A 144,179-nucleotide genomic window follows, 5' to 3' on the forward strand; every position below is an offset into this window, starting at 1 on the left:
TCCTTGAAGAATCAGTCCAGACTTTCAAACAATTTCAACTTTTCCCCATGTGGCAGCTTTACAAGCACTTTGGGAACATGCTTTTCCCTGTTTTAGAAGTACCTGGTGGAAATACAAGTATCCTCCTGTTTGGAGCCCTTGGAATGAATCACCTGCTTAGCAGGCAAAAACATGTATGCAGATAGAAAGAAAGAAATTCATTCTCAAGCTAGAAAGGATAGATATTCACTCTAATTTTCCTGTCCTTGACTCCTCAACATTCCTAAATATGTTTTGGTTTTAGATCAAGTGAGTACTGGATCCTTTTGCCCAGAGTGCAGCTTGAAATGCTTGTCTTTCAAAAAATTAATCTCTTTGCTTTCTCTGCTCAAACCTCCTTTTTTTCCCACTTTAACATTCTTATAGCACCACTTAGTTTTTTCCCCTTTTTGTTTGGTGAGTAAAAGATAGCAGTAAGAAGGGATTATAATTATGAAATTCATTCTTGCACTAAAGATTGTGTTTCCTTCTACTACTAGGAAAACCACTGTATAGCAACCAATCCTTGTGGTAAACCATTTTATTTTTCAATAGCTTTACAAGTCATGTTGGAAGGCCACAATTCTAGCATTTTGCTCCATAGTTTGTCTTAAGAAAGAAAGCAGCTTGTTCTGTTAAAAATAGCAGAAAATCAGAGTGGTCAATGCTTATTTATTCCCTTTTTTTGTGAACAACAAATAATTTGATTTATAGTAGAGACTGTTGATTTTGGTGCCATTGTTCAGCAAAGATCCAAGGCCAGAGAACATCTTGTTTCTGAACCTCTTTCCAGTGGACATCAGTCATTTAGAGGTGATTTCAGCTTTGAGCAGCTTCAAGTAAGATTGCTTTGCTTTTCTGTATTTAAGTTTAAATGCTATCCCTGTGAAACACTTTTCAGGGTATTTATCAATTCCTATTTCATTAGGAGGAATCAAAATGCTATTGGAACTGGAAAACAAAGAAATAAATAGCAAAAAATAGTGTGTTTTAGTGTTATTTTCTACATCTTGGGTGAAAATAAGGGGACAAGAATTTGTTGAGAAAAGCTACTGAATTTCTTACAGTTTGTTGCTACCTGGCTTTCCCATTTACCACTATCTTCTTCTCAACTCTTTCTCTATACAGACATTTACTTTCCTCTTAAAGTATAGTTTATTAAAGTAAATAAAAATGTTATTATCTTTTAAAATTAAATGTAGTTCTCCCATCTCTCCATTTTTCCCCTGTTGTCATCTTTTTGTCTAAGTGTACGGCCTATCTCACCTGACTTTATCGAAAAGTCAGGCCTTCAGACAAAGGTGATACTTAAATAGTTTTTGTGGCTAATAGGGAGTGGATGAGTGAGGTCTGGAGAATGCTCTCAAAGTTGCTCTTAATTTAACTGAGACCTAGTAAAGAGGATGTTGACCCTGAGAGCAGAGAAGGGAAAATGTCTGGACCAGCTGCTGTGAACCTCTATGGAAAAACAAAAGCTGAAGAGAAATCTTTAGGAACTGCCACCATCAAGGTAAGGAATTTATTTTACTGATTTTCTGTGAAGTGAATTTCAAAGGGCACAGCTATCATAATTCCTGGCACAAATGACCCTTGTCTGTCTCTGAAAGGACTGCATAGCATACCCAATGCAAGAGAGATGCTTGTCACCTGCGTAAAAGAAAATTCACAGTGAAATCATATAGCATGTATATTTTTGTGCAATCAGTGTTTTCATTGTGTCTAGCACAGTAATGCATTGCAGATATTGGTAATACAATAAAGTATTGTTGATTGAATTGCTGAGGTGAGTAGCTCGAGAGAGACCGCCTTCAACACCAGAGTAGGGAGGGGAGATCAGCGTCCAGGAGCCTCAACTCAGAGCGGCCAGAGCCACCGAGGGAGCCTCAAGTCCTCAACAGAACTTGCCCAGGAGCCGGCAGCAGAGCTGACGCGAGCAGCTGACTCACAGTGGGCGGGGCCAGGAGGAGCGGCACCAGCCCTGACTGGTTAAAAACCTGGCCCTGGGAGCGTGAGTGACCGGGAGTGCGGCGAACAGGGTGGGTCAAGGCAGTTTGCGGGTGTAGGCGAGCGGGATGGTGAGCATTCACCATATGACCAGGGCCCAGTCTGGGAGCTCTGCTCTGGTTGCCCCGGTGGTGGCCAGCGTAGGCACCCAGACAGAGCCGATGAGAGGGGAGGCTGCGGTCCAGAGCTCGGAGTGTAGAGAGTGCCTGCACTGGTCTCGTGAGGGAGCAGTGCACAATGGGCAGGGCTGCACTCGGTGCTTCTTGGTGGAGGTCCTGCTGCAGCAGGGGCTGAGCTGCAGGATGCTGTCAATAGGCTGAAATATGTCAGGGAAGCTGAGAGGAAGCAGGACTGCTTGCTCCATGCCCAAACTGTGCAGGGGCCTCAAGTGTCCCCTGTAGCTCATGGAGGAGAGAAGGAGGCTGTTAACCCAGGAAGCTGGGAAATAGTAACAAAGAAAACCAACAAAAAAAGGAGGAAGACGACAATTAAAAGCAAGGGGCTTCCTCCTAAATTTGTTGTCCCCACCCAGAACCGCTTTGCTGTCCTGCAGGGGGCTAAGGAGGAAATGCAATTGCACCAGAAACAATTGGCTGGTGCACCAGTACAGAAGATCTCTACTGGTGCTGCGAGGAAAAAGAGACGGGTCATAGTGATAGGGGACTCTACTTTGAAAGGGACAGAAGCACTCATCTGTCGGCCTGACCCAGTCTCAAGGGAGGTGTGTTGCCTACCTGGGGCACAGATCACGGATGTTGCAGAGAGGCTGCCTGCTCTAGTAAGTCCCATGGACTATTACCCACTTCTAGTGATCCATGTGGGTGCTAGTGATATAGATAGCAGTAGCCTGGAGAACATAAAGAAGGACTACAGAGCCCTGGGAGAGGTGGTTAGGGGCTCTGGAGCCCAGATTGTCTTTCCGTCAATTCTCCAGGATGCAGGGGAGGACCTTGAAAAAGCTAGGAGGATTGGCCAGGTTAATAAATGGTTAAAAGGATGGTGCCATAGTCAGGGGTTTCGGTGTCTTGAACACGGGACCCAAGTTAGTAGGCCAGGTCTACTGGGGGCTGGTGGAGCTGATCTGACAAAGAAGAGGAAGAGTGGTTTTGGTAGGAGGCTTGCCAGGCTGGTCAAGGTTGCTTTAAACTAGATGTGTTGGGGGAGCGGGGCATTGTTCCATCCCAACACACCCAGTCAGTTGCCAGCACCTATAATAAATGCTAGGAGCAATGTAGAGATATTCCAGCCACTCCAGCCAATGAGCTAGCTTCATTTGGAGCTCGGCTCAGATGCCTCTACACAAATGCCCATAGAATGGGTAACAAACAAGAGGAATTAGAGATGTGTGCACGTCTAAGGGGGTATGATATAGTAGGCATCACAGAAACATGGTGGGATGGCTCCTACAACTGGAGTGTTGGAATGGAAGGTCACAGGCTCTTTAGAAAAGGCAGGCCTGGCAGGCGGGGAGGGGGAGTTGCTATTTATGTTAGGGATAGGCTGGAGAGTATGGAACTCTGGGGATGGGTGAGCAGTTGACAGAGAGTTTGTGGGTCAGGGTTAAAGGGAGAACAGCTATGGGAGGCATTACTATGGGGATCTGTTACAGACCGCCTGATCAAGAGGAATCTGTGGATGAAGCGCTCTTCAGACAAGATAGGCTTGCAGGCCCTTGTTCTCATGGGAGACTTCAACCACCCTGACATCTGTTGGAGCGACGGTACGGCCCGGCACAAGCAATCCAGGAGGTTCCTCGATTGTGTGGAAGACAACTTCCTTCTGCAAGTAATAGAGGAGCCGACAAGGAGAGGTGCCATGTTTGACCTCGTGCTCACCAGCAGGGAAGGGCTCATTGGAAATGTGATGCTCCAGGGCAGCCTTGGATGCAGCAATCATGAGATGGTCGAATTAGAGATCCTCAGGACAGTGAGAAGAGCGTGCAGCAAGCTCACTGCTCTGGACTTCAAGAGAGCAGACTTTGGCCTCTTCAGGAACCTGCTTAGTAAGGTTCCATGGGATATAGCCCTAGAGGGCAGGGGGGCCCAAGACTATTGTTTGATATTCAAGGATCACCTGAGCTTGTAGCATCCCAACTAGAAGGAAGTGCAGCAAGAGGGTCAGGAGACCTCCTTGGATGGATAGGGAGTTACTCAGGAAAATTCAAAGGAAAAAAGAGGCTTATAGAAGGTGGAAGCAGGTACAGGCGGCAGTGTGTGCTCGCAGCCCAGAAAGCCAACCGTATCCTGGGCTGCATCAAGAGGAGCGTGACCAGCAGGTTGAAGGAGGTGATCCTGCCCCTCTACTCTGCTCTCGGGAGACCTCACTTGGAGTATTGTGTGCAGTTCTGGTGTCCTCAACATAAAAAGGACATGGAACTGTTGGAACAAGTCCAGAGGAGGGCGATGAGGATGATCAGGGGACTGGAGCACCTTCCGTATGGAGATAGGCTGAGAAAGTTGGGTCTGTTCAGCCTGGAGAAGAGAAGGCTGCGTGGAGACCTCATAGCAGCCTTTCAGTATCTGAAGGGGGCCTACAAGGATGCTGGGGAGGGACTCTTCATCAGGGACTGTAGTGACAGGACCAGGGGTAATGGGTTCAAACTTAAACACAGGAAGTTTTTATTGGATATAAGGAAGAAGTTCTTTATTGTTAGGGTGGTGAGGCACTGGAATGGGTTGCCCAGGGAGGTTGTGAATGCTCCATCCCTGGCGTTGTTCAAGGCCAGGTTGGATGAGGCCTTGGGTGGCATGATTTAGTGTGAGGTGTCCCTGCCCATGGCAGGGGGGTTGGAACTAGATAATCTTAAGGTCCTTTCCAACCCTATTCTATGACTCTATGATTCTATGAAAACAAGATGTTTTAAATATCACAGTAGCTTACTAAAACCTGCACTTGAAAGTAGAAGGCTTTGAAACACTTCAGACATTTGTCTTGGGTTCAGCAGCAGCAGTCAGTTTTTTCTTCTTCTTAGTAGCTGGTGCAGCGCTGTGGTTTTGACTTTCAGCCTGGGAAAAATACTGATAAAGCCGATGTTTTCAGTTGCTGGTCAGAATGTTTACCCTGACCAAGGACTTTGTGAGTCTCATGCTCTGCCAGGGAGGAGGGGAAGCCGGGAGGAAGCAGGGACAGGACACCTGACCCAAACTAGCCAAAGGAGTATTCCATACCACAGCACGTCATGCCCAGGATGTAGAACAGAGTGTTCCCGGAAGGGCTGGATCACTGCTGGGTTGGGGTGAGGTACCGGTCGGTGAGCGGTTGTATTCTCTTCCCTTGTTATTTCCTTTATCATTATTATTATTGGTGGTAGCGGTAGTGGTTTGTGTTATACCTTAGTTATTAAACTGTTCTTGTCTCAACTCATGGGAGTTACATTCTTTCAATTCTCCTCCCCGTCCCTCCAGGAGCGGAGGGAAGAAAAGTGGGGGGGAAGTAGACTGCGTGGTTCTGATTTACGGCCTGGGCTTAAACCACGACCACATTGCTGGATAAATTCACCTGGATTAAAATTATCTTCCAAGCTAAATCTATCTTGAAGGATATCTTTTGAATTTTCTCCTAAACTATAAATAAGTGCCAGTTCCAGAGCTTCTGCTAGGTAAATCAGTGTGGGGTCAGAAAAGTTCTGAGAGGCAGAGACTGTAAACATCTCAGTTCAAATGCTGCCTTAGACATAGCTACCCTTCTTATAGGCAGCTGCAAGCATCCGAGCTTCCTGTCTCTGCCACATGTCTCAGGAGCAGTGGTCAGAAGAGGTCATGTATTTCAATGGCAGAGGAGTTAAGGGTGCACCCTTGCCAATGCTAAGATGTCTAGCAGCATTTCAGTCAGAAATTATCTTGGAAGTCATCCTCATAGTAACTGATCGTTCAAAAGGTCAGACTTACAGATTTTAATTCAGAAAGCTTAAAATGTCGAATAAAATCTGCAAATAACTCATCCTTATCCACAGACATGCCTGGAATCCTTCCGAGGCCCTCGAATACATCTTTCATTCTACAAGGCATAGGTTTTTGTCTTTTAGTGTAGAATTGCTGCACATAGAAATGGGTATTCCTTTGTCTTCTAGGTGGGTGAAGTACATACACAGATATCCTGCTTCATCTTCATAGCCTTGCTCAGTTAATAAAGGATCAAATATATTATTTGTATGAATGACCCATTTGTATGAAGGATCAGTTGCTCACCTTCTGCTCTCTTGTAGATAAATATCAGACAACAAGACTACAGCACCTCTGACTCCTGTAGGTCAGTTAAACTAAGGGAAACATGGAAAGTTGTTGACTAATGACAAAATGCTGCAATATGTGGCAATAAAAGGGGTTTGCTACAAAATGAAGTTTTGAATTAAGTAGTTAAGGGAATGGTAAAGATTATTTTTATTTTCCATGAGAGCCTGAGATTGCAGCCCTTCCCTCTACCCTGTCCTTTTGAATTACAGTGACTGATGCTTTTGATAAAGCACAAAATAGAGAAAGATAAGGACCTTTAGTACAAAACCAGCTTATTCAAAAATAGCTAACCATCCTTTGGTTAGTCTGTTCTTATATCTACCATGGCATTAAGTTCCCTGTTGTCCTGGTTTAAGCCAGTCGGCAAGTCAGCCACGCAGTTTCTACTTCCCCCCCTTCCCCCCCCCCCGCCCCGAGGGATGGGGAGGAGAATTGAAAGAATGTAATTCCCACGGGTTGAGATAAGAACAGTCCAGTAACTAAGGTACAACACAAATCACTGCTGCTACCACCAATAATAATGATGATAAGAGAAATAACAAGGGAAGAGAATATGATGCCACCTGCCGAAAACGAGCCCGACCGAGCAGAGATCCAGCCCTTCCGGGTAACTCCCAGCTACATCCTGGGCATGACGTGCTGTGGTATGGAATACCTCTTTGGCTAGTTTGGGTCAGGTGTCCTGTCCCTACTTCCTCCCGACTTCCCCTCCTCCCTGGCAGAGCATGAGACTCACAAAGTCCTCGGTCAGGGTCAACATTCTGACCAGCAACTGAAAACATCGGTTTTATCAGTACTGTCCCCAGGCCGAAAGTCAAAACCACAGCACTGCACCAGCTACTAAGAAGGAGAAAAAGTGACTGCAACTGCTGAACCCAGGACACCTGTTTATCTAGTGACAAGTTATTTTCCATTTCTCCTATTAACATAATGAACTTTGTATGAATACACATTTACCTGAACTGATAATGGCATTTCTGAAAGATATGAGCACCTCTTTTTAATACTCATTTTTGAAAGAAAACGTATCTGACTACCTTTAATTCCTAGGAAAGCTGAATCTATTCCTTTCAGATTTAGAACTAGTCACCCACTGATCTATATCACAATAGAAGGACCAGAATAACATAAAAAATACACCTGTCTGAAGGCAACTTTTTTCATATCTTTCAAAAAGGAACACTTATATTTTATAACACAAACTTCATTTTTCCAGTTGAAGAAGATCTTTACTATCCTGGATATTACTGCATTGTAAGTACACAGCTAGGAGAGCTTGTTAAAAGATAGATACTGCAGAGAAAAGTGAGTAACTTTCATTATTTGCTCAGCAAGATATGTGGAAATGCAACATCATACCACTTTTCAGAGAATGTAAAGCACTCTGTGCTTGCTGCAATTCTTTCATCAGCTTGCCCCACACTTTTCTGAAATGGCCTCTTTGTCACTGCAAGGAAATACTGCTTCTTTCAAAATAGCTACAGTAAGGACTGCAGGCACAGGAAAGCCATGAATATTACCCAAAAAGTATTTCTCATGTTTAATCTTCTAGGCAGAAAATCAAAGAAAAGAACAAAGGATTATAGTATATGAAAATGATCTTTACTTTCCTATCACATTAATATCAGATTAAGCAAATAATGACAGATTGGCAACCTAATGAAATTACGTAATTTGCAGGAAGGAACTAATCACTCTGTGAAACAGCTTATGCTTTTGTAATGTAGCTATCTTTCCATTTTGACTAGGACAGTGTCACTTTATTACAGAGCGAAGAATCTGCCGCTTCTGACAGATGCCAGGGGCTTGCTTTGAGAGATCACAGAATCATAGAATTATAGAATAGTTAGGGTTGGAAAGGACCTTAAGATCATCTAGTTCCAACCCCGCTGCCGTGGGCAGAGATGCCTCACACTAGACCATGTTGCCCAAGGCTCAGTCCAACCTGGCCTTGAACACTGACAAGAATGGAGCATTTACCACTTCTTTGGGCAACTTGCTCCAGTGCTTGAAAATTTGCAGCCTGATGAACAAATTCACCCATGCTGAACAGTCACCCTCTTCACAAGGGCATGCCCTCTAAGCATGATAAGAAATAATGGTCCAATATGCATAGATGCTTGCAAAGATCTCTCAGTGCCTTAAAATTAAGTCTTTTACAAGCTCATCTTTTACCCTAACAATTGAACATTGCTGCTATAGTTTTAACTGCACTTTCACTGTGTGAAGGCTTATTGCAATTCCCTTCTGAGATAATGTTCCTTTGTCTCACACTTTGAGAAGGAAAGTATTAAGCTGTCCTTGTACTTCACCTCCTGGAAGGACTCAGGGACATGATGAAGACAAATCCTTTACTATTGGCTCTGGTCTGACAGCCACAGATGTTAATGCTTCTTCATTGGGTGAACCCCCTCAGAACTGGGTTCCCCTTACACCTCTGCAATGGGAAAAATGCATCTACAGATTTGCTGTGACTACTTAATGTTGGCTGTGTCAAAACATAAATCTTCATCCCCAATGCAACAGACAAGGTAGCTGTTGACTGTTTTTTGAAACCTAATTGCTGAGTTAGAGCTGCAATTCCAGGTGGAGGCTTTTTCCTGTTTAAAAATGCAGTTGCTGTCCATTTTCCTTAGATTTATTATTCCCCCTTTGGGCTTATTTAAGTTCAAGAATAGAATATGATATGATATAATTAATATAATATAATATAATATAATATAATACGATATAAAGATATATAAGATATATATAAGAAAAGATGTTTTTGAAAATTGCTTTTTGTTCTATTGTTGGATTGACTCCATCAAGTTACAGCTGTATCTTATTTTGACACAAGTACCAAAGTGAAATGTGGTGGGTAATATTGTCAAGATTAAGATTTATAGATCTTTGAAGTAGTTCTCCTTTCTTGGACCAGGAGAAATAAGTGCTAAACTAATATTTCTATAACACTCACTTTAGAATTTATTAATTTTATTTTAAAGCTGAATAATTTTCTTATAAAAAGAAAATAATTTTTATAAGAATGAAGAAAACCCTAATGACTGAGTGATTCACATGATGTCTGCTTCCAGTTTTGCAATTTAAATATAAATGGATTGAGAAAAAAATAAAACGTGTTGTTACCTTCTGAAAGCTGAGTTTTGACTTATGTGAAATCAACTTTCAATCTGAAAATTGAAGTAGTTACCTTTGCTTCTGAATAGCATGAGTAAAAATACCAGCAAAGATTCAGCAACGTAGACAGGAAAAATGTTAATCCAGAGTGCCTAGCAGAGATTTCCAAACTGCAGTACGTCCATGAAAGCATCCTCTGTATGATGACATATACAAGTGCTTGTGGTAAAATTTATTTTTCAGAGAAGATGTATTCAGGGAATGTATTTTCAGTATTTAACAGTACCAAAATAAGGTAGTAGTATCTGAATGTCAGTGTGTCTTAATAGTGTAATAAGACATGTACCACTCTCATCAACAGCAGTTTTCCAAAACTTATAGTTACTGAAAGTTTCTCTCGAAAGAAATCCAAACTGGTGTTGTGTGAAACCTTCTCTCTGTAAGTCTTATACAGATCTTAGAGGGAAAAAAACCCCCATAAACAACTAGAAAAACTGTTGGAAAAAATTGTGCATGGCTAAAATTCGAATGCTGGAGTTGGAGTCACATCTTTACATTTCTAATGATATTTTCAGGGGAAGAATCCTTCCAGCTGGTACCAGGTTTTCCCCTTCCTTCCCATAAACAATTATGTTTGCCAGAAATATGCATCTGTCCATCTTGAAATCAGTTAGGAACTGAAGAAGCAGTTAAGAGAAAATGAAAAAAATATGATTAGAGTATAGATTGCCCTCCAAAAGATGAAATCTGCTTGGAATACTCGAGGTCTAAGATTAGATCTTTCCATACATATTCTGCTTCCCAAAAGGCATGGGATGCCACCACTGTATCCGAGGCTTTAGGTATAATTTTTTAGTTTTTTCATTATGAATACCCCACATATAACTGTATGCATCTGTATGTATATTTAAGGAAAATTAACTTAGGATACACATGCAAAAATATTTAGAATAGTCCCTTAGAATTTATTTTTTATGAAAGTTGTGAAAGGCCCATGTGGAAAACCCCCATAACTTAGACAGCCTATGACTAAAGGTAGGAAGAATGACTCTGAAGTTGGGCTTTTCATGGACAATAAATTGCTCTGTGGCTTTTTTAGTAAATAGAGGAGTATATACATACGTATGAGCAAGCTTGTGACAGTGACTCATAGAAATAAACTGAGACATATCAGGGACCTGGAGTCTCACTGGGCTGCCAGCACAGTCACAGCCAAAGGCTGATGGTGCCAACGCTCTCTTTCAGCTTGTTTTCTCTGCATTTCACAGGTGTATCATCCCCTCTTTCTGCCCAGGGCATCAAATCTTTCTGGCAAAGCCAGGTACCTAAACCCACACTACCCCCAGCTTGTCTCTCTTTCACCTCTCCTACTTTAGGCTTTTGCCATGCTTTCTAAACCCAGAGGTGTGTTTGGAGCTCGGGTTAGGTGAAAGTGGCCAGAGAGAGCTGCAGACTGTAGTTTCCACTTGATGTTTGTTGCTCTTACTTTCTGAAATAAGCTTGATGAACTTCTGACTTATGCAGGGTCTTCTCCCATCGGGGTCTCAGGTTACCTGAAATAAATCTGTTCATCCACTGCTTTTCCCTCTCTACTCAAAAGCCTCCCATTCTGGATATGAATACTTTATGGTAAATCTACTCTCCTTTGCCATTTGTCTAGTGATTTACCATACTCATTTTTTTATGAGTACGTTTAAATGAGTTTAAAAAGATGTGGCTTGTTTCAAGCTTAATTTGCCCTGGGTTTAGTTTGCAACAGTTCTTGCTGTTGCCCTGCAATGGATTAGAGAGCCCTTCACTTTCCAGTGTTTCCTCTTAAAGGTACTTATGTCCAGCATTCCACTAACTTTTCAGACTTCTTTCTGATAATTTAAACTGACTAAACTCTACATACCTTCCTGAAGGGACTTTCTATATCCCTTAACTCATTTTAGCATCTCTGGCATCTCTTCACATTTTCAACCTTTTCATATATGTTAGCAAAAATCCTACATTCCCATATGATGGTCCATTACAGAAGCAAAATCACTTTTTTCCTTCTATTAGCTCTTTTTCTCTACATTTATCTAAGGATTGCATTAGGCCTTCTTGACCCAGCATGAGAATGCTAGCTCTAATTGAGTTGTCTATCCTCTGTGAATCCCTACATCATTTTCTCTGAGACATCCTTTTCCAGGACACCTACTTTACTGCTGTGTTTGTATACTTTCCATTCTTTTTTTGTCAATTGTGTAAAACTCCTCATTTAGCTGTATTACAGGCAGGTTTTATCAAACAATTCAGACTATTCTACTGAACAATACAAAACCCACCAGTGCTGCAATGCAGTAAGATCTTCTATGATGTTTGATAAGGTCTTTACAGAAACTTCCCTCAGGATGTGCTGGGGAAAGCTGGCTTGCTATCATGCTTTCAGACTGGCTCTGCTGTGCCCACCTCATTCTCAGAATAATTGCAATACAGCATGCCAGCAACTAGATGAAATGAGCATTTGACACTTACTTAGCCATTAATCAATATTTGCACAAATTGTATCTCTTACTTGACATTTCTTTACCTTTCTTCCTAAAACAAACACCTAAAACAACAACAACAAAAAAATTTACCTATCAGTTACTAAACAAAAAGAGATTAAAGATACCGATGTGTGTAAATACCTACCTGTTTTTAAAATATCCACAACGCTTCTGAGGAAAACTAACAAAAAGTTGGATATTCCTCAAGAAGACACAGCCCAGCAGTCATTACTATCCTCACAACTGACTTGTAGGACTCTGCAAAAACATAAGGGAGTATAGGCAAATTTACATTTTTCACTACATATTTTATATGTGTATGTGTATATTTTACATATATACATGTGGCATGTGCTTTTATACATAGTGGGTATTTAATAAAGTTAACAAAACCCTTGTCCTTGATAGTTTTTCTTTTCAGAATTTTGCCCAACACCAAAAGAGCAAATGTCCTTTTAAGTGTTGACACACACTGAAGAGTGCACTTCTGTAGGATTTTAAACACTTTTCACATATTTTTATTGAAAGAAGCCTACAGGATCCAGAGAGATTCAATTAAGTTCTAACTGTACAGCATAGATTGCTCCCCCCAGGTAGCCTGGCCCTCTGCTGGTTGCTCTTTTTCTGCTTCTGCTCTGCTCGCCGACTTTTAGTTTGCTAAAGAAAAAAAGCATAAAGTGTCAGATTTTCTTATACACTTAAAAGAAAAAATAACTAGACCATGTATATCTGTACATCTCCTATGCAATAGTCTTGGAGAAAAAGAACTCTTCTTGAGCCCTCTGGGATCTTCACCTACAAAAAACCCATCGACCCTGAATGCCTGGAAGTTTAGATGTGCTCTTGATTTTCTCCTTCTTCTACGTCTGCTTTTCCAGTATAAACCATGTTTCTGCTGGTGAGCTGCTGCAGAAACCAGCATATAATTTCAAACTATGCTATTAAACAAACAAAAAAAAAGCTTCCTCTAGCTTACTGTTTTTATAATTGGTTATATAAATATAAATTTATAGTACACACAAGGAACGTATAGGAAGATGTTTTTTCTGAACACAGCTTTAATAGAAAATAGTTAATATGTGAAAATTACAGGTTCATGCCAGACTTCTGAAGTGAGGGTTATTTTTTTCATAGTCCTCTTTCTTTGTTTTACATACAAAATATTCTAAGATCAGTTTATTTGTTTTCAAAACTGATTTTACCACTGTGCTAGTGGTGAGGCTCTACTCTGAATGGGGAAGCCTGAAGTGAATACCTATTAAAAAGTTAAATAAAAATTAATTATTTACAATTAAAATTTCAATAAAACCAATAGTACTAATAATAATTACAACAATTGAAAAAATGTATGTCTAGTTTTGGGGGCCTTAGCACTATATTTGAAAATCATGTGTTCATGCTTTCTGAACACTGTAGAAAGCAATGAAGAGGGACAAGAAACAGTCATGATTCAGAAAGATCTGAATCTCTGTCACGGATTTAAACATAAATTATTTTGTCCTCAAAGTTTTATCATAAAATTTGAGAAGGAAAAATTATATTATTCCACCTGGTTTATGGTTAGTCTGGGATGAAGAAAGTACAACACTTACACAGAGTCACCTCTGTGATAGCAGGGAATCAGTGGTCTGCTGGTGCTTGGAGAAAAACAAAAGCTGTTTCTCTCATTGGATACCTATGAAACTCTCCATGAAAGAAAAAAAGGATAGAATGAATATGGGTCAGGCACTAATAAATACAGACTTTTGTAAAAATACTTCTTTAGACTCTCAGGAGAGTCTTCACTTATCCAGCAGTGACAATTACACTTTTTTTCCTTTTGTTTATGATCTTGCTATAAGTTTGTAGTACTACCATTGCTAGATTATGAAACACACTGATATAAAAAATGGTGCACTAGCATAAAATGTGTTAGACCTGAATGACCACCACCCTTTGACCTTTAAAAACAGTCATATGTTGATGGTACTATTTTTCAGATATTGAATGGGACTTGGTAGAGAACAGCTACTCTGGATCAATTTTTGCCCATGAGTAAATTCACTTCATTGTAGCCTGGATTCACATCCACAGGAAAATTCACATACTTTCCTTTAATTCAAATTAGCTTTCAAGATAAGGGCAACTTACCTGGTCCGGAACCGTATCCGCATGGCAGCGCCTTACTCTCATTCCAATTCTTACATATTTAATGGATCAATTTAGTTTCTTCAAAAATAGAATGTCAGAAATATGAGATGACAAAAGTATAACCTGTTTCTGAAATCTGAGAGTCACACTTTAGTTTAGGCTGGGGTGGGAAATGGAGGAAGCAAGGGAAAGGAAGACAAGCTTAGTAGTGGCTGAAGGATGTAGGAGAATGATACAAAATTCATGCTTTAACACAGTGCTTTGTCTCCTTTGAAATTCTTTTCAGATACGTTTTTAAAATGCCCTGTATCCACTTGTAAAGCAGAACCTTTGAAAACCTTTCAGCCTAAGCCTTGGGAAGACCTTGCCCTCAGTACATATTAAGTCAGTCTAAGATCTCTTAACAGCTTCCTTGTAGCCCTGTCAAAGTGCAACTATGAACCATTTTGAATTATGACTCTGTGTTTTAATATGAATTTGAAGAGTAATGGTTTAACTATTCACCTATTACCCTAACAAGTAAATAATTCTGTCTTTCATAACTCTAATTTCTATTTTTATCTTAGAGTGCTAGTCCAAGCTCATTTCTGACAAAGGAGATAAAAGGAAGTAGAAGAAGGGAAAGTACAGACTCAGAATACATTTTTCTCAGGGCTCTGATGTATGGATTAATAGTTGCATTATTCAGTTATTCTTTCTCACTTGAAACTTAGATATGTTTCCAGCTTTCTACCAAGAGATAAAATATTTTTTTCCTTTAAATTTCTGTTAATATCCTGCTTTCTTCCAAATTGTGAGTTTCAATATTTTATGTTCCTTATCTCCTATATGTTCACCCTTCCTTGTAAAGTTACAGTATATTTTTAGACGGTTTTATTTATTTTTCATGCTTTTGCACTTTTTTTGTCTTGAATAAGATTACAATTAGTTTGAGGGAAATGTATATGTAACATATGTCAGTACTTTTGACAGTGGACCAGAAGAGATGTATTCAAAGGGTTTGGCTATCGTCTGAGTCAGAAAATAACGCTATAAAATATGGCAGTGAAACGGAAACATAGAATACATATACGTAGAGTGCTTGAATCATTTCTCATATGTCTTGTCCATATATCTGTAGAAAGCAAGGTGGGTGTGTCAATATGAAGAAAAATACGTTAATAATCAGGATTTACTTTTAATACACTTGTCATCTTAATTAATTTCTTAATGATGAATTTGTTTTTTTCACATATTTCTCTCACAGATATACATCCAGAATGTAACTTTTGCAAAATAACACCTGTTTGTGTTTCTTTTATGTGCTTTATGTTGATCAGGAAACCAAACAAGTAATTTTCAAGATGCACATGCTTCTGTTTTTTTCATCCTGGGAAAAAAAAAAAAAAAATTATCCATCATCTTTGGAAAATCCTATGTCTAGGCTAGTTTAGTCTAGAAATTCAAATGTTACGGTATTTTGTGGGTTTTTTTGCTTCATTCTATGACTATTTTTCATCATATATGGAGTTATAGTATCACTCAATGAAATAATAAGTGTAACTGCCTTTTTTTTGTTCAACAACTAGAGTTGAACAACCCAGACAATTTTAATTTAATCACATGAGAAAAGTCTCACAAGTCTCAAAAAAAAAAAAAGGCATACAGAAGCAGGAATATGTTCCCAATTGACTTCACTTTTTTTACTTTTTTTCCTCTTTTTTTTTTTTTTTTTCAACTTTTTTTTTTTCAAACAGCTGTATCTAGGCCCTTCTTGGGCAGAATTTTTTCCTCTTTTCCTGACAACAAATGGTAAATTTTGTTGTGTTGTAGTGACACTATAATCTGTAGAAGCTTATTTCCCAACTAGATCTTCCCTTGTTCCCAGTTTCAAACACAGAAAAGTGGAGTACACAGGTGAGAATGATTAGGATGTAGGATCCAGTAGCAAAGTTTTTGGCCATCTAACCAGACTTAAGTTATACAGGAAATTATATTGACTATTGCACTCAACGTGTCGTTGCCCACCAGGCGCAGGGAGGAACAAGCAGGTCGTGTTGCGAACCCTGTTGCTGGTGTCCCAGACTGCTGAACAATATGGTCGCCTCCAGAAGGAGGGCTTGCAGTAAGGAGACTGTAGCAACTCAGACAGAGACCCTGCCCCAAACCGTGGCTGTTCAGGTCTCTGGCTGCAGGGAGTGCCAGAGCCTGCTGCTGCTGAGGGAGAGAGGCCAGCATTCGACCTGTGTGAGGTGTGAGCAGGTAGAAGATCTGCTTAGCTTGGTGGCAGAACTTAAGGAGGAGGTCGAGACGCTGAGGACCATCAGGGAGTGTGAAAGGGAGATTGACTGGTGGAGTAACTACCTGGCGTGCCAGCCTGAACGGTTCCAGGGAGATACCTCCCAAAAGGGGATGGACCCCCTGCCCTCTCAGACAGAGGGGGACGGCCCGAGACAGCCCCTGCCCTGTAGCTGTCGTGCAGAGGTAGGGACCAAAAAGACGATGAGGGGTGGAAGCAAGTTCCAGTTAGGAGTCATGGGCAACCTTCCTCCCTTCCTGCCTTGCTTCCCCAGGTGCCCCTCCGTAATAGGTTTGAGGCCCTGGATCTTGAAGGAGAGGTAGGTGAGGATGTGGTGCAAGGCCAGACTACAAGGTCACATAGGAAAAGGCAATCGACTTCACACCTCAAGACTGCCTCTGATAAGAAAGAAAGAAAGGTCATTGTAGTAGGAGATTCCCTTCTGAGAGGAACAGAGGGCCCGATATGCAGAGTTGACCCTCATCACAGGGAAGTGTGTAGTCTGCCTGGAGCCCGGATCAGGGATATCACCAGGGCGCTCCCCAACCTGGTGCACCCGACAGACTACTACCCGCTGCTGGTCTTCCAGACAGGTGGGGGGGAAGCTGCTTCCCGCAGTCTGAGGGGGATGAAGAAAGACTACAGGGCCTTGGGGCGGATGGTGAAAGAGTCTGGGGCTCAAGTGATCTTCTCAGTTCTTCCATCTTCCGGTGATGATGTGGGACTGAATGGGAAAATTCAGTCCGTAAACGATTGGCTACAAGACTGGTGCTGCAGGCAGGGCTTTGGGTTCTTTGATAACGGCTGGTTTTATAAGGCTCCAGTCCGGACAATGGCACGTGGGAAAGGTTTAACTCACAGAGGCAAAAGGATGCTGGGGCATGAATTAGCAGGGCTCATTTGGAGAGCTTTAAACTAGATTCGAAGGGGGATGGGGTTGTAGCTGGGCTTGCCCCAGTGGGGCAGCACTCTAGAGTTGATGAAGACTGGGAGGTCTCCTATAATCCTAGGGTGAAATTGGTGAGCTCAGCTCCCTCCTTGAAATGCCTGTACACCAATGCGCGCAGCATGGGAAATAAGCAGGAGGAGTTAGAAACCTGTGTTAAGTCAGGAGATTATGATCTGGTGGCAATTACAGAGACGTGGTGGGACAGCTCACATGACTGGAATATAGTCATGGAGGGCTATGTCCTTTTCAGGAAAGACAGGCCAGCCAGGCGGGGTGGTGGGGTTGCTCTTTATGTGCGAGAGCAGCTGCAATGTACTGAGTTCTGTCCAGGAACAGGGGATGAGCGAGTTGAGAGTCTGTGGGTGAGAATTAAGGGGCAGGCTGGCAGGGGCGATACTGTTGTGGGTGTCTGTTACAGGCCACCAGATCAGGGTGAGGAAGTTGACGAGGCCTTCTACAGGCAGCTGAGAGCGGCCTCACAGTCACAGGCCGTGATGGTCGTGGGGGATTTTAACTTCCCTGATGTTTGCTGGAAGGACTACACAGCAACCCAGCCACAGTCCAGGAGGTTCCTCCAGTGTATGGATGATAACTTCCTCATGCAAATGGTGGATGAGCCAACCAGGAGAGGAGCGCTGCTGGATCTCATCCTCCCTAACAAGGAGGGGCTGGTCAAAGCAGTAAAGGTTGAGGGCTGCCTTGGTTGCAGCGACCACGAGATGGTGGAATTCAGGATCTTGTGTGGTAGGACCAGTACAATAGCAAGTAGAATTGCAACCCTGGACTTTAGCAGGGCAAACTTTGGCCTTTTCAAGCAATTGCTAGGGGAAATCCCATGGGCAAGGCTGCTTGAAGGTAAAGGGGCCCAAGATAGTTGGTGGGCATTCGATTGCTTATTCCGAGCTCAAGATCAGAGCATCCCGACAAGTAGGAAGCCAAGGAAGAGGGCCAAGAGACCTACGTGGCTAAATAAGGAACTGCTGGGTATGCTCAAGTGGAAGAGGAGAGTTTACAGGTCATGGAAGGAGGGGCTGGCCACTTGGGAGGAATATAAGGCTGCTGCTAGAGGATGTAGGAAGGCAGCTAGGATGGCTAAGGCCTCCTTAGAATTAAATCTGGCAAGAGGGGTCAAGGACAGCAGAAAGAGCTTTTTCAAATACGTGGCTGATAAAACTAACACCAGACGCAAGATAGGCCCACTGGTGAATGGGATGGGGGCCCTGGTGACAGAAGATACAGAGATGGCAGAGTTATTGAATGCCTTCTTTGTCTGTCTACTCTGCTGGAGGCAGTTCTGAAGAGCCCTGTACTCCTGAGACCTCAGATGAAGTCAGGTCAATGGAGCAGTTTGCCTTAGTCAATGAGGAATGGGTTAGAGACCAGTTGAGCAATCTGGACATCCATAAATCCAGATGGGATGCACCCGCGGGTGCTGCGGGAAGTAGCGGAAGTCATTGCTAGACCACTCTCCATCATCTTTACCAAGTCTTGGGAAATGGGAGAGGTGCCTGAGGACTGGAGGAAAGCAAATGTCACTCCAGTCTTCAAAAAGGGCAAGAAGGAGGACCCGGGTAACTATAGACCGGTCAGCCTCACCTCCATCCCTGGGAAACTGATGGAACACCTTATCCTTGGTGCCATCTTAAGGCATGTCAAGGATAAGAGGGTTATGAGGGGCAGTCAACATGGCTTTACCAAGGGGAAGTCGTGCTTGACCAACCTCATAGCCTTTTATGAGGAAATAACACGGTGGATGGATGATGGCAGAGCAGTGGATGTGGTCTACCTTGACTTCAGCAAAGCATTTGACACAGTCTCCCACAGCATCCTCATAGCTAAATTGAGGAAGTGTGGTCTGGATGATCAGGTAGTGAGGTGGACTGTGAACTGGCTGAAGGACAGAAGCCAGAGAGTTGTAGTCTATGGGGCAGAGTCTAGTTGCAGGCCTGTATCTAGTGGAGTGCCTCAAGGGTCAGTACTGGGACCAGTATTATTTAATATATTCATCAACGATTTAGATGAGGGAATTGAGTGTACTATCAGCAAGTTTGCTGATGACACTAAGCTGGGAGGAGTGGCTGACACGCCAGAAGGCTGTGCTGCCATCCAGCGAGACCTGGACAGGCTGGAGAGTTGGGCAGGGAGTAACTTGATGAAATATAACAAGGGGAAGTGTACTGCATCTGGCCAGGAACAACCCCATGTTCCAGTCTAGGTTGGGGAATGACCTGTTAGAGAGTAGTGTAGGGGAGAGGGACCTGGGGGTCCTGGTGGACGGCAGGATGACCATGAGCCAACACTGTGCCCTTGTGGCCAAGAAGTCCAATGGCATCCTGGGGTGTATTAGAAGGGGGGTGGTCAGTAGGTTGAGAGAGGTCCTCCTTCCCCTCTACTCTGCCCTGGTGAGACCGCGTCTGGAATATTGTGTCCAGTTCTGGGCCCCTCAGTTCAAGAAGGACAGGGACCTGCTGGAGAGAGTCCAGCACAGGGCAACTAAGATGATTAAGGGAGTGGAGCATCTCCCTTATGAGGAAAGGCTGAGGGAGCTGGGTCTCTATAGTTTGGAGAAGAGGAGACTGAGGGGTGACCTTATTAGTGTATATAAATATATAAAGGGGGAGTGTCACGAGGATGGAGCCAGGCTCTTCTCAGTGGCAAACAACGATAGGACAAGGGGTAATGGGTACAAACTGGAACACAAGAGGTTCCACTTAAATTTGAGAAGAAACTTCTTCTCAGTGAGGGTAATGGAACACTGGAACAGGCTGCCCAGGGGGATTGTGGAGTCTCCTTCTCTGGAGACATTCAAAACCCGCCTGGACACATTCCTGTGTAACCTCATCTAGGTGTTCCTGCTCCAGCAGGGGGATTGGACTAGATGATCTTTTGAGGTCCCTTCCAATCTCTAGCATACTCTGATACTGTGATTTATACTGTTTGTGACTTCTTCCCTGCCTAAGCTTTCCAAGCAGAGGACTGCATCAATTATTTTGTATCAATGAATACATTTCATTACAAGGACAGAAGAAGGTAGCAATGGTAAGAATGGCACGACTCTACTGGAATGACAACAGAAGGCAGGCAATGCCATCAGCCTCTGGCAGGTCCCCATTACTGTCGGCTTGTTGCCCCAACAAAAGCCACTGGATGTGGTTTTGGAAATGCTGTTCTGAGAGCTAATTCTTTTTTGTCTGACAACAGAGGATATTCAAATAAACTTCAAATATTCAGCCGTTTCTGTGCAAAAATAGTTATCAAGTCACTTCACTGCTTCTCATCTTTTATTCAGTTTTTGAGATTCATTCCTACCTCTGATCATCCTATGACACCAACCTCCATCTTCCTTTTGTTTTCGAACACTTCTGTTCTTCCGTTGATGATACTATACATGACTGGGAAGATTTGTCTTTTTAAACACCTGCAAAGCAAGATACTTCTCCTCTTCATAATGCCTTCTAAAATGCATTTTTCCTTCCAGGATGCCTAGGGAAAAAAAAAAATATGTAAGCATCTGCTTATTTCATTTATCAATAGTATCTATTTGTTGCCTTTTCTCTGTATTTTAGAGAAGTAAACACAGAATATTCCATCTCATCCTGTTGTTCTTTATTCTGTGATTTCTGGATAAATGCACTGCACAAGAGATCTACAAACCTTATCACTTTATTTTTGACAGTGCTTCTTCTAAGGTCATCTCATCTCTTTGACTCCATTTTTTTGCTTGTTTATATTGTGTGATAACATTTTCTTAGCTTAACAACAGTGTTTGAGCTCTGCAAATGACTATTGCAGTGTCAGATGTAAACATTTATGATTCCGTGGCTGAAATAGCAGAAGGTAAACATAACAAAACATAGCACAGTATATTGTAGTATCTATTACACCTTAAAGGTATGATTTTAGTAGAAACTTGTGGCTCAGTTACAAACAAACAGTGTATAATGCAGGAGAGATGAATACTCTTCTCTGTCCTGCACCTTCATTTTACAAAATTATTCATGCAATTATTTTTCTGTTGGCTACAGAGGACAGATGAAGGTAACCTGAAATCTGCCCAAGAAATCACATCAGCCTTCAGCAGAATTAAAGCTACTGCAAGCAGCAACCATTTTTGTAAAGTTAGGAATACTCTGTGATTCCAAAATGAAACTGGAGCCCATAACATGGAAACATCACCTGCACCTTGACCTGGAATCTATATGGGATTTCCTTTTGCCTTCAGAAGCATGAAGGTAGTAGGTAAAGTAAAGTTAGCATGAGAGATCATGTTCATTTGATGTTTCTAAGACCCAGAAGAATTATAAAGGAATTGCTGTGATTCAATGATTTCTGAGATTAGGCGGAGTAGAACAGAATTTTGAACACTTCTCCCACTCACACACGTCTGAATACATTAACTAATAGAGCATGTTCTAGTAGAAATAGAAAATATAGCAGAAATGAAATAACAAGTTTTAAAAAATATTGTTTACTTTGATGCTTTATAAAACTGTTAAAAAAATTTGGGGAATGTTTGAATATCAGTATTAAAGCCAACAACACACATTTATTCACTTTCCTTATGAGAGGTTGCTATAACACAATCTTAAGAATTTCAAAAACTTTTTCCATTATTCCACAGAAATATTCCACTACGTCGCAGATTCCTTTTAAAAATGCTGCCTAAAATCACTGACAATTATTATGTTATCAGAAATCCATTGTTTTATTTTGGCTCCCTCACCCAACATATGTCTTTTACTATACACCATCTACATTCTGTTATTTACACAGTGGTATTTTATGGCATCCATCAGAGCATCTGATGATGGGATTCACACACAGAGCTATCTTTCACAACATCCTTGTGATGTGAAGTCTTACTATTATCCCTACTAAGCATTTGGAGCTACATCATAGAGAAATAAAGCAAGTTTTCCAAGAATACAGTCCCCAGCCAACCATCTTGAAAGGATTTTGTTTAAGTGTGCATTCTTAATTTTCTGCGTTGTGCAAGACACAGCTGGCACTTGTCTCACAGCAAGTAGGCTCCGGTTCCAAAAGCAACGTGACTACATGACACCTGAGCTTGAAATCCTTTGCAAGCTCCATGGCATAGCATGGTCGGCAGGTGGACCCTTAAAAAATGCAGCTGGCAATCTTAAGAAAGACTTTTTTCAGACTCTTTGAAGTGAGAGAGATTATTCAGATAGAAGAAGTCTGTATAGAATTCTCCCTTGCATAAGAGTATGCATGTGTATGAATGAGCAGATAGAGACTGGTGTAGGCTGTGAGCAAGCTGCCTGTTAACTTACTGCCTTTGGATTCAGGGGTCTGACAAATTGCATGTCAACAATTTTCCAAAATTGACTGCAGATTTTGGTCACTTTTGTCTTATTTGTGGGCTCACAATTCAGATAGCTTTAGACACCCTCTTCACTGAAAAAATAGTCCTTAAAGTACTGAAAATCTTCAGCCAGCCTTGCAAGAACAAACTAGTAAACACACACGCTAGTGTCACTGCTCAGTCCTTGGAAAAGACTGAAAATCTTTGTAATGGAAACACCCTGGAACACAACCTAAATGCCTCTATGAGTCATTGAGGGAGACAGCTGGTCCCACTGACGTGGCAACACATTTCACATTCATTTCTGTGTAAACACACTGCTACAACAGCCTTCAGACACAGATCCTTGAAGGCTGGGTCTGGCAACAGGCACTTTATTGAGGCTGCTGTTGTCAAATAAAGCAGGTCATATGCCGTTTGCTGTGAAATCCCAGCCTGCTTCTGCTGCATGAGTTACCAGCTTCAAATGCTGCTATGCAATGATGGAGTTGTTTGCACAGGAATTTTGCAGATTCACAATAATTGATACTAATTCTACCGGTATTGTGTGATCTATAGATGATATCCATTTATGCAGCACTTTCCCCGTACATTGTCCCTTCATAAAAATCTTAAAATATAAGGAATATTTATAAACATATAGTTTTTAGTGGTTTACCTTTATTAGCACATTTTTTTATTCCCCAGCATCACAATATTCTGTCAAAATTCAGCTTCCATAAATCCAGTTATGCTGGAAATTGATGTGTTCTAGTGTCACCCTGACTGACAGAAAAAAAAATCTTGAAGAAGAGTGTGAAATATCAAGCCACCAATAAGAAAACAGTCAAATATCATCAAAGTTTAACTGCTGCCTGATGAAATGGGGAATACCTGCTTTATGTGATGTATATGGCATATTTATAATGTTACAGTTAATCAAAAAATTCTGACATGGCAGACACCTGGAAATCTTTACTCTGACTGTAACAACAAAGAGACAGTACTCGCACCTCTAGAACAGGACACAGGTTTCACTTAGATGATTTCATGAGCTTTTGCTTGCAGCCTTGAGTTTATAGAAAAGCAAGGAGGGAAGAACATGTAGAAGCAAAAGTAATTTCAAATTAGACACAGTGGCTGGTGAAGCAATGAACAAAGAGATAAAACCCACACAGACATTTGAGATGGTAAAAGTGCATCTTGGGCTCTATGGAAATGTCCTGTCATGGTGCTAAACCCTGCAGTGATGGGAGAGCTTCATTGCATCTCATGAGCAACAGGGCTGAACTCACCACATCCAGTAAGCAGGCAGAATCATTATCCTGAAAGTGTGACAGACCACAAGTATTTGCAAGCTAATATCTTGAAGAAAATAATAATCACTGAGTGTAATTGCCCTTCAAAATTACACTTATCATTGGCAGACACTGATTAACTTTCATTTTCTAGCTTATTTGAAAATTTGCAGCAGACAATGCTTCTTGCTAATTTCATAGGAGGATAGTGGGAACATTTTACACAACCTTTTGCCACAACTGTCTGCATGAGCTGAAAAATAGCTATTACTCATTTGGCATTTTTCTAAATTTTATGCTAGCATTGAATTTTGGTTTTTTACACATAGATTTTAAATTCCAGGCCTTAGCTTAAAACTAAAAATCAATAAACCCTATTTGAACATGACATAGGTGTTGCACTTTAGTAACCTCCGTATCAATGTTATGCTGACCTGAGATAGGATGATTCTAGTTCAGGAAATTTGTTTCATGAAAAACCCTCAAAATGACCTTAGACAAGACCTCCTCTCCACACATTTTTAGTGGATGTCTGCTTCAAGTACAGAGAAAAGATCTCTTACCAATGGTGCAATTTCAAAAACATGTTATTCCCATTTATTCTCAAATCTCGTCCACACATTTTTTTAAGATTTAAGGTCCATCAATATAGTGCAGCTGCGTGCTTTATGACAATAGCAGATCTTCTTAATAAAATGTATTCATTAATTTGTTTATTGATAGACTGACTTCAAATCAGTGGGCTAAAGAGTAGTATGAAGAAGAACATCTTGCTTTGCCAATACACTTAATTTTCAGCCAATATTTTAAGCAGACATTAGCGTGGTGATGTTAACTTTTCAAACTATTCTGTTTGTGAGGGAGTATTCTTATTTATTTATTTATTTATTTATTTAAAATGTACTATAGAAAAGTGAGATGCTGAATGAAACTATAAGATGGTCCTGCATTTTCACATGTGGGTGTGGTCAAGCTACATTGCTGACCCATCATTGTCACCTTCATCTCAAACATTTAGCACCTCACTGATCCAATTTATACTAGTGATCATATTAGACAAGTAGGAGATTTCTGAACTATGTGCTTTCCAGGGCTTACAGCAGCAAAAGGGTGATTTGCTTTTTCTATGAATACACTTGCAGATAATTATCTTATTCCCTTAAGGCATCCCTGGACACCATTCTGTGGGACATCAGCTTAGGTCTGGATCATTTACTGAAAGGCATTCCCATTGGAAACTGCATTTAAATGCTGCTATTGAATTCAGTGAACCTGTTCACATAATAATCTACTGCTCAGTGCGAGTAATGGTTGCAGAATCCATGCTATGACAGTCTTCATGAAGAAAATCTTATGGACAGAGGCTTTTAACATCACAGAAGAAGCAGCGAGAGAGTTACATTAGGTTTCTTTATCTCTACTAGTATTAAAGCACCTCTTGTTTCCTTGAAGTGCCTAAGGAACATTCATACACACTGGTCTACAAGCTTTTTTGTGAAAATAACATTCTGAGGTAATGTCACAAAATATTGTACTTGTTTTCAAAGTGAGTTTGCATTCGTATTCTTCTGCTCCAGCCAGTCTCTGAGAGCTTTCACACACCTTGAAAAACTCTAAGCAGCTGAAACCTATTCAGGTATCTTCTGGCTTTCAGATGCATAGCTAAAATAATCCAAAGATTCAAAGCAATCCAACTGTAACTATGTGGAGTTGGTTGTTTGTTTGTTTAATAATTTAGGAGTTTGAAGTTTTTTCTTCCAAAAGATTTTCACCCTGAAGGAACTCCAAGGCCTTTAAAACAAATTTGACTATTTAATAGCTCCTTTAATGACTATTAATTATTTAAAATAGCTAATATCTTTAAAGTATTTATCTTACCCTCTTACTCTTGTGGAAGAAGTAGAACATTCTGATGATTCATTCTTATTCATCTGCAGTGGATAATTTAGCTGCACCCATTTCCATCAAAATATTATCTGTAGAAATGTATTCATTATTATTTCAGCTGGTGTCTCTAGTTTCAACAGAATTTGTTATTCTGCATATTGTCCATCTTATTTTACGTCTGATTTTCATCTGTAGAGTGAATAATGTTTTGTAATCACAAAGTAAGTCAACAAAAATGAGTAGAGCAGAGGTAGTGCTTTCAGTTAGTTTTGATTTTAATTTGCTGCATTGCACACTTCTTTCAAATGCTGCTATTTGCAAAACTAATTCATGCACTAAGGGGCATTTCATTCAGTTGCACACAATGGAGTAGTGAAAGGCAAAGGTAGTAGCAAAACCAGAGTGGAATAGTCACAGAACACAGAGAAGCCAGAAAGGTAGCAGCTAGAATAAGCAGGAAAAAGAAGAAATAATATTCATTGCCCACAGTCTTTATCTCAACTCTGAAAAGTGTTTCATTTTTTCTTTCCTTCTCCACAATCATAAAAAATGTTAATTTTTGTAATTTTCTTTTCTAATCTTGCTATTCCATTTGCTGTTCTATTCCCCTTGCTTTTCCTTCATTCTCTCCTTGGTGGTGATAAATCTCAATGTAATTACTTCGATCACTTTTAGAGTCATTATTTCCATCATTAATAATCTTACCATTTCTTTGTACTTTATTGTTGCACCTGAGCAAGTAATGAAGGGGACAGAAAAATTCCATAGAGTCAATATCCTTTTCACTTCTGTCTTTCAGATCTGAGGAATATGGACTGCTCTATACTAGGATAGCAAAAGAAGTCACTGACTTATTAAAATGGATAGTTTAAAATCAACTGCTGTTTGTTGACCTGTATGAAAAAGGACTGTAGACTACATCATGACTCTGGTGGCTGAGGGTACATATTAGAACTTCAATTACTCATGATATTGTCAGCCTTATAGTTAGCAAGAAATAAACAACTCAGAGAAGCAAAGTTATCTTTCCACCTAAAATGTGGGTTAGTTTGTTTTTTTCCCACACTGGGATTGAACACACTTGTTGGAAAAGTGTTTGTAAATTCAGGAATGGCAAGTTCACTGTTCAGTTCAGAGAATATTGGGCTCAAAAATAGGATAGTATAACCAGGATTCTGACACATGATTGCTTAGAAAATTAAAAACCTAGTATTTGCTCTTCTGCAAATACTAGGCATTTAAGTCTCCAGAATGCTCTCTGACATGTTTTTGTACAGTCACTAAATTAATTTTGAGAGTTTAACCATTAAGAATGACCTCCCTTTTTTTTTTTTTTTTTTTTTTTTTGGGGGGGGGGTGTTTTTTTCTTTTTTTTTTTTCTTTTGGATGAAGAAATAAAGTATGTACTAGGTTTTTAAATTATGAGTAAAAGTGTGCTTTAGAATCATAGAATCATAGAATAGTTAGGGTTGGAAAGGACCTTGAGATCATCTAGTTCCAGCCCTCCTGCCATGGGCAGGGACACCCCACACTAAACCATGTCACCCAAGGCCTCATCCAACCTGGCCTTGAACACCTTGAACAATTTAAATTAAAGTGATGTTAGCACTCTGCACCACTGCAGTGATAAAACAGCACCTTCATCTCCCTGGACGCATTGTGATTAAAATACTTCCCTGGAAACACTACTTGTTCGGATGGTTCATATCTTTCTGTACTTGAGATTTTTCCATTTACAATAAGTAGTCATTTCTAATAGATGAAGTAGTCAGTTTGCTCTTGAGAGTATTCAGACGAAGGCAATCAGAAGCAGCAGCACAGAATCCTTTTAATATAAAGTCAGCCTCATTCTTTAGTGTCTACTATTTGCTCAGGTCAATTATTTGGAACCCCAGTTTCTATACAGGCTAGCTCACAGAATCAAGAGTGGCTTCTGAATGCGAAACACACATCAAGCTTTCCAGTATTATTCCAACTATAGCAACTGGGGAGGGTGCACAGAAAAGAACAGCTCTCGCAGCCATATCTGAAGGGGGTGTATGAATTTTCAGGGCTGCTACTCCTAAATGCAACAAAATCACACACTTGAATCTGGCCCTGTGTGAATAGCCAGTAGGTCACAAATACATTTATCATGGAGTAAGACAGCAACACAACAATAATTGATTTTCTGAAATTCTTGTAGGCACCAGCAGCTATTAATCTTGTGCAGTGGGCATTTTTCATTCACCAAGACATATTTCTTTGTTTCAATGACTGTTGATTATTTGTGCTTCCTAATAAGTAATAAACTTGCTCTTCAAACCTGTAACAGAAAGGTCAAGGGCAAAAGAGCATTTGGCATTTCTATGGTATTTTCTTTTATTGTAAAAGTAAATATGGTACAAGTCACTCCCATGGAAGCAATACATAACAGGAGCACACCCCAGACAAGATGTATGGACATACAAGAATCAGAAATAACTTGCTCTAAAAGTCAAATCCATGGTATTAGGAGGAACAACAATGGAATAATACAGCTTTGCCCATATGAAGAAAACCAAAATGGGTTGGCATAATATTTAACATTGTCAAATACTGTTTCTATCATTGTCTCCTTTAAAAGCATATATATCCTTGAGGATATCTCCACTTCTGCCATAATTTAATTCATGACCAATGTAGGCTGGCAGTATAAAGCTATATAAGCTTGAGATAAAAAAGCAAAAAAGGTCAACACAATTTTCTGCAGAGAACCATTATAAGATAAAGCTGGAATGCAATATTTCTACTTTACACATATAGATTGCGTCATTCTTAGCATAAGGTGAAGATGAAGTGAGGTCACAGGTTATTTCAAGTGCTCAGAGAGAGAGAAGAGAGTGGGAATTAACATGGGAGGATTATGAGAGTTAAACGTGTACTAAGGAGGTTAAGCATGCACTTTCATTTTTAAAAGGGTGAAGGCAAAGAACATAAGAATGAAATAGCAAGAAATCATCATCATCAGGAGAAACACACACATTCAAATACATCATAGATTCCAGAGGATGGAGGGAAAAACCTTTTCGAAAGACTGAAGAAGCGCTTTTCACACCACCACCAAAATACACGAGTAAACACCATGATAAACCCTGGATTAGTGAAGAATCATAGAATCATAGAATAGTTAGGGTTGGAAAGGACCTTAAGATCATCGAGTTCCAACACCCCTGCCATGGCAGGAACACCTCACACTATAGCATGTCACCCAAGGCTCTGTCCAACCTGGCCTTGAACACCGCCAGCGATGGAGCATTCACACCTTCCGTGGGCAACTCATTCCAGTGCCTCACCACCCTAAATGAATGATGGAGCAAAAAAAAAAGAAAGTATTCTTCCAAGATGTGCCGTGTTTCCTAAATGGTCTTAGACCCATGAAATGCTGAAATGCTCTTACCGTTCCGCGAGAAGTATGTATTGCTCACCCTTGTCTAAACCTTGGTGTGAAATAGTGAGAGACAGAGGAGGGAAGCCCAAGCCTGGTGTAGACAGTGGTGTTCGAAACCACATGGCAGTGAATGCTCTGTGGGTCAAATCATCTCACTGCAGCAAGTAGCAATTGTAGGACTTACTGCATGACCTGCGAAAACCTCTGAGATTTTCTATTCTGTTCTTTATTTTTTAATTGTATATTAATTTATTTGTCTAGCCAATTTATAAACATGTAAAATACATGCACTTTAAGCACACTATAGCTGCTGCAATGGTGTGGTTTTATCACCAGTTATTGACATGTCATTAATAAGGAAAGCCAAAAACACACTCAAAATGAAACTGTCAGCCACATGTTGGATGATTATCAGCTTTACCATACTCAGAACATTAAGTTGTGAATAAGACGTAGAAAGTCCTAGGCACATCTTAACACTAATGCTGAGGACTTCAATCAGGAGGAGCAAGAGTAACAGTGTGCGTCGTTACCCATTTCTGTTGTGTCAGACAATGAGGAATGATTTAGGCAAGTAAATACTGTTTACTTCAAAATAAAGGAAACTCTTCATTCCTTCCTTCAAATTTATCTGCATATAAATTTTAAAGCAGGAATAAAAGGGCTATACAAATTATCAGAGAATACTCACATATATATGCAAATTAAAACATCTGCACAGTTCTTTAAATCTTCCCATCTTCTAAAGCAGAACAGCAATTTCAGTGGCTGTTCAAATATAAGGGCTTCTTGGTTATGTTTTTAAATCAGAGCATAATTCCAATAGCTTCTCTTGTGCAGAGTCTGAGCTTTTGTGGGACTTCTCTGAAGAGAAATTTAGATACACTTTACTTAGAATTCTTCCTCTCTTTTTGAAAGGAGATCTACACTTTAGTCTATGTTATCTTCTTATTTTATGTAGGGATCCACTTCAAGTTAAGTTTCTTGAAGTGCTCAGCTCAAGAAAAGGCAGGAAAATACCTGGAGGCAGGAAAATACCAGGAGGGTATTTCCAATTATCTCAAAATACAAACCCCACCCCCACTTTAGAATATTTCTCCATTCCCCTACTGTTAAAATGTGTTGATGAGCACTTGAAATATGAAGAATTCATAATCTAGTAATTTGGCTCATACCTTTGCTTTTCATATCAGGGTTTCCATTTTGGAGACAGGAAGTTGAAGAAAGAAAAGATATTTTCATACTAACTGCCCGTTCTCTCTCTCTAGATAAGTGAGAATGACTTTTACCTAATTTAGAACTGTTCTGCTGACAGAAAAAAAATTCTTGTTTTGACATTTTCTTCATGAGTTTCCATTGAAGGATTTCTTCCCATCAGCAAAACTGAAAAAGTATGTAGATAATTCCCCTTGAAATTTAATCAAGTTTAACAAACAGTCAGTATTACAAGTTTACCCTTGGCTTCTATTATTAAATAGTAATTTATGGATTTGGAGAATGATGAGGTTCTTAATGACTTCTTTGCCTCGGTCTTCACTGGCAAATGCTCTGACCGCACCACCCAAGTCTTGGAATGCAGACGCAAGGGACTGTGAGAATGAAGACCCTAGGCCCACTGTAGGAGAGGATCTGGTTCGAGACCATCTTAAGAACCTGAATGTACACAAGTCCATGGGACCTGATGAAATCCATCCACGGGGCCTGAAGGAGCTGGTAAATGAAATTCCTAAGCCACTGTCCATCATACTTGAAAAATCATGGCACTCAAGTGAAGTTCTTGATGACTGGAAAATGGGAAATATAACCCCCGTTTTCAAAAAAGGGGAAAATGGATGACCCGGGAAATTACAGACCAGTCAGTCTCACCTTTGTGCCTGGTAAATCTTGGAGCAGATTCTCCTGAAAGGCATGCTAAGGCACATGAAAAACAAGGAGGTGGTTAGTGACAGCCAGCATGGCTTCACTAAGGGGGAATCCTGCCTGACCAATTTGGTGGCCTTCTATGATGGGGCTACAGAACTGATGGACAGGAGTACAGCAGTTGACGTCACCTACCTGGACTTGTGCAAAGCTTTCGACACTGTCCCACACAACATCCTTGTCTCTAAATTGAGAGACATCAATCTGATGGGTGGACCACTCAGTGGCTAAAGAACTGGCTGGACGGCCGCATGCAAAGAGTTGTGGTCAATGGCTCGATGTCCGGATGGAGACCAGTAACGAGTGGTGTCCCTCAGAGATCGGAGTTGGGACCAGCCTTGTTCAACATCTTTGTCGGTGACATGGACAGTGGGATTGAGTGTGCCCTCAGCAAGTTTGCCAATGACACCAAGCTGTGTGGTTCGGTTGATAACGCCGGAGGGAAGGGATGTCATCCAGAGGGACCTCGACACGCTTGTGAGGTGGGCTGATGCCAACATTATGAAGTTTAACCATGCCAAGTGCAAGGTCCTACACCTGGGTCGGAGCAATCCCAGGCACGGCTACAGGTTGGGCAAAGAAGAGATTCAGAGCAGCCCTGCGGAGAAGGACTTGGGGGTGTTGGTCAATGAGAAAATGAACATGAGCCGGCTGCAGTGTGCGCTCGCAGCCCAGAAAGCCAACTGTATGCTGGGCTGCATCAAAAGGAGCGTGACCAGCAGGTCGAAGGAGGTGATCCTGCCCCTCTACTCTGCTCTCGTGAGACCTCACTTGGAGTATTGTGTGCAGTTCTGGTGTCCTCAACATAAAGAGGACATGATGCTGTTGGAACAAGTCCAGAGGAGGGCCACGAGTCTGATCAGGGGACTGGAGCACCTCCCCTATGAAGATAGGCTGAGAAAGTTGGGGCTGTTCAGCCTGGAGAAGAGAAGACTGCGTGGAGACCTCATTGCAGCCTTCCAGTATCTGAAAGGGGGCTATAGGGATGCTGGAGAGGGACTCTTCATTAGGGACTATAGTGACAGGACAAGGGGTAATGGGTTCAAACTTAAACACAGGAAGTTTTTATTCGATATAAGGAAGAAGTTCTTCACTGTTAGGGTGGTGAGGCACTGGAATGGCTTGCTCAGGGAAGTTGTGAGTGCTCCATCCCTGGCGGTGTTCAAGGCCAGATTGGACAGAGGCTTGGGTGACATGGTTTAGTCAGAGGTGTCCCTGCCCATGGCAGGGGGATTGGAACTAGATGATCTTAAGGTCCTTTCCAACCCTAAATATTCTATGATTCTATGATTCTGTGTGACAAAGTCTGTACCAATGATGGTTCTCCACTGAACTCAAAAGATTAGAACTATGGAAGAAATATAGCTATAAGTCTTTTTATGGTCCTAAAGGTACTGCTGGGCCCATATATTCTGACATTTTTCCTTTCCAACCTGTAAATATGATTGTCAGCTCGTTCAGACAAGTTATGCATCAGTTAATTGCTTTCTTCATGCATGCACTTACTTTCAGTATGAACCTTGCCAGTTAACTTTACTAGGTGACTTTATACCTTTAAAATTAGACACAAGCAAGTGTTCAGCATGTCTATTGGGATTAAGCACATCAGTTTTCACCCACACATATTGCCGTGCATGCATGCATATATGCACAGGTTTATTTTCTTCTAATGCTTCTTTGACTTATGGAGTCCAAAGTTCATTGGTCAAAATTAATTATTTCAGATTCTTACTAGAGATTTCTCCTAGTTAAAAAAAAAAAAAAAAAAATTATTATCTTAAGCTAGTATGAAACAGCAAAGGCTGTTTGCAACAGTCCCAGTAAAAAGTCCTATGAAAAAGAGTTCCAGTATTTCCATTTTGGAGACAAAAAGCTAAAGAAAGGAAATGTTGTTGCAGTCATGACAAGTGTCAAGACTGGTGTTTCCTTACCCGTATGCTTGACAAGAGCATTTTTGATGTAAAGAATTTGTGAAGAAAGTCAAATGAGCCCCAGCTAGAAAATTAGAAATCAAAGGTCACTAACATGTACATGTGCTTTTCTGATGGAAACTATTATCTTTAATATATAGGGTGTAAGTACTACTCAGTGCTCTGTTGAACAGAGACCTAAATAAGCCTTTATTTCTAGACCAGTGTCCTTTTTTAATTGGAACAGGAAGTTTCCTTCTTCAAGTCCACAGACATAGGTCCTTTTGCAAGAGAAAAATAAGACACCCCCTTACCCCACAATACCAGCTCCATGGCTGCCAGGTACATTTATACCATAAGAAGCAATGAAAACAGTTTAAAAGACAAAGGTAATGTTTTTCACACAATAGGTAGATACAGGTATAGAGAGGTTGTGGAGGACTCAGCTTTTAAAGTCTTTTCAGAATTGCACAGCCTAAGCTTTTATGCTTCTGTTGGTGCTAAAAAAAAAAATAAATAAAAAAATCTTGAAAGTGCCATGAGTCAAATTCTTTGCTGGAACAAACTGGTATGTTCTGAATTCTGAAGAATGTGTGTTCCTGTGCTGAAGAGGTCAAACTGGAATCATTATTTTGAATTACAGAAAGGATGAATGTTTACTAGATGCACACATTGTTTTCTTGTTTACTCTGCTTTTGCAATGACAATTACATGGCTTGCATTTGATTTGAAGACTACCACACAATAATTTTAGCTTTTATCATAACAGACCTTCATTTAGCAAGAAATAAATACAGTTTTTCATCAGGTTAGTCGTGGTTCAAGCGATATCATTCACACATGCCATGTGTAGTTCTTTCGCATGAGCTGATCTGACGTAATTTAATTGGACATCTCTCTGAACTGGCACATAACAGAACTGCGTATCACAACACGGTCTGCCAAGCATCCTTGTTTGTAAATACATTCTGTAATCAAGTAAGAGTACTGCAAATGCAAATAAAAAGGCACAAAGGAAATGTGTCCAAAGTGATAAAGTCAGGCATGATCTCAAAAAAGGTATTTAGCCCTTTCATGACCAAGTTTTGCCAGTCCCCACTATGGTGCAGCTGTCATCACATTCTCAAAAAAACAGCAAGATTTCTTATTGGTGGAGTCTGCAACATCTGATGCACAGTGACATTTTTATCTTCCCAGGGCCATGCATTTCCTTTGGAAATGAAAGCATTCTTTAATTAGAAGTTGAAATTATAATGTCAAACCACTTCTCAGGGTTCCCTGAGAACACACATTGTAGGTGCTAAACATAGAAAATACAGAAAGTATGCTTTACTGCACTTTGCGGAAGACTTTGTGGTCTTCCCGGAAATCATTTTTCAAACACACAAGATAGAAAGCTTTACAGCAGAGAGCCATGTGATTAGAAACTGTAGATGTCTGATGATGTTAATAGCATGTGGGTCTACTACCACCTGCAGCTCCAGCTTCTGTCCTTCACCTGACAATGTCTTCTCCTCATGCATATGTAACTCAAGTAACAGCTGAATCGTGCTAATACAGATTAGGTTGATGAGCTTCCATGTTTGTTTTTCCCCAGATAAAGTTACTATTATATTTTGCATGTGAAACAGGATACTTGCCAAAAAGGACAGATTTTTGGTCCTGCTTTACAGTTGTGCTACTTTAATAGAAAACAGTTACAGCTGGCAGCGGAGAACAAGCAAGAGATCTAGACTAAAGGGTCTGGGTGAATTTTAAATATGAAATACATAGCTGTTTTGATTTTGTCTGTCACAGAAACAGAGATGCATCCAGCAAACTTAAATTGGGTTGTATTTTCCTGAACTCTCTGGCAATTTAGCTGTATGTAAGATTTCCAGTTGCTGCTGTGTGAGCCTTGGGCTCTGTTTGGCAGAGCATGTGGTGTCTGTAGCATATCTACAGGGACAGTCTCAGCTGTAAGCATACATAAAAGTCTGAGACTTAGAAGCACAGCCTAGTGCTGCTCAAAGCACAACATTTCATATAAGGTCATCAACTTTACTGTCAAGGATACCAATTTCACAGTTGCCATTAGCCTGTGGAGAATTCAAATGCTGTATTCTAGCTATAGGTGAATAAACAAATCATTTGCTGGGTGCTGTTTGCACTATGTTTAGTTGTATTCCACCTCTTTGTCATGAAATGAAATTCATGGTGAATAAAAATACAACATATAAAAACAAACTACATACGTTGAAGCATTATAAAGTGTTTCAGTCAAATACCTATGTTTAAGTCTATTGAAAAAGGTAAACTATACAGTGCATCAATAAACTGAGAATGCATAAATTACAACTACTGAAAACAACAAAACCAAAAAACTTTATTATCTCACCCCAGGCAACAAAAAAGCAAAGATTTAACAAAAGCATTTTAGGATCAATTTTCAGTGCAAATAGATCACAGAATAAAGAATGTAATTTCTTTCTTCCACACAGATTTAAAAGTTAAAAAATAGAGTCACATACTTTGAGCTGGATAAGGACAGATCTGGTAAGCCTGTGCATATTAACTTCAGTAGCATCTGTAATTCTTCATTTGCTTGGGTTTTTTTTCCCAGTTGCAGGGAACAGAATTCTGTGTAACCTATTGTGTTCTGCAGCTTATTCAAACATAAGCTGTTAAGCTGGTTTGTAGATTCATACTGTTTAATCACAACAGTAAAACTTCCAGTATAAAGTCTAGGACCATCATACTGATAGAATCCTTCAATCAGTTTCAGTCACTATTGGACCTTCCACCTTCAGTGTTCTACAATATCAAAATCACATTTATGGTAGTTTGAACCTAAGCAGCAACTAAGTACCACACAGCCAAAACCAGCATTGTTTCTGCATTTCACACGTACCACTCCACTCAATTACTTTTATTTCAGATATAAGCCAACAACAACAAAAAGGGATCTTAATAAGTACATTTCCATGACATCAGCCTTACCAGCTCACTCTTCAAAAGGGAAAATGTCAAGCTGTTATTTTATAGTCACATGTTTTCATCCTTTGATTTCAATATAGCTATCAAATCATCACACTAGAGGGGGAAAACAACAGACTATGGAGCAAGACACACAAATTTCTTATGTAATTTCACTTTGCTTTTTCAACTGATACTAGGAGATTAAAGCTGTGCCTAAAGGCTTATAAACTACAGACTAAGGGGATGTGACTTTTAACATAGGTAAAAGCACAGGCATTTGCAGAGTTGGGTGAGAGGCACTGAGTACATGGCACAGCAGGTGACAAGTGTCAGACCAGATATACAATTAACTAGAGACTAAGTATCTAGTCTTGAAAAATACTAAAATCAAACTACTAAATACTAAAATTAGAAAAGTTATTGAGGAAACACCTTTTTCTGAATAGTTTTTTGCATAATGCACTCTTCACTGGTGCTTTGTTTATGAAACAATTACTGATCTATCAAAAGAAAGTCAGCAGCTTGATATGCGTGTAGACTCCACAACTCATTAAAGTTGTAAAGTAGGTATGCTTTATTCAGCGCTGAGGCGCATGGGGGATCGCTCCTCCAAAGGCATGTGTTCCTCAGCATTGTTCTCCTTCATATTTATTCTCTAAAATATTACATTTTCATGAGGTTACGCAACACACTTATTCATGTCCTATCCCCTCTTTGTATGAGGTAAAAGGTCCTTGCTTGCGTAATGTCTCCTGGTGGTCATGGGCAAGGGTCTCAAGATGAAGTAAACGAGTCTTTCCTTAACTTTTCACCTCTAGTCATTACACATGTTCCCTGGTGATTTAGTCACTGTCCAAACCGCAAAGCTGATTTCAGCCGGTTTAGGGGTCCAGAGAACAAGAAACGAGTTACTGTTCCTTCCTCTTATCAATAGCCTTGGTCTTCCCACCCTGTTCCAGCAAGCACAATAAGTGTTGAGCACGCATTTGCTGAGTAAACATGAGTAAGCAGTAACATTGTTAAGCAAGCGGCTTAACACTAACCTCCTCGTACATCAGCTAACCCTTTGCATCAAGCTGATATCAATTTGTACAAAGAATGATTTTCATGCAACATGAATATCTTTTGACAAAGATAGCAACGCTTATGAAGACAGAACAATATGACTATGATTTCTACCCTGAGATGCATCTCACATCTCTAAGTAAGACATAGAAGCAATTTAAATACTGTAATAATTAAAAAAAAAAATAAAAATAGACAACACCATAACTACCCCTAAGTTTTCTATGGAATCTGATCTCTGCTCTGCTCTAACAAATAGCTATAAAGTCATCACATGTAATACACTTAAACATATTTATTTAATCACAAAAGAAAGAAAAAGAAATCTAGAAACCTTTTTAAACCACACACGAGTGCACAACCCTTCATGTTCTTTACTTCAGCTTCCAATTTCTAGCTCATCATAACAGATACTAGACATTAAGTCATATTACATAGCTTGTAATTGATAGAAAAACAAACAAAAAAATGCAATTAGAGGGACTCAGAAGTGTAATCTTCCTAAAATTCTTATGAAACATAAAATCATAATGCAGTACAGTTACATCATGCTATACTACTGCTGTGTTGGAGGGAAGGGGTTGAGAGGAAGGGTTGACAGAAATAAACTTATCAATCTGCAAGTGATATACCTAGTAAAAGGCAGTCTCTGGTGCACTATCCTAAGGTGTCTGAACTTTTGTTTGAGAAGATAAAATGCTGCCTCCCTGAGCAAATTATTACCACTTTTGCACTGGAGATTTTTGCCCTGTCAAATCTGTGAGCAACATTATATGTTCCCTTCTGTAATATGCTGCTGACAAAGAAAAGTGGTGAGAAATGGAAAAAAAGAAAAAAACAAAACAATGAAAACCAAAACAAACAAAAGCAAGCATCAACCTCTGTCTTGAAAGCCCTCAGAGTCACTGAAAACTCTTTGACAGAATGAGGGTATGGTAACTGTCACACGCACTTTTGCCAATGGATGTGAGGATGCCGAGACCATTAGTGACAAGGAGCAGGTTGCAATGAGGGTGCAGGCACATGAAGTAGTGTCTTATGCTGCTGCAACACAATCGCAGAGATCTGTGAACTCTGCTGAAGTGGCACCAGTGCCTCACCAGCGTACTTGGAAAGGCTGTTAATAGCTCTTGCATAATCTCCATGATCTGTATACTAAACCAGATGGTTCCATGCTTGGGCATGGGTAATGGGCACTGAATGGGAGCTGATACAGGTAAGACTAAGGCCACATTGCACATCAAACCTCACACCACCATTTGCCTTTCCTTTCTGGCTCGAGTTCACGATAGTAGCGTTATTTTCTGTGGAGGATATATAGTTCCAGGGTAGCACTGGTAAAGAATGCTGTTTTTCACTTCTCCACTTCAGCTGAGATAGAATACTTTGTTCAAGTGCAGCATTTTTTGTGATCCAAGCCTTTTTCACCTCAGGAGTTAGTCACTGCGCTGCAGCCTTACAAAGCCTTGAAACAGATATCTGGAAAAATGCGGGCAACTGCTTGATACGTCTAGTTTAGTGGAAAAAACTGGTATGTCCATGGTCTTTAATCACTAGTTATTTCTGGTCCCCAGTGTAGGTATTGGTGCACGGAAGATCACGTGATGTGGCGGAAAGCTGCTAGGAGGGACAGGAACCAGCTGACTCTGGGGAGGTGCTTGGGCAGCAGATATAAGGAATTGTAACTGCGCAATAAATCGTTGATGACCCGCATTCCGTGAATGCTCTATGTCTCAGCCCTAGTTCAGAGGGAACTAGTGCTTCCGTCCCTCACCACACGAGTAGAGAGAAACTACAAGTGATGACCCCGACGTGATAGCGATGGATGGGAGTGGTACAGGTACTGGAGGCCCTCGCGCAGCAAGCTGGGTTGCCGAAGGCGATACACTCGGGGCCAGCGGGCCACTGCATCCAATGGTTGCGAGGCCGGGGGGCGGTGGAGGCCCCTGTGGACGTATTAGATACCTCCCGATGGGGACGGATCCGCCAAGAGCTTTTGGAAGCGGTCTTGGCTGGGCAAAAGAAAGCAGGAGATCTGGGGGAGATGTGGGGTGCCATCGAGAAAGTTGTCTCCAGGAGAGGAGCTGCTGGAGCGGCTGCGGGACACGGAGGTGCTGCGAGTGGAGGAGCCGCGGGTGCAGACTTTGCGCAGGAGCTGTGGAGGAAGGTGTCCCGGGAGGCGCGGCCGAGCGGGCAGCGGTGGAGCTGCAGCGCGACTGCCGGCAACCGCGGCCGCGGCAACAGCAACAACGGCAGCCGCAGGAAAACGGGAAGTGGAGCATTGTGAGCCCTGGCAACACTCCCCTTTGTGCGACAGGGCAGGGGACAGGGGGCTTCCCCACACCGAACGACAGCAACCCTCAAAGCCTACCCTGGGGGAATCCTCCCTACTAACGACATTGTCTTTATCCTTGGCTACCAGGCCGGAGTGTTCAGTTTGTTTCTGATTTTCTAGGGGAAAAAAAAAAAAAAAAAAAAAAACAACAAAAAAAACCCCACCACACCACAGCAGTTTAATGTACCCTTATAGCCTTTTGAACACGTTGTGTGAGTGCCGTGGCGGACTGTGGACTTGGGACCCCATATACAACTCATTTGATAGTCTATCTGTGATTCACATGTACTAGAAGTTGGCAAATATAAGTATATCCATGTTTCTATCAGCCCTTGGAGACTTTTTATGGATATTGCTGACCAGTTCTTCCGATGTAGGCTGGCCACCTGCATCAGAATGAGTGTGCATTTTGGTCAGTGTAAAAGCCCAAGGCTCATGCAATGTGGGGGAGGCAGAGCCTCTGCATGGATGCCCGCTAAAGTTGAGCCTGTCACCTCACACTGTGATGATGCTGCTTGGAGCTGATTTTTGATTGTCTTCACAGGGTCCTTACGCCACGTTCCATATGAGGGACCGTATAGTGGGAGTAATGATTGTCTAGGTTTTGTGTTTCAAATACTGTAATTGTATGGAGTTTGCTTGTGGGATCCCATGCGTGTGTGTGTGTGTGTGTGTGTTGAGGGCAGACAGTGTTCTGTGTATTTTTTGTTGTTGGGTTTGTATAAAAGTTTTAATGGGTAGCAGATTAACATTTTGAACAAGAAAGGGTTAATGCAAAGTGCCGTTGCTGGCAGGTATTTATGGCTGCTGCTAAGCAGGCAGGCAGCTGTAGCTTCACATTCCTTTTCCATCAGAATGCCTTTGAATCACTTTAACCCAACTCCTTCTCAAGAGCTGATAGCATGGGACAGGGGGTATGTTTGTGTTCTCCTACCTACAGGTCCATGGCAGCTGCCTGCAAAGTTTGCCAAGCCTTGCCATGAGATGGACAGACAAGCGGAGGAACCCGATGCCTCAGCTACAGGAGCTGACAGTGAATACCCCGAGTAGAATGAGATAGAGGAAGAGAAAAATAAATGATTACAGGACATCACTTGGGAGCAGCTGAAAAGTAACAACTTGAATATATGTGCTTGTAACATAGCTATTATTAGAGGCTGTGATTTTGTGTATAAAACCACTTGTATTTACTAGCCAGTTGCTAATGAGAAACTATACCTTGTATTGTGTGGACTTGTTACTTGTAAAAGAGATGTTAGAGCATGCAAATTTGCAGCAGCTGCTAGAAAATGCTAAGGCAAAGGCTAGAAAGATTCTAATATGATGGTAGTGTTATAAAGCAGGTAATGGAACAAATTAAGAGGGTGGGAGAACTCCACTGGTAAGAAAGTTCTTCAGCTGGTTTCTCACTGCCATCAGCATCTTCAACATGCTGCTGTAACCTGTAATACTTACTCTGGTAATGTAAATCTGTGTATGCTTTGCCACAATACCAACTTGTTACTGGATGAAGCAGGTGAAACTCTGCATTGACAACGAGGTACAAGAACTGAGGTTGACCAAATGCCTGCTGCCACAGTCAAGGGCAAGACTGGGTTGGCCTCTGTGTTTGCCACCAAGAAGAACCTTTAGCTCTGCTGTTGGCAGCAACCCAGCAGGCGTGGAGCGGTGGGGACACATGCCATGCCAGACCTTGATGTGAGGGGATGGCCTCCCCTGTTATCAGAGAGACATCCAGGAGAAAAAGGGCAGACCCAGCAGCCTGTGATTGACCTATGTTGAAGAAATATGGAAACATGCTAAGATCTTACACATGGTGTATGAGGATGGGCAAGCCTTTTGGCTGGCCAATTTATTAGGTGAATGGGGACTGACAGGTTGGCTGGTTGCTTTAGTAAAAGGTGGACTAATGGTGTTTATTGTCATTTTAATGATTTTGATTTTGTTGCTGTATATTTTTATTATGTGTGTTAGTTTTATTTTTATTAGTAGCAAGTTACATGTTGCGGTGTGTGATATCTATGGTTAAGAAAAATGTAACATCCGTCTGGTTTGCTCAAAAACAAAAAGAGAGAATTGTGGAGTGGCTAAGGGACGGTGGACGTTTCGCGACCAACCCAGACGTCTTAGCCTCAGGAGATGGTGGTTATGAAGAATACAGCTGAACAATCAATATGTGAGCAATCCCAGCTGTTTGGTCTTGGCCAAGCTCTGAGTTAAGTTGCAAGGCCTGAATTCAACTTACCCAGGCTGCAAGGCCTAGCCTTAGGTTACTAAAGGACAGTTACGTGCAGTAGAATAAGGAACTTGGCATTTGCTCAAGGCTAACAAGATGTGGGAGCGGGATGGTGAAACTGCAAGTTATGTGAGAAAGGTAGCGAATGGATAATTTTAGCGAGCTTGTTACCTGCTTCAAAAATGTGTGGACTGCACTTCTGAGCCAATCACAATCTATATTGGTTACGCCCAGCTAATAGCAGTTCAATTTCTGGAAGCATATACTGTAGCTAATGTGCTACGACAGTGGTCTGTGGACCCCATTAGCCATTGAGGCTACGATGGAGTGTGCGCAAGTCCTTTTTCAGGCTTTGTCTGAGCGAGCTGCTGAAATTTGCCCAAAACACTGTAACAGTCATTCGCACATCCCTGGACTCCTAACTGAAGGTAACAATAGTGCAGACCGTGTTGCACAAGGTCTGCCAGTCCCTGGCTGTTGAGCTCCAGTTTTTATGCGCTATTTACATGTCACGGTTGATACCTGTAGCAGTGTCATCTTGGCTACGGCACAACGTAAACAAGACGCTAAGGCGGCCATTTTGCATTGGCGCGAGGTCATGGCGATTTTGGGGTCCCTAGCCAGATCAAGACCGACAACGGCCCAGCATATTCAAGTCAACTGGTGGCTTCGTTTTTACCACAGTGGGGCACTGAACATCAGACCGGTTGTCCTTAACAGCACTGGCCAAACTATCGTCGAACGCGCGCACCGGACTCTGAAAGCTCCCCTCGTGTGTCTTGAGGCGGGGGAGTCTGTACCCGGAGGAACTCCTGCAGTCCGTGTGCGCCGACTTTTACTTTCTGCTGTGACTAGTTTAAATCAATTCTCGTGTGGACCAAGTGAACCATCCCCGATGAGCTCGCACTTTGCCCCACCTCTAGACAAACCCTCGTATCCACAGGTACAGGTGAAAGATCTGGAAAAGGGTAAGATAGGTCCATTTGCCCTACGTGCTCACAGGTGGGGCTATGCCTGTGTAGAGGGTGACACTGGGCTACACTGGGTACCGGCAAAATGGTCATTACCGTATTTGTAGCTGTGTCTGTAAGTTTGTATTTGAGCTCTGTTTTACAGGTGGTGATTGACGCTTGGCTATGTCTGGGAGAGAGAGATACAATGAACCTGTGATGCGAAATGACATCCATGACCTGTGTGCATCCAGATGACTTTGCTCACGGATCCAGTCACAACGTGCCTTATGAACTTTGTAGCCAGCCGTTCAATACAACACCACTCAGGCCGGAAACACCTGCGTCTATGTCCCTTTAGGCTGACACTTTGTGTTTATGTTTGTCTCTTTCTTGTTTGATTATATAATGCGCACCGTGTGTGGATACTTAGTGGCACAAACCTCTCTTACTTGGTTAATTAGAGTTATGAGTTACGCACTGTGTGTGGATACTTAGTTGCACGAACCTTTCTTACTTGGAGTTATGCACCATGTGTGAGTACTTAGTTACACAAACCTTTCTTATTTAGTTAATTAGAGCTATAAGTTATTTATCTGGAAACCCAAAATTTTCTAGTCTTGAGGCGGGGGAGATGTAGGGATTGGCACACGGAAGATCACGTGATGTGATGGAAAGCTGCTAGGAGGAACGGGGGCCAGCTGACTCTGGGGAGGTGCTTGGGCAGCAGATATAAGGAATTGTAACTGCGCGATAAATCGTTGATGACCCGCATTCCGTGAATGCTCTATGTCTCAGCCCTAGTTCAGAGGGAACTAGTGCTTCCGTCCCTCACTACACGAGTAGCGAGAAACTACACCCAGGTTTTTGGGTGTCATACAGGAATACAGTATTAATTGTGAATGCCATAGTGCTTTGAAAATTCTTGTCTTCCTCTAGGGAGCATTCATCTTTTGTCATCTTAAGCAGGCTGCAGAGCTGAATTAGCAAGGAAATTACCAGATGCTCAGAGTTAGGACAACAGCTAAAACATCTTAAAACCTATCCTTAAAGGGAAGGACTGTAAAGCAGCCTGAGAAAAAGACAGATATTTGCTTTGAAGTGCCTGTTACTTTGATTTTATCAATGTAACATTGACTTTCAATGTAACATTGATATTTGTTGTCGAAATATGAAGTTACTTTATATGTTGCATGTAAAGAAACTAAAAATAAATATTCATTCCTAAATAATGTGCTTTTTATTTTTATGATAATTTTTCATTTAAGTGGCGTTACTCTTCATGTTGCCTCTTAAAAATAGACCAAAAAAGATGCATGGATGTATTAGTTTTAAAATGTTACTTTATGTAGTATAGATATCAAGATTTTGATGAGGAAATTTAACTTAATATTTGAGTCTGTAGGTCTGGCAAAAGTATTAATATACAATTACAAAATTAACAGCAGGTTATTCAATCTGACCATTGTGATTAATTTTAAAATGTCTGCTGGATCTTATATTTGTTATGGATTGCGAATCTGTCAGGGATATTCAATGCTACATTCAACTTGGAAAACTTAGCTCAGATCATACCTGCCATTGTTCAATGTAACTTTTACTTTCAAGCCCATAAACTACACCTGGGGCAGACATTAAGGATCTGTCTAGAGGCCCATAATGATGGTGATATCCAGGCCATAGACTTCAAGGAAAGGAGTAGCAGCAGTACAATGCATATATGTTGGTTTAATATGCAGTCTGACCAAACCACACTAAAATATCTCTGGGTCCCTTGGATTATATCCTTCCTATTATTTAGTGGCGTCAACAGTATGTTAAATCAAATGGTTTTTAGATGTGTGAGTCCAATAAAGAGAGAGCAAGAAAAACAGACATTTAAGTGAATAGTTTATGCTTCTAGTAGCACAAATAAGCACTCTACCTGCCTCTCAGGCATCTGTGTACACAAAGGTTGTTCCTCTAATTCACCAGTGAACACTTGTTTACTTACATTTCCATACAGTCATCGTCAATCAGTTCATCATGCATAAACTTTTGTTTCCTAAAACAACCAAAGTTTCCAGGTTGGTTAAAAGCAAACAAGGAAGTAAACAAAGTATTTCACCTTGATGATGTATATTGGTGAGTTGGAGTTGTTATATTTAATATATTGTATTATTTTAAATGTTTACTAAAAATATTACTGTCTGTTTCTAATGTTTCATGTCTAAATGGTCTAAGTGAAACACTGGGCAAGAAATCATAAAGCTTTCCATTTCTACTACCATTTGGAAACAGAAATATTTTATTTTCACCACTGAGTCTTTTGAAAAATTTCTGTGCTCTAATTGTTAATATACTTGATAAATAACGAAGAGGGATTTGTCTTCTGTTGCAAATTAAATAGATACATAATGCCAATGAGTTTCTACTAGATTCTAATTAGAAAACATCTGTTCTTGTGTGCCCATATCAACTGGATTAGTCGGCCGCATTCTGGGGCAGTGGTTGATGATTTCAAGCAGAGATTTTTATGAATTAGGTCTTTTTTACACTGCATATTTGCTAGGGTTGTAACCAGTGGCCCTTCACACTGTGTAACAGTGCAAGCTCATTGAACAGGCAATTGAAATCAGTGGTACCTCTCATGAGACTCATTTTTCTCCTGCCCAAATGGCAACACATTTTTTTGCTTGCATATGAAAATGTTTTTCATAGCTTTTATGTCATTTTGTATGACTTTTTCCACAATATTATTCACTACTACAAATTCTGTAATGACTAGATATACTCACAATTTGCACATTCTTTTCAGGCTTTCTGAAGTATATATACTATATATTGTGGAAACTGCACACTGTCTCATTTCTTCTGCCTTTTCTCGGTAGAAGTGACTCACAGGAATGGACACCTGACCTTTGTGCACATAGTTATCTTCCTGGAAAAATTACTTTTTAAAGCCTCAATATCTTTTCATTGCAGGAGTGTAAAGTCAAAAAGAAACAAAAATAGAGAGAAAATGATCTTTTTCAGTATGTTAATGTAGTTTCTAAAACAGTTTTTCTTTTCCTTTTGATGTTGCAGGGATTTTTATTTCATAGAAGACTAAACAGCTATACTTGTGTTAGATAGTTCTGTGTTGCAGCTGAACACTAGAGCTAAGGTAGAGATAAGGTCATCTATTTTCCTGGTATTTTGGGAAGGTGTGACTCAGGGTTATCTGGTATTAAGTCAGTTACATCAGACCAGCTTTTTTCTTTTGACAAATCCCTTCAATAGAACTCTTAAACCATTTTACTTACATCTAGAAACCTGGGCAACACTAGTCTAGTTTTAATTTCTTTTTCTTCCTTTCCTCTAGGAAAGCGTCAGTGACCTCTTTTTCATTTTCTTTTCTCCAGATTCTTCATGCCACAAGTTCCTCAAATGCTTTCAGCAACAGCTGAAAACCTGTGTTTATTTTTATTTATGTGATAAATTTTCTTTTTTTTGCCCCCCACAGAGTTTAGTAGTAGTAGAAATTCTTCAGGAGGAAGACCAGGCTGGCAGACTTAAAGGGCTTCCCGAGTATACTTATGCTTTGATAAGTTCACTTCTGAGGTTGACAAGATCAGAGAAAGCACAGTGTGGAATGTAAAATATCAATCTAATTCATTTCAACTTCCATGCTATAACAATGCAGACATAACTAGGTATTTGGAAGTGCCACATACTGATGAAAAAGGAAGGCTGAATGCCCCTTAGAGAGTAATCAGATCCAAAGAAGAAAAAAGCGCAACAATGAAGGTTATCTACCTTGGTTTCAACTAATTAACCTTCCATCTCCAGTTTTTCTTTAATCCCACTGGATTTCCCCTTTCTCTCCCTTTGTTATCCAGGATTGTTGCTACTATTTACATATTCTATCTTGTTTGTTTCCACTTAATTCCTAAAGCACCTTGTCTAAAATGGATCAGCCATCTGACTATACATAAATTGCCCTCTCTCAAAGCAGTTACTGCTTTTAATTCTCCAAAGACCTATTCTCATTTCTCAATTGAGAAAAAGGCATTTTAACTACCCATCACACTTCCATGTTGCTCATCTATCTCTGACAAGTCTAATATTCACTTAGAGGTGCACAAGATCTTCTGTTTTTCTGCTCCTGACACTATTTTAATGAAAGCTTTTCAGAATTATTATGTTCATCATCTCCCCCATTTAGAAAGAGCTTTGCTCTGATTTATTGTCTCTGAGGAAGTGAGCGGTGCCAGCCAACATATCAGGCATGTGAGACAAGCACATATGCTGTGCATGCTCCACTCAAGACTTACAGTTATCCCTCGTGGCATATTAGCCACAAGATTAGAGAACCCTGACCTCCTCACTGTCTCCTTTTGATTTCTGCCAGCTCTCCAACACCAACAGCATTGTGCTGATGTCTGCTCTGCACTTGCAGCCTTATATTAAATGGTGTTCTTTTCTGGACATTCAAGAATCAGATCTTGAAACATAGTTTTCTACAGAGTATTAAGATAAAATTAAACCAGCTAGAAGGTACTGCAGGGAAAAAAAACACTGAGAAGGCAATGAGATTGCCAAAAGAAAAAGTTCAGGAGTTACCACAAGGATAATTTCACATCTGTGTGAAAACATGCAGCAGAGCAACAAAGGCAGAGTTATAACAAGTGATTGAGACTTGCCCTTCCAGCCAGCAGACTATTTAAAAATGAAGACAGAAAAATGTAGAGTACTTCAATACCATAAACAGCTTCTACTCTCAGGCCTTGTTTATATTAGATAAAGCATTTTTTGAACAGTCTGGTTTGTAAAAACAATTCTGGGCATGCTTCATGCCTAAATGCATTCTATACTCCATTAAACATGTTGCTCATATGTTATTATTTTACAAGTCCAATACACTTGAGTTTCTAAAACTGAAGTGTAATGCCTAAAATAAACTGCAACTCAAGTCTTGCAAGTGAGGAAATAAAAATGCGAAGATGCAATGAATTTTTTAGTTTGTTTTATGCGTATGACACTGATGTCAGCAAATTGGACTGTTTTATTTCAGTTAGAAACTTAAAGGGCTTCCAAAATGCCAGGGCCACTGTGCAGGAGAGGGAAACCCATCAGGAGATGATAAGAAAGAAAGGTAAAATGTTCTCTTATGTTTCTCTAGATTCAGATTTATTAATTACTGCAGCACAAAGTTTTCAGTTCCAGACATATTTTCACGCTCAACTTCAGGTGATATTTTCCTACCAGATCTTTCTAAAAATCAGGGAAAATACAGAGTTCATGGAAGACTATAATCTTTTGAACAACAGAATATTTGTGTCACTGATGGCAAAAGAACTAGTTCGTGTTGTATGTGATAATCTCAGATGAGCCAAAGGCCAGCTAAGACTTAAAATGCCTAGTTCATGGACTTTCACTAGTGCAGAGCCTGTCAGCACTCCTCTACTCCCTCTAAGTAAGACTGTTACCTAAGAGAAGCTATTGACAGCTGTAATCTGAATATAGGCACACATAAGCCTATCTCCCTCTTGACCTTTGGGTTTTCTCCAAGAATCCTTCAGTCGCAGCTGATGATTAGTGTCCCTTACACCTCCCTCCTGTGTCCCAGCCATCACCTGAAGCTGCACTGCTCGTAAAGACTCGTTAGATTTTGCATCCTATTTTTTTTTCCCTGGGAGAATCCTTGGAGCCACAAGCAATGAAAAGAATTTTTGATCTCAAAGTGCAAGTTTTCTAGTTGTATGTTTGAACTGACTTTGAAAGCAGAAGAAAAATTAGAAGGTCCCAACAGCAAACCAACCAAAAAAATTGAATTCTGTTTCAGACCAGAGAAACTGCCACAGATCTACTGGACAAGCAATGCTACTTATACAAAAAATGCTCTACCATAGAATCATAGAATCATAGAATAGTTAGTGTTGGAAAGGACCTTAAGATCATCTAGTTCCAACCCCCTGCCATGGGCAGGGACACCCCATACTAAACCATGTCACCCAAGGCCTCATCCAACCTGGCCTTGAACACCGCCAAGGATGGAGCATTCACAACCTCCCTGGGCAACCCATTCCACTGCCTCACCACCCTCACAGTAAAGAATTTGTTCCTTAGATCCAACCTAAACTTCCCCTGTTTAAGTTTGAACCCGTTACCCCTTGTCCTGTCACTACAGTCCCTGATGAAGGGTCCCTCTCCAGCATCCTTGTAGGCCCCCTTCAGATACTGGAAGGCTGCTATGTGGTCTCCACGCAGCCTTCTCTTCTCCAGGCTGAACAGACCAAACTTTCTCAGCCTGTCTTCATATTTTCATTTCCTACTTCTTATTTTGTTAAAGCTTTATAAAACTTAAAAAACATTCCTGAACATTCTTCTATGTGTGTAATTTTGTATTAGAAATCCTTATGACTTATTAGAACATCATCCAGCAGTTCATGTTTTGCAGTTCAGTGTGTGTGGTCTGTTTATATGTCTCAGTAAGACCAGAATTAACAAATCCGTGTCTTACATTAGAGTGCATAATGGTTGCCTCAATATCACCACACAAATTATCAGAAATAAAGCATGTAATGAACGCAGGAAGTTGCTTACATTCAGAGTTTCATGTCATAACAGTTATGAAGATTTCACTTCAATTTCATAAATTAAACAACTCCACTGGAGAAAACTAAGGAAGACTTTGAAGTCAGAACTGATCAATGACATTGAAGTCAGAGCTGACCAATGCCATCATCCTGGGTACCTAACCTCACCAGACTTCTCAGACTTGGTTATTGTATTTCTGTCTTGGCACAGATCAAGTCAGGCCACAAGATGATCATCTCCTGGTTGACATCTGACAGGTTTTTCAGCAGTACCCTGTGGTGTCTCTGAAAGCTTTAGTCTAATGGCTATTTTCTGGACTGCTTCTGACAAAGACAGTGTAACTGTGGCTGGGTACTGAGCCAGGATATGCTACCACCTGGCTCCTGATGGTTACAGCTCAGGGAGTAGCATCATCTGTGCTCCATGCCAGCTGATGTCAATTCCCTGAGGTGAAGCAATGAGGGTGTAACAGATTCAGAATCTGAGAACTCATTTATCACTTGGGATTTGGTATCCCATTTAGCTGTTCAAAGCTGGTACTAGCTGTTGAATACATGTTTTTAAAACCACCACTTTGTGCTTTGAAGTTTTTACACATTTTTGTAAATTTTATCTTTCTCAATATTTTTTTACTATGCTACTAAAAATTGAAATATTATATCCTTCTTTGTTTCCAGAAATACTCTTCACAGAAAAACAGAAACATTTGGCACATCAGAATAATGTAAAAGTACCTTGTTAAGCTACAGAGTTGGTTTAATGCTTAAAGACTAATAATAACAGCTCCCGTAAGAATGGTTTTGCTATGATATGCATTAAAGGCTGAGAAATAGCTCATGAACATATCAATAAAAATTATATCTGTATTAAATTAAAATCATGGCAGCTTTCAAATCCATTTCTTCATTTCAAGTCAATATGTTGTTGATATAAAATTTATTTTTCCATTCAAGCAAAAATGAACTAGTTTCTTTCCCAACTCTCAAAGTTAATCTAACTGTTTAGGTTTCTTCTTTGTGAATGCATATGAGATTTTATACTCTGAGTAAAAAAAATCAATATTCTTTTTCTGTATATATCACAGGGAAAATATGAGAAACACTATGAAAAAGAAACGTATATGGCGTATAACAGTGCTCTTTTTTTACATTATTTAGTGGTTTCTATCTAAGGATATTAATATCAAAGCAAAATGTTATCTCTGTTTTACAGGTCAGGAAACAAAAGAAGGAGGTGAAACAAACCAATGTCAGAATCTGGATTAAAAGTCACTGCCTTCAGACTGTGCTTTAGTGATTAGATGTTGCTGCATGTGATTTTCAGCTCCCAGTTTTCTTACATCTATCTAATTTTCTGAAGAAAAAGCAGGTAACGTTTGCAAATGAAAACTTTGAATTGCTTAATGTCAGCCATTGGATGTGAGATATCTAACACATAACTGTTATGGAGTTGCACCTGTTGACTGCCAGACCGAGCTTGGCTAATTTGCCTTGGTGAATAATACCTTGTTAATAATTATGGTAACAGCTAAAATTCTTCTCTTCTATTCCTGTAGTTTTGTGTTCCAAATGCATTAAAATACAGTGATTTATAAGTGCTGTGCTGCACATTATCTTGAGTTATTTTTTTGCTTAAATATTGTTCCCTTGAAATTACCCTTTCAAGGGAAATACTAGACTGAAAGCACCTACCTCTGCATTTTCAAATCTGTAATTGAAGTACTACAGATTAATCATGTTATTCAGTGAGTGTTAAGGAACTAAGATGAACAAAAAACAAGTCAGAACTCAGCTACAGGCAGCAACTATGAAAGTGTGTTATTGCTGTGAAGTCGCAGGCTAAAGAACTATTAGCAAGATAGTGACACTGAAAATGTTAAAAGTCTTCACTTTTATCCTTTAAAAGCATTGAGTTTTAATACTGAAAGGGTCACTCATTTTTTTCCTGTGTTGCTTCTTGATGCAGTTTTGGAGATTGGTCCTCTTTTACAAATCAAATTTGTTTAATTTTATTTAACCTTAAAGTACAAAGACATTAGAAATATATTTGTTAAAAAATGAAATGCATTTTTTTTACTGCTTCCTTCTGATTTTATAAAGCAGAGGCAGTGAACTAAAGCTGTGTTTTAAAAGGTGAAGGAGGATTATCACATTTTATAGATGTGCTAAATCTTTGCAGACACTAATATATTTTGGTGTATTTAGCAATTTAAAGGAAGTCTCTGGCTTGTCAGATGAACTTTCTCTTGAAAGCTGTGACTTCATTTCACAGATAATATGGGCTCTCATCTACTGCTCATATCTCCCTACCACTGATACGGACAATATGACAGAATTTTAAAATTCATATTACTTATTTGCTTGAATTATGAGTTAAATACCACTTCTAGTTTCATGAGGTCTACAACGTGTCTGAATATGGCAAAAATAAGAGAAAAAATTTTCCAATAATTTTCCACTTTCCCACAGTCTCTTGTAAAAAAGAGGTTAATTTTCCACAGCCAGAGTAACTGATAAGAAAAAAGATGATGTAGAAAATGCATGAGATAAATGTCAAGATGAGCACAGAAAAGAGCAGAAGCACTGAGGACACAGTAACACTGGCAAGGCTTTGTTGGGAAAATGATCATCCTTGTACTCAATTGGTAAGCTTCTTCCAGGTGACAATCACTAATGACAGCTTGAGAAACTAGCAGCTTCTAGTTTTAGATAAAAATCATTACTGTTAAAATGACTGAAATAACAGTTGCCAATGTTGTATTAGTTCAGCCCTGCCACAGAGCCAGGCAGCTGCCCAATTTTTCTTTCTTCTATCTTGAGCTATATGTTCTTGTGTGTGAATTTTAGGAAATGTTAGTCTCCTTTCTTCACAAGAAGAGAGGTAGGAAAACAAAAAAGGAGGACTGGAAGCAGTTGCTGCCACAATTTTGGGGAAACCAATAAGGAAGAAGTCATGGAAGTGATGCTGCAGGGCTACTGAGCAACCACAGTCCTTCAGGAAACACAGTTCTGCAGATATTGTTATCATTTTTTTTCCCCTAACATATCTAGCCAGTTAGATTCAGAAATTGTTGAAGCAGGTTAGGCTGCTCACAGAGAACAGGAAGAGAAGGGCATTCACCTGGGAGAGCTGATGCTCAGCTCCAGTGGATAATTATTATAAAATATTTAAACATGCCCTGACACCTACATAAATGCTGTAACCCTCGTGCAGGCCTTTTGTTCTCTCTTCATGGCCCAATTAATATTCAATTATTTCAATCAGAGTAGAAGAGCTTTAACTCCCTTTTGTCAGAGAAATAAATTAAACCTTCTCTTTATGCCTCCTGGCTGAGTGCGTTAACCACAAGACAGGTTGCTTACAATAGCCAGTTACTTGGGCTGTGCTGCATAAAGGGAGTCTGAGGGCCACATGTAGCTCCAGGACAGTGTTTCAAGTTGAAAATCCCAATCAGGAAGAATTACTCCTGCGCCTCTGAAGCAGCATAATTACAAGTCCATGACATTTGATTCCTTCTTCATTTCCTACTCATTAACTCACTGTGAATTCCTCTAGAGCCTAGATATCTAATTTAAGACTGAGTAATGGCATGGCTGAGAGTAAGATGCCTTAACCCTGAATGCTATACTGCCCATGGCCTTTCATGGACCTCATTTGTGGTGTGATAATGGACTCCTAGGAGTGAGAGCTGGACCCTTGGCCTCCAAGGGAACACTTCAGTTCCTGGCTGCATACCTGGTACGTGTGAACCAGTGATTGTCACACTTTCTTCAGCCAAGCATAAATGTAAATGGAAGAAACAGAAAAAGGGAAGAAAAAGAAAGGAAAAAAGTGTTCTACTGTGAAGGTAAATAAGTAGTTCGAACACCGAATGCATTGATTCACTCACATGCTGTAAAATGTGAGAAGTAAAAGAAGATAACCAAAGCATAAGCTTGCATTACTCCTTTCAGTAATTTCCAGAACTTTATTTTGAAATTTTATATATGTAACCTAGTTTCTCTAATGCCACCAATTGGTAATTTGTTTTGTTAAATAATAGCATGCAATGCATTCTGCACTGAAGGAGAGAAAATGTGAATAGTTCAAACCCTCAAATTTTAGTGATATTTAAACCAGATAAGATCTTGAAAAACTTGTCAACAGCATTACATAGACCGTACACTACTGACAAAACATTTTATTTCCCTATTTATTAGCAAACATTATATGTTACCTCATGTATTGCTATTTTTTGGATTTCTTTTGATCTCATGCTGTAAAATCCAGCATCTATGTCCCCTATGTATTGGAGAGATCAGAGTAAATGGATTCAAGATGTATATTGAATTTCTTTACTCTTATTTTGCTTTTATCTAGTAGATAACTAGGTGTGTTTCCTGTGAAAGAGGTTATTTCGTTATATGGTAATAAAAAGACTTCAGTTTTTAAGATGGGTCCTTTACCTGTAAATGTTCATTTCAGTGTTTCCTGTAAAGAAAAAGTCTGAATTTTTATTACCTGACAATACCTAATAAGAAAGTATTAGTATGAATTACTGAAACAATATTCATAGCATCCTATTTCTTCATCTTTATACCACACAGCTTTCTTATATTTCTGTATACCTCAGTCCAATAGTCTGATTGTTGGAGTAGAATGATGAGAACCAACAAATTTTTATGCTGTATTTTATAATAGAATAGTTACATGAAGTATTTTAAAATAAAAACAGGAAGAATAGGAGAAAGAAACAAGTGTCATAATTCTTTAATGTAATGAAGGCCAAGGTTAAAAAAGGATAACATTCATAATTTCATAGAACAATAGAATCATAGAATAGTTAGGGTTAGAAAGGACCTTAAGATCATCCAGTTCCAGCCCCCCTGCCATTGCCAGGGATACCTCACACTGGTCATAGAAGCTTAGTGGAGATGACCTAAAATGTACTAGCCCTCCTGCAGTTCAAAAGAAAAGTTATTGTTCAAAGGCTAAAAGCAGTGTTCAAAGGCTGTGAGACACAATGTGAGAGGGGCTATGAGTATCACAGTGATTTGGGGAAGAGTTCTGAACTGAGCCCCAAGGAGGCTTTCGGTGTCCAAGATGTTTGGGTGAACCACTTCTGCTTCTGTTTAGATGAACTCTTTTATACATCAGCAATGGGACCAGGCACTTGTGACTGGCCTTCTTCAGTTACTCTCTCCAAGCTCTTTCCCTGGAGAGCTCTGATCTGTTCCCAGGAGCCTCCATTAACAGCTAAGGTGGGTCATGGGAGCTGGGAGGAGTATGGAAATTGAACAACTATTATACCCAGTATTTTTAGTTAAATATAATAATAATGGTCTTGGATGACAAATCTAGTGCTCAAGTGCTTGGAAATGCCAAAGTTAAAGGTTACTTTTGAAATTTTGACTGGATTACAGTGCACTAACCATATATACCACAATATAAGAAACAAAGGTAACAGAAAAAAAACACTTTGTGAGCAGCACTGCAAGGTTCACAAGGGGATCTGCAGCCAACAGCTAGCGTGTCGTGGTTTAAGCCCAGGCCGTAAATTAGAACCACGCAGTCTACTTCCCCCCACACACCTTTCTTCCCTCCACTCCTGGAGGGATAGGGAGGAGAATCGAAAGAATGCAACTCCCACGGTTTGAGATAAGAACAGTTTAATAACTAAGGTATAACACAAATCACTACTGCTACCACCAATAATAATAATGATAAAGGAAATAACAAGGGAAGAGAATACAACCGCTCACCGACCAGTACCTCGCCCCCATCCCGCAGTGTTCTAGCCCTTCCGGGCCACTCTCAGTTCTATCTCCTGGGCATGACGTGCTGTGATATGGAATACCTCTTTGGCTAGTTTGGGTCAAGTGTCCTGTCTCTGCTTCCTCCCAGCTTCTCCTCCTCCCTGGCAGAGCATGAGACTCACAAAGTCCTTGGTCAGGGTAAACATTCTGACCAACAACTGAAAACATCAGCTTTATCAGTATTATTCCCAGGCCAAAAGTCAAAACCACAGCGCTGCACCAGCTACTAAGAAGGAGAAAAACTGACTGCTGCTGCTGAACCCAGGACATAGCGCTATTTAAAAAAAGACTGGAATAAAATCTCTCTTTTCTGGAAAGCCAAGTACATGTTTAAGTACTAGAGGCCACTCAAGAAACCCTGCAGAGAAAGGTAGGTGATTTTTCAGTAAAATCCTCCTTAGCTCCCTAAGTGTAGCAATTTTAGATTTATAATCTTATGATTTTTTACATTATGATTTCCTTTACTCAAATTCAAAGAGAGATCTGATTGCACATTAATTAAACAAATAATATAGTTAATCTAAAATTAATTTGGTTATGTTATAATTGAAACTATAATAACATTAAAGCACAATTTACTACTTGGACAAGGCTTTAATAAAAGCATATGGGAACTGGCATCTGGTCAAATACATACAGTTGGTATATTAAGTCCATTGCAGTTTCATCTGACTACAGATTTCTCTTGGCATAAGCCACTGATAGCAATTTGAATAACTGGAGAATTGTATATTATGAGGATTTTCTAGATGCCGTGCCCTGTAAGGCACACGTTTAGCAAGAAACAAATGTAGCATGGCCCAGTTAAAACTGTAGATACTACTTGCCTTCAATGGAAGCTTTTAGGCAAGCAGTGAGAAGCTTTGAAAGTATCTTTGCCATTTCTTCAGGTTTAGGACTGTGTTTTCCCCATGGTCATCCTTTTGACCGATGAAATGAGCTTGTGAAAAAGGAGAGAAAGATACTTTACAGTGTCCAGTTTTAAACATTAACAAGCAATGAAGAAAAACAGATGATTGCAGAAAACTTGAGTGGTCCTTACAGATAGTTTTTAATTATGAGAAAATAGAAAAAAAAGTATGCTTTATTTAGCTAAATTCTTGCTCACTTATATAACTGAAAGGATTGAATTTAAAGACTAATTTTATTTTCTAGGACAACTTTGTTAAGCTAGTCAAGAGCATTATGAACAAGTGAAGGTTATATGATGAAATGAGATTTTGTGGTCATGTTCACACACTTATCTTTGTGACTAAAAGATGTTTTATTCTGATTTTATTTTTTTTTCTGAGGAAAGATTACATTTGCATATTTTATGATTTAGAAGCCTATTAGATTCTGCCCTCAAACATCTGAAGACTTGAGGAAAATAGAATATAAAATATAAATAAATGTGTACAATAGGGTCTCTTTCAGTTTGAAAATCTTGAAATTGTCTTATAATCTCTAGCATTGTACTGTTATATTTGTTTTACATATATATATATAATGAGATTAAAAAGAAAACCAATTATATCATTGTAAATATCTGCAAAGAGGAAATTGTTAAGTTCACTAACTCCATTGGAGGGACAAAATATATTCATAGTTTCCAGCTATGAGCTGCATTTATATAAACATGGGAGATTTATAGGAAAAAAATGTGGTCTATCTTTCAGTATATCAGTGAAATGTAAGCTTCTAGCAGAAACATTTTTCAATTCTTGTTATTTGATTAAACAGAACAGACTTCAAGATGTGAAGAAGCTAGGTGCTATTAAAAGAAATATATTATTTGAATGTAATTTTAATACATTTTGTTGCAATGGTTTGACTTTGAAAGCAATGTCAGATTAACTGTAAGGAAGAAAGCCAGGTGGACAGACTGGTCCAATGAATAGTGCACTGGACAGGGACTTAATATCTGCTGTCATTGCTCTTTGTGTCATACTGTGATCTTGATCAATTTATTCTTGAATCCTTTGTCTCTGCTCTCAACTCCTTTTTTTGTGAAAAGAGAAGAATTATTGAGTGTTTACTTGATAACACAGATGAGTTTAGGGAAAATGTTCTTTTTCATAAAAAAGCTGTAATTTTTCTGCAGACATTATACAGATAATTTGATTTTCAACCAATTTTTAAAAAAACAATTTCAGTTTAGCTTTTGTTTTACATTAATATACATTTATATGTATATTATTGAAATTACTTGCCCATTAACAAAAAAAAATCTTTTTGGAGAACCTTAATTGTCCTATGGAGAAACCAAGATTTTACAGGCAAAGCAGTCCTTGAATCAAAAATGCTCACAGAAAATCTAGCATGTATCTCTAATTGAATGGTATGAAAATCAGCAGAAAGTACATCAAAACTATATGAAAGAAATACTTGGTCAGTGGGTGCTTTAGGAGGACAGACCCCTCATCAGAACAGAAGCTCTTGTAAAAATGCAATAGCTGCAATTAAAGAAACTAAAAAAAAGATTTAGCTATTGAGACACTACAAATACAAACAAAATGGATACTCTAAACCCACATAACTACTAGGAACCAACCTTAAGAAAAAGCAACTTTTTTCTTCTGGCAAAGCTTTCAATAACACCTTGTTCTTCAGTTCTGTTCATATCCTACAGGTCTTCTAAGTCTTTATCTAACTCAGAAGAATCTGAAGCTTTCCCAGTGTAAGGGAAACAACTAAAGAGTATCCATCGCTATGAACTAACAATCAAAGAGGAGTATAAAGTTGTGAGCAAGCGAAAAAAAAATATTTTTTGGCAGACCATAATCGTTAATGAAGCACAGATCTATTAGGGGGAAGCTTCAAATATAGTAGGATAAGTTTTTTCTGCTCTGGGTTCATGATTCAGTTCTTTAATGTCAATAGTTTATCATAATTTAAAAAATTATGCATAAAATAATAAGTTTGAGCCTATAATAAGGGCAGCTAAGAGTCACAGATATTGTGAAAGTAATGTCCTTGGAGAAAGAGGAATATCATTTGTGGACAGTATATGCTTATTTGACAAACTAACAAGATCAAAGGACACTGTGGACCTAGTCCTAGGAATCAAGCCAGGTAAAATAAGCAGTATTAAACCTGGCTGGAATTCAGAATCCAATCACAACATTAGCAAACTTGAAGTGCTCCGAAGAGTACATTGGAAGGTGTCACTTATAAGGCATTTTAAAACCAGGCCTTTGTGAATGTAGTTCACAATATCGGATCCAGAAACTTTGAGAGCATGCAGATCTCTTCACAACCAAGGGCTGGCGCCCTATTTCTTACAGAATTCACCACTGATTAATAAATCACAGAAAATCCATTTATCTCTAATATATAGGAAGTCATGCCAGCCACCAAACCACCTTTCTTCATAACATGCACAGAAAAATATTGTTTAAAAGGATTCCATCACCTGAAATGGTGGAAAATGAAGAATGGAAAAGCCACAGGAAAGGGATGATAAAAATTTAATCAAGAACCTAATCTCCTCTGAGCTGTGACCTTATGATAAATGTTTCAAAGCTTAGCAATATAGATGAATCTTATTTTAATATCAGATTTGATAGTAGAAGCAGAGATTCAAAGGGTAAAATTTTTCTAATACATATTTTTGAATGAAATTTAAAACAAAATTATATTCTCATCATGTTTTACTTTTTTACCAGGTTTACAGTAGTTTAATTTATATTAATGATATCATTTTTGAGGCAGTAATGTATAATTGGCATGATCGTATAGCTTATTTTTGTCTGGTGTCTTTTCAAATTGAAACAGCCCCTCATGGAAGAACCCCTGTTTTGTTTGTTTGTTTTCCTGTCTTTGTAATAAAAATTTGTGGCAGACAGATGAATCTGCAGCTGCACAAAAACATTCAGACACTTGATTACAGTCAATTACTTGCTTTAAAGAAATCTGGCGAATGGGAGATATTAATGTGATAGTTTGAAAATTGATATACTCTGATCATGCCAGTGAAGATTTAAAATCAAAGGCATCAAATAAGCTAATAGAGCTAAGCCAAGTGTGACTAAGTGGGATTGAACATAGAGTGACAACCTAATAACTTTTGAAAGGCATAAAAGAGGTGGTAAACAAAGCAAACAGCCAAATTACAAACAAGACCAACCAATAAACATTCTTCTAAATAGATGATCCAAAATATAATGGGATTTTTAATTTTTTTTTTTTATTTATTTTTTTTTAAGAAGAGTGGCATTGTATGTGATTTTACAGGTTGGGAGAAGACCTATGGTTAAGGAAATACTCCACTCCCAGCTGTATCAATAGAGGCTAGTGATATTCAAATGCATGTAGGAAAAGACCCACAGATATTTTAACATGACAACTTCCTGTGGGGTATTTTTAATAATCCGTATTTTTAGTGTCCTTAATTGGAACTCAGGTTGCTGATCAACTGGGGGAAGAAATCTAGGAAATTAAAGATAATAATGGTGTGTCCTCCCAAAGCCAGGTATCTACAGAGACTGTGTGAGTAAGGCAAGAGCAAACAGTATTTATGTGAATGAGATCAATTAACGTCTGTAACACCTTGAAAATTCACCTTAGAATATATTAAAGAAAGACTCAAAACTAAGCAGAATGAACAACAAGCATATTTGGAAAGCCATAAAAGACAAAAGGGAAGATAAACAAACATCTCTTACATAACAAATCAAGATGGGAAAACTGGAAGGATTCTCAATCACTCAGCTTAAATAGTCAAAAAACTACTGGAAGACATTATTAAGTAATCACATTGTAAACACTGAGATAATGAAGTAACAAAATAAACCAACCACCCACCATGAGGTTGTTGAGACCAAATCAAGCCAAAGTAAATTAATTCTGGGGTTTTTTTGCAGCATATATAAGGAGAGAACAGTTGATTCTACTGTACACATGCTGTTTTCATAAACAGGCTAAGGAAGTAGAAGATATGAGTAAGACCAATATGAGCTGAAACTAGAAGCAATTAAAAGTATATTCAGAGAACAGCTGTCAGTTACACACAAGCAAGAACCATCAGGAGAGACCCAAACTTAGTCTTTCCAGACTTAGGTTTAATTTAATATCTTCACTGAAAGTTTAGGAGATGATAAAGAAACAAGCTTATCAAATTTGCAAATGATAACAGCCTAGGAAAGGTGGCAGGCTGGAGGCAAGGATTAAAAGTTTATTTTTATTCTTGTTAGCCCAGAAAATTATTCAAAATCAACACACTGAAATTCAGAATAATAAGTGTAAATCACTGTAACCAGAAAGGGGAAATCAAATGCCTAAATGTAAAGTTCAAAAACCTGACTAAACATCAGTTAAATCAGAAAAGTGTGAGAGTTATGTTGGACAACAGACCAAGAATGATCTACAACGTGATACCATTTTAAATAAGGCAAATCTTGCTATGCAGTATACTAACAAGAATGTTTTCTGCAAAACACAAGGCAATATTTATTTATTTACTAAGTTCTGGCTATGTCTAAACTGGAACACTATGCTGGGTTTCAAAGACTTTCTCCAGCACAAGGTTAAAGTTCCATGGAAAGTAACAGAATCCTCAAATATTTTAATTTAGCTTTATTTAATCTAAAAAAGGCAAGATTGATAACAGATTTTCAAAACATAAGAGTCTGTTACAAGGAAGGCTACATCCTCAGTTTTTTTGCCCCAAAGATAGAATTTAGGTCAGATATTAGGGAAATCTTTTAAAGCCATAAATTCATATTAGTATAGAAATCTGTCAGCTAAAGAAATTATGTAATCTCGTTTACTAAAGCTTTTAAAGAAAATATAGATTTTTTTTTTAAGCTACTCTAGATTTATGTGTGCTGCCTCAGCACAGAGGCTAGACAGGAATAACTCCTTCTGGTACAATATATTTCTATTATGCTTATGGCATAGCCTTACTTTCCTGAATACCACTCTATACCTCTTTACTAAATTGACAGGTTTATATATCAAACCACATCTGGAGAAAATGTTACCAGTATTAAATAGACAATTAAGAAGTTGCCAAGTAATTTGCATAACATGAATTAAATAAGTTGCATTTTAGGCTGAATAGTCCCTTTCTATTGCTGTTCATTTCCCCTGGTGAATTTCACTGGCAATTACTTAAGCAACCTACACAATATTGTAGCTCTAGACTAAATAAGATTATTATCATGAGAAAAAACAGCCTCTACATTATCTTTTTATTGAGAAACAAAGCCACTACAGTGGCTAGACACAAAATCTCATCCCTGATGCATTGCAAAGCAGGTTAAAATCACATGTTGTCTATACATGTTGAAGTGAATGTGAAACTGGTCAGAGCAAGTTGGTTAAATATTATGCACCTGATGCCAAGTCACTGTAATAAGAATGTGTTTTCTTGTTTTGCACAAAATATTGAAATTAAAGACTGACTAGTATTAAGAATTATTTACCCAAATATACATATCCTAAGAATCTATCATCTGTTCTTTGTTCGAAAATTGTAGTCTTTCCTGAATTTTGAGCATTGTCCAGTAATCCTCATCTCTGAACCATGTTCAAGGGCTGTAGATAATCCTACTCTGCTCCTGGATCTAATTAATGAGTAGTTCCAGAGCTGGTCTTTTTTCTTTTTTTTTTTTTAGGAGAGAGGAAAGGGACCACACAGGATAATGCTCTGATCTAACTGTGAGCCATCTGCTCCATGACTCTTCCAAATATTTACAAGCAGTTTTTCAAACCTGGAGAAAATATTGGGTAAGAAGCAAAACAAAAGATAAGAACACATAGATACTACAGTGATTCAGGCCAAAGAGGTATAAAATGTTATCTCTGTTAACATTTCGTCCTCTAAAATGTTAAGAAAAAAATGCATGATCAGATAATCTGATTACTACAATCATCTCATGTGCTGAACCTGTGCTGTGGGAATTTTGTAATTATTTAAGCCTTACTTACTTAACTTTATTTATTTACCCCTGATTTGACTGCTGACACATGGGGTACAAGGAGAAAATGAGACCGAAGAGGATTTGGCTTATTGGAAGGGACTGGTTTAAGTATTTCTTAAAAATACTACCTTTATGGCTGATGGAGAAGTCTGAAACAAAATATGACTGGAAGAAACGGGAGTTTCTTGTTTTTTGTCTTCTTCCCTTTTGTCTTTTATGAAAGCGTGAGTTACCTAGTTGCCTAGTTACCGTAGGACTGGGAAGTAATTCTGCCCCTTTTCTGTTGATCAAGATCTGCTGGTGTGTTTGAAGAACTTGCACAAAGAAGTTAATGTATCTGTGGGCAAATGAAAGTGATGTCCAAGTCAGAGTGGGTATTTTCCCAAGCAGATAGAAGTTCACAACAAAGAAGAGCAAATTTCTGATTACTTAGGACAGTGGTTATAAACTGTTGTTTTCTTGGATTGGTCTTAAAAGAGGGGAGTGTGGACTTGTGTGCTGTGATAGGAATTTGCAAGTGTCAGAAAAGTGTAAACCATAGCTACCTAAACTAATAACTGAGATACCTTTGAGCGATAGCTCTATGTAGTTAGCATGAAGAGGCTAATAAAAAAAGGAGTTTGATTTCAAAGGCAAGACCATATCTGAAGCCTGGCTGCTGTGCTTTATCTGGAGCCAGTCCTCCCTCTCAATCAGTTAGACATATAAGGTAAGGAAGATAGATATTAATTTTGTGGTGTTTGAGGCATAGCAGTGGTTTTATTTCTAAGTTTGTGCTAAAGATCAATAACTATATGGGAGAGGTATTGCTTTTTGGAGTTGGGCGGTTTTTGAGAGTGGTCATCAAGGCTCAGACGGAACCTGTGGAGCTACTGACTTTTGGATCTAAGCGAATGACTGACTTTCAAGCTCCTGTTCAGATCCATAATGCCAAAATCACAGCTAATGACAGAAGGGAGTGAGCCTTTGGTGGTTTTTTTTTAATTTTGTTTGGGTTCTTTTTTTTTCGTGTGTGTCCCATATTTTAGGGCAAGATACTTAAAGTGGATTTGATCTTGATCACCAATAAATTACAATTTTAGTAAGAAAAGTATTCTGGACCTTTGGAGAAAGAAGGAAGGAGGAGAGAAAAGGAGGGAGAGAGAAGGGAGAGTGTTTAGCTATAAGGTTGCAAGAGTTATAAAGTTGCATCAAACAAAAATAGATCACAAATCTTAGCAATTATTTCTAATATGTTAGTATTACTCGGATCATAAATATGCAGACCAAGTAAAGTTTTTAAAAAGTAGCAATGAGATAATCTTCCTCAAATCTCCCTGAAGAATATTATGAAGGCATATTATTCTTGGTGTCATTTTTCATGAGGCACTTCTGTTCTTGTACAGGCAGATTTGCTTTTGGTATGTGTAGCTACTCAAACTCCGACCGCAACAGACAGTGCAGCTACTCCAGCTCCAAGCACAGCAGCTACACCAACCTCAGCGGTTTAAACCACGGGCTTAAACCACTACAGTATGGCGTGGCAGTACAGCAGCCTACAGTAAGGTGACTAGTACTGGAAGATTTGGACAGTGCTGGAGGTGGGTTTCTAGCTGTCACAGTCTTTCACCAGCAAATGTTGACCCTAAGAAGGAAGAGGAAATGATGGACTAAGATCAGACTGGAAAGAGAGGGGTGAAATGACAACCTGCTTAAAAAAGATTGCTGTGCTCAAAAATGTACAGTTCACTGCCTCCAGATATTTCTATAATATTAAAGACCAATTAGATCACATGGCATCCATCTTTTCTTTCTCCTAAGAAACCCAGTTTTTCATTTTTTTCTTTCTTATTTATAAACCAAATCTGACTGGTAATGAAATACTTCTTTCTCATAAGCATTCAAGAGTGTTAAGGAAGTTGGTGAGTAGTTTTCTCTGTTGCATTTCTCCTAAAGCATTTCTTGTGATGATTTCTTTTAGCAGAGCTGTATCCATTGGCTGATACCAAATGGAATGTGGGAAGAATTAAACTATCTTAATCTTCCATTTCTGTTTCTATGGGGGATAACAAATGTATTTGCTATATGCTTCTCCTCTTTCTGGAGGGAGGGAAGGACTGAGAGCAAGCAGACATTCAAAGATATTTTTTCAAAGTGAATGATGATAATTTAGTGCTGCTGTGAGTTATGGTGTAATTTTATCCCTGTGGCTTCCATACAACATTCCCACCATTTTGCAGATGTTTCTACTTGCTTTTTGGAAAGGTAAGTAGTAATTTGGATTCAGGGCTAAATCAAAACTAAACTTTTCCCAAGTAAAGAACTGCAGATGTTCCAGAGAATAACTTTCATACCCATGTGTGAGCTATTATCTCTTAAAAATTGAGAAGAAAAAGCCAAACTCTTGTTTCATTTCTGAGTGGTAGGGAGTGAGCGTTTTCAGCCCCTTCAAGGAAAATGCATAATGCCGTGTAAGCTTTGACTAGGTATTTGCCTCTTCTGGCAGCTGCATTGAATATGACTTAAAAGGCATGTTTCCAGGCATGTATACAGTGAGAGAGGGAACGAACAAAACTCCAGACGATAAAGCTAAGACCACCTACAGTATAAACTAGAAGCTTACCGCTAACAGGGTTTTATGTAACAGCTGCATCATTCTCACCTTCTTGTATTTTCCTGACACTTGATAAATTTCCAGCTGAATCACTGGAAAAGAGCATCTTTCTGTTTGATTTCTTTGAGGAAGTTTCTGTCTAATTTTGCTAATTAGTCTCACAGGATGCTATGGTCTATGAAAACAATGTAGTAACATTTCTAATTGCTTGTTTTCGTGACACGTCAAGAGGGAAAAATACCAGAATCCACTTGCTGGATTTTCATTCATTGAAACTGTTGCATGTTTGGAAGAAGATTGGGCCCAGGCCCAAGCCTTTGTCAAATGCTTCATCCCCAACAGCAGACATACTTGGAATCTGGTTCCAAAAGCTGGTCCTCTTTGTGTGCATGACTACCTCAAAGGCCTGACAAAGCTTACCTTGGCCAGACAGTGTCAAAGCAAGACCATGCTGGGCAGGGGTGATCGCACTGTGCTCAGAAAGCCTTTGCTTTTGGGATGTTCTATGTAGTGCTGCCTTTGGAGGTGAAGTCCTGACTGCCTAGGACAGAAAGTAGTGACTAGGACTGATTCTGGGCTTCCTCCAGACCTGGTACTTTTATAGCCTCAAATATGCAAACATTGTTGTGTCCATGTTGTTGATGTGAGCTTCTGGAGGCAGGTCTTGTGTTTCAGGAGTATTTAACTGAGACAATCCCATGGCAAGATGCTTCTGGGATTCTTGAGGGAATCTGCAGCTGTAACTGTTCCTCCACAGCCTGTTGGGGATCCCCCTACCTGCCCACAGCCCAGAACCCCATTTCAGCCCCCTGGGACCATCAGCTCCTGATCCAGCAGTGCTGCAGTAGGGTCAGTCTCCAGCTCCCGACAGCCCTGCCCTGCCTGGCCATTGGCACAGGTGTGGAATTTCACAGCACGGACTCAAGTTGATGAGGAGACTCAAATCCTCGTTTATTACCACCAAGCCATTTTTATCCCCTTGTTCAGTACTTTCCCAACCTGCACATACATACAACGTTCAATTTCATTGGCCTCTGTAAAACTCTCCAGGTAAATAGTCCAATCACAATGCTACAGACTCTCTCACTCATCGCCCCAGGGCTTGTCAAGCACCAACGCCTCAGAGCGCATTCCCAAACTCTTTTTCATGCAAATCTTATCGACTTCATTCCCCACACACAGGGGGTCCACTAATCCTGGCCTACCCGTGGGCCCACATCCCTGTCTGACCTTGGCTGGTGCCCAGGGAAGTGTCCAATGCCTGGAGCTGGGGCTGCCAGGAGGGCATCGTGGTGGATGCCAAGAGCTGCAGCTTCAGGGCACTGAAGTCAGTGGTCATCACGTAAGGATACGACTCTCATGAGTGACAGAGCCCTCCAAGAAAATGCTCCAAGCTATCCAGATAAGACTAAGTACTGTGTCATAAACTGAAATATCCAGTGGTTTTGTGTCTATTTGGTTTAGGTTGTACTGGGTGAAATGCTGGGCTGGTAAGGAAAGGACTCTGCTGAATAACCTGTACCCTAGAAAGTGTCCTGAAAGTGTGAGTGACAGAGCAGGCTAACTGGTCAGCCATTGAGCCATCCCGAGTGTCTTCTGAGCTAAAACTGCATCAGCAGCATGCAAACCAGTTAAGTAACAGAGCAGAGAACAGTGCTCAGCTAGGGATGGAGGTGGAAGAGGCAGGGCTTAGATGGTGCTTGAGTAGAGTGGGGATCCCTATATGTGAAAAGAGGATTTTTGGATGCCAAACTCATTCATCTAACTCCCCAGGAGTTTTTGGAAAGCTTCAGGCTCAGAAGCACTTTTATTACTTCTGCCTTTCAGGCTATTTCTAGACTCATTTTTAAGACTGTATATTAGCAATCACTTTTTAAGCAAAATGTAACACTCCAGAAGAATTGTTTCAGCTGTGAAACTTTTGCCATAAGTCAAACAACTGAAACAAAATACGGAATGAAGCTCTACGCAAAAAAAAAAAAAAAAAAAAAAAGAAAAAAACAACCAGTTGTTGAAAATCATGAGAGTAAACGTTTTCTGTCTTTGTTGCCTTGAAGAAGACCAGAAACAAGCTTTACAAATATTTAATACAGCTTATAAATAAATTACACAGGCAAAAGCTAAACACCAGTTTAATTCCTTTGGGCAGGGGCAATTTCACTGTGAAAAAACTCCTGTATTTTTCTGTACAGTCACCTTTTTCTGACAGAAATAAAAAGTCTGTCTTTCATATCTTGTTTTCTTTCAAGTTTGTAGCAGAGTTATTGAAACTTCACAGGAAAGGGGAAATTAATAGAAACTTTTCTTTTAGTCATCCTGTCCAATGCCACAAGGAAAAAATCTAAGAAGCTGGCAGAGAAAACAATTGATCTGTGACAGTGGCATTATTACTTAGGAAAAAGCCCTAACCCTAGAGTCAAAGGACAAGTGTACGAAATGAAATGAAAGGCTGCTATTTAGTTGTCCTGGTTTAGCAGTAGCAGTCATTTTTTCTACTGGTGCAGTGCTGTGTTTTGACTTTTGACCTGGGAATAATACTGATAAAGCTGATGTTTTCAGTTGTGGGTCAGAATGTTTACCCTGACCAAGGACTTTGTGAGTCTCATGCTCTGCCAGGGAGGAGGAGAAGCCAGGAGGAAGCAGGGACAGGACGCCTGACCCAAACTAGCCAAAGAGGTATTCCATACGACAGCACGTCATGCCCAGGAGGTAGAACAGAGAGTGGCCCGGAAGGGCTGGATGATGGCAGGGTGGGGGTGAGGTACCGGTTGGTGAGCGGTTGTATTCTCTTGCTTGTTATTTCCTTTATCATTATTACTATTAGTGGTAGCAGTAGTGATTTGTGTTATACCTTAGTTATTAAACTGTTCTTATCTCAACCCGTGGGAGCTGCATTCTTTTGATTCTCCTCCCCGTCCCTCCAGGAGCGGAGGGAAGAAAGGTGGGGGGGGGAAGTGGACTTCGTGGTTCTGATTTACGGCCTGGGCTTAAACCACGACATTAGTGTATGAAGCTAGAGCTAGAAGACCCTTGCTAAGGACACGTAGTACCATAAATCTCAAATAAAGCTTAAGTTTCCTTTTCATTTTCTTGTCTTATTTCCTCTTTTAGATTAGTTAACTTTTACTTCAGAATCAAGGGATTTCACTTTAATTGCTTTTTCCTATAGTTCTTAAAGCTCATGTTGCCTTCACACAAGTTTGGAGTGTCTTTCCCCTCTTCTCAGAGGCAGGGCAACACTGCCATCATGACCACAGGAGAGTTTATAATCAGCTGAAGTGCACCACTAAAGCATGTTTATAGATCATGGCAATAATCAGATTCACTGTGTTTGCAGGACGTTTTACATGGAACTGTGATGTCTACAACAATAAGAAAGAGGAGTTAATAACTACACAAGCACGCTTGAAACAATGTACGTACAGTGGAGACCAATATCCGTAAAATATTAATGCCAATATTCTGATTCAAATAAGTATTCTTTCCTCAGTATTACAATACAATGACTGTATGTTCAGTAGTTGGAGCCAGTTTCACACAAACCTTTTGTTTTCAGTTAGGTCACTAAACCTGTGTGACCTGTTAAACTGCAAGGAACTCATTGCCTTCATTGTATTAGATGTTTATTTTCATGGGTTTTATGCAACTACTTTGTATTAATAGCTATGTGTCTATGTCATCAAATCTGGCTGCTGATCTAGGTCAGGGTGGGAATTCACACACAGCAGTTGGGGTGGCAAAGAAACCCAGCAACCACTCCAGTTAACATGGCCTCTGCACTTCTGAAGTCACTTCCTTCCACCTGCACTTCTGAAGTAACCTCCTTCCTCCTCCACCTTTGAATACTTGTTGCATTCAAAGCTCCCAACTTTCTTCTGAAATAATGTGTGACTCCTAAATACTTTTGGAGAAGTAATAAAAAAAAAAAAAAACAAAAAAACCCCAAAAACTTGTCAAACAAATTATGAGAGTGCAAATGTAGAAAGTTCTTTGGTCATCAACATTCACAGGAACAGGGTGACTGTATTTAACAGACATTGCCTTCAGCTCTTTTTTATAGCCAGGTATTCAAAGTCTGAATTTCAGCTTCTGAAGGAAGGTGTGGAAACTCAGGAAATATTTTTCTGGACTTCAATGTTTTGCCTAATTGTTTTCTGCTTGTGATTCAGAGTATAACCTCCTCATGCCCTGAAACATTCAAGGCCAGGTTGGATGGGGCTCTGAGCAACCTGCTCTAGTTGAAAATGTCCCTGCAGGGGGGGGTGGACTAGATGACCTTTAAAGGTCCCTTCCAACCCAAACTAGTCAACTATTCTATACTTCTCTATCTAAGCCAGTAAGATAAAATATTATCCTTCTGAAATATCTCATATGACAAATTAACTGCTGTTTGGCATAATGCTAAACAGAACTGACGGCAGTGTCATTACCGCTAGTGTTTTTTTTCTGCTGGATTTCAAAATGCTTCACTGAGGAAGTCAGTGCTGTTTTACAAATGGGGAAACTGAGGTAAAGAAAAGGAAGTGATCTGGCTAAATTTGGAACTCTCACATTTTAGCTAATCTCTCTTTGCAGAACTATAATTTTCTAATATTTTCTTCACTTAAAATCTTTTACCTTGAAGGGAGAATAGTGTTAGGAAAAAAAAAAAAACCAAACAAAACACACAAGGCAGATTACTGTGGCCTGATTTTACTTTGATTAAATTAATTTAGAAACATAAAAATACATCTAAGTGGGGGGTAAATTTAAGTGAACCAAACAAAAACAACTTATGCATTACATATTATATTACTGGTCTAGAAGACTGGATTTAGCTTTCATGTAACCTCAGGTTTCATTGCTGGTGAGTTAGATTATCTAAATAGATTTCTGCCCGCAGCACTCATGTCTGCAAATCAGTCTGACCAGACCTGACAAAAAAATTATTCTTATCAAATTTCTCTAAGTGAAGAATTATAACTTTGATAGCCTCAGCTCTAATTCCTAGAAAAGGCTGTTACTATCAGGAAACCTGCACTCATTTAGCGTACATTACTGAATAGGATTTGTCAAGAGGCCAAAATCTTAGGGAGCAGCTCCTGTGATACAAAGGCTGTGATGTGAGATAAAGCACCAGCCTCCTCTCTTCCAATGCCACTCTCTCTCCACTTCCACTGCCTCCTGCAAAGCATGCTTCAATAGGGCAGGAGCTGGTGGGGCACAAACCTTTTGTCAGATTCCTTGTTGGTCACCAGTAGGTTTTGAAGGCTTGATGCTTTGTCTGCTCCAGCAGGAAGGAGTGAGAGGATCTCTTTTGCTTGGCTGAGAGAATGAAAAGGAAAAGATACGTCAGCAGTAGGATCAGAAAGCAGATTGTGCTCTTTTAAAAGGATTAATATTTTTCAGGTATGTTGAATGACTGGTCACAATTCCAACTGAAATCACAGGACTGATTTCACTGTCACAATTCTGACTGAAATCCCTGAGAAATCAGCCTTTCTGCTGCCTTTGGAGCCACATATGCTGTTTGTTTGACCTCTCCAGCCGACAAAAGCTTAACGCTTCTATTTGAAATAAGTTTCAGTTCTGTCATCCTCCATACTGAGGAATATCTCAGCTACAGATTACAAACAAAACACCTTTTCAATTCACTTTTAAGCTTGCCTTGGCCTTTCCAAGAGATTGAATTCAGTGATACAAACTCAGGAAATTAATCAAAGTACAGACCTGGCTTCTTTAGAGGTGGCAATACGCATAGGGAATGCCCTGCAGAGAGGAGTGCAGACACTGCCTTAGCTATCATCATGCTGGGGACTGATTAGGTGAATCAGCGTGATAGGAATATGATTGTAATCTGAAGAGACCTTGGAACTGTTTCAGGGGATGAAGTAGAGCTGTAATTATGCTGCAGTTGTGGTATAAAGAGTTTCTGTTTCCTGGGATTTTGATGTAAGCCAGTGGAAGCACAGGTGAGACCAAGTCATTGCAGCACAGAGACTTATAAAGATGTGCAATGATGTGCAAGCTGTGCAAGTGTGAGACAGCAGGGCTTTCTCCACTGCCAAGAGAGAGTGTTCTGGGGATAATGGTGCCTGGGCAGAAGTATAGCAACATGTAGAAGTCTGTGAATTAGAGAGGATAGAATGTAAGAATGAACCACAGTGCTTGAAAACTTATCTGTCATTTATTTCCAACAGAAAACACAGTGTTTGACTGCAAAACAAATGTAAGTGGATTACCATTCAGGAGACCTGTTAGTTTATAAAGTGCATATGGGTTGTTTTGAGGGTGTGATACAAGCTCTTCAGAGATGGACTGCAAGCATGTATGTTAGGGTCATGCTGAGCAATGACTCAGATACAGCAAGGGAAGTGTTTCCCTCACAGCTACTCTCCCTGTACGGCCCAGTTTTCTGGTCTGGATCACAGAGGACACCTTTCTGTCATGAGCCTGGCATTACAGAGCAAATGCAGTTCTGCCTCAATTAAGCACTTTGCAAAGAAGGTTTCAATTGCTGGGAGCACTGAAGTCTTGCTAAAAGTTCTGCTAATTTGAAAGAGAGACAGTTACTCACAAACATCTGGGTTCGAAGGTTTAGTTCACTTTTAAGAGGAGTTTCTATTTCCAGACACTTGTAAAAGTTTGTAAAACAAAAAAAGGTTTTTCTACAAGTTTATCAAGCAAGGACTTTCTCATGATACTTTATTCCTTCTTTTCCAGTGAATTTCAGAACCAATCTGAGAGGATAATCCTGTGAAAATTAAAAGCAAAATAGCAAAGGAGGAAATAAAGTGCTGTCCAAATATTCCAGAAACTAATGCCATAGCAGTCATTAGCATGTCATAATCTCTTCGCCTTATTCAAAGTGAGAATGTAGAAGTGTGAATTTAATTTTGATTTCTTAGTTATTCCTGAGTTTTCCAACAGTTATAATTCTACATATGGCCTTTTCTTTTTTTTTTTTTTTTTGTCACTGGTGTTTCTAAAATCACTCTGTGTTGTCAACACCAATTTGGATCTCAGGCTCTGAGGTGCAGGACCCTGCCATCTCCCTTTGGCTGCTGCAAAATTTGAAAGTGGGCATCCATGACATCTGGAAGGTGTTCATTTGGGTAACATTATTGCAGCATGGTTTTCCTATGTCTTCATATAGTAGGAACAGAAAATTTTTCAATATCTTTATTTTCTTGGAGAATTCTTCTCATTTTAGTTTTGGATTTTCATTTGAAATTTCCCAGTTTAATTTGTAAAAATGAAAACATTTTGCGTAGGAGCTTATTTTAAATTTGTAGAATAATAATTTGTTTATGCCAATACCTTTAAAATAGATGTCTCTTACATTCACTTCTATCCTCTTTTCAATTGAAAAAGTCATAATGTCTGCCCATGAAATATGCAGGGGTAATTTGCACCTTCAAAACATTCATTGGTAGAAATAAAGTATGTAAGTTTGTTTCCTGTAGCTTGAAAGTAATAGTGCCATTCGAAATCAGAATTAGAAGAGCAGAAATAATGAACTTATTTTGTAGTCATGGTTGACTAAGTTTTTGAGAGACATTCATCTCAGGAAACTAAAATTTGGTTCCTCTTACAAGCAATAGCACTAAGAATTTATTTCACTTTAATACCTTGAAAATAGAAGCTTTTTGTATTTTATTCAGCATCTGCTCAGGAAAGAGAGCATAGGACTGTATTATATAGTCACATAAAATGCACTTAAAGCTATCTTGACAACTGAGATGCTTGGTTTATGATTTTCTTTTTAGGGAATTATTTTATTCTATATAGCCAGGAATCTGGTGGAATAAAAGAAAGGAAGCATTTGCACTCAAACTGTTGGCTGCATTAGAAAACAACTGCTTTAACAATTTGTTTATCTAGCTCCCTGGCCTTCTGTCTCATTCAGAGGATCTCCAAGGAAATGATTGAAAATAAGAAGGAAGCTAGAAACCATTGAACTCAAAGCCTTAGGATCAGGGCCTTAAATCACTACACAAGGCTCTGAACTGCGGTGTTGGCTTTAACCCATTAGCCAGGGCTATTGTTACGGCCCTTGTCAAACCTAATTGAAAGGAGATATAGGCTGCAAAACTTTAGACTGCAATGCTCCTCAGAAGAACAGAAGAGGGTTGTATCAAATGTGCACCTTATATATTCAATGTTTTCATAGAAAACACCTGCTGAAATGGTGAAGATTTCCATTTGTCTTTGTTTAATAACTCATTTCTGCCATCTTTGACAGATGAAAGGACAAAAGGAGTTGTTTGAGCAACAGCCTTGCTAAAGACTATGGCTATTATTCTTACTTCAGCTCTTTCTCAGCCATCTTCAACTGCTCAGTGTTCTTCCAGAAGGGAAGACCTTTCTCTCACCAGACAAGAACTCAAATAAAGAGAAGAAAACAAAGGCAGTGCCACTAATTCATCGTTCATATCACTTTGCAGCACACATAGGGGATAAATTGAATGTAGTTACACTGGGTTTAAAATAGAACTTACACTGATCCTAGCTATTTTCTCTACTAATCCCCAAACTTGTGATAAACAAGTGTCAGAATCTGAATAAAATAGTGATGCCTGTAGTGTCCAGGCTGTGCAATTTGATTTTATACATGTAGTCAGTGATGTTGCAAATTTATAGATAGCAATCAAAGTATTTTCCACGATGTTGTTGGATTTTTTTATTAATGGATGGACTAACTACAGTATTTAGATTCTCTTTCTTGGTAAAAAAAAAAAAAAAAAAAAGAGAATGGAAAGCAAGTGTACGGACTGTTATAGAATTCTGGATTTTTTTTCTCTTCTGGGATAAAATTTTCTTTTAGGGTATATATAATGTAATTTTATTTTGCATATGTGTTTGAAAATGAGAAAAGTAGTTCTTTAAAATTAAACCACATTTCACACTCTTGGAATTTCATCTTCTTTCCTCCTGATTACAGTTAGAATCAGTGCATTTCACATGATCATTGTCAGGTGAGGTCTAGGAAAGCTTGAAAATATGAAGAATAGAGGGATAATGAATAAAAGATTAACATAAATTTTCCTGCAACGTCATTTATTCTCTTCAGGGGATCAAGAGCAGATATGTTCCAGAGAAGTCATGATGGCATAAATAAAGTTTACTTGAGAACTAATCATGTTCAGAAAGGCAGATTTACACAAAATAGTCATTGGTGAAAGAAAAAACCTTTGCATAAATGAACTGGTTCCAAATGCTTGGTATCCTAAATTGTTTCCTAAATGACAAAGCAAGGGGTGACATTCAGAAAGATAGAGTGCTGAATGACACAGAACAATTATGAATTTCTAAGTAACACTACCCAAAACTAAACTTTTTTTGAACATAGTATTTCCAGCCTTTCTTAATTTAACAGAGCAGAGAGGAAAAACATATTTGTTTTGAGAGAAAGAATGGGGTGTAGTTCAAAACTATCACTCAAGGTCATTGGTGTAATATAATGCAGACAGAAAAATGAGAAAAAGATGTCAAATATCTCCCAAGCACCCATTCTGCTTGTTTTGGAGAAAAGAGGAGAAAATACATCTACACATCTTTTTTCATGCCTTGTGAGTATTTTGGAAAACGCGTGTCTATGGAGTGTATGCATACCTGAGTCTTCCTGCTCTTAACCTAATGGAAGTTTTAGTAGTGTTTAGGTATTCATTAATTTTAAAGGGTGAACAATATTTTCTTATGATAAGAATTAAGGAGGTGCACAGGTGAGTAAGGATGCCATGCAGTGATAGGAGCATATTGAGAACCGAAGAGAAGCAGGATTAAACTAAACAGTATGAAGTCATGGGTACAACCAGGAATTGTGGATGCAACACTAGCTTATGATGATGAGGCATAGTAATCAAAATGATCCCTCACAACAAATCATTTATATAGTAGCTGACTAAAAGTAAACAAAGCTCTGAATATACTCAGTATAGCTGATGCATACCTTAGCTCTGAGGGCATGCATTGAAAAAACTAACCCGTGGACAAATTTATTTAAGCTTACTTTCACCCATGCTGAGATTTCAGTGTCTCAGTACTCTGACTAACTCTGCTGTGGCTTGTTTAGACTTGTCCATGGCATAAAGTTCAAGTTCCTTAACCTTGTGCAAGATCCTGAAAGATGTTGTATTCAGTGCTGTCATATATAGCCTAAGCTGTCATTAACCACCAAAGACTATTCCTTTTCAAGGAAGCTGATATACTGAGTAGTCTTAGTTGAGAAGAACAGGGTTAAATTATGTCACCTTTTCCTGAAACAGTGACACAGGACAATATTTTGGGGGATTTTGATTTTCTAGGTCATTTCTCTTCAGAAATTATCATTGCTCACAGGCTCTGCACTAGCAAAGACTGTTTTCCCTTCAACTGGATATGGGGGTTTTTATATATTTTTAACTTTGTCCAGTTTTATATGATTTAAAGAAATTCCACCTTTAACTTTGTAGAATGGTCGTATGATATCAGAAAACCTGGAGCCCCATGCTCTAAGCAGTACAATTCCTGGAAGCTCTATCTTCTGCTGCCAGTACTTTCTGGGAATGCTACATATGCTCTGCTGACTCACATCACTTTAGATGGGAAAGACCTGATGTCTTTTCCCTCCAGGGCAGAAGTGTTTCTATACAACATACTATTACAAAGGTCAAAAGGAATGTTAATGTCAGCCAGTTTGTCTCATATTGTGACAAAATAGATAATTTAATTCTGCATTGCACAGAAATTTCAAAAACTAGAGGACAGTTTTAGGGAAACTGTGTTTAAAGATTTGGGGTGAAAAATAAACTATTATACCTTCTAATAAAAAGGTGACAGCTAGTCTAATTTAAGAAAATAAATACGGCAACTACTTCCACTTAATTGCTGAATAAGAGCCTGGGGAGTCAGACTTTCTACTATGAGTTTGAGCTCACTATTTGAATCATTTTTATATTCTATAGATTATGTGTGTGATGATTGGGAGGATCATAGAAAGAGTATGCCATTCAAGCATTGCTTTTCCCAATATATTAAAACACGTTTTTCAGCAGGGAGCACCATCACTCTCATCAGGGTTCTCCAGGAGTACCAGGGAGCTACAGCAAACAGCACCTGGACTCTCCAGAACTATGGTTATGAAGGAATCACAGTTGATTGAAACAGCTTTTGCTATCTAGATCCTGCCATGCCACTAGCTCTTAGCTTATGCTCACATTTATATCTTCTGACAACTGTGCGTAATGTTACGCAAGCAATTACTATAGGGGTTATATCTGCAGTTGCATAGGCTGTGGTTAATAAGGTCTGCAGTCGCATTTACATCATCATGGACCATTCAATAACAGCGAGCTGTTTAAATGTGCGGGATTCCAGCATGGTTTAAAATTGGCTGAATTCAGTTATTCTTTTTCCTTATTCCCTTCCATTAGCACCTTTGTTGTTGTTTTCCACTGTAAAATGAAGATTTACATGTCTTCCTGACTGTGCTAAAGAAGGGTGGTTTCAAATTATTAACCTTAAAACGTTCTGAGAGCTGCAGTTAACAATGTCTCAGAGCAAGCTAGATAGTTACAAACTGCCCTAATAAAAATTCTGGGCAGAAGCCTAAGGTTGACACTATTACACTATATATAGACTGAACTATTTTGGTCTAACCCTTTAAAACCAACTTCCACCCACCATCAGATTAAATTTATGATTTATCAATGCCAAAATATCTCTCAGTGTAGATTTGATACCGATTTCTTTCATTATGTAAGTGCGTTGTACTTAACGTGTATTAAAACACTGACTAGTCAAACACCCAGGTATTAGATATGGAATTACATATTTGCAGATATTGGAAGCTGACTGCCATTTTCCTTTTTGCCTTTCAGTGAGCAGAGATTAAATACTTTTAAAGTAATTTTTTAAATGTCATCCCCTTCCTATAGCTAGAACATAATATATTTACTATTTCTCTATCGTTAGTGCAGTTACATCTGAAATTGTAGAATACATCATTTCTGCAGTGAAGTTTATTTGTAATACAGGGCTGGGATTTTATGTAACTTTTCTTAGTCAGTTTCTCCTATCTTTAATTTTTTTAATTAATTATTTAAAAGTGGTCAAGTAAAGTATTTACTCATGTTGTGGTTTAAGGTGGACCTAGGACAGCTCACTACAACAGAATCAGAACCTGACAGATTTTTGAGAATGTTTAAAAAGGCAAAAAACAGTTTCTGGCCACTAAGAACAAGTATTTGTATTAGAAATATGGGTTCATTCAACCTGGAAATTGTGTAGATGATACCTCATTAAAATGAGAACTTGGAGAAGTAGTATTCATGAATAATTATTCATTAAACTTACATGAATAATTTTCAATATCTGCAAATTAAATATGAAGAAAACTCATCAGTAACCCAATTAAAATACTATAAAAAGAATTCTTGTAAATTATCAAATTCAATGAAGACTTTTTATTGTTCTACCAAAACCAAATATGATAGCAATCTCTTTGTTAGTTTAAGACTGGATTGTAAAGCATGGCATTATTAATTCATGTGTATGAACCAGTTTTGCAGATTGGGTCATTTCATTAATGGGATGTCAAGTGAAACAGATATTTTCACTAAAGCAATGCTGTAGCAGACTGTCTATATCAAGATATAGATGTTAAATTTGAATTAGAATTTAATTAGCTTTTTTTCTAGTGACAAAAATAAGAAATATGCCTGATTAAAATTAGTGATGATATATTTAGGAAGTGAAGGTTACCTAATTGCAACTGTAGTTTAAACAATGCCTGAATTGCCTAATGAAATATTTTATGTCTCTTGCCTAAATAGCAATTGCTTATGAATTGCTGCTTTGCCACTCTGATTGCCCTTCTTAAAGTTCAGTAAATTATTGAAGCTCAAAATGCATCGAGTGCACAACATACATAGCTGAGTTTTCATTTGCTATTGAAACACACAGAGTGGGTTTTGCTATAAATTAATGGAAATGTTTTGCAAACAGTGACATCTCCATGATTATGCAAGTAATGCTACCTCTTTTCTCACTAATGTAAATATACACATCATGTTATATCAAAGGATGCAAATAGCATTATGAGGTCACTAAAAGAAACAAAATAAAACTAATAGGTAGAAGAATATAGCATAGTAAGATAAATATGTATCTAAACAGTAGACATAATGTACTGCACATTAAAGGCAATGAAAAAATGAATTTCCAAACTAATGTAAACTGATTTGTTATCAATCAAAATTGTTTATTTCCATTTCAATTCAAATGTTTTTTAAATGAGTTGTAAATAAGAAGCAATGCTTCACATTTTTTCCCAAACAAAATTACTATCAACATTTCACAAAGGCAGATTTTCAACAAGTTATACTTCATCAAAAAGAGTCTTTTGTAAAGTATTTTGCCTCTACTGTTTACTGTTAAATTTCCAGGTCCTCACTTGGACATCCAATCTTATTTACCAGAAGATTTTGACTTGTCCAGTACTGATATTTACATTTGAATGAAAATGGTTTATTGTATAGAACAGGCTCATATTAAATCTTATTTACCTTGTTCATATAGAAACAAGGATCTAGGATAAGAATCTCCCCTTTGCATACACAAATTTCCATAGTGAAGAAAAAAAGAAAAAAAAGTAGGTATTTGGGAACTTAGGATGTTTTAGTTTCACGAGAAATACCAACATAGTATGTGAGTTTCTTGATATTTTATCCTTGTGAAATCTAGAGTTTCATTGCAACATTGCTCACAAAAGTGCAATCTGAAGCTAGCTTTATGTCACGGCTGTGGCTGCCTCAGTAGCATTAGTGAGCTCCTTAGAGTGATTTCCCAACCACTTCATCCACTAGTATGGGAAAACAATTGTAAAACAGGTTTTGCAACCTTCCACAACCAGGTCCAAACTCGATAATATCTGTTAGGAGGTACTGTGATCACCAGTCACAGTGGTGCAATTCATCAGGAAAGTCACTCTGCCTCCAAGTGCAGTGCTCCATGTTCAGACCTGAAGTAAAGAAGTGAAGAGAAGTTGTTCTGATGTCCAGCCTCCAATGTACAAGGGTAAATGGATCATAGTGTGTGATACTTGGGGGCTTTATTTAGACCATGTGCCTGTATTGTACCTTTAATTTGGAATCACATCTAATATGTTTAAATAATATCTATCTACAAATATGTCTGCTCTGGCTGTTAAAATAGTAATTTCATTTTGCAGGTTCTCTCTGGGTGTTTGTTGAGAAGCTGAACCCACAATAATCTCTGAGAGAACAGAGAACGTAGGAAGTCAGACAGGAAAACAGAAAGAAGGAGAAAAAGAAGTAAGAGAGATAAAATCAGATTATTACAAGCATATTAATGCTGAGAAAATATGAAATGTAGTGGCCAAGATGCACCATTCTTTACCAATGTGCAACAACAAATACTCTTAGAATTCCCTGGGGATTTTAAAAACACTGTACCCAGGTTTTTAAAATATGCTAGTAACTGAATCCATTTCCAAGGATTTCACTGGGTGACTTACTTTCTTAACAATAGAACCCAGCTAACAAAAGGGTATACTCAGTGGCATCCTTTCAGAGCATCCTCTCCATTCTCTTCTTCATCATTTGTGTCTAGCAGTATACTGCTGGAATGAAGTTGCCATTGTCAGTAGCTGTTATTAAAGTTTGATTGACAAAGAAGGACATTTATGCCAATAGATGAAGCTCTGCAGGTCTAAAGCAGAGTTGCAGATTCTTCTGTCAGCTTTATTGGACTTAACTCAGCATACATAATCTGACTTTCTAGTAAATCTCTTTAGTCTTCCAGTGAGGTTTATAGAATCTGACTGAATAACACGTATTTTTTTTAATTAATGATGTTATGCATATGTATTAATGTAATCTGCAGTGACTTTCTCCATGTGAATAAATACCTTCTAAATGTTACTTATGACCAATTTTATCTCTCAGAAAGCAATGTACAAATATTAATGCAATTTGAAAATTGCATTTTCAATGAATGTTAGTATCTGTCATGCTATTATCCGTAACTTTGTCTACTTCACCTCCACTCAGTTGATGTAATGAGTAATAAGAATAGTTTTGGAGAGCACCCAGCTCCGGATCCCCAGTCCATCTGCATGCCAAAAGGGAGAAATTCAGTCTGCTCTCACTGGGTACACAGACACCAATAATGCATCTCTTCAGAGATGATCTGACTGAATACAGACACGTGATTGATATGGAACGACCATGTTTAATTTCACTGTCATTCTTATGTATTTCAAATTTCTAGACAAACCATTAGGTTTATATGTAGTCACAAAGGACAGTCCTCTCAACGATGACTGTTGCATGCAGTTTTCACCACCTTCTTACTCCAGTGTGGTGTGCTGTCTGTGGTCTCTAGGCTGTTCACAGACACAAAATTGTGTAGAAGACACTGAAATGTGCCTCCTGATCCAACAGCCAGTGCCCATCCCCTTTGCTGAAAGGGAATAGTGAGGATGGATTGGGCCAGATAGATGTTAGCCACCTTATCGGCTCTGGAAGAATTCACAAATTTGGCAGTTAGGCCTTGTTGTTAGCCTACAGGCATCCAACAGACTTAGTCCTCTTAGGTCAAATGAAGACAAATGGTTCAGTTTAAAAATCAGTTAAGCAACAGGGTCAGTGGACCCGGAAACCAAGCAACTGGGAGGCCAAGAGACCAGACAGCGCAAGAGTAAAAAGGTGCAAAGGCAGATCATAAGAGAATATGCTGAGGTGAGCCCTGACTCCCAATTTTCCCTGTGAGTACCTCTCATAGTATAGTCTGGTAGTGTCAACTGCCAGTCTGATGATGCTGAGAGTGGACCAAGCAACTCCTTGTGTAAATGGCCAGACCTCAGTGACAGGACTGACATACTTTTTTTGAGAAGTGAACTCTGTGAATTTAAAAGCACAAACTCATGGATATGTTTCCTATATTACCTACCTGCTTTTGAAGTGCTTTCCCGACTGTCAGAAGATTACCAGGAAAAGGAAACAGGCCTGAAGGTGATATTCACATTTTGGTACAGTTCAACATGAATCAACTTTGTGGTGATATACACAAAAGATAAAGGACATAAATCATAAAATCCCAATGAAGAAGAGGAAGATCAGATTACTTCGACTTTTCTTCATGATGTTTTACGCCACAACATAAATAAATGCTCCTCAAATCAATTTCTTAAAGGAGAATGTATGGGACTATTCTGACTGCATTTGTACTTTTTCTTCAGGTTTTAAAATCTGTTTGATTAAACCATTTACTCAGCTGTACTCTGCTACAAAAAGCAGCTGACTGATAGCACTTCATTCAGACCTAAGCTTTTGCCTACTGTTGGTCATTTTAACATAAGGTTCTTCAACAGGAAGTAGTCTTCGCTAAGTTTAATAATTAGATGTGTGTCCTCAGAGCAATTAAGGGACATTGTTGGTGTTCGGCATTTCTAAAAACCTTTCTTTTTAAAACTTGTACTTTATAATGTCCCAAAGGAATCTGTTCTGCGAATAAATACCAGCTTTTAATGTGCATTCTCCAATAATCATAGATGATAATAATGATGGATTAAAAGATGTAAAGATGATAAAGATCACTGGTGTGGAGATATTGAAAGTGGCTTGAAACTTGGAAAATGATGTAGAATCATAGTAAGTATTTTTTAACTGTCATATTGCGCAGATCTGAAGTGTCTTTAGAAAAAAATTGAGACCTAGAGAAATGAAATGGCTCAAGATGTCACTTTAATTGTATCCTCTGGGTATTAGTCACATTGTCTGAATCCCAGGCCCTGGTTTGCTCTCTGGAAGAACCTGATCTATGCAATTTCGATGCTATAAACACTACATTCTCAGAATATCTGAGTGGATTTCTAAGAATGCCTGGACTTTAAAGTGAACTTGGCATGCAAATCTTGCACGATCTCTAGCATCTCTCAATGAAACTAAAGAAATGGCATGAATTTATGAGTTTTATTTGGAGATTTTAGATGGGCTAAAAAAGAAAAGGCTAAAGCTTCAACCCACAGTGAGCAGAAAAAAATACACTTTCCACTGAGAGTGATTCGGGCTTTTTCATTGTTTTTTCTCTTGTAGTCTCCCAGCTGAACATTTTCTTCTCCAGAGCTCAAACTCTGTGTGCTAATTAGCTTAAAAGAGAGAGAGTACACATTTAATTAGTGTTTGCTGAGGCTTTTTTCTCATTTTGTGGTTTCCTGGGTATTATTCAGAAATATGAGGTAAGCCAATAAACTTGATGATGCCAAAAATACCCATTGCTGGACATCTCTTTATCTCTGCTGGCAACGACCTCATTGTAAACTTTCTCAACACCTTACAGAATATGGGTTAAATTTCTGGCAGTGTCAGTCTTCATCACTGCTTCTGCTTCCAGGGGTTGTCCTTCATGAATCCTTGTTTAATCCAATGTACATTTGTATGTGAAACCTGGTTTGTGTCAAATATAGCATGCATATGACCACTTATTCTAGCTTTATATACAATTATATAAAACACGATTAAATAGTAAAAGACAATTAAAATTACGTATGTAAAACAGATCTCAAGTAGGAGTATGTCCTGGCTGCATAATCTCTTTTTTGTATGAGTCAAGACTCAACAAGTTCCTTAAAGGTTGACCACAAGGATAGCAATAGTATCATAGTGGTATGGGTGATTTTCTTAGGTTTCTTTGTTGCGTTCTGTTTTGTTTTCATTTATCACACAAGTTCTCAATAAGGGGAGGGGAAAGGGAATAGGGTAGGAAATGGCATGTTAAGTTTCATTCCACTGATGTTTTAGTTAAGACAGTCTCCCATACTCTAGGAGATTTTTATGGAGCCAAGGTGCGACTGTTCTTTTTTGAGCACAGCTTTTCTCCTAACACTTTCTTCCCTTTTCTAGGTGTATATGGCTATCAAAAAATAGAGATACTATCAAGGAGTTAATACCAACAGCAGTGCTATTAAGCATAGGACAGAAGACATCACAACTCTTGCTTTAGGAGTTATTTAGGAAACACTGCAGGAGGAAAAGTGACTGACTGATGATATGACTTGGCTACAGACCAGAAGCAGTGCTCCATATGAAAGACTTCTTTTAACCACTTTTCATATTCAAGCTAGCTCATACATTGCATTTTACATTATGCCATGTAGAAGACCCAGGGTTAGAATTCCTCTTAAGACACCTTAGTGAAAGTTACCCTTCAATACCACTTCTATGACTCAGCCTTCATCCCATGATTAAATTAATAACAGTCCCCTTGTTCTTGAACTAGAAAATTTTCTATTAGGTCTCTAAGACTGCAACACCTTTAGGGTATTCTTTTCAGATAAAAGTAATTTGTAAAGACCATGCTCTGCTTATGAATGACTACTTACAATTACAGAAATAAAACCTCATTAGATATTTGGGTTGTTTCAAAAACTACCAGGTTTTCACCATTTCTCTGCATCATTTAGAAGTTCCAGTGATGTGATAGAGGGAAGAATTTTCTGAAGTAAAAGGCCAATAAGAATACCAGTACCCCCTAATGTTAAAAATAAAATCAACACTTTGCATAAGCACCTTCTGGGAAATACTGTGCTTGTGTATCGTTTCCCCTGCGATTGCAGCAGCATTGTTTGCTTTCCAGGTTAACTGATGTTATATAGCTGATTAGTTTGCTTGCCTGCTTTTGTGTAAGATAAGAAATAATAGATTGAAAACAAAACAAACAAACAAAACAAAGTAGAAAACATACAACCATCAATAACAATTTGCAGCACTCTTTATACTGTAGTGTCAGTTAGAGGTATACTTTGAAAATAACAGGCAAGATTTGCTTGCCTTGCCAGACACAGTCATAGACTCAGCACCACAGACTTCTCTGCTTGTTCTCAGAGTTCAGGTGGTCCTGCAGAGAAACAAGTATGCACCTATTCATAACATGTTCACAGTAAGTCAAACCTTTTAGACTGTCAGTCTTTGTTAACATTATATTATAGTTTATTTCACAGTGCCTTATCACCCAGCTGCTAATGAGTCCCCCCAGAAGAAGCAGAGCATACGCACATATTCTCAGCCCTTCAAGGAGATACAGCAGAGCTGCCAGTTATAGACGGGAGTCCCTCCTGGTAGTGATACCCCAGGCGGCTAACAGGGCGGCTGTGCCAGCGCACACTTCACTACATCACACTGCCCCCCAGTGCTTTCAGTGGTATTAAAATATCTTCCCATTTTTAGCACTGAGGTGAAAATTCCTTACTCAAGCAATTAGTCAGAGGATGATATTGTTTGCTTGTAAAATACCTTGGTCAGACCCCATCTATACTAGAGTAAAGCAGCAAAGTATTGCAAGTTGTAAGAAAAACACTTTGATTAAGCAAATAGCCAGCAAAACTTAAGCTATATTTCATGCACATTATCCTTTCTGCAGCCTTCCACTTATACTTGCTACTTTGTTCAGAAAGTCCCTGGAGAATTAGGCTTGAGGGAGAGAGAGGAAAATGAGGAAATGAGATTAGGAGTGGGAAAATGGCACCACAGATTTCAATTTCCTTTTTTTAATGGCAGAAATGAAGAATTTGGGACAGATCCCACTCCTATCAAGGCCAATGACAAAATGTCCATTGACTTTCATGAGAACATGGTTGATTTGCTTTGGTTGCATTGTTTCTTGTTTTCTAACTTCATCTTGTGTCTAGAGAGTTTGTGTTTAGTTTCAAGTGTTGATAATAGCTTTAACTTACTACAGAGAAATCCCTTTCAATCCTATATTCTTGTAAGATTCAGGCTGACTCTGATTGCATGCAGCCTGAAAGCAAAACCCATGCTCAAAGATCAAGCTGTACTACATCACTATGGCATATTTGTTCTATTTTCAAACTGCTTAATTAAGAAGAAAAGGATTTTAAAGGGTGATCTATAACAACTATAGCAGTTGCTACTTTACACTTATCATTGGCTTCAGGAGCAGCTTCAGGACTAACAGTAATGTGTTTCTGCTTAGGCTGAATTCAAAGGGATGAACATTACAATGAACTAGATCAGGTCAGATTTTTGGGAAAACAGCAAAGAGAAATCAGCCTAATTGTATAGACAAAGCAAACTAGACAAACAAGTCTATCCTGGTCGATAGTCTGAAGCCGGGAGTTTTTCTGACAGCCAGGTATATCAAAGAAAAGCTTATTTTCAGTATCAAAGTTAATATAAAAGCAGAATTTTATCCAGTCCTTTAGATACTCTTCTTAGAGTTAGATAGGTAGATGGATAAAAATAGAGAGAGATAAAGGGGTAGACAGATAAGAGAGAGCAGCCAAAGGTATTTTGACATGGCTATTGGGAATCATTTGTGGAAAGCTAAAGGTGCTTAGATAACTTCAGTTTTGGAAGATCTGCTCGAGTTTGTGAACCCTCATGGAGGTAAGGGAAAAAAGATGTGTAATTGCTAAGCACTTCTATTATGTACCTCCCAAAATATAGAGGTGGTGACCACACTGGGAATGCAAGCCAGATCAGTTTCATGATCAACGATTCTATTGTATTACAAGTCATTACCATAAAGTACAATGAAATAACAACCCTAGCCCAAGGCCCCAGCTGATAAACACTAACACAGCAAATACCAGCCGCAAGTAAGGTACGACATGCTGAAACTATGAGATCAGAGCAACAACTTTGAGAGCCAATAAACCAGCATTGTGATCAGTGACTATTAATCTGGAACAATGAACACTTATCGCAAATGTGATTAGACACACTCCAGTCAGATCTATCATTATCTCAACCCTTCGTGCCCCACATTGGGCGCCAAAAAGAACTGTTGTGGTTTAAGCCCAGCCAGTAACTCAGAACCATGTAGCCACTCACTCACTCCCCCCGTTCTTCCTCCCCGCGTTCCTGGAGGGATGGGGAGGAGAATCGAAAGAATGTAACTCCCACCGGTTGAGATAAGAACAGTCCAGTAACTAACGCATAGCACAAAGCCACTACTGCTACCACCAATGATAATAATGATAAGGGAAATAACAAGGGAAGAGAATACAACCCCTCACCACCCGCCGACCGATACCCAGCCCCACCTGAGCAGTGATCTAGCCCTTCCGGGTAACTGCCCTCAGTTGTACATCCTGGGCATGACGTGCTATGGTATGGAATACCTCTTTGGCTAGTTTGGGTCAGGTGTCCTGCCCCTGCTTCCTCCCGGCTTCCCCTCCTCCCTGGCAGAGCATGAGACTCAGAAAGTCCTTGGTCAGAGTAAACATTACTGAGCAGCAACTAAAAACATCGGTGTTATCAGTGCTGTTCCCAGGCCAAAAGTCAAAACCACAGCGCTGCACCAGCTACTAAGAAGGAGAAAAATGATGGCTACTGCTGAACCCAGGACGCTCAGTCACACTTACTACTCTATTTGTAGCTATTTACTAATGAAGCAAGCAAGGCTTATAGATTGTCTATGCTTTTTAGACTCAGTTCTGAAATAAAGGGGCTTTATGTGCATCTACTCTTACTGTTAGTCGCCATGTTTCTACTTACTGATCTGTTCTGAGCTTGTCATCCATAAAGCCAGTGACCAATTTCAACCAAATTCAGCAGACTGTTCTAAAAATAGGTGAATAGACACTACTAGTGTCTCTTTGCCTTGTTTATTAGACAACAGACACTGCTGTGTGCCTCAGGCCATGAAATCTTGGCGCGTGTCCTGGTTTCAGCTGGGATAGAGTTAATTTTCTTGCTAGTAGTTGGCATAGTGCAAGCTGGGCTTCTGTTGCTTCAGGGCTTGTGAAGTTACTTTCTGCAGTCTAATGCAGGAGCTTGAAATGAAAAATGTAATCCCAAATCTTCCAAGATGGTACAACTTTAACTAACAATTCCACTTTCTTTCATCATTTGCTCCTTATGTCTAAACTACTAGCTACACAGCTGAAGAAAAGAGTCTTCTCAATGTCAAGCAATTAACACATTACAAAGGAAATATCAGAACTGTGTCCTGAATACCAACTGGTTATGACATTTCTTCTGACAAGAACTTCAGGGTTTGCAACACAGGGTTTACTTTTGTGCCTTGGGATAAGTGAGAGACAAGAAATATCAGAAGACTGACAGTCCTTTTTTTGGTATACTTTTTATATTCAGGTGATCAGACTTTCAACGGGGTTTTCATTTGTTCATCTGGTGTTGTAGTTCTATCTGTATCAATTGTAGATCTAAAGGAGGACACAATAGAAGTATGTCTGAGCAGCAGATTTACTTAAAGATTTGCATTATCAGCATATGAACTTCTCTGACACAGGGAAACACACACATAGCTGGGTTATTCTTTAGCTTATTATTTTTTTCTGTAGGAATCTCTGGCCTCGATATATTTCCTTCTGATTAGTTCTGGAGTCAGTGAGCAAAAAATCTGGCAGCAGTGTTTCTGGCTTCATCTCACTATTAAGATTTTTTTCGGGAGGAAATCAAATGACTGTCACCAGTGTCATGGGAGAACATTTATGTGCAGGTACAGCACTGGACTGTAAGTAGTTCTGTGCCCATTCCTCATTTTTACCTACATGTTTGTTTGTTTTCATACATAGGGTATTAGACTTTCAAACGGAATCACAAAAATCCCACTGGTAGAAAACGTTTAACACATGGTCTCCAAGAGCAGCTAAAGCTTAAGGTGCATGGCTACTAGTCATGGGCACCAAATGAGCCCTTCAGGTAATCAACAGAGCAAAGACCCCCTCAGTACTCTCTTCCAGTGAGCAGCAGTCACTGCTCCACTCTCTTGTGAAGAAAACTAGGAAAAGGCCAAACAATAACCTGTGTTCTGAAATACAGAAATGCACAGAGCAGGAAAAGAATCTTCTGCTTGATGAAGACTAAGAATGCTGGCAACTGTGAGCAAGTTACAAGAGGAAGGGAAAGAAGGAGGAACAAACAAAACAACACTGACATCAAAAAGAAAGAGGGAAATTACCCTCTTTGTCATATAAAAATAATAATATGAATAAAAAGAGGCAGAAATAATTCTGTAAACATAATGAGGTTCTAGTAAATGGGCAATAAAGTCAGTTAGAAAGAGCTAATTGTATATTCTATTCTGATGTGATGACTAAAAGCTTTCCAGGAAAATATTCGTTATTCTCTTGTGAATGTACCTATCAGCTCCTCTAAAAACTGTCAGAAAAGAAAATTTCTTTACAGGTTGCGGTGCAATTTGTAAGAGGACTTTCACAAAAGCCTCGAAATTTCCATTACTCAAAACAAAGCTTATAGAATTTCTAACCTTGTTTAATCATCTTGTTTAATTCTTGCATCTCGATAGTTTCAAGGTTGGGTTTTGCCACTTGTCCAGGTGTTGAGAGTTCTTCAATCCACACATGATTTTATTGCACCTACTAAACCACTGAGAGATGTGAAATATAATGCTGGAAAAATCTTTATTCAAATAGCTTCGGAAAGGTATATCATTGAGGAAAAGAATGCAGATTCTTAATTCCCATTTCCTCATGAACATAAGCCAGTGTACCCTACATTTAATTCAACATTGCATATGATTCTAAATTCATCTCTTCTGAGGTTCATTCATTTGGTCCTTCAGGGCACTGTTAAAGCAAATTGCAAATACATTTTAGCCTGGTCATTATTGCACTTTCTATTTTATTATTTTTATTTTTTTTAATAAATTGTGCTTAAACAAATTGGGTTGTCTGCTTACTAAGAGCTTCTTGAAACTTTAGTTTCAAGCAATTTTTGCCTCTTCTCAGAAACCTTGCCACCATGTATGTTTCATTCTACTTCCTTTCTACTCCAGTGAGTGCAGAATGCTCAGAAGAAATAGCATTCACTCAATTATCACATAATGTGACTACATGAAAAATCCTTTTATCGTTAAAGGATATCAGATTACAGCAGGGCAATTGCAGAAAAAAAAAAAATTAACCCTCTAAAAAGTCAGAGAGTTCATGAAGGTGGGTGACACAATCCTATTATCTAACTCCATATAAATTTCTTGTACTTCATGTTCTCTCAGAAACCCATGTAGCACTTTTTTGCTTATAAAGACTTACGAAGGAAGTTGTAGTGAAAGGAGAAAGCCGTTACTCGGACTCATGCTAACTAGCTAAGCTTTGACTCACTTCTGTAGAAGCAAATAAGGTGCTTCTCCAGATAAAACAAGATGCTGACAGGTAGTTCCATTCATTGCCTTTAGAAAACAAATGACAGAAGTTAACCTGCTGGTGAATATTTGTCAGTGGCGAATATTTGTTGTGAGAGCTTTTTATTTTCGTCCATGAGACATATGAGATGCTGTTAGTGAAGGAATAAACACATTTAGCTTGTCACAGCTCCTGCTTTTTACTGCAATGAGACTTTCAGTGGAGGGAGTAGCTGAGAGAGGCTCTTCCAGAATTCAAGCAGTTGTGGGACCAAGCTGCTTGGGATGGGCAGGGGATGAGATACAGTCTGCAGCACACTTGTAGGAGCATGTTCTGCTGACCCACATAGTTCCTAACCTGAAAATCCTGACAACTTAGACCAGAGTACTCCAATTCAGTACTTATCATGATAGGAATGTTCCTGTAACCCCTGGTAGAAATAAATTGAAAATGTTTCAAAATCTGAAACTGAAAAGTAGTGCAGATCATTCTCTTTGTGCCCTAGACCTTAGGAATTTTCAGTTCTTCGGCCTTGAATCTCCTCTTTCTGATTCAGAAAACAATTTTGGTTAAGTAGAAAAAGCTTCTTCACAGATCCCAGTGTAGGCTGCAATACTTATCTGAAAACAGCAGCAAAAATTAAGGCAGCTAGATGTTATTGTGCTCCATGAACATGCTTCTTGCAGTTTTTCACTGTGAACGTATTCTTTGCTTTTCTACATGAAGTAGGGCTTAATACTAAAAGAGACCATAATAGTGGTTTAAGTTATGTATGGTTTTGTGCCAGAAAAGAGAAGAAACTAAAAAACCAATGGGTTATTTTGGCCACATGAAAATCCTACCTATTACTGTTACAAAAATAATACCCTAAGCATAGATAAAGACACATCCCAGAATCCCAGTCACCAGACTTAGGCTGAAAGAGACATCAAGAGGTATGTAGTCTGACCTCCTGCTCAAAGCAAGGTCAACTCTGAGATGAGACTAGGTTGAGCAGGACTTTCCAATTGGGTCTTGAATCTCCCTCCAGCTATGGAGTCTGCACAGCCTCTCTGGGCAGACTTTACCACTGCTTGGCTCTCCTCAGGATTCAAATCTGCTCTGAAAATTTTACAGTAGTGTAGATAAAAAAAGTAAATAACTATGTAAGTGCTGTCATGTGTGTCATGTGCTGCTGTACCATCCCCCCATCTACTTTTCCTGAACAAGGGCATGCTGCTTCTGCAGTAACCAACAGGTACCTCTCTAGCTCATGGAGATAATTCTGCTCTGTGTCGTTCCAGATACCGATGGTATCAAAATTCCAACACTGATAACTGTTTCATTGCTCAACAAGAACAACCAGGAAAAGCTATGGAGCTTATCTGGCAAAGGTTTTACAACATATGGATGGGATGAAAGAAGGCACAGCTGGTTTCAATTTTCTGTAGTGGAATTTAGCACTCAAAAGCATGGCAAAATTTGGTAAAAAGAGTGATTCAAAACAGTTTAGCATTAAATAGATAGGTGGCACAGATTTGGTGGCAACAGACTTGCTTCAAACTCAAAACGCAACTCAAATTTTCATAATCCATTAAAAAAATCCATAGGCACTTGTTCTTTGGTTTTAGGTCTATGAATGGTAGTTTATAGAGCTTTCATTTACTATTAATATACATATATTGTTACAGACCAGCATTATTCCTTCCATTTTGAAACAGAAAATTAGATACACCTAAAATTCAGTCCAGTGTATTTTTTTAACTGGAAGACTGGTAATATTTGCCGCTTGAAGAATTCACACTAAAGTATGCTTTTTGGTTCACAGAATGCTGCTTAAGTGAAGTGCTTAAAAGGATAATGCCTCATGGCTTTTCTTTTCCATTTTGTTGTGTTTTGTTTTGTTATTTACATAGAAATATGGTTATTGGTCACAGGCATGAAAATGTTATTTTTGTGTTGCTGTGAATGACTGATTGTTTTCAAGTAACATATTCCACAGCCTGGGAGGAAAAAGGTACTGGGACTGTATACAATCTTCTGGGGGCAGAGTGATGGAGAACAGACTATATATTAAAGTAACTATCATTACTCTACTGAACTTAGTGGAGTACATTTGCATCTTTTCTACCTCTCCTGAATATACCTATCTAGTTTTTACCCAATTATCTTTTTCACAAGCTTCCAAGCCTACATCAGACAGGAGAAAAAAATAAATGAAATAATGTTGCTGCAGTACTAACAAATTTAGAAACATGCCCTGCAGCACCAAATGTGGAGCATACATTGTCTGGCTATTAGAGAAGAATTTCAGTAACTGGAGAAATAAGGGTAGTTCTGTGATGGTGCAGATCTGCTGCGCATTCAAGAAAGATGGTGGTGACCCAGGGGAAACCTTTACATAGAAACAAACACAAGTTGACCTCCAAAGTGTGAAGGAAGGAAGAGAAGTCCTGTTCAGAAGTGGGAAGATTGAGAACAGTAAGGTTTTGAAGGGAAACATATACTCCCTACCTAGGAGCAACAAAAAATAAGCAGGTGTCAATTCCCTCTACCTCATTTGGCTTTTGTGGGAAGCTAGGGCTGTAAAAGGTTTCCTCTGGGTCACCACCAGGCATCTTTTCTACTGCCAGGTCAATTTTGCTATGGGTTTGGTGATTACTGTAAATTCCCAATAGTGCAGTTTGATGTTGAAATGCAGCATATGCTGCTGCCATTTGTCCAGGGTACCTACAACTTCACGTTTGTGTGTGGCAATCATGCACCAATCAATCATCCAGGCTTGAGAGAGTTCTTCCTTGTCACTGGGAAAGCAGCCTGCAGGAGACTGCAATATCTGCCGCCCCAATTTTGCTCTGACTGCTCAGTGCCTTTGCAGCCCCCTTCTGCCCTGCAAAAAGGAAAATGCACTTTTCATCCTCAAAGTTGCTTCTCAGGCATGATGAATCCTGGCAGAGATTGGGCCTCAAATTTCACTCTGCAATATCGTATGTACAGACATAATTACCATTTGCTCCAGCTTAGTGTTTTTTAGTTGGGTATGTGTAAAACTGAAATGTACCTAAAAGAATTCACACTGTTACCAAAAGTGCCTCAGAAAGTGCAGGTGAAAGGCTTGGGAAGAAGGAAAATACCTCTTGTGCCTTGCCACCAATGCAAATTGCAAATGCAGAATGGTGAAATACAATGTGGCATTTATACAAGTTTTAAGACATTAATAGTGGGTTCATTTCTTATGCTTAAAGAAATGTGCTAACTTCCAGAGTTTGTTAACTAGATCTCCCACTTTACTATATTATTATGCTAATGAATAATTACTCATATATTTTGAATGCATAATTACTCATATATTTCACAGCCAAAGGGAACATACTCAATTCCATGCATATTTTTAGAAAAATCAGCATTATATAATCAAACATAACATTAACATGCATGTTCTCCCATATTATACACTCGGTATTTCTAAGTATTGTAGATAATTCCCTTGTGAAAACTTTCTTCAAAACATATTTTTCCTTTAAATCCAAGACACTTTCATTGAAGTTTCAGAAAAATTGGAATGTGAACAAAAGCTGTTTCATTCCTAGTACACAAAGCATTAACCACAGCCTTGAAGCAAGAAAAAGTTTTAAGACGAGTTATTAATAAGCAGAACATGTGTGGGAATACTGGCTCTCTCTTCTAAAGAGTGGGAAGGTTTTGTACCTAGTTCTTTTGACTTAACATTACCTTGTTTGGTTTAGTGCTGGGGAGGTTTTTCATGCATGAAAAGCCCTTTCAGCTCATAGCTGTGGTGTATTCCTGGACAAGGCAGACCACTGGCTTGATGGGTCATGGCAGCAGAGGAAAGAAATCTCAGCTTTAAAGACATGAACACAGATACTCCTGAACTGCACTCCAACCTGTGCCGCTGCTCAGCCTTTAGTGCCTTACAGCCTTTCATTGAAACAAGCCTCTGAGCATGATTTGTAACTGCAGACACTGAGATTAAAATCCCATTCGTGTGACTATGTGGTTGATATTAAACCCACTATTTTCTGAAAGCTTCAGCAGTGACACAGATTACTTGTGAGTTTGGGCTGTGATTTGAAATATCTCAGCTTGTTTGTTTGTTCATCTTTCAGTGTTTTGAGAAGATTTAAGACTGCCCATAACTTCAGGAAATTTGTAACTAGATGTATTAAATTAATCACCCACGAGCCATAGGCATATAAAGTGAAAGGGCACTCTAGTTATCACACATTTGTGTGGGTGAGGTTCACTACTCTACAATGGGGGTCATGTTATTTTTCTGCAAATATGGATTACAAATTTTTATAGCAGGGAAGAATTTCTTATTTTAGGATCTCTACCACCTGATGCTGTAAGCACCCTCTGAAGCTGCTGTCATTCTGTCAGTGCTATAACAGGCAGACGGATTTCGCCACTGCACACTTGGCCCTCAGTGAAGGAAAAGTGCTTTTGCAACAGCTGGAATTTGATGCTGTGGAGAAAGGCCAGCCATCTACAGTGGAAAAAAGTAAAAAATAAACAGCCAAAATAATGATTTCCTCATGAGTATCTTGAGTAGATCTCAGAAAGCAGGTTTTAAATAATCCAGAAATGACACAAAGCCCAAAATAAGAATTTTCATGGTCATGTGGTTTTGCTCATATGTGAGTGTGTATACTTAGAAAAAGATTTTACATGAAAAAAAAATTGGACTTGGACAATTTGTAGGAACCTGATCTCACAGGGGAAGCTAAGTGCAAATGTCAAGCTGATGGAGGCTGTCACTGCAAGGCTCATGCAGGTATTGTCCACAATGCCTGAGAGAGAAAAGAAAGAGAAGAAAAGAAAGAAGGGTAATTTCTGATTCTGCTCATCTTTTGAATATCTTGTTAAAAGAAATTATAAATGCAGGCCATGCTGATCCTTTGCATCTCTTGTGGTCGGAACAAAATGAATTGCTCTAGGCAACTGTAAAAAACTGCGGTCTTTGGGAGCTGCTCTTTCACAAGTACATGCAACTGGAAAATGAAGTAGTGACAGGGGTCACAGCATAGCTACATTTTAGCTTCTGAATTACAAGCTCTGAACTATTTTCTCATCCTTACAATTTGCATGAGTCTGAGCTGCTGTATTTAGTAAACTGGACTGGTCCCTTAAAGAAATTTTAGCGTACTATTTAAAATTTAAACCTTTGCTTGTACCCAAAAAGGTTGTGGGTTTTTTTGTTGTTTGTTTGTTTTGTTTTGTTTTTTTTTTCTTAGAATGGTTCCATATGTGGTTGGTTTGTTTTGGTTTGTTTTTTTTTTTTTTTTTATTTTGGAAGGTTACAACCATGCGGATATTACAAAGTAATTACAGTTAAAACATCCATGATTCAAACTAAGAGAGATTAAATATATTTCTAGGATCTCTCTTGATTTGGCATCTGCAGGTGTATGAAGGCATTCTTTAGGTTATCAAGTACATTATGTAAATGTCTCATACTTACATATAGCGTACATACATGTACACACTGGCATTAAATGGACAGTACTGCATGTGAATTACAAGCTCAACTCTGGGCCTTTGTCCTCTTCTACTTTATTTTCTTCCATCTCAAATGTTGCAAGTTACTTTGAATCTCAGTTATTGAAGATAAAAAGATCTAAAAATTAATTCCTTGATTTTCTGAATGGCCTGTCTTATTTTTATTTGTCCCCATCATCTGCCTCTAGCAAAACAGGTCTTTGGCATCATTCATTCACCACTTGTTCAATATAGTCATATGTCCTGATAAATCAAGAATGTTTAGCTCTTCTAACATTTAAAATCCCCATATCTTAATCTCTACAGTTTTAGAGCATGCCAGTACTGCAGATCAGATTGTAAGAGAGAGAAATATATTTGATTGTGAAAAAGTTAGATTAGGTGCTGGAAGATGTCAAGCAGAATCACAAAACTGAGAAAAAGATCTGCCCAAAAATAAGTCCCTTAAGCTCCTGCTGCCCCAGCTAAATGTCCACTTACATTTACATTGAAATGCCAGCTTACAGAACTCTTGTTCTTGATGCACTGTTAAGAAATGTTCTTTTTTATTGAGAAAGACAATAAAAAATGTCAGAATTTTTGTGTTTATTATAACATTTTCTCCACCTTTACTTGAGTAATCTGCAACTTCTCTTAACTTGCTCAAAGTTACATTGCTAATAGCTTTTTGTTTTGTTTGGTTTGTTTTTTTTAATGCAGAAGGAAAGAAAAGGAGCAATTGAAGACTGGAGTAAGCAAGTCTTCTAAATAAAATAGATATATGCTAAAGAAAAACACCACTGTGTTTGCAGACAGCTACATTACTCCCTTGAGAACTGATTTCTTGAAAGTTCAATGAATACTTTTTTCTCTTTATGCCTTTATGTTCTTTTCTTGTTTAATATCTCAGATGCTTTGTAGTAGAAGTTGTACAGTGAAGAGTCCAACACAAAATTCAGTTATTAATTCACTTTGCATGTGAAATTATGTTCTTTTGTTTTACTGGACTTCTAGATGGAAAAGTATCACCGATCAACTCTTCTAGAGATCTCTGGAGGAAGGTCTTGTTATGACTTGTAAATAAGCTCTGAAGCTTTTTTTCGAGCTTTTTCCTTTTCTTCAGTATTCTTGCCCCTCAGCAGACACATGACATTCCTCCACTGCCAAATTCCACTTTGCTTAAAAATACTGAGAGACGGAAAATGCTGTCAGAAGCATGTGAAAAGCAGGGATTTTCTTTTATCACTGAGAAGGCAAGTTGGCTTGTAATGAACTCCGAATCAAACAGCTATACTTCAGCAGCTATACCTTCACGCAATAAAATTTTATTGTCCCCCTGGAAAAAATACACTTTTTACAGCAAAATGTATCTTGCCTCCTGAATGTTTTAACATGTCTCAAGTACTTTAAAGAGAAACAGCTAAATTTTGTGTTCTTTCACATATTTATTTATTAAAATTTACGTTCAGATTTCAGTAAAACTAACTGTTAGTAGTGCATAGAGATTTTAATCACTTTCCATAACATTCAGGTGTAGGGGAGCGCAGTGGAGGCAGGAAAAAGGTTCCACTGTCCCACTGGTGCTGCCTATGCAAGCAGGAGGGGGTCTGGCTGCTCCAGGATCTCTTGTTTGCCTCAGGCTCTTCACCTCGTTGGGGTTCAGCAGGTCATTTCATCATGTGCTGGAGCTTCAACACATTACACGTGGAGCTCAGCACGACTTCCCCACAGTGCTGTAGGTATAATGGGTCACTACATATCCTGAGAGGAACGCTATGTGAAATACAGAATAAAGATAGAAATAAGGCAGATCCAGGACCTTTTTTTTTAAGTTTACTTAATACAACTCCCACTTCAGCAAGCTGTATTTTGTTCTTCTGTCCATCCTTTGCTGTGACTGGGGAAAATTGCTATTTATTGATATTAACCATTGATTACAAGACAGCATAGATGAAATGCAGATTGTTTTCTTCCTGGCTCAAGAAATCAGCCTGAAGTAGGTTTTAGCATGTTATAGATCATTTCATCAGCACAAGATCCATTTGTTGACTCCTTTAGCGGTTTTGGTTGGGTTTGTTTTGTGGGGTTTTTTTGGTATGGTATTTTTTGCTTTGGCTTGGACATGCTGGAAATCAACTAAGGGACCATTTCTGTATTAATAACACAGTTGCATCAGTGGCAGGTAAATGTGACTGACATTTATTTTAAAATGAGAAAGATAGGAAAGAAGAAAGCAAACAAAGCATAATGAGTACCAGATATTTGTTTTGTAGGAGGAAAGAAAAGTACCTTTTTATATTTATGCAACTCAAGGTCTGTTTACAAATGTAATTGAAATATTTGGTGTTCTTGGAATGTAACTCTTAAATGTCAACAGTTTTTCATCCTGAAATAGTAGTCACATTAGGGCCACCAAATTGAGATATTTCACTTCCCACACAGTAAAATGATTTAGCAGTTCAGAAAGAAAGGCAAATTTTATTGGTTTACTGGGGAAGAAAAGTAGTGAATGAAAGGAAGAAAAAGAGAACATGCAAAGCACAGTCCTGCATTCACTTAAGTATCCTTTAGATCTGTTCTGAGCTTCACCAGGGCATAAATGAGGAAGTGGGAAGAGTGCATCAGCAATTTTCCTGGGAGGCACAATATGATAACAGAATATGTGCTAATTAAGTACTAATAGTCCTAATTAGGTGCTATTGCCTCTAATTATCAAGAAAGAACTGGCAAAACCAAGTTAATTTTTACTTCATCTTAATTTTCTATTTTCTCTTCTTATAACATCTTACTGTCAGACACTGAAATTACTTACTGAATATTGTATGTGTTTGTGCAAATCCTTCCTGCATACCAGGTCCTATCCCTTGGCAGGCAGGAACAGGATGTGCCCCATCGTGAGAGATGGATGATGACCACTGAAGGCCATAGTACCTGGGATTTCTCTTTTAAGGAATCCCACTGTTTTTTCCCAGGTGTCTTTTGGGGGAGCAAATGTCTGGGCCTTTAAATGTGGCATATACACAGAACTCCTGTTTTCAGGTGTATCTACCTACCTGCTTTTAAATATAAGTAAATTGAATATATATATATATTCTTTTTCAATATTTATGGATTTTGGGTTTTTTTTGATTTCTTGGTTTTGATTCCAATAAGATTACCAGAAATATCAAGTACTCTGTTGATTTCCAGGCACATTTCAAATAGTTGTAAGCTTAATTTATATTGTTCTGTATTGGTCTTAATAAAGAAAAAAAAAAAAAAGGGGGGTGTGTGTGTGAGAAATTTCTTTTTTTTTAATAATTAATATAATTTCATTGTTTTATATATTCATTTAAATTGTCTCAACAGATACGTGCAAGTAGCACAACAGATTCTAAGAAATGATAACATAACATGCTGTTTCGGAAGAGAAGAATGATAGAATGTGATGAATTTTTCCACAACACAAAGTATCTGATTAAGTACCTTGGTAGTAATTCTACCCAGTGGGGTGTACTGAGACACCGAGAAGAAAGCTGTGAAAAGTAATTTGGATTATTATGTAGTCTCACTCTTCTGACTGATACACTGGACGCTTTCTTTGTCATCTTCATTTAAGGCAGAGATGTGAAATATATACAAATAATTATATCTGCTCACATAAATATATATACTTATATATACATATATGCATACAGATAGTTATAAAAATATTTCCTTATATGTAACCTATCGATTTTCTTTTTCACCTTCACATACGTATTGAAATAATACTGAGTGCTTGTGCATTGAGAGACCATCACCGTGGGGCTGAGAGGTGGCTCTCATTCTCACCCAGGTTGTCATCAGACTTTGAAAAGTGGATGGAAAAGCCTGTGTGCTAATGAAATAATACCTTTTCTTTGATTCATAGTAGATGGGTCCTGATGGTTTCAGCCAGATACCTGCACCAGTACCAGACGGGTAGGCAGAGGTGCAGGGAAAAGATGCGACATGTGCCCCATTCTCGACTGTCCCAACCCTGAGCTGAAACCTTTCCACTGGCCTTGTCACTGGGCTCTGGATCTTTCTCAACTTCGAAGTTGCCTGGTAAGCAGTTGGGCAATGGTCTGCTCTCTGCCCATAACAGCTTGCTTCATTATCAGAGCAGTTTTAAGGATCGTAGAAGAATACACATCTGCACATACATGCCAAAACACCTCCACAGCTCATTCAGAGATGCCTCACTGCTTCATCACCACCATGGCAATAGCAGCAGCCAGACATTTCTGCCTTGAGGCTTAACTGTTTGGTGTTTGTTTTTGGGGTGTTTTTGGTTTTGTTCATGTGTTTGTTTGTTTGTTTCTAGAAGCTTATTCATAATAAACCACATGCAACAGGAATAAAAGCCTTTGACTTTCACTTGCAGCATGTTTCTTTAATAGAATCAATATCCATTTCCAAGACATATTTGTCTTGTGTATTGATTCTTCACCTCCAGCTTCTCTTTTATCTGCATGTTTCAGCTCCATGGACATCTAAAATATTTCTAGATATAAACTTCATTATGTCACATTACCCCTATTAGGCTTTAAAGAGCTTAAGCTAAAATAGGAAAGCTATTTATGTAAGTGTATGTAAACACACACAACTTCAACAGTTTAAGGATGTGTAGTGTTATAAAACCACTCTGCATACCTGGCATGAGTGATCCAGCTCAGTGCTGAGGTCAGAAGGTGAATACACTTGAACTTAAGTAAAGATAGATAAATATTTGTAAGGACAGGGATGGATAGTGACTTCTATAATTATTTATATTCTTCTGCTGGAAACAATATTTTGCAAGCTACTTTTTTTTTATTTTAATTTTTTGGAACTGTGTGTTTAATATTTCCTTGGTGAAAAGCAATATTTTAAACATGGGAAAATATAATTTCCATAATTATACTAAATGAAGCAAATATAACATTTTAATATAGCAGCAATTTATAATATGGTGGTCTTCTATGATGGGGCAACAGAACTGATGGTTAGGGGCAAAGCAGTTGATGTCATCTACTTGGACTTCTGCAAAGCACTCGACACTCTCCCGCACGACATCCTCGTCTTTAAACTGGAAAGAAATCAATTTGATGGATGGACTACTCAATGGATAAAGAACTGGCTGGATGGCCTCACACAGAGAGTTGTGGTCAATGGTTCAGTGTCCAAATGGAGATGGGTAATGAGTGGCGTGTTGGGACCAATCTTGTTCAACATCTTTGTCGGTGACATGGACAGTGGGATCGAGTAAGCCCTCAGCAAGTTTGGAGGTTGGATCTAGATTATCTTAAGGTCCTTTCCAACCTGAAACATTCTATGATCCTATCTATGATTCTGTGAGTATATACAACTTAAATTATGCATAATGGCATTTATGATTAACTGAAATACGTTTGTTTTTTTTTTTTTCAAAAAAAAGCACAGCATAAAAGTCTACCTGAAAGAAGATGAGAGTGCCAGACAATGCTGAAAACATTGCAATGTAGCTTGGAAGACATCCAGATGTCCATTAAATATCTGAACTCTTATGCTTGTTATAGGCAGCTTTTTTATCTTTTAAACGCACAAGATTCCTCCTCTGCTTCTACATAGATGCAGAAATACATATGCATGTGTGATCCAGGCTCACTGCTAGACAAATAAAAAAAGCAACTCAGGAAATAACAAATAAATTTCCTTCTGGTGAAAATAAAGAAGCAAGAATGAGCCCAAGTTGCAAGAAACTTCCTGAGTCATTCTTATCTTTACCAAGATAAGCTGAGAAGTGAGGATTTATTAGCAAAAGTTTGTGGTAAAAACTGATCAGTCACATTCTTCCTGCTTAATTATGATTTTTTCTATTATGAATTCCCAGAATGTTTATTCCTACCTGCACTTCCCAGAGAGCTACCACAACGCTCAGCTTTTAGAGGATCTTCTTTTAAGATTACTATATGTATGCGAAAAATGTTGTACCCAAACCTCCTAATCCAAACGTGTGTGACTGGGGCCAGCAGATGTCAGGATGTTAGGAAATGTCAGGATAACATTTCAGGGGACTGGAAATATAGGCTATTTCAACTATTTTATCTCACAGCACAACTCATCCCACAGTCTCCAGACCTCCATGCTGCATTTCATTTATTTTGTCAACTGTTACCTTTCTCATTTTGCACTTACGCAGAGAGGGTGAACTTTGCATCCTTTGTTCCACATCTTCCCCTATAAATCTTGCGTGAGAGCAGCACTTTCTGCATGCTTTTTGTGAGAAAACAGCAATCAATAAAAATCTCCCCTAAAGCTTTAAATCATAGAATCATAGAAACATATAATAGTTAGTGTTGGAAAGGACCTTAAGGTCATCTAGTTCCAACCCCCCTGCCATGGGCAGGGACACCTCCTTCAGCCTCTGTCCAGCCTGGCCTTGAACACAGCCAGGGATGGAGGATCACAACTTCCCTGAGCAACCCATTCCAGTGCCTCATCACCCTCACAGTAAAGAATTTCTTCCTTATATCCAACCTAAACTTCCCCTGTTTAAGTTTTAACCCATTACCCCTTGTCCCATCACTACAGTCCCTAATGAAGAGTCCCTCCCCAGCATTCTTATAGGCCCCCTTCAGACAACAGAAGGCTGCTATGAGGTCTCCACGCAGCCTTCTCTTCTCCAGGCTGAACAGTCCCAACTTTCCCAGCCTGTCTTCATAGGGGAGGTGCTCCAGTTCCCTGAACATCCTCATGGCCCTCCTCTGGACTTGTTCCAACAGCTCCATGGCCTTTTCATGTTAAGGACACCAGAACTGCACACAATACTCCAAATGAGGTCTCACGAGAGCAGAGTAGAGAGGCAGGATCACCTCCTTCGACCTGCTGGTCAAGCTCCTTTTGATGCAGCTCAGGATACCCAGGTTGGCTTTCTGGGCTGCAAGCGCACACTGCTGGCTCATGTTAATTTTCTCATTGACCAACACCCCCAAGTCCTTCTCTGCAGGGCTGCTCTGAATCTCTTCTCTGCCCAACCTGTAGCTGTGCCTGGGATTGCTCTGATCCAGCTGATGGGTCGGAGCAATCCCTTCAAGATTACAATGTCTTCACATTTTTAATGGGGATTTGACTTTATTTTGAAGAAAGTGGGAGGAAATTACTTTTGCTCAGAAATGTTTCTCTGCTCAGTTCATACATTTTCCCACTCAGTGTTCAGTAAGTCACTCACAGCCTCTGCTTTGAAGCAAATCTACCTTTCAGAAACACTATGCCCACCTAAGTCATTAGCAATTCAGTAAATATCTCTGACCCATACATTATAAAACTCCTCAGGGCATTTCAATATTACCTCAGTGAAAAAAAAAAACAAAACAACAAAAGCAAACCAACCAACCAAACCTTTCATGAATAACTTTCTTTCCAAATTTCATGAATTCCAACCTAGCAATGCCAGAATGGCAGTCAAAAACAGGTGGTTTACCTTTCTGTAGTAGAAAAGGAGAGTAAGATTCATCCTGTGTCCAATATGGGTTCATTTTGTACCTGTTCAAAACTGTATCTATAATACTCTCTTTTTGTAAATAATTTGAAGTCTTAGCAAAATTTCGATATTGTAGTAAAAATAAATAACAGTGCCCAGATGTATTAGGATTTTAATACAACCTCAAGAAAGATATAAATTCTTTAAGCTACAGTGTAACAGTACCTAAAAAAACCACCTTAATTATAATATGATTTTTCCTGGAGGATGGCCCTCTTTCTCAGAAACTTCAAAGTCTCTTGTTAAAATAAATTTCACTTGCACAAGGAATACCACATAATTCTTAGTTTAAGCATGGACTGAGGAAAATACTTTCTCTTCAGGCTAAAATATGGTAAGCCATAACTCCAGATATAAGAGGAATATGAGTTACGAAACTATATGACAGATCCCCTTTTAATAATTTGAAGTTGAATTCTGAAAATTTATTATCTAAGACATAAAAACTGGAGATAACCTTCCAACCACTGGTACTGGAAAAGGAGTCCTGATTACATCCTGAAAACCAAATCAAACCAAACCAAACCAAAAACCAGAACTGTTTCTCTGAAGTGCACTGGTCTTCTAAAAACACATAGACAAATACAAGGTTTGAGCATGAGAACCCATGCAGTTTTGCCAGCAATCCCTCATAAACTGCAGCATCTCATCATGTCTGCTCTACTTCTCTTTGTATTCTCCAGTTTTAAGGACGATGCTTCATATTATGGACCCCATTAAGATGGTATCTCCACCTCCCTATTGACCTAGCTTATCCAGGATGTCAGAAGCTGATGGGCAGAGCTACTCCATCTGCCCTGCTAGGGAGGTGGTAACCATACAATCATCACCTCCCCCCAAAAAGGCATGACACTTACTTTTCAATTCTTACTTTATTAAAGGATTACAGATATTCAAGATGACTAGTCCTATCCACAATGTTATATTCCCATGTTCTGCAGTCTTACAAGGAGTTTATCACAGGGAGGTGGTAACCATACAAGCATCACCTCCCCCCAAAAAGGCATGACACTTACTTTTCAATTCTTACTTTATTAAAGGATTACAGATATTCAAGATGACTAGTCCTATCCACAATGTTATATTCCCATGTTCTGCAGTCTTACAAGGAGTTTATCACTTTTCCTTTTCTTCTGTATTTTCTATTCTACCAGTAACCACATGCTTTTTTGGTTTGGCTTTTTTTTGGGTTTTTTTTTTTTTTTTTTAACCTACATTTTTTGCTGCTTTTTTTCCATTTATAGAAATATTCCAGAAATATTTGGTTATATGACCCTCATGAAACACAAAATTAAAGGGGTAGAAAATTAACTAGAATGCTTGGATGTTAGTATTTGTGTTTATGCACATTACAATGTAATGTATGATCCATAAAGAATTCTGAAAAGTTGTCTGGTCATCTTCTCCCACTCCCAGCCTTTTGCTCCCCTGGGCTGGCTTACAAGAACATACGTCTCTAAGCAGGTCTTTTTTTTCCTCAACAAAGCAACCATTGTTCTTTTATAGAAAACCCTCAGCAGGAAGCTGCCAGAATGTCTCCATCAGAAGACTGAATGAAAAACCACAAGCTAAAAAGGTTATCATACTGAGCGTGATGCCTGGAGATACATTATGAAAACAGACGGTGGTAATAGGAATCACAATAGGAGGTGCTACATTTTTGAAATAGAAAGAAAGAACCTTTAAATGCAGTGGGTTAAATGTGAACTAAAACACGATTTCTTTGCCTGTTCCATGTTTAAGACCCGTTTGCTCCTAGTATATGATTACTCTCTGTTTTCTGCTTCTAGATAAAAGGTGTGGCAATTTTTCTGAAATAGTTACGACTAGCCACCACTAAAGGTGTGATCAATGCCCCACACTGCCTTCCATTTCACATGGAGAACATACCTACATCCCAAGGAAAGCGTATGCATTTCTTCATCCTTAATACCTGCTGCTTTCCAATGGTGTCTAAGTAGTGCAGAGCTTCTGGAAGTCCTCCAAATATTACAAGCTTCAGGAGGAAATTAGGTTCAGAAAATACTGGTAGCAAAGTCTAAATATGCTGTCTTTCCATGAAATCACTGACCTACTGATTTTTTTTTTTATTTTATTTTTTTTTTTTTAATATGGTAGGAAGTGCTATGTTATTGAACAGGTTTCCCTTTCCATGTGTCCTGGGTTCAGCAGTATCAGTCATTTTTCTCCTTCTTAGTAGCTGGTGCAGTGCTGTGGTTTTGATTTTCAGCCTGGGAACAGTGCTGATAAAACCAATATTTTTAGTTGCCGCTCAGTAATGTTTACTCTGACCAAGGACTTTGTGAGTCTCATGCTCTGCCAGGGAGGAGGGAAAGCCAGGAGGAAGCAGAGACAGGACACCTGACCAAAACTAACCAAACAGTTACTGGACTGTTCTTATCTCAACCTGTGGGGGTTACATTCTTTTGATTCTCCTCCCCATCCCTCCATGAGCGGGGGAGGAAGACTGGGGGGAGTGAGAGAGTGGCTGCGTGGTTCTGAGTTACCGTCTGGGCTTAAACCATGACACCATGAAATTTCTGATTATTTCAGCTGTCTTCTAATGTCAGTGTTCTTGTGACTTTTTGTAAATTATCTAGCATAGTTTTACCAGTCTAGCTCCAGGTGTCAACTCAAATTTAACTGTCTTTGGCACTTCTTTCTGAGATATCAGGTTTTCATGTTCTATTAGCTTTCCCAAGATATTATCACTGACTTATTTATTTTTCCCCTCCCATAGACCACTGAATTCTACAGCTTCCTAAAATCACTTTGATGTTAAGATCTCATTGGCTGGATTTTTTTTTTCTTGGGGGGGGGGGGCTGGAGGGAAGCGGTCGAGGTGTTGTTGTTGTTACTACTGTTGGAGGGGCAACAGTTACTCAGTAAAAAAAAACAAACCCTATCTGGAAATGATAGCTGCTTTTATATATATACTTCTTTCATTCAGTAGTCACATTTGCAAGCTTGCATCAGAAAGTGCACAGAAAGTCCCAGGGCACAGATTTCTTTTCACTACTGTTTCATACCTGTGGATTCTCTGATGGTCTCCCTCTAAGGTCAGGACAATGCTCAGTGAAGTCCACATCCTTTTTCCTAAATAATTTGCATATGATATTTCAGAATAACTTGTGACTAGTGTTTCAATACTTCAGTTGCATTGCTTCTCAACAGGTCCCACGCTGCCTTTGATTCATGCAAGAGAAAAAAAGGTTATGAAATTAACTCAATACTCTTAGAATATCCTTGATAATACATGACAACAGATGTTTCATTTTTTCCATTGTTTTGCTTACCAAAACACAGAATTCTTGTGTTTCTATATATATTATGTTATTTATTCCTGGATTGATATTCTTGAACAGTTGCCACATTTCACTTTACTGCAGTGGATAAAAACATTCCTAAAATTCAAATACTTTTCAAATTATGTCCTCTGCAATGTTTTCTGGATCCTCCTGGGTGAAAGACTGTATGTGAGTATGTCTGTTATCATTACCTGTCTCTAAAGTACAGATGCAGAAGATGTTCTTAGCCAGCTGTCTGATTATGCCAACTACCAAAATAGTTGACAAATTGAAATGAGATTTGCTACTGTCTGCTTATCAACCAGAGGATGAGATTGCATCCTGTGAGCAAACAATATTGCAGGCAATTTGCATGGAAATTAGATATTTTTTAAAGCATTTTAAGCTGTTGTACTATTCATAAAAAAGCATAGTGCAAAAGAAATTATAGGAATAATTTTGTCCCTGTATGTGAGTGCTACCCATATAAATGTGGTGTTTCAGAGATGTATCATGCAGAACCAGGCAGTGTTTTCCTTATGAGTAAAGATATCAAAGGAAGCATGGGGAAAATGTAGGAGTAGGAGTCTGGATACAAGATTAAAATTACTATTTTGCTGTTATACCAGAGGCATGATAGACTAAATGAAAACTGAAATATTAATATAAAAGGATATAATTTGAACAGCTGGTGTTGTTCTTCAAATAGCAAAAAATAAAAATAAAAAAAAATTGAGACTGAGTTATTTATTTTGTATCAATTGCTATGGGTGTTCTAAAACACACTCCAGGTTACTAAAAGAACTGGCTAATGAAATCTCAGTGATCATAGCATTGCCTGTGAATATTCAGGAACAATAAAGAAAATTGAAGAGTGGAACTGTCTTCAGAAAGGAAAATAAAAGTAGGAGTTTAGGACTTGCAGGTTTACTCAGATTAATTTGACCTCTAGAAAAATACTGGAACAAACAAGTGAAATCTGACATCAAGAAAAAAAAAGTAATTAAATGAGTAATGTTCAATGTGGACCAAAAAAAAGCCAGTGATGTCTGGTATACCTGATAAGCAATCTGAAGAAATGTTTAGATGGAAGCACTGCAACATGGATCCAATGACTGAACAAACCTTCTTGAGGGAGTAAGTATCAGTGTATCAGAATGAAAGGATGTGGAAGTGAGATTCTGCAGAGGTTAATATTTCATTAATAAGCAGGATGAAAGAACAGACATTGTGCTAATTACATTTGTAGATGCATCCAAGCTGGGAGGGACTGCTGAAAAATTCGTTCAAATTTAAAATGGCCTTGTCAAACTGGAGACTAAAAGAAAACAGAATTCAGCAAGTACAGGATACTGTGCTTCAGCAGAAATAGTTGTTCATGGAAGACTGGGAACAATTAGCTAAAACATTGGCAGAAAACATTCTGGGTGTAATACCAAATCATATTTAAACATGAACCAGCAATATTGTGCTGTAGTTATAAATAAATCTGATAGAGGGATATAGGTACAGGAGTACACTAATCTCTTTCATTATTCAGCTTTGAGAAAGTCTCAGCTGGAGTACCTTGTCTGTTTTCAGTCCTTCAAGACAGATGCAAAACAGATGGAAAGGCAAGTGGAAAGCAATCACAAAAGTCTAGAAAGTTTGGTGTCATAAGGAAAGGATAAAGGAACTGGGAGTTGAATAACATAAGGAGAAAGGTGAGAACAAACTTTTAAATATCTAAAATGTGCCAGCAATGGCAAAGCATAGGTAATTGCTGAATCAGATTTCCTTGGGGTGATCCAGCACCTGTTTATGAGGGGATTTTGAGCACCACATTGAAGCCTTTCCCAGGCCTGTGATTCCAATTTAATCATAAACTGACATGCATATTTCTTCTGTCTTCCATGTGTTAATTCTTATGCACAGGGTACAGTTAAGTATTTATACCTATTAGAATCTGAATGATTCATGCATACAAGAGGAGCAGTTCTCAGAGTTTAGCACTGTGCCTGACAACTATAGGAAACCCACTTTGCTACCATATAGTGTATGGAGTCAGGATTTCAACTACAGCTTGGATGCCAAGAAGTAAAGCTTGGCTAACATGGAAATAAAAGGAAATTTCAATGAATTAGTTTTGTCTTCTCATGGATTTATTTATTCTATAGCCATATTGCTACATATTTCTACATAGGCAGACAAAAAATCATATGGAAAAAAGTTTTACTTGCTGTCATTGCTTGACTTCTTGCAGAGCTCTCAGCTTATTGGATGCCAAGTAAAGCAGTCAACTGACATAGGAAAGCTAATCCTTTGCTATAATTATTTTCATAATGCATAATGTATTTTGGTGACAGGAATATGACCAACTGATACTTCCTCTAGTCTGGAATCATGCTGGTACATACTATGGTTGGATATAATACTGCAATGAAATGTCATATGCTTCCAATTCTCAAATCTGCTGGGAATAAAACTCACAGACTGCAATATTGATAAGAGCCTTCTGTCAACTTATTAACAAGAATACTAGTGTATCTTGTGGCAATTGGGTTCTGTTAAGAATGTCAGATTTAGGAAAAAAAAACAAACATATAAGAACACTTGCTATAGGGTTAAGTTTAGGCAGAAGAAAATGGCACAGCTCTGTACAGTAGAAATATGCAATGTTCTGCTTGATTAAAACAGTTTTATAGAATTCTTTATGAGAAAATGCAAAGGCTTAAAGGTCATAGTCAGCTACCTGATGTTGTGAGAATCTGCTTCAAAGCCAAATAGCACAAAGACAGCTAGCAGAAATTGATGCATAAAGATGACTCATGCATCATAAGAGATGAGTAGAAAGAGTTAAAAGGGGAATAATACTATGAGGGAAATCAAAGGAATAATGTTTCAAAGAGGGGAAAACAGGAATTTTCTTTAAGCATCAAACAGGTAAGACATCCTCAAGATGAATTTTCACAGAATGAATAATAGTAAACAATATTAAATATAACTAGATGACAAGGGAATTTTAGCCTAAGAGCATCCTATATTAGAACCAATTTAGGAAAAAAATAAAAGTTTTATATCTTCCTGTGGTAACAACCATGTAATTTCTGCCTTCTCTCTTGATATTCTGCTGAGACTTCTGTCTGTAGACCCCTCTAACTTATTTGGCTTAGCAAACACTTTAGTTTTGAATATAGAGCAGAGGGAATTATTGACCTACATATCACTCAACTGCACTTGAAATACTTCAAAATCTTATGCTTTAAAATAGACATATCTTTGTAAAAACAAGAAAAGCATATTCAATACTAGCTATTTTAGAAAAAAAATTCTGGTTATTTCAGGAGCAATTTTCATTAAAATTTTTTATTGATCATTGAAAACTTTGGTATCCTTAACTTTTTTAGAAGTTGAAGGTGATGACAGAATAATATTTTTGAACTCTCCATGGTATTAGACAGCTCTATACACATATAGCTTATGCCCTCTCCACCTAACAAGTAATCAGAGCTCCATATCATACTCTACAGTCAGGTACCAGAGGTGAAGATAACTGACAGTCACTTTGCTAAATGTATTGAGTGGGTGCATTTTATAAGCCTGTATGGATCAAAAATAAAAATATACTAGCTGTTGAAACTGGTGAATGGTTCAAAATAGCAGGAAGGGGAAAGACTAAATTTGTATTCTGCCACATGTGGCACAGTACCTTATATTGACACTGGTTTCTCAAGAAATGTCAGAACACTTCCACTTTATCTGAATTTTCCTGAGAGTATTTTGGCAGAAAATCTGGAAGAAATTGCATCAAGTAAATCAAATCAAACATACTGTCACAGAATTGACATCTGATAGCCTAGTAGATGCAATGTATCTGAAAAGCAATGGTAAAGATTCGTTATATTTAAAATTTTATTGAAAGGAATAGGAAGACTTGGGATGTATTACACTAATATGAACTGGTCACTCCAGCAAGTTTTTTGTTTCTTTTCCAAAATCACAGAATCACAGAATCATAGAACATTAGGAATTGGAAGGGACCTCAAAAGATCATCTAGTCCAATCCCCCTGCCAGAGCAGGAACACCTAGATAAGGTTACACAGGAATGTGTCCAGGTGAGTTTTGAATGTCTCTAGTGAAGGAGACTCCACAACCTCCCTGGGCAGCCTGTTCCAGTGTTCCATTACCCTCACTGAGAAGAAGTTTCTTCTCAAATTTAAGTGGAACCTCTTGTGTTCCAGTTTGTACCCATTACCCCTCATCTTACCAGTGGTTGTCACCGAGAAGAGCCTGGCTCCATCCTCGTGACGTTCACCCTTTATATATTTATAAACATTAATGAGGTCACCCCTCAGTCTCCTCTTTTCCAAACTAAAGAGACCCAGCTCCCTCAGCCTTTCCTCATAAGGGAGATGCTCCACTCCCTTAATCATCTTAGTTGCCCTGCGCTGGACTCTCTCCAGCAGGTCCCTGTCCTTCTTGAACTGAGGGGCCCAGAACTGGACACAATATTCCAGATGTGGTCTCACCAGGGCAGAGTAGAGAGGAAGGAGAATCTCTTTTGACCTACTGACCACCCCTCTTCCAATACACCCCAGGATGCCATTGGCCTTCCTGGCGACAAGGGCACAGTGCTGGCTCATGGTCATCCTCCTATCCACCAGGACCCCCAGGTCCCTTTCCCCTTCACTGCTCTCTAATAGGTTATTCCCCAACCTGTACCGGAACCTGGGGTTGTTCCTACCCAGATGTAACCCTCTACACTTCTCCTTGTTATATTTCATCCCATTTTTCACAGCCCAACTCTCCAGCCTGTCCAGGTCTCGCTGGATGGCAGCACAGCCTTCCGGCATGTCAGCCACTCCTCCCAGCTTAGTGTTATCATAAGATGTTTTCCTAATTAGCACAATTATTTGCATTGACATGAAGCCTTGCTTTTACCAAATATCAACTGATGTTTTGCAGAGTACTGCTGACCAAAGTGTCACTGTTCGCACATTGTTGTTCTTGATATTTAAAATTTTTTTTCAGTTAATATTTTCAATGTTGAAATAATTTTTCACAAGAACTTTACACTAAATTTGTGATTGTAAAGTGAATATTTTGGTGTCTGATTTTAACCAACATATTTCATGGCTAAATCCTTTTTGCTCATAATTCTCCAGAAATGTGGTAATTAGTGCAGTACTAAAATAATGGAAAATAGCCAGTGTGCCAGAGGCCCACTTCAAATGTATGTTTCACCAGGAATTAGAATCATAGAATAGTTAGGGTTGGAAAAGACCTTAAGATCATCTAGTTCCAACCCCCTGCCATGGGCAGGAACACCTCACACTAAACCATGTCACCCAAGGTCTCATCCAACCTGGCCTTGAACACGGCCAAGGATGGAGCATTCACAACCTCCCTGGGCAACCCATTCCTGTGCCTCACCACCCTCTCAGTAAAGAATTTCTTCCTTATATCCAATCTAAACTTCCCCTGTTTAAGTTTGAACCCATTACCCCTGGTCCTGTCACTACAGTCCCTGATGAAGGGTCCCTCCCCAGCATCCTTGTAGGCCCCCTTCAGATACTGGAAGGCTGCTATGTGGTCTCCATGCAGCCTTCTCTTCTCCAGGCTGAACAGCCACAACTTTCTCAGCCTATCTTCATACGGGAGGTGCTCCAGTCCCCTGATCATCCTCGTGGCCCTCCTCTGGACTTGTTCCAACAGTTCCATGTCCTTTTTATGTTGAGGACACCAGAACTGCACACAATACTCCAAGTGAGGTCTCCCGAGAGCAGAGTAGAGAGGCAGGATCACCTCCTTCGACCTGCTGGTCAAGCTCCTTTTGATGCAGCTCAGGATACCCAGGTTGGCTTTCTGGGCTGCAAGCGCACACTGATGCTGGCTCATGTTCATTTTTTCATCGACCAACACCCCCAAGTCCTTCTCCGCAGGGCTGCTCTGAATCTCTTCTCTGCCCAACCTGTAGCTGTGCCTGGGATTGCTCTGACCCAGGTGTAGGACCTTGCACTTGGCATGGTTAAACTTCATCAGGTTGGCATCAGCCCACCTCACCAGCGTGTCGAGGTCTCTCTGGATGGCATTCCTTCTCTCCAGCGTATCAACCGAACCACACAGCTTGGTGTCATTGGCAAACTTGCTGAGGGCGCACTCAATCCCACTGTCCATGTCACCGACAAAGATGTTGAACAAGACTGGTGCCAGCACCGATCCCTGAGGGACACCACTCGTTACTGGTCTCCAGCTGGACATAGAGCCATTGACCACAACTCTTTGCATGCGGCCATCCAGCCAGTTCTTTATCCACCGAGTGGTCCACTCATCAAATTAATGTCTCTCCAATATAGAGACAAATTATACACTAAATTAAGACCTGCCAGGAGTGGGAGTTGTTTGCTTGTTTGTTTGCTTATAATGTGAAACATACATTAACTCATTTGCACAAATGGGATGAGGAATTCGGGGTAAATTCAAATACTGCAGCAAAGTTAATTCTGAATTGCTGATTAAAAATATGTTTTAAAGAGATCTTCATAAACTTTGTATTCTTCCCTACACCTGAACTGTCTTTTTAAAATTTAGCTGCTTATAGTTTAGAAAAAAATTGGGATAATAAGAGGTTATAATTAACATCCTTATCTTCTGCTGCTATTGAGAGAGGTATTTTTTGTCAAGTATTCCTGCTAGTTACTACACTTGTTAGAATTGGTATATGATAATAAGACCCATTTGTGCAAACTGACACAAAACTGGATTTAATGAATGCAGTGAGAAGGTAATGTTAAATAGCTTTATGAAGTACTACTTTAAATCCAGAGGAACCATTGTCCATAGAAGCCAGTTGTTATAAGGGATTATATGAGAGAGAGATTTGAAAAGCTTTATATTATTAATGTGTAAAGAAACTGAAGGAAAAAAATTTCACTTCCTTTTTTTGGACTTAATGTAATTTTGATCACAATTCAGACAACCTCTTTTCTCTCCTGTTTACAATGGAAAAAGAAAGGGGAAAAATACCACACTTGCTGCCTCCATAGAGGTTTTTACACTCAAGATGGGTGTTAATTTGGCATTGAACATAAGTGAGAGATAGAGCTAAAAGCTCATGAGGATGGAGCTCTTATCGATGGAAACAGTTTCTGCTCCCAGTGGCTAACCCACTTTGGAAACTTCCTGGTCATTTGGAAACTTCTGCTCATTTTCACTATTTCCTTTCTCAGAAGTCTCAGTGTCTTTAGTTGCTACACATGACAAACTACAAAGCATAAAAAATTTGGGGGTTTTAATATCTTTTTCTTAATGACTGAAGATTTCTATTTATTAAAAAAAAAAGTTTCCTATTTTTTTTTTTATTTCATCCAAAGCATGATTAATTTTTACTGCCAAATTGAAGGCAGTTTTCAAAAGATGCCTTTACTGAGTCACTGGAATGATTTAACCAACTTCACTTTGCATTAAATAGATCACTTATATTAAAATGTTTAAATTATTCTGTTTCACCATGTAAACTTGGTAAATGCTTCAGTTAACATCTTTGAGACCCTCAAGAGAGCTATCAAAACAAGACTAGAGCAGAGCTCTCTAGAAATGTGTTCTTAGTCAAATGAACAAATAAAGCAGCTAACATTCAAAATTAAGTACATCTTTTGCATCTCATTTTTGTATGCATTTTATTCTGATGGACACAGAACAGAATTATAAGAAAATGACTGGGTTTTACAGAGTGGTGTGAAAAACAGTTGACAGGTCTCCTGACAGAATTACATGTTTCTCAATAGTTGTTGTTTTTCACACCTAGATTCTATCGAACTTATGGGAATCATGGCTTCCTTCTTTGTTAAATGTGCTTTCAGCTTCAAGGTTGCAGACAAAAAAAAAAAAAATCTAAATACATGAGTAGGTTCAGATGCATCTCTCTATCTGTTTAAGACAGGCTTACTTTTTGTTCTGGAAAAGTTCCCAAAATCCAGGAACCCTCAGGGTTCTTGAATATTTGGAATTGACAACCATTTAAAATCATAGAATCATAGAGCGGTTTGGGTTAGAAGGAATCTTAAAGTTCAGCAAGTTCCAAGCCTGTCCTACCATGGGTAGAGACACCTTTCACTAAACCAGGTTGCTCAAAGCCCCATCCAACCTGGCCTTCAAGACTTTCAGCCACAACTTCTCTGGGTAACCTGTTCCAGTGCCTCACCACGCTCACAGTGAAGAATTTTTTCCTAGCTCAAATCTAAATCTCCCCTCTTTTGGTTTAAAACCATCCTTCTTGTCCTATCACTACAGGCCCTTGAAAAAAGTCCCTCTCCAGATTTCTTGTAAGCCCCCTTTAGGTACTGGAAGGCTGCTATAAGGTCTCCCCAGAGTCTTCTCTTCTCCAGTCTGAACAAGCCCAACTTTCTCAGCCTCTCTTCATAGCAGAGGTGCTCCAGCCCTTGGATCATCTTCATGGCCTTTCTCTGGACTCACTCCGACAGCTACATGTCCTTCTTATGTTGAGGGCCTCAGAGATGAATGCAGTACTGCAGGTGGGATCTCACAAGAGCAAGTAGAGTGAGAGAATCACCTCCCTCAATTTGCTGGCCATGATCCTTTGGTGGCCCAGGACATGGTTGGCTTTCTGCATGTAAACATTGCCAGGTCATGTTGAGCTTCTTGTCAGCCAAGATCCCAGGTCTTTAGGAATCTGTGTCATCTTGTTTCCTAGTGGTGGTTTTTTCATGTTTTTTTTTAATTCTAAATATATAAAAAAGTTATTCTGAAATATTTAGGTTCACTTTTTATCTATTACATTTTTGAGAAGCTGCTGGATAGTTTGTTGAATATCTGCCAATAATCCAATTGTTAACAAGAAATAAAGTAGCACTAAAGGAAAATCAGAATGTTCTCCAAAAGACATTTGAATTAAATCCATGTCTGTCAGGGGTTTGCTGAGGTAAAGCAACCCCCTGATCTGATAAAGGTCAAATGCCCCCCCAATAAAACCTGTCTTATCTATAAATGGTCCTAGAAGTTTCCTAATTTTCAAATGCTTTTCCTCTACATTCATTGTGCATAGTAGAAGGGTTTTTTAAATATAGAGTTTGTGATCCCAAAGCTTCCCAGCTGTAGAGCATAACTCACATATCTCAGAAAAAAAGGTGGCAAGACAAATTTCCCTCCTAACACATTAGAAGTTGACATTCCTATTTCCAAACTCCACCTTCTGGGGAAATATGGTATAATTTATGCTGTCAAGTATACATGAACAAGCTTTCCTTTTCTAAAATATCCAAGTATTATAAACAACTTTTGAAAGTGAGAGATTCTGGTTGAATTCCTTCATCTGCACAGGACAACTGAACAATCCTTTTCCACCTTCTGTTGCAGCTTCCCCTGGGTATCAGCTTCTCATGTCATCTCTGGCTTTGTCTTGCAAGCAGTCAGCAAGTAATTCAAGATGCAGTGCTTGAAAGAAGCAGCAAGAATAATAACTTTGCTCTAAGTTCAAAATGTAGCTTATTTAGTTGGGAGGTAGAAATCCTGGGCAACACACTCTTCTTCAATAGCAATTCAGCCTCTATCCCCAACAACTTTGAAGTCTGGAAATCATGGATGAGATTGCTAGAATATCATCAGATCAGCTCCAAACACATAATTAACCAGCAGTCAGTGAGCTGTGAGGGATCATGATCAGTAATACAACAGGCGCACACCACAAAACTAAACACGTCCAAAATGTTAAGAAATTATCTACAAACTGGGATGTGCACACTGGGATGTGCGACATACTTATTAACCCCCATGACATCTGTCCCTTTTCCGGGCACAGGCTCACCCCACCATCTTACCACAAAGCAGCTCTCTCTGGCCTAGGAAGAGATGCACTGTTGGCAGAGTGGTTTTTGAAGTCATTAAACCAGGTTTTGGCTGCTGCTCTGGTCCTCTTTCCTTTTCCTCCACATTGCAGATGTTCAGGCTGCTTCTAGGTTTCCCTTCCTTCTCTGTGTTGCCCTCACAGTCAGTTCTGTATACGTCATTCGCATCCTCTCTGCACACTTTTGTTACCCCTGAACAGCAACTGTTATCCAGACAACTTTGCCAAGGCTGCGCTTTGTAAGCTCCTGCAAAACTGTCCCATTTTAAGAGAAAATGTAAGAGCAGGCAGTGATACATATATTCCTTTCTGCTAGAGTGAACTCTTCTTGCCATTTCACTACCACTTCCTAAATATTGATGGGTTTAGAGCAAATATTGTGGTTCAGCGCCTTATTTCAAAAGGTATTATAGGATTGAGGTTTTTTTGTTTTCTTTGCCTGTGCAGTAAAAGTGTTACGTAGGGTCTGATTATCATCAAATCATTCAACAAACAATTCCAAGGGGACTCCTGTCCTCTCTTTGTGATTGTATCTAATTGCTTTTTAGTTTATTTCTCAAATAAAGGCTGGAGGGTTGTTATTTTGACTTACCATGATAATAGGTTGAGGAAAATGCAACTCTATATAGCTGCAGGGTTAAAAAAAATAGAAAAATAATTTCCATTTGAAAATGCAAGTACTGAAGTACTGAACCCTCCTCACTTTTTACATCTATCCAGCTTAACTACTAAACAAACTTATTTTTATTTTTGATAGTCATAAGTAATTACTACACAATTGTAGTACATACAAAATGTATTCTCTGGCTTGTAATATTCCAATGTTATTGTATTTCTAAGGAAACAAATGGAAATTATATCTCAAAGGAACTTCTGAGTTTGGAACCCTTAATGTAACCCTCCTTCTCCATCTTTTCCATGGTTTGGTGGCCTCCCAGAGGCTGTTTCCATCATGATTCTGCTAAAGGTGAACCTGCTTCCTGGCCTGAAAGTGCTGGGCATGCATTCAGTGAGTGGGTTTCCATGGAGCAACCCTTGGCTCACGTTAGGGAAATGTCCAAGCTGTCAGAGCTAGCACATATTGAAAGACATTAATCTCTGTTTACACCAGGGGACTGACCTTAGGTAAACTAACTTTTTTTTTTTCTGTTTTTTAATTTATTGGTTTGGGAATAATCTGAGCAATGCTATTTCCATTTTTCCCCTAATTTGTAAGCAAAAAATGGAGTACAGCTAAAATTTTGAACTGTGTATCAAAGTGGCAAAGACCCATAAGGCACCTAGTAAGGCAGGAACATCAATACTTAAAAGACTTAGAAGACACTTCAAAAGAATGAGTAAAAGTCCAAAACTGGCAGGTTTACATAATCAGTGCTAATATCCACGTACTTTGTACAGTGTTGTGTAACTAAATGTAGAAGAAACTAGATGCACAAAGGTGTCCCTTTAATCCCACTTAAGATATTATTTGAGGCTGATCAAATCCAAACTATTCTTGAAAGTTTATTTCAGCTATGAATTGTCAATGCACAGCAACAACCAAAATCAATACCCAGAATACTATGTTCCAAAAAGAAAAAAATAGTGTCTCAAAATAGTTGAACTGATTTCTCTAGCATCTGCAATGCCATCACATTTCTGCAACACATAATCAAAGTGGGCCAGTCTACTGTTAGCTTTCTAATAGACTATATTGGTATATCAAATGTAGGATACATTTATTTTCCAACTGCAGTAGTATAAACATGACTGTTTTAACTGTGAATTTCTGTAATTTCAGAATTTCATTATATCAATGATAAAATTCTCATCATTTCTTACCTCTCAGAATTGTACCCAGCATTTTGAAACCATTTTCAAAAAATTTCAAAAGTATCAAATAAATTATGCTTTCACAAATGTGTTCTTGTTTCAAAAATGTGTCATGATGAAATTCTTAGTTTGCATAAAGAATATTTTTCTCCAGTAAAAGTAAAAATGGACATGCCCCAAACTGGGAAGAGACTTTTTTCAGTTTGGACCCATATGCTCTTTCAATATGGTAACTATAATAACAGCTTTATCAGAATAAAGCAGTAATGCAATTTTTGACGCAAAAGTGAAACCACACATGCTGTTTTGCTCATGGTAGGTATTAATACCTTTTACTCTGTGTCTTTGGCCAAATATGTGATCACAGTTTTGTTAATTCTCTTTGAAAGCACTCTTGCACTTTGCCAATGTAACAGAGGTAATGTCTAACAGAAATAATTGAGACTGGGTAACATTCATTTTCACAAAGCTTAAACTAGTGAGCCAAGAATTAAGAGACTTCCATCTGTATACATCTTTTTTTATAATATTTCCAGATAGTGGTGCAAGGTACAATTTATAAATACTGGAAATTTGTTCTGTGGTTTTTGAGCATCCACATATTTTATAAGTAATTTGCCCACTGGAATGGAAAAGAATTTGCTACTGTGCTTTTAACTGACTGCAGAATAAAAATAATCACAAATTCTATTTAGTATCACAAAAAAAAAAATAAAAAAAAAATCCCTGAAATATTTCCAGCACTTTCTTAAAATAAATATGCTTGTATGTCGTTTGCTGCAGCAGTCAATGCAGCAGGACATCTCTTATTCCTTCTTACATAAATATTATTCCTTTACTTTTAATGATTGAGAAACTATTTTGTTTGAAATTATAACAATCAGTGTAAAAACATCAGATGTTTAGCAGCAGCCGTATCAAATGTTTTTATGACCTGAATTGCTCTATTTTCTCTGTAATAGCAACTCTTAAAAGGCAACGATACATAAAAGCTTTCTGTGTTAATTACACTTTAAGTCTCCTTTTTCATTGCAAAACTAAAAGTTAATAGGATTTTTTTTAAGCAACCAATATTTAAAGATTCTAATTTCTGCAAATTCATAATCAAAATCTCTTGGGGATCCAGCTATCTGATAGCTCTTTCACACAGAACTACACCTGAGTTAAAAGATCATATGAAACGCTAAAAGAAGACATTAAGACACTTTCAGCAGTGATGAGAACAATTTGACATCCCAGCTTTCATGAGGGACAGCATAGAGGGGTCTGCTTGAGTCATCTGCCATTTGGCAGAAATGTCGGAACCTGTGGAGGGACTCAAGAAACCTTCACTGCAGTAAAAACATGATATATTTGGGTTTTAAGATTCAGTGAGAGTACTCCATGCCAGAGATTTTGCCAGTAAGTGCCAAAGCAATCCAGCCTGTTTGCAGAGAGGAAAATGAGTACACATGGGAATTAGGTGACCTGCTGTTGGGCATGAATTGGGTTAGCACTAGCATGCCTGAAAGAGCCATGACTCTCTAGAGGAGCCAGACATCCCTTTCCAACACAAGGCTGTGGAGCAGTGGGTATGAGGAGCATCTCCGTCAGTCATTCATTGCTGGCTGGGGACCAAGCTCTGCACCCACGGGGCAGACCCCTTTCTACTTTAGATACTGCTTGGCTTTACTTTCCACTTTTTTAGAGTTTTAGAGTCTTGCATAGAAAGAATAGGATGACTTGGCTTCAGTGATAATGTTTTATTAAAGAAATATTTATTTATTTAATAAATATAGAATATTAAATGCTATTTGCATATTTACCCAATGTGAAATGTCATGTCAGTCACTGAATTTTTATCCATCTCTTCCACACTACCTATGCACTGAAGAAAAAGATGAGATATATAAAGCATTTTGAAAACTGGAGATGATTGGAGCTCTTCAACTCTTAGTTTTTATTTCTGTTTCTCTTCCAAGATGAGAAGCGTTGGTGAAGTTTTGCAGGAACCTGTAGCTGTTTTGGAAGAAAGTGCAGATTCTGTTTCCATAGCACCCTTTTCCTATCACATTTTGATGTTCTTAAATTCCTCCTTTGTGAAGCAGGGTTCTTTTCTTCTGTTTATATAACTTAACAGAGGAAATACATAGATTTATGGATATTTTTTTAAAGTCCTTCAAAAGTCTTTTAAGTTCTTCAGAAGGAGTTGAATCTCAACAGCAAAAGCTTTATATGAGAATGAAATAAGCACTAAATTGTAGGGATTGGCATACAGAAGATCACGTGATGTGACGGGGAGTTGCCAGGAGGGGCGGGATCCAGATGACCTGAGGGAGGCGCTTAGGCAACGTATATAAGGAATTGTAACTGCGCAATAAACCGTTGTTGTCCTGCATTCTGTGAATGCTCTATGTCTCAACCCTACTTCGAAGGGAACTAGTGATTCTGTTCCTCACCACACAAGTAGCGAGAAACCACACTAGATGTTTGCCAACACCTCAAGCCCAGATAAATCACCCTGTCTATGACTGTTTTGAGAAAGAATCAGCTACAGGTATTGTAAATATTTTATAATCTTAAAAAAAAAAAAAATCAATTGAAGAGGTTAAAACCATATTTCATGGAGGAAAAGGTCTTTTTTTAAATTTAAGCACTCTAATTCAAGCCAAGAACTGCACTGTGGCTCCACTTGACGTAAAGTTAAAAAAGCCATTGAAGGTCCAAGGCCAAAATGATAGCTGTGATTTGTTAATAGGCTTAATTGGAGACAACTCCAGGCCACTGCCAAAAGTGGTGGAGATCTCATTTCTACTCTCTTTAAATACTTTTCCTTTCCCTTCTTTGTGTGTGAGCAAGGACAGAGTTTCCAGGCAGGAGCCCACCTTAGTCGTTAGCACTCATGCTGCATGCAAACTCCACATCAGAGCCTCAGTTTCAGCCCCGAGTGTTTCTCCATTAAGATCAGAAACTGCTGGTGATAAACTCTCTGGCTTTTCTAGGGTCAGCTCAGGGAGAGAAGTACTGCCCCATGTCTAAGACTAACCTCAAGTCTGTATCCTAATTGGTTAGAAGGAACCCCAGTCAGTAAATAATTCCCAAGCACCCTTTATTTTGTACAGGCACTGGTCTGTTGGATACCCCACATCTACTCATTTCTGGAAAAATAATTGTGGGTTTTTTTTTTTTTCCTATTTGTTCGTAGAACTAGCTCTCTCCTAGCTTTAGCCCTGAGCCACCCCACTGCAGTGTCAGTCAAGACCCAGCAGTGGTGTAAGGCAGAGCAGGACCTATTTCACTAGTTTATCTTGTCATGAAATGGTGGTCTTTGGCTCAGCTACCAGCAGTGTTTCTGTGGGTTCTCACTGGATGCTCTGCTGAGAATAAACCTGCTTCCTTGACAAGTACGTGTACACAGCGTTTCAGATCAGTCTTGCCAGTGCTCACCTGCCACTCGACAAATTGCCAAATATCTACTCAGGCACTGCAAAAACAAATTAGCATAATTAAGTTCAGAGTCAGTGCAATTGTTCTTCATATCCATTAAGCCTGAAGTGTGCTGCTTCTGTTTAAGACCTGAAAAAGTCTTGCATGCCTGAAAGCTTGTAATTCCCTTGCTATATTAATTGCTCCACTAAAATGTATTACTTCTCCCTATGAACATTGTTCCACTGTACAAGATCTAATAAAAATTAACATTTTACTACTGTTTAATAAACCTGCCTCTACTCTTGCTTGAACCTGGATGCCTTGTGAGCAATGTCCTTTCCGCAGCTCACACTTGTCTTTGAAAATGAACAGCTGGTGTTTTTTCACAATAAACACTAACACTCCTTTTAAACTGGTTTTTAAAAGGCACTCAGGAGTTGTTGTTGTTGTTGTTAAGATTATTTTACCTGTGTAAAATCATATGTAATGCAGCCTTATATCTGCAGAATCAAATGCACAGAAATTCAGGATATGCTGGAAGTGTCCAACAGTATTGTCAGCTTGGCCATGTTTTCTTTTCCTGTCCAAATGGTGCCTCAGAGAACTCCTTTTCCAATAAAAGCTATATTTTACAATATATAAGGCATCTAATGCTGTTGAATTTTCTCTTTGTGTCCATTTTTTTTCTTCTTGTCAGTCTGTTTCCTACTTGTCATATGCTCTTTGTACAGAGGTATCAGTCAAACAATGAAAAATAAGTAGCTATGAATATTAATTTTAAAAATAAATTTATTCCAATCATTCTCATGAATCTATTGTGTTTGTTTCCTGTGGTCACAGAGCTGAATGCTTCCAGCACAGTTGTTTATGTAAAGAGAATTTTGAAGTCACTTGAAGGAGCACACATTGACAATACACCCTGAATTTGCAAGCACAAGTGTCAGGAGTACTTGATCACTCTTCCAGAGAAAGAATAGGAAAAAAAATCCCAGGCTTGCGGAGGGCAACAGCCACAAAGAGGAAATCATACAGCAAACACAAAGAAGTGAGGAATGAGTGGAATTTTAGGACTTAAGGTAGCTAAGTTCATTTATAAGGGGGAATTAACAGAAAGAATTTTTGTATTCAATAAATAATAACCATAAGAAAAACTTGGTATCGGGCTAGTGCCCAGCTGAAAATTAGAATTCTCAGATAACTGATGAAAGTAAATGAGCAATAACTACTTGTGTTTTCTTGGAAAGGGCAACAATGACTTCTGTTACAGATTTCAGCTATGGTTCTTTCACCTTCTAGCTTGAGGTGGAGTACAGCTGTAGTGGGAGCACAGCTTGCAGCCATACCTTGGATGGTGGAATTTGAGGTGAGCCCCTAGTTACAGATTGCTGCAAGGGGAGAAAATGGTCCTTTGATATGCCTTAGTGACTTTACCCAGACAGATGTATCTGAGAAATTCAGATGATCAGATGGTAAATAAAAAAGTTATAGAACAACGAAGTATTTAATGTGTGAGTTTATGTGACCCAAAGAGATTGCTAGAATGACCCCTCGCACTCAAAAAAATTCCCTAGTAAGCTGTAGTCACCGGTGATTTAGGAAGTTATGATTGATAAAAATCAAATTAATTATTAGGGGAAATAAAATCACACGTTATAGAAAATATATGTATAATAATTTTAATTTTCTTATCTGAGAATTAATTTTATTCTCAAATTGGTATATTTCAAATGAGATCATTGCTGAAAGATATAACTTTCCTGTTTACACGTAGGAGAGTTACATCTAGTGTCTCTAATTTCCTATGAAGAATATGTTGCAGTGACTCCTAATTTTCAGGCTTCTCGAGTGTTTAAATGAAAGGGTAGGCCAGATTTTATTTTTTTGAAAATGAGTCTGTCAGTTCAGGTAGCATCCTGTCTAAGGCAGCATTGGAAACTCAGGCACTGTTGTCTGAATTCCACTCCAGAAGCTAAAGTATTTTAGCACTGATGAAATTTACAAGATTTAGCTATTAATGACCTTAATTAAGGGGGTTTTATGTAAAGTTTTAATACAAAAAGCCTATAGAAAATTCACAGTCTTGTTTGTTTGTTTTATTTTGTGGGTTGTTCTTTTTTGTTGCTGTAGGTAGTGGTGGTAGCTTTTTCTTTTGGCTTTTTCCACATTTGGATAAACTATCCTGCTCTAACTAAGTATATTGCAATACACACTACTTCATTGGGAAGACAACTGCATTCATTAAATTAATAAAATGCCCTGCTATTGTGATATGCAATGGATTCACTAAAATCATTGTCCTAATAGAAAAAACAGATAGTATATGGTAGAAAAGGGAGAGAGAAGAAACTCAAGCATCTCATAAAGGGATATTAATTCAAGCTGGTAAATCTGTTATTCAGAGTTTAATAAGCTTATATAGTGGTAAGCCTGAATGGGAGAAAGGTGCAGCCCAGGACTTCTTAAACCATTTAAATCTTATTTGAGTAACATTTTTTCACCCATAGGAAAAGTTCCTGTCACTTACCATTTGGATCGTGTAAATAAAATACTAACTGAAAATAGGAGGAGGAAGAAATAAAAAGCGTGGAGGAAAAAGAACAATTTCCCATTCAGAAGACTAAGACTTTATTACTCTAAGGTCCATTTCTGAGTCATAATTAAAACTCACCAAGCATGTGTGAGTACCCAGTACTAAGTGCAGACACCATGATGTATTTTTCACTTGCTATTATTAGATTAAGAAAATTTTCATAAGAAATATAATGGGCATTAAATTACTTAGCATTGGTTCTATACAGAAATAATAGTATTGTATTACTGAGACCAGTGCTAAATAGCTTATAAGCATTAAGCAACACTTTCTCTTGTCTTAGTATTAGTTATTCCTCCTGCCTTTTATACCAGTACCTATTTAATTGCCATTACTTTTAGGAAGAATATATAGAAAAGCAGAAAGCAACATATTCTGTTTCAGTGTCTTTTGTGGCTGCAGGAGAAGAAGTGGCAGAAGGAGAAGTATTGAAGTGCTATATGAATATTTTCACTTCTGTGTCCATAAGTCTGTGCCATAAAGGAATGAAAATGTGGTATCATTTGACAGGTGTTGATTATATGCCATTCACATCATGAAAACCAATGATGATATTAGGTTTCATGAACAATTAATGCAGTTAACAGCAGTGGCAGATAATGAAATTTCTAGGTTGATTGGTGTCTTGTAGAGAAAAATATACCATTATATATATTATATATTATATATTAGCATTACGATCCTTCAGGATTCCAGGGTATTGCCAGCCCTGACCAGACACATGTAGCCTCCATGTTCTCATAATACAGTTCAAGACAGAAAAACTCCTGAGTTCCTTTCCCCTCTTCAGTGAAGATTTCTGATTCACAGCGGTGAAAAGAGAGGAATTACTGCAATTGCAGCTTGGAAATTTTATTTTAAAAGGCAGGGGGGCAGTTCAGTTCCATTATTCTAGTTTGCCCAATTTTTTTTTTTTTTGTCAATTTTGGGTTTTTTGTCCTTCTGCTTAGAAAATAAATCCATGAAAACAAACACTTCTTGTTTTCTTAAGTGGCAGCAGGTCTAATGTAAAATAGCAGCACAGCAGTATTGCAAAGTAATAAACCATGTCACCACATTGCAAAGCGATAAACCACGTACTTAACTCCAGGTAACTTTCAGCCCCCTGAAAAGGATATAGTCACAAGGTGTTTATAGTTTGTGGGAATTAAAGCCTATGAATCATGTGCACTTTGGTGCCCAGTACACGGACCTTCAGAGATTGCTCAACGCTGGCAACAAACATGGTTACTCTACAGGATGGATTTCCTTTAGCCTTTGGAGAATTCCCTAATTTGGCCCTTTCTTGCAGGCAGACAGCCGCTTCCTTTTCCCAGACCATTGTGGAGGTTTAGAATAGCTCCTCGTTTGGCAAGAGAGTGAGGAGGAAAAGTGAAGTTAACAGCAGTGCTCTGCTGGGAATACTCAGTTTACAGAAAAGGGTGGTGAGTGACTGATAGTTGCCTTGTGGTCCACCCTGTGAAGGTTATGCTGCTTTATTTGAAAGCTCTGCTTGGGAAATATGCTTGGCAAAGCTTCTGATTCATTGCTGGTATCAAAGTCTGAACAGTTCTGGTGATGAGGCAAAACTAACATAGCTGGGATAAAGACAGCCAGTATAATTCAAGGTTATATGACATTTTCCCAAACTGTCTGGTTTGTTTGTTTGTTTTGTTTTGGGGTTTTCTCTTTGTTTGGGTTTTGTTTTGTTTTGTTTTGTTGGGGTTTTTTTGTGGGTGTTGGTGGGTTTTTTGGGGGTTTTTTGTTTTGTTTTGTTTTGTTTTGTTTTTATCTCCTTGTTTTTTCCTTTCCTGGAGAACATTCTGGAGATCAAACAGTTGATTCCATAGAATGTCCCTGAGAGAAATGAGGAAAGCCTCATTCAGTGGATTTTATGGGAACAAATAGCTAGATGCATTCTAACCTCAGACCAGGGTTATAGAATTTATGAGAGATTAAGGGTGAAAACATGCAGCCTGAGTAAAAATAGCTCTTCCAGCTTCAATAAAAGAAGTGCATTAGTAGCAGTTCAACCAGAAAGCTGAAAGTGCACTGCAGAAGGAAATAAGGTGTGGGTAACTCAGAGTCTTGGAGGCAGATTTTGGAGAGCAGATGGCAGTGTTGCATGGCACTCATATGCTAAAACTCCAGCCATGGGCTGACCAGACTTGGGAGAAAGGTACTCATAAGTGAAGTGAAAGTATGATTCTACACAGGGAAAAAGAAGGTTGCAATTTTTCCTGCACATGAATGGGGCACTGGATCTTCCAGATATATTTTGTTTTTCAGGAAATAAGAACAGCAGTAAACTGCAGTCTTTAAAAGCAATGTAATCCAGTCTTTTCACTATTCTGTTATTCACAGAGATGGAGGACTAACTGCATGGCCTAGAAGACCAGCCTTGGTGTTGACTCTAAACAATGACAAGACCCCAGATAAGCAGGTGACCAGTGAAGAACAGATTGGAAGGATGAATGAGCATCCTAGGACTTCAGTGGGAGAAAAAAACCTTTAGGATATCAGCTGCATCTTGAGTCAGTTACAACCTTAAAAACATACACAACAGTGGGTGGTGCTTCTCAAGAACTATACCAGGTAAAGCATGCCTGGCTGTCATTCCAGCATGAACAGCTTTTATACAATATAGTGAAATAAATAGCTATATGTGCAATAAGTGGGGGATATTTTGCCATTGATTTTGGCTTTTCTTTCTCTAGGAAGGGCATAAATATTGGTTTATGCCTTTATACAGGCTAAAAGCCAAACTGATTTGAATTCTGAAGTAGATATAATAGTTGTAACTCAACATCAATGCTTTAATCCAGACACATTTCATTCTTTTTATCTCTCACCCTCTTTCATACCGTTTCTTTTTAAACTGTCTTAAAATTAATTCAAAAAACCTATCTTCAAGTGATTGAAATGACAGTCTGCCCAGAGGGGAAAAATCATTAAAATGATCTGAAGTCAACTAAGTTTAATGAAAATTAATATATTGAAACAAATGTAATGTGACATATGATATTTCTAAAATAATTGATTTCCATTTCTTAAATTAAACAACTGCAGCTCAGAATTATGGTTCACAGCACTCTTTCCTTTATTAGCTCCAAGGAACATGACTTACACTTAATAGATGGTAGTGTACAACCAGATTTAAAATATGTGGCTTGTTGTCCTGGGTTCAGCAGTATCAGTCTTTTTTTCTTCTTCTTAGTAGCTGGTGCAGCACTGTGGTTTTGACTTTCGGCCTGGGAACAGCGCTGATAACACTGATGTTTTTAGTCATTGCTCAGTAATGTTTAGTTTGACCAAGGACTTTCTGAGTCTCATGCTCTGCCAGGGAGGAGGGGAAGTCAGGAGGAAGCAGAGGCAGAACACCTCACTCAAACTAACCAAAGAGGTATTCCATACCACGGCACATCATGCCCACTATGTAAACTGAGAGTCACCTAGAAGGGTTAGTTCACTGCTGGGTTGGGCTACGTATCAGTCGGCAGATGGTATTGTATTCTCTTCCCTTGTTATTTCCTTTATCATTATTAGTATTGGTGGTAGCAGCAGTGATTTGTGTTATACCTTAGTTACTAAACTGTTCTTATCTCCACTCGTGGCAGTTACATTCTTTCAATTCTCTTTCCCATCTCTCTGGGAGCCAGGGAAGGCTGAGCTTAAACCACGACACTTGTGGAAGAGAAAAGCCTTCAATAAATGTTATACTGGATGTAAAAAATATGAAAAATATTATAAAACTATTCTTTCACTGCTAAATTTTAATAACTTATGGTACAATATATGTCTGCAATTATATACTCAAATTTTAAAGTATCAAAATTAATTATTTTTTACACATAATATTAAGTGCAGGAAATAGCCTAAAGATTGTAAGAATTAAATATTTTTTTCTAAATTTGAGATTCATTTGTCTGTATTTCATGATGTGTTAAAAAATGATCAGGGTTTGAGCAACCTCCCCTGACATTTAGTCACAAAATCCTCGGTGTGAGAGGAGGTAAGTCAAGGGATGAAGGAGATACAAGGCATAGCATTCAAACTGAGTCATGTGGAGAAGGGCTGTACCCATGCTAACACCTTGAGAAGAATTCCCAGCTGTCCCACCAATTCCTATTCTTTCCCTCTTTTCCAAAACCTGGGCCCTCTTTTCCAAAACAAAACCTGTGCCCATAGCCCAGACAGTAGTCTAGGTTAGGCTGTGCAATAAGCAGATGTGGTTTCCCAAGTCCTTGGCAGCACACGTGGTAGAGCACGTGTGGTAGAGATAGGACCATGCTTAGGAACCTCCTTCAAACTCCTATTTTTCATTTACTGGGAGCAGTTAATACAGTTAAGAATTAACTTCTTTTAAAGTACAGCTTCCTTCTGTAATAGAAGGATTAATGAAATGTGATTGCTAATTATCTGAGAACTAAAACAAGAATGTATTTTTATTGGAAGCCAGTGTAAACATGCATCATGGCTTAATCTCTCATTTAGATTTTTTGGGGTTAATCAAATTAACCTAAGTAAGGTGAGAAAATAAACCCTACAGATAAAAGAATATTGAAATCTGTAGTTAAGTGCAACAGAACGCAAATAAATTTGGACTAGAGCCTAGGAACGTGTATGACTTTTCCACTTTTTGGGGGTCCTTTAGAGAGGTTAGAAAGACAAAATGTATAAATCTCTCTTATAAAGAATAGCACAAATAAAGTGATTGCATGAGACCATTTTCTGTATAACAAGGTTATGCAAAATTTTTAGACAGAAACACATTATTTTACCCTCCCCAATACTGAAAAATGACACTCAAGAAAGAAGTATTTTAAAACATCTTGTAAAGAGATTCAAACACTCCTTTCAAAATGGTAGACTTTCCAGTTTCAGCTTCTTCATATTGCTAACATAATTTCTGTTGCATGAGTGTCCTGGGTTCAGCAGCAGCAGTCAGTTTTTCTCCTTCTTAGTAGCTGGTGCAGCACTGTGGTTTTGACTTTCGGCCTGGGAACGGAGCTGATAACACAGATGTTTAGACTGACCAAGGACTTTGAGAGTCTCATGCTCTGCCAGGGAGGAGGAGAAGCTGGGAGGAAGCAGGGACAGGACACCTGACCCAAACTAGCCAAAGAGGTATTCCATACCACAGCACGTCATGCCCAGGATGTAGAACTGAGAGTTCTCAGAAGGGCTGGATCACTGCGGGGTGGGGGCGAGGTACCCGTTGGTGAGCGGTTGTATTCTCTTCCTTGTTATTTCCTTTATCATTATTACTATTAGTGGTAGCAGTAGTGATTTGTGTTATACCTTAATTATTAAACTGTTCTTATCTCAACCCGTGGGAGTTGCATTCTTTTGATTCTCCTCCCCGTCCCTCCAGAAGCGGAGGGAAGAAAGGTGGGGGGGGGAAGTAGACTGCGTGGTTCTAATTTACGGCCTGGGCTTAAACCACGACAATGAGTAATCTGAATAATCATTTAATCTATTTAGCTTTCTACAGTGATTTGTTTATACACACACACTGCTCATACTCATAAAACAGCTGGTTATTTTAAGGCAAGAGGTCTTACAGTTGAGGAAAACTCCAGATGTTTCAAAGACTTTTCCACTCAGCTTTCCATGTCTGCTTTCACTCTTTGGTTCCTTCAGCATTAGTTTTGACAGCTGACTTCCTCTCTTTACAGGTCTCCTCCATATTTGCAATGAATGTCAAGATAGGTTGTCAGGGGAAGCCAAATTCAAAGGCTTTCAACATTGCGTTTCTACCTGCTGCCACTTTGTTGTTGTTTTCTTTTTTCTTCTACTATAGTTTACTTTATTGTTTTATTTGCCATTTCCCTAATCAGAAAAATGGAAAGAAGAGGAAAAAAACCCTGTGAAATTTAATTAATGTATTTTACTAGTGAGCTTAGGCTGGCTAGGTAGAATTGTCCTGTTTTACTAGACAGATAAGCAGCACAAGAATTGTGTTCACAGCAGTACAGCAAATGCTGAAAAGTATTTTGAAGCTGCCACATGTAGAGAATCTTTTTCCTCTAGTGGTATTTTTTAAACTGGTTGTCATTTAGTATTTTTTGTGATATTCGAAAGTTCAGAAGGACTAGTTGCTGTTGATAAACCAGAAGGAATAAAAAAAAGGCAGGAATAGAACACATTTCTAGCTCTTCTATTGCAAAAATGACCTGGTTAATTTCTGTGCTAGAAGTTCTCTCTTGAGCAAGAATTTCCACCAAACTGAGGACATTCCATGCCTCAGTAAGTGACTTTAAACCACTCTGGAATGATACTAATTTTTTTGTAACAATGATATTTCTGAGAAAGGCATGTGACTATTGGTGCATGTAATCAGTATAATCATTATCAGAACTACAAGTTTAGTTAAATTATGTTCCTTGTTAAAGGAAAAAAGTAAGCAGTATAATATTCTAATTGTAAAATGTCATTAAACAATTAAAAATTTATCCTTATTTAGCATATCAGTCACAGTAGAGGCAGTGTGGGAGCCCAGGTTTCATGAGCTGTTCTGAAGAAGTTGTCCAGCTCACATTCATTTCTCAATCTGCTTTAGAGTCTGTACTTGTACATGTAAATAATTCTTGGTCACAGTAAAACTTTGTTTATTGTATGGAGTGGAGACCTCTTGCCCAAAATACACAGCACACATTAAAATTAGCCTAACCAGAGAATTAATCTGAGGCCATTTTAACATAAGCTTTTTTTATGAATGTGTAAACCTTTATTTTTTTTATTATATCATTTTTTACACCAAATTCATGTTCTAAGACAGAAAGCACTTATTCAAATATAGTCTTATAGAACGACATATGTCGTGGTTTAAGCGCAGGCAGTAAATTAGAACCACACAGTTTACTTCCCCCCACCACCACCTTTCTTCCCCCTGCTCCTGGAGAGATGGAGAGGAGAATCGAAAGAATGCAACTCCCATGGGTTGAGATAAGAACAATTTAGTAACTAAGGTATAACACAAATCACTGCTGCTACCACCAATAATAATAATGATAAAGGAAATAACAAATCAAGAGAATACAACACCTCACCACCTGCCGACCGATAACTCCCTCACCCTGCAGTGATCCAGCCCTTCCGGGGACTCTCAGTTCTACATCCTGGGCATAACGTGCTGTGGTATGGAATACCTCTTTGGCTAGTTTGGGTCAGGTGTCCTGTCTCTGCTTCCTCCCGGCTTCCCCTCCTCCCTGGCAGAGCATGAGACTCACAAAGTCCTTGGTCAGGGTAAACATTCTGACCAGCAACCAAAAACATTGGCTTTATCAGTATTATTCCCAGGCTGAAAGTCAAAACCACAGTGCTGCACCAGCTACTAAGAAGGAGAAAAAATGACTGCTACTGCTAAACCAGGACAACGTATAACAGTGAACAATGCCATTTTACCTATAGAGATGGCGAAGATGGCCCATGCAGACAGTAGGTTTATCTGTGCAACATCTTATATTAGTAACGTTAGTAATGTTTTAAATGAATAGGTTTCATGTTATCCATGTTCTGGATGAACATGGATAACTGTTTGAAAATGGTCAAGGAAAATCTGTGCAGGAAGGGAGACTGCAAATGGCTTGCAGAAGAGCTTGAACTGCAGATTGCAATTCTGCATGTTATGATTCAGCAGCTAATTTGTATTACTCATCATACATATATTTGCTTTGGACCCTGACTTCACAAAGCACTTAAGCACACAGGACATGCTTACATGTCTACATGACTACATAAGCAGCATTCCATATGGATCCATCTCATTCTCACAAGCAGACCTCTGAATATATTTATACAGATAGTACAATGACAATTAAAAATGCTGGATATATTTTGACTGATACTTTACAATAAGAGAATAATGATATGATAAAAGTAAAATTATGTCTTTAAAATCAACTGAGAAATACTTTGAACTGTGATAATGAAATAGCAGTTGCAGCAAGCAAAATTAGAAAGAATCAACTCTCATAAGTAGATGTATAATTACTACAGGGTATTATGTGACATATTTCATTTTGTGACTTGAACAGAACAAATAGTTCAGTGATTTTAAAACTTAATGTATGTCTGAGTTTATATGGTGCATGCTTTATCAAATATAAGCATGTACAGGGGGTTTCAAAGACTTTCATCCAATTTAGAACATGTCCCATACACCCACATCACAATTCCAAAAAGCTAGCCTGGAATAACTCTTTATAACTCTTGTGTGGATTTCTCTATTTTAGGGTAAATATCTTGTTGTATATCAAACAGCTTTAAAAATGAAATTACAGTATTTGCACATGGAAGGTGTGCAGACATCAACACATGAAACATAAAGAAATGCTGTTGAATCAAAGTAATTTGGTAGTGAGTATCAAAAATATTCTGGGAACTAGTACAATGTTGGTCTCTGTCCTTAGGAATACCTGGATAAACCTCTGTCCTTGGTTACCTGGATACTTCAAATTATGATCTAATTTCAAAATATAGATGGATGTGTTCATCAAGAAAATGTCTTCCTCAGGGCAGCCACAACTAATTTTACTCCCTCAGTTGCAATCCTGAAACTTAATTGCCATGACTGTTGGATGTCTATTTGCAGGTGGTGTTATTATTGCTAAATGTATAACCATCTGTTTTGCTAAGCCCATCTCTTTTCCCATAATGATCATTTGCAGTACTAGCTCTTCAGCACCTCTTTGATTGTCATTTTATTTCAAGGCAAAAGTCCTGTATCTTTTCCCAGAAAATAAATTTTGATGTGAAAAAATTATTCTAAAATACTATGATAATGCTTGTGGCCCCAGACCTAACCGTAACAATTCTGATATTTGTTAATCCATATCCTGCCCACTATGCACTGATTTCCCCACCACATACTACACAGCCTGCTTTGCACCTGTCCAGCAAGGTCTAGCTCATTTTTGTTGTCATTTTGCATAGAGGATCCTCTTGGTTTCAGCAAGAGAATGGCACCGTTATAAGACAGGTAGGTCTTGTAAGACAAGGATAAATGCTTTCAGTAAGGCAGGAGAGAGTCAATATATTTAGGGGTCATGATCTTTACAAAAAAGAAAGGCAACACAAATCTTCCTGGAACCATACACTTATGACTGTTTCTGGGAAACAGAAATCAAAAATTGTTGTGTCATACTTCCACAATTCCCAAAAAACTTAAGATGCTTGCACCATATATGTAAAAATCAAAAATGAGAGGGCAATTGGGCAAGATTTTTTTTTTTCTTTTTTCTTAAAACCAGGCTAAACTTATTCAGTTGTGCTCATCACAAAGCCTTCCCAACTCACTGACCGGCCTTAGTATTTTCCAAAGAAGACAAGCAGTAGAGATATTTTGGTTCATAATTATCTACTTAACTCTTTCATATCTCCAATGTTTTAATTTGGTGGAACCCTAATAATCACCTGAGACAGTCAGGCCTTTGTCTTTGCAGCAACAGTGTCAGAGATTTTAATCAGAAGGCAACAAACCTTCACTTTTTCCATAGGAAACATGCAGCAAGCGTCCTAGTCTCCTTGGCATATCATATCATGTATGTATATGTTATCATGTTGTACATGAAATTTACCTCAATAAGAATTATCTTGTCTGTTCCTTTTCCAGATTACAGTCATACTGAAAATACATTTTCTATATGATATTGTGATAAAATGTTGGCAAAAGAAGCAATATACAGGCAAGAAATTCTGTTTACACAGTACCTTATCTTGTGAAAATGGAGGTTGCATTCTTTCTTTTCCCCTTTGAATAGAACATGCCTCTAAGTCTATCAATTCTTAGGCTTACATAGTTTTAAATAAGAGTAGATTAGGAATGTAAAACTGTGAAACAGATTATTTCCCTTCATTAATCAGATAAGGCCAATGATTAGTATTGTACTTAATTGGTAGAATACCTGATCATTAGAATTAGGGTTTATGTAAAACAATAGGTCGAATAAATGACAGAAGGCTGGCTCTGATACAAAATAATACTATGGGGGTATGGTGGAGGGGGAAAATGGTTTTTCCAGACTAAAAAAAAAAAAATAATGAGAATGAAACTAAGGTTTTTTAGCTTTCTGGTGGTTTTTTTTTTTCTTTCCCTGGTAAACATAAGGCAATATATTTTCTGTGAAGTATCACTCTCTCAGAAAGATTATAGTCCATATAAAAAGGACGGAGTTGAGAAGGCTATATTAAACCTCAAAGTAGAATTTATTTTAATGTCATCACCAAATACATGCACACTGAGCACCTGTACTGGCCAAATCTGCCTGGTCCTTGGCCAAAGGTCAACTTCACCCAAGAGCTTTTGGGAGTGTTGACCTCCTGCCCTCTCGTCTCCCACCCCCCTGCCCTCAGTTGTCCTCACAAGTTAGTCAAACATGCAGCAACTTCATGTTATCTCCTCATGACACCTCACCTTCCTCTGTGTCTTGCTGCCTTGCATCATGTCTCATGATGGCACTCAAGATGATCTGCTCCATCACCTTCCCTGGCACTGAGATCAGACTGACAGGCCTGTAGACTCCTAGATCTTCCATCTGGCCTCTCTCATAGATGGGCATAATGTTTGCTAACTTCCAGTCAGCTGGTACCTCCCTGTTCAGACAGGAGTGTTGATAAATGACTGAAAGTGGGTTGGTGAACACTTCTGCCGACTCCTTCAGTACCCTTGGGGAAGCTGGCAGAAATGCTCACTAGCCACTTTTTCTTGCATTGTTATTAGGAATATAGCCAGTATTTTTTTTTATTAGTTGGGAGCTAATTTACACAATGATTTTTATATCAGAAAAAAAAAAAAAGCTCTGTCATCCACTTTTCATTTTCTCTAGCAATAACCAAAATGCAGTTGTTTTCATGACCCAGGATGTCATATTCCGAACAAGAAGTTATGAGTACTTCTTACACTTAATACCTGTTTTTGTAAAAATATTCCTCATTACAATGAACCTGACTTACGAGTCTTTCATTAGAAAATTCCACTTGGCTATTAAAAAGTACTAATGTTTTCCTATTGTGCTTAAAAATGAATAATTCATATCCTCTATGAGCGTAAACTAGAATGATGAGTAACAGGGTAGAGCAAATACAGTTAAGTCCTATTTTATAGATTTTACCATGTGCTGGCTACAAGTGATCTTCTGTGTTGTTTTTGCTAGCTAGGGTGAACCTTCTTAAAATACATTTTTAATATATATTAATAGACGTGTATATGAGGTGTACGGATCAAAATAAATCAGCTTCAGTGTGTGTCTATGTACATTTTCTCCATATGCACATACAAACACACACACTCATGCCACCTTAAAAACTTTGAGGAAATTAACAAGAAAGTGACAATACTTTTGATCAGGGAATAACTCCTTGGGAAAGCTGAGTTCTTTTGTGTACTACCAATTCCCTGAATTTTGTCATGGCTGTGGATTGGGTTTGTTTTTTCCTTTATTTTTATATCTTTCCTGCACAAACTGTTCTCAATTAGAGTTTCAAAGTATTCACTAGCACGCTTCACACATCCTTACATCTTGCGATAAGCCATGACTATGAGTCTTCCTTCATGCTTCCTGTTTCAACTTATTTATTAAGAAAAACTCAGCAAATACGAACCAGAAAATAATCCTTTTGTGGCAGAGAGAAACTCTCCTGCTGGCACTTGGGAAAAAAAAAAAAAAAAAAAAAAAAAAAAAAAAAAAAAAAATTAAAAAAAAAAGGAGGAAAAAATATTAGAAAGTTTAAATTCTCCACTTCTGGGAGTTGATTAGTCCAAGAATGGTAGCCTAAGAAGACACTCCTATAGCAGAAGAAGAAGGAGTTTCTTCCTGTGTTACAGACCATGCCTTTCCATGAGGGAAAACTTGAGCCCTGTTCATTATTCTTTTCATAGAAGCTTTGCAGTTCAACCCTTCCTGTGGTTTTCAGTGAAAAACAATCATCCAATATTATTAAAAAAAAAAAAATAATTCAAGAAAATGTAAAACCTTCATTTTGTTCCCAATTTGTACTGCATTTTACTACTTGAAAACAAGAGGAGAGGTATGTCTCAGTTTAATTAACATCATTTGTGACCCACAGAATTGGGGTGAAAAAAGAATTAATCCTGGAGGATGTGATGTTGTATTAGGGTTGAATAAAGCTTCTGCTTCCACACATTTTCTTGCAACGCGTCCTTAACTAACACACCATTATTTCTAAATGTTGCCAAACACCCATAAAAACCCAGTTCAAGTTTAAGTTAATTAAACAGAGCTGCTGTTCCTGACACTCTCTTTGCAGAGTGTGCTGGCACCAGCACCCCCCTGTGCTTCTTCACTAGTCCTGCTCAGGCAGCCACCATAACGCACTAGAGATTTGGCCATGGCTGGGATGCAGTAGGTGGACTCCTGCCAAGCAGAGGCCTGGCACCATCGCCTACCATCTGCAGCCAGTGATGCTGCCAGGCCTTCACGGGCTGATCTCCCCCTAGCCCCTATGAGACACCCAGCCAGGCCTGGCCTTCTGCTGGCTCTAGCCTCCAAGATGGCAACAGGAGATGAGGGCTCTGCAGTCAGAGGTCTGCATTCTGCTCTCAGCACTGCAACAAGTTTAATCCCATCCTGTTGGAGGGAAGAGAGGATCTGAAGCTGGGAAAAGCCTATTTTTCTCGTCATACCTGCTTTTTTTTCTGGCAGATCCCTGCCAGAGGGGCACAGGGCTGCAGAAGCCACTGGGTTCAGATGTGGCAGTGTGGTACATTGCAGTCCTGCTGAAAAGGCTGAAAGGGACCAGGGTGTGCTACTGATTGGTCACCTCCTTGTAAATACAACCCACTGGTACACAGGACTTGCAAACAGAGTTACACAAAGGTAACTATAGATACTGCCATGTTTTCTTTATGCCTGATTCTTTTAGCCTGGGAAGACTGCTGAGTTGCAGAGGTAAGGTGCAGACCTAGTACCACACCCATAAGGTACAGGCCTGGTTAGAAACTGTGTATTCTCGGTTCCTCTTCAGTCTTCTTCTTCTTCACCACACTGCTCTTTATTTTTTTTTGTCTGGAAAGTTTGATTGTGAAATTGAAAGCAGTTCTGACAAAGTCTGTGGCTGGACAAAATATAGGAGAAAAAAATTTAGAAAGTTTAGCAGATGACAAATAAAACAAATCAGTTTGGCTCAGAGCCAAGTAAACAGGACAGAGTAGGAGCAGCCACGTAAGGGCTGCACCTTGTTGTAGCTAAAAGAGTGCCCTCCAAGCCAAGGTGTAAGGAATATTAGATTCTGCCTTCTGAAATTATAAAGGTTATGTATATGCATTGACATAAACATACACGTGTAAGCCTGTGTGTATATGTGTGTATATATGTGTGTTCTTCACTGTAAGGATGGTGAGACACTGGAACCGGTTGCCCAGAGAAGTTGTGGCTGCCCCATCCCTGTCAGTGTTCAAGGCAAGGTTGTATGGGGCTTGGAGCAACCTGGTCTAGTGGAAGGTGTCCCTGCCCCTGCAGGAAGTTGAAACTGGATGAGCTTTAAGGTCCCTTCCAACCCAAACCATTCTATGATTCTATAATGTATATATATGTATAGGTAGAGAAAGCTAGGTAGTCAGTCTTCCTTTTGTCCTCACTGGGCCTATCTTGTTCATTTGGAAAAACAATGCTTCAGGGAACAGTTACAGGAATCTTATACTATAGCAGATAAGAATCATCTAGTAAGAATCCTCCATCCTCCCAAATTACACATTGATTTCTTTTTGTAATGGAAGTTATCCTTCTCCAGAACTTTTGCTGAATATGGTATTTTACCACAGTAATAAAGAAATAAGAGGTGCTGGGAGCCATTCTTTGTCATCTTTGTAGCTCTTTCTCCAATTTCCATTTGACAACCCAGTGATTTAGATGCAATATATAATGTTTATGGAATATTATTTTTTATGGCAATATTTGATAGCCTAATTTGTTCTGTTTGTGACTCAGTTGCATTTTCACTGGCTGATGCTCATTTCATATGAATCTTATTTGCCATCCACCTACACAAGCAAGGTATTAAAAGTGTGTGTTTAATGCTATAAATCATGAGCATTAACCAGAGATATAAATACAGGCATGTTTTTCTGAGAGTTAAGACTTGGGAATTGTGAAATTGATTACAGTGAGAAGTATGAATGCAGTAAATATCTCTTCTTTTTTTTTTTTAACTACCTTTAGTAGATTCACTGCAGCATGTCTGAATGAATGAACAAAATTATAATGGATAATTATGAGAGCTAGCTACCATATAATTTTGTGAAGAACCAAATACATTAAATTATTACCATAGGCATATTTCTGCAATAGGGTAGAAGAAACAGAGCTTAACCAATATTATTTGAAGTGTGACATTGTAGAGAAGATCCCTCCATGGCTGATGGTCCTCTACTGTCACAGCTGGTTTCTACACAAGTGAAAGTGACCCTTAGCAGAAATGAGAGCAAAGCTTGGATAATTTATTATTTATTCATTATTTATTGGATAATGTATTCCACTTTTCCATATAGATCTGTTCTGTACTGATAGCCACTTTGAGTTTTAGGCATATATGCCTTACACCAAGTGCAGATGAAGAGATTCTGCCTTCCTCAGCCTCCTTATGCTTAATTCTCAGGTGGCTCCTCTGATAGGTGGAGGTAAAGGCTCACTTCTTTCAATGGTGCCAGCCAGCACCTTCACGACTCAGTGACAGGCTGCACAAAAGATGTATGTGTGCAAATCTACCTAGAAAACTCATTTAACTGCACACCTAGGAAAGTTTTGTTGTTTTGATTTTGTTTGTTTGTTTGTTTTCTTGTTATCCCTACAATAACTGTCAGTTTCAAAACTGCTTAAATGAGTAAATTATTACCTTCCCTGCAGGTCCACCACCCTTAGCAAGGTAAAGAGCAAGGGAGGACCACAGCAATAGCTGTTTTCTCCCTGCCCCCACCGTATACAGATCCATCACATTTGTGAACAGTTCACAAAATCTGTTCTTAACTAATTGGCTTTCTGTAGGCTTATGAACAGTAACAGGTTTTCGAGGTATAGGTTAGGTGCCTACATTGCTGCTTCTGTGAATAACCACAGGTATTGTTGTCTTTATTGAACTGCTAGGGTTGAAAAATTTAGATGCCTGTCTCTTAAAACCCTGTAAAAACTCATTTTGTTAGCATTGTGGAACTGACACCGACAAGATCTTGATCAGAGGGTCGTGTAATTCAGTCAGAGCAATGTTCTTAAAAAAAAGCCCTGATGGAAAGAGTGCCATATCCCTTTTGTGTGACAGCCCACTGATTAGAGCAGTTTTACAGCACTCCCTTACACTACAAGAGAAAGGCTCAATTCCTTTCATGCTTTTCTGTCTGACCTCCCTCACAGCCTATCAGTCAGGAAAGTAAGCAGATTACCAAAGTATTCTGGCATGGTGAAAATGAAACCCAACCTCACAGTGATAAATTTGTAGTTTGCTGTCTCGAGTATGAATAACTGCAAGCAACCACACATCTTGACTGCCACTGCAACTTCTGAAACAATCGGACAGCCAGGACCAGCTCAAGTTACCAGTTGCATGTTCACATTAAAAACAAAGCAGATCTAGGTGTTTAGCTGAAGCAGTCTGGGCTGCTTTCTGATTATTCATTTTTTCAGTGGCTTCTTGGACAGCCATGCCTCTGCAACAGCTCCTCAGCTGGGGGCCTCAGCATGACAGTCCTTCATCTCCTCAGCTCTGGGCTCTTTTGTGCTGCTGGGGACTCCTGGCTTTAGGACCTTTCTTTCACTCATCTCTAAAACTTGGCCAGTTTCTTTAGGCCAAGATACTGAACTGCATTACAAAATTCATGAAGTTAATTTCTATGCTTGGAGAAGAGGTATGTTCTTTCTGCAAATAAAAACCCACATAAAAGATCAAGCCTGCTCATAAAAAGTTTTGATATAAAAAGTTTTTCCAGAGAAAATGGTTAGTACAACACATTTTCTTATTGGGAATCAAGTTCACACTTGTGAATATTTATACCATACCAAAGTGTTACAAAAAATTAACATTTTTATTGGTTTTGTCAATTATAATTTCAAGAAAGCATATTATATCAAGTTCAGAGGCAAGACTAACTTTTGAAAAGTGATACATAAACTAGGAGAACACATTGAAGCAAGCAAGTCAATGAAATGTACAAAAGTGGTCCTTAAAACTGGTTATTTTCACTCTTATTAACATACCACATAAGAATAATATCCATAGCAATCAAGAAGAACATTAGGTACCTTGACAGCACCTCATCCATCAGTAGGGACATTCCTTTTCAGAAATTTAAGTAATAAGAATTTCAATAGCAGCAAAAAGTGCATGCTACTGCAGTAAGAACTGTTAAGCATATTATAAATGAGAGGGAACTCTTGCCTCAATTCTACCTTTCAAGTTGGTCTTAAGTTTCTAAAAGTAATTCTTTTTTGGATGATTTTTTTCTATATCTCTGGTTTAAAGTAAATTCTATCTGAAAAGGTTAAAACTTTTGCTTTCCTGTGTTCAAGAAAACCACAAACTAAACGCACTCACACAGCAACCACAAAACCACAAACCAACCCAAAATCAGGTGCCAGGTGCCATACTTTAGTCCCTATTGAGATCAAAAATGTAAGTAGGAATTATCTGAAAACTAGTATTTAATTAATTCACAGTCTAACCGTCTGTTAAATGACAATGTAGCATTTACATTCTGCAGCCTTGATTTGATTACTAAAAGGGTTGTATGCTTCATCAAGTTTGGAAAAACATCCTACTTGCATGGGTTTAAAACAGTGGAAAGTTAAGCTGGGTACTTTAATTATGCTGAAGAAAACTGGCAATTTCCTTGGCATTCTTGTTTGTTCCTTTCTAAGGAAGAAGTTTAGAATACTGAGAGTTGTAGAAGTTTCAATTTTGCCTAAGCTATGTGGATTTAGAGAGCTTTAGCTAGTGGAGGCATGCCAGTACGAAAGCTGCATTGTATTTGACCTCAGACTGACTCTGCTGCAGACTGCCTCATTTCAGTATGTAGCAATAGAGCAGGACATAGCAAGTTTGACTCTCAGATCCAGACAGTAATAAATGGAGTTTGTTCTGTTTTTGTTTTTTGTTCTTTTGCTTTTTTTAATTCATCCTCCAAAAGCAGATTTTCTTTTTTTTTTTTTTTTTTTTTTCCCCGCAAGTATATCTTCAAAGTGTATTTTAGCTCTGCAGAACAACATTTCTGCCCAGGAATAATCTAGAAATCTAACTTCAGCAGTGAGAGCTTGGGCGTTTTTGTATACCATGAATGCCTATATTCATTAATTTTAAAAAAATATTTATCTATGTCAGCATTAGAACATACACAGTTTAACCATTCATAGCCACTTTATCTCCAGATTATAATGGATTCTTTCTTAGGCTTTTTGTTGACACTATCAGCTGCACCAGGCTTCTCTAGACCTAAGGGATACTCTTTCCTTGTCATGGTTTAAGCCCATCTGGCAACCCAGAACTACGCAGCTGCTCGCTCTCTCCCCCCCTCCCTTCCTCCCCCCACTCCCGGAGGAATGGGGAGGAGAATCAAAAGAATGTAATTCCAACAGGTTGAGATAAAAACAGTCCAGTAACTAAGATATAACACAAACCACTATTGCTACCACCAATGATAATAATGGTAAGTGAAATAACAAGGGAAGAGAAAGAACCACTCACCACCTGCCCAATCTGAGCAGTGATCTAGCCCTTCCAGGTAACTTCTCCCAGTTTATATACTGGACATGACGTGCTGTGGTATGGAATAGCCCTTTGGCTAATCCTGGTCAGGTGTCCTGTCTCTGCTTCCTCCCGGCTTCCCCTCCTCCCTGGCAGAGCATGAGACTCACAAAGTCTTTGGTCAGAGTAAGCATTACTGAGCAGCAACTAAAAACATCAGTGTTATCAGCGCTGTTCCCAGGCTGAAAGTCAAAAAACCAGCACTGCACCAGCTACTAAGGAGAAAAACGACTGCTATAGCTGAACCTAGGACAGTATCCATCCCTTATTCCATGCCATTCATGTCATGCTTAGATCCCACATTTTTTAATATGGCATTGCTTTTGTCTCTCACACATATATATATATATATGTATATATATATATGCACCCACACCCACACAGAGAGAGATCATTACTTAGTGCACGGACCAATTCCTATAAAGCTGCTGAGTTCATCCAGTCCATGATGTCGGGCTCCATCTCTTGTAACAGTCTTTCAGAGCAGGAAAGACTGTGTGCAGTGTTGGATTGTTGCCTGCTGATGGCGCCGCAGAACTCATCTGGTCACTGCTGAGCTCGTCTGGTTTTATCAAAGTTCATTCTTTGTTGGGATGATAGTCGGAGGGAAGTCAGGGCCGGTTGCTGGTGACCTGAACACATCTAATTAGTGGGCTACAAAAGTGCTACATATCAGGCAACAGCATGCAATTAAGTTCATTGCCTGTTTTCCCCTAAAATCAAATCCCCTTGTGGTACACATCTGACTTCCCCATCTTCCCGCATTACCCACCAAGTATATCCAGGTCCCTGAGCAAAAGCAATCCCATGAGTGGGTGTGCCTTTCCCTGAAGCAGGAAAAACCCAGACTGTCTTCCCCAGCAAATTCTTTATGTGCACCACAGGAACTTTATCCACTTCTACAGTATGTAAATGTTCTGACTGGGCTGGGCCAGCCCTGTTGGCAGATCCTCTGGTGTTGACAAACCAGGTGGCTTCTGGTAAATGTGTATCCCAATGTTTGAAAGTCCCACCACCCATTGCTCTCAGTGTAGTTTTTAACAGCCCATTGTACCGTTCGATTTTCCCAGAGGCTGGTGCATGGTAGGGGATGTGATATACCCACTCAATGCCATGCTCTTTGGCCCAAATGTCTATAAGGCTGTTCTGGACATGAGTCCCATTGTCTGACTCAATTGTCTCTGGGGTGCCGTGTCTCTACAAAATCTGTTTCTCAAGGCCCAGGATAGTGTTCCGGTCAGTGAAGTGGGGCACAGCGTATGTTTCCAGCCATCCGGTGGTTGCTTCCACCATGGTCAGCACATGGCGCTTGCCTTGGCGGGTTGGCAGGAGTGTGATATAGTCAATCTGCCAGGCCTCCCTATATCTGTACTTCAGCCATTGTCCTCCATACCAAAGAGGCTTTAACCACTTGGCTTGCTTAATTGCAGCACGTTTCACAGTCATGAATGACCTGGGCAACAGTGTCCATTGTTAAGTCCACCCCTCGATCACGAGCCCATCTATATGTTGCATCTCTGCCCTGATGGCCTGAAGTGTCATGGGCCCACTGGGCCAAAAATAATTCACCCTTATGTTACCAGTCTAAGTCCATCTGAGCCACTTCAATCTTAGCATCTTTATCAACTGGTTGGTTGTTCCAGAGTTTCTCAGTGGCCCGACTCTTGGGTACATGAGCATCTACATGGTGTACCTCAACCACCAGGTTCTTCACCTGGACAGCAATATCTTGCCACAGTACAGCAGCCCAGGTGGGTTTACCTCTGCATTGCCAATTGCTCTGCTTCTATTGCTGCAACCACCCCAACAGGGCATTTGCCACCATCCGTGAGTCAGTATAGAGATAAAAAGTACTGGCCACTTTTCTCGTTCAGCAATGTCCAAGGCCAGATGCATGGACATGATACCACTTTATAATATATTCTTCGCCAGACTCTAATGATCACAGTTCATCTATGATATTAATATTTGGCATTTCTGTAGCACAGTTTTAGCTGTCCATGGTAACAAAAAACTATGCAGTTAACTTTCAAATATGCAGCACAGCAAAGAAGATCAAATCCTCCTAAATGAGGAAAATTGAGAAGCAATTTATTTATTAAGATCTAAATATTTTTTTCAGCAAACCAGCTGAAGCTACAAACATCAAGAACTTAAGTTCTTCAACAGTTCTGCAGCCTACAGAATACAATTTTGTGGCAGGGTAACACTTGCTGGTAACAAGTCATTGACTTTTATCTTAAAATATTTATTACGCTTGGTCATGGAAAAACATGCTACTAGTGTTGTGTAAGAAACAGGAAAATTCCTTGGAGATGTTATACTATTTGTATAAAATTTCCAGGACAAAAAATTAACTTGGATCCAATGAGTAAATATTTTAATTTTTTTTTTATTATTTTAAAATATCTCATTTTTCAATTTAATGTATTCCCCCCCACCCCTCCAATATTTTCAGGTATGTTAGGTAGGATTACACTTACTGATTTTAAAATATTCTCAATGATTTTTATACCTGTAAAATGGAGATTACTTCCAGAGAGGTCTCGTCATTTCTCATTTACCATACTATTCATGTGTCAAAACAATATAGATTCCCACTGCTATGTCTAATAATAGTTTTTTAATTTAATTGAAATGTTATATGCAAATATACTATTAGTGCTGCAAACTATTATTTTAAGAGGTCTATGCATTCATTTTCCATCTGGTTTTCAGGGTTTAGAACAGTTTAGGTAAGAATTAACAAATTAATGTAGGTGTTATAAAAATAAATTTATTACTACATTATAGCAGTCTCTTTCATAGCTGAATTATATTTTGTTGAGTTTATTTAAAAACTGCACAGTGGAATCACTGGCATTAAGGTGCTCAGTTTTACAGATTTTGTATTCTTGGAAATTTTGTTGTAACATGTGGTACATATGTGGTAATACGTGATACATATGAAGCAACATAATGATGGTATAGCGATTATTTTGATTTATCTCAACTTGCACATCCAGAGGTAGGTGTTTATTTCTATAAGCCATACTGATGTTGTCTATCATTTCATTCCTTGAGGACAGCGGCAACTGAAGTCCATTAGTCCAGACTTACAGGAAAATAAAAAGGAAGCTCTGAATTTAGCATTACATTTCCAATCTGGAAAATATAAGATGTTAAATTCTACTTTATTTACACTGTCTCAGTTTCAGAAGTTTTATCTACCTACAAAATGTAAAACATTTGATTCCTGATGTATACTAAGGATGTGGATATGGTCTGCTAAGAGCTTTCGTGTCCAGAGGAGGGCCACGAGGATGATCAGGGGACTGCAGCACCTCCCGTATGAAGATAGGCTGAGAAAGTTGGGCCTGTTCAGCCTGGAGAAGAGAAGGCTGCGTGGAGACCTCATAGCAGCCTTCCAGTATCTGAAGGGGGCCTACAAGGGTGCTGGGGATGGACTATTCATCAGGGACTGTAATGACAAGACAAGGGGTAACAGGTTAAAACTTAAACAGGGGAAGTTTAGATTGGATATAAGGAAGAAATTCTTTACTGAAAGGGTGGTGAGGCACAGGAATGGGTTGCCCAGGGAGGTTGTGAATGCTCCATCCTTGGCGGTGTTCAAGGCCAGGTTGGATAAGGCCTTGGGTGGCATGGTTTAGTGTGGGGTGTCCCTGCCCATGGCGGGGGGGTTGGAACTAGATGATCTTAAGGTCCTTTCCAACCCTAACTATTCTATGATTCTGTGTAAACATGCTCTTCTTCTTTATGAAGGATGCACTCTAACTTATAAACTAACAGTCAAACTTATGCAAGACAATAAAGGGAGACATTCATGCAAAGCAGAAATCCCAGTTAATGTTAAAATGGTAGGGATAAGTGTTACAGTGCACTAAAAATAATGTCTTCAAAGCAGTTGACTGAGACAAAGTTACATGGGAAAAAAGCAAATACTGATAGATTTTATGGTTAACATGTGAGAAACGATTTATGGGCCATGAATATTACATAGTATTTTACTAAGCAAATTAAATAATGAATAATACAAGAAATCACT

The sequence above is a fragment of the Psittacula echo genome, assembly GCF_963264785.1.
Source record: "Psittacula echo genome assembly, chromosome: 4".
Lineage (NCBI taxonomy): Eukaryota > Metazoa > Chordata > Aves > Psittaciformes > Psittacidae > Psittacula > Psittacula echo.